This window comes from Sciurus vulgaris (assembly GCF_902686455.1).
Source record: "Sciurus vulgaris genome assembly, chromosome: 17".
Lineage (NCBI taxonomy): Eukaryota > Metazoa > Chordata > Mammalia > Rodentia > Sciuridae > Sciurus > Sciurus vulgaris.
The window spans coordinates 11,120,597-11,228,902 of NC_136478.1; the positions used below are offsets into that span (position 1 = coordinate 11,120,597).

A 108,306-nucleotide genomic window follows, 5' to 3' on the forward strand; every position below is an offset into this window, starting at 1 on the left:
ACTTGTAGATGAAGGCCCCTGAATAGGATGGCCACCGTGACAATTCTGGAGAGGACTAGCTAGGGTCAAAAACTCCATCGCTGGCACGAAGGAGAAGTTGAACATCTTATTGGCATAGAGTGCAGAAGATGGATCCCAGTTCTCAGGACAAACATCCAACAGTAACAAATTTGGAAGTAGCATTGTTTCCTTTGTTCTCTGCGCTGAGAAGACCCACTCTCTCTGGACAGTGCTCTTTGCTTGAGACTTACTTTACTTTCACTTGTAATATAGTTCTCTTGCATGACTTTTGGTGCCTGACTAAACTTTCTTTTATCTAAACACAAGAACCAAGTTATGGAGCTTCTCCTCTCACAGTGAAATATTGCTGTGTTCTATCCCAGTACCACACACACACACACACACACACACACACACACACACACAAATCTTTTTTTTTTTTTTAATTAAAAAATACCCAATACCTTTCTTACAAGGCTGCTTAGCCACCCTTATTTATTTATTTGTTTTCCATACTAGGGATTGAACCCAGGGGCACTCAACCATGGAGTCACATTAGCATTCCCTACCTTTTTTACTTATTTTGGGCATTGGGGATTAAACTTAGGGTCACTCAACCACTGAGCCACGTCCCCAGTCCTATTTTGTTTTGTATTTAGAAACAGGATCTCACTGAGTTACTTAGTGCCTCACTGTTGAGGCTGGCTTTGAACTCTCAATCCTCTTGCCTCAGCCTCCCAAGCCACCAGGATTACAGGTGTGTGCCACTGTACCCAGCCTCAGTTTCTCTTAAGGGTTGATAGATGGAAATTATGGTTATTTGAGACTTCTTTTTTGATGTAGGTGTCTATATAAAGTTCTGGGTTGGGTTTTAATTTTTATTCATTTTGTTTGCATTTAGAAAAATACAAGTTTTATTTAGTTACTAATACATAAAAAATATGAACCAGTTGTGGCCATGGTAAAGTCCCTGTCCTCTAAGGGTACACATATGTGGTGAGAGGTGGGGTTAGTTTTCAGACTGCTGGAGTCAACTGACGGCTTAATCGTTCTTTCCCAAAGGTACTTAGCTGCAAAATGGGAGCAAAGTGTAGCACAGGTTGTAATCTTTAAGATAAAAATCAAAAATCTGAAATGGTCCAAAACCTAAAACTTTTGAGTACTAACATGATGCCACATGTGGAAATTTGTCAACTGACCTCAGATGATGGGTCACAATCAAAACATAGGCACACTAAAAATATTGTATAAAATTTCCTTTAGGTTATGTGTATAAAATGTATATGAGGACTGGGGAGATAGCTCAGTCGGTAGAGTGCTTGCCTTGCAAGCCCAAAGCCCTGGATTCGATCCCCAGCACCGAAAAAAAAAAAAAAATGTATGTGAAGCATAAATAAATTTCATGTTTAAACTTGGGTCCCATCATATTTCATTTAGGCTATGTAAATATTCCAAAATTAAAAAAAAAAAAAATCCAAAACTTCTGGTTTCAAGTATATTGGATAAGGATATTCAACATGTATTAGAGGATTAAAGAAGAAAACTGGGCTGGGAGGTATGGCCCAGTGGTAGAGCACTTGCCTAGCATGCTCAAGGTCTTGCATTTGATCTCTAGTATCACCACCCCTCACACACAAATATAAAATAAAAATAATTTAAATCACCATGCTGGGCATGGTGGTGCATGCCTATAATCCCAGCAAATCAGGAAAATGAAGCCGGATTTCAGGTTCAAGGCCAGCCTCAGAAATTTAGCAAGACCCTGTATCAAAATAAAAAAATAAAGGCTGGGAATGTTACTCAGTGGTAAAAGTAGCCCCTGGGTTCAAGCTCCAGGGCCAAACAGAAAAAGAAAACAAAGAAAGAAAAATAGTCTTTACTAGTTTACTAGCTTAAGGAATGGAAGATAGGATTTTAAAAGGTGGGCCCCAAGAAGAAATAAAAAGATTAAAATTAGGGTGGAGGTGTGATTAAGGTGGGCACCTGAGTATTTTTAAGTCAGTGTCCCAAATGTTTATCATTAGGGGTCAGAAAACAGGATGGTAGGGCACTAACCCAGTGTGTGAGTCTCCAGTACCAGAAGAAAACAGTAAATCAAGTCCCAAGTATTTATCAGTCTGCTACTTGAGTTCATCGCTTTGTCACTTGAAGACCCTGGACTAGAATTTTTCATGGCTTCCAAAGGTAAGTGTCTTTGGAGAATTCATTGTGTTTGTGAGAAAACAATTCCATGACTATTAAGGTTTATTAAGATTTGTACAGGCTTTTTGTTTCTTTTGAGATAGGGTTTCACTGTATTGCTCCAACTGGTCTCCAACTCATGAACTCAAGTGATCCTTCTGTCTCAGCCTCCCTAGTAGCTGGGACTACACCACGCCTGGCTGTTTGTTTGTTTTTGTCTTTTTCCTTATGTTGGGGATAAACCTAGGAACCTCATGCATGGATTTTTATATTTTTTGTTTTGTTTTGTTATTGGTGGTACTAGAAATTGAACCCAGGGCCTAACTGCTAAATAAGTGCCGTACCACTGAGCTATGACCCCAGCCCCTTTGTATGAAACCTACTTCATTCACCAAAATCTATCTTTGGTTCCAACAATTTTTTTTTTTTTTGTACTAGGAATTGAACCCAGAGGTACTTAACCACTGAGCCACATGCAACATCCCCAACCCTTCATTTTGGGTATTGGAGATTGAACTCAGGCACTCCACCACTGAGCTACATCCCTAGCCCTATTTTGTATTTTGGAGACAGAGTCCCAACTGAATTACTTAGCACTTCACTGTTGCTGAGGCTGACTTTCAACTCACAGACTTTCTGCCTCAGCCTCCTGAGCCGCTGGGACTACAGGCATGGCTACCACGCTCAGCTGATTTTTCAAAAAATGTAGTATTAAGATGCTATTTCTCTTGATTACTGAGTTTTTTATTCCCTCCTTTTTTTTTTTTTTTTTTTCTTTTTTCTTTTGCAGTGTTGAGGATTGAACCCAGGGCCTTGCATATGCAAGGCAAGCACTCCACCAACTGAGCTATCTCCCCAGCCCACTTACTTGGCTTTTTGGGAAGTCCCAGGTGACTGCATGACTCACCTCACCCTAACCACAGTTCTTGCTCTCCAGTGATGCCACATTTCAAACAAAAGCCCTCCCTACAGCTGGATACCATGGCACATGCAAGATTATGAGTTCAAAGCCAGCTTCAGCAATTTAGTGAGACATTGTCTCACAATAAAAAATTAAAAGGGCCAGGAATGTGGCCCAGTGATTAAGTGTCCTGGGTTCAGTTCCCAGTACCAAAAAAAAAAAAAAAAAGATTGGGCACTTTGGCATATGTCTGTAATTCCAGTGGCTCATAGCCTGAGGCAGGGGGATCACAAGTTCAAAGCCAGCCTCAGCAACTAAGTGAGACCCTGTCTCAAAACAAAAGATAAAAAGGGCTGGGGACATAACTCAGTGGTAAACACAACCCTGGGATTCCCAGAACCAAAAAAATAAATAAATAAAAATAGAAAAAAAGCTTATAGATTAAGGATATAAAAATGAGAAGCTGTTTGTGTGTCCTAAGCAAAGCGTTATTTAAAAAGGGTCAGGCCTGGGGAGATAGCTCAGCTGGTAGAGTGCTTGCCTGGCAAGCACAAGACCCTGAGTTTGATCCCCAGTACTGCAAAAAAAATAAATAAATAAATAAAATAAAAAGGGTCAAAAAATTTTAAATTAAAATGTTTGTGGGGGCTGGGGTTGTGGGTCAGTGATAGAGTGCTCGCCTAGCACATGTGAGACACTGGTTAATTCTCAGCAGCACATAAAAAAATAAAGATATCGTGTCCATCTACAACTAAGAATATTTTTATTTTGTAAAGTAAAAATGTTATAGTAAGTTAGGGTTAATTTATTATCGAAGAAAGAATTTTTTATAAACTTATAACTAACCCTAACCCTCTAAAGGGAAAGTCTCTTCTGGAGCAGAAGAATTAGGGTTTGCTCGGGAGCATAGCGTAGGTGAGCAAGGGATTAGACCAGGCCCCAGAAGCACTGCTTATCAGTTATTAAAAATATAATTCAAATTTTTTTGGTCAGGTTCCCCCAAATTCTAAGGTGTCCATGTTCAACTGCTTGAGCTTTGTTCTGGCAACACCTACCTGAAATTGCTTATAGGCTGTTCCTCACCTCCAAGGCTGCAAGCAGAAAGTAGCCTCTGTTTTGAGGAGGTGGAGTTATACATTTATTTTTTACTGTGACCTCTTCAGGACAACATTTTACAAAAATTATTGTTGTTCCTTTATTATTGTTTCTGGAAAGGAAAGTTCTATTAAAATTGTTTTAGATGGAATATAGAATAGTTTTTTAATTATGACTTATTTTGAAATTTTTGAGATTAATTCAAATGTATGCCAATACCTTCCAAAGTAAGGTACTAGTCAGAGATAGTTGTTCTGATCAGATGGCTTAGAGAAATTTCTGGAATAGTCACATTCTAAGATTCCTTTTTTTTTTTTTTTTTTTTTGCGGTGCTAGGAATTGAACCCAGGGCCTTGTGCATGCAAGGCAAGCACTCTACCGACTAAGCTATCTCCCCAGCCCAAGATTCCTTATTAATGAATGTCTTTTTTACTTAAATCTAACCAAAAACTACAGCATTAGTCTTTGTACATTTTCATTATGTAGTGTTAACAAGTTTAGTTGCAAATAAAATACTTAGGCTATTTGTTTAAAAAAAAGTTTCTAAAGTAAAAATGTTAATTTATCATCAAAGAAAGAATTTTTTTATAAATTTAGTGTAGTCTAAGAGTAGAGTGTTAGTCTGCAGTAGTATACAGTAATGTCCTGGACCTTCAAATCCAATCACTATTCACTCACTGACCTAACCAGAGCAACTTACAGTCCTGCAAGCTCCATTAATGTTTGATGCCCTATACTTGTGCCATTTTATATTTTTATGCTATATTTTTACTGTACCTTTTCCATGTTTAGATATGTTTATACATAATTACCATTGTGTTGCAACTGCCTTCAGTATTCAGTACAATAACATGATATACAGGTTTGGAGCCTCAGAGTGAAAGACTATATACCATAGAGTAGGTATGTGATAAGCTATACATCTAGGTTTGTGTGAGTGCACTTGTGGTGTTAAGGTTTGGATGTGAGATATCCCCCAAAAGCTCATGTATGAGACAAAATGCAAAAAGGTTTAGAGGAGAAATGATTGAGTTAGGAGAGTCTTAACCCAATCAGTGGATTAATCCCTTAATGGGATTGATTGAGTAATGACTGAAGGTGGTAGGGTGTGGCTGGAGGAGGTGGGTCGTTGGGGGAATGCCTCTGGGTATATATTTTGTATCTGGGAAGAGGAGTCTCTCTGCTTCTGGAACATGTGAGCTGCTTCCCTCTGCTATACTCTTCTGCCATGATATTCTGCCTTATCTAGAGCCACAAAGAATGGAGCTGCTGCCTATGGAATGAGACCTCTGAAACCATGAGCCCTTGAATAAACTTCCTTACCTAAAATTGTTCTTGTCAGGGGGTTGGGGAGATAGCTCAGTTGGTAGAGTGCTTGCCTTGTAAACACAAGGCCCTGGGTTTGATCTCCAGCACCCCCCCCCCCCCAAAAAAAAAATTGTTCTTATCAGGTCTTTTACTCCCAGCAGTGAAAAAGCTGACTAAAACAGGTATTCATGTGACAAAATCACTTAATGGTATATTTCTCAGAAGATATGCCTTTCATTAAGTAATACATGATTACAGTACAGTGAAGTTGTATTCTCCTACAATTACTCCTCATTTTAAAGGTAAATTCTCTAAATGAGATAATAAATATTTTAAGTTGTGTAGACCATAGCCAAACTTGAGCCTCAGTAACTCACTTCTGCTACTGTAGCTTAACAGTCATAGACAATACACAAATGAATGGCTGTGAGTGTTTCAAAAAAGCTTTATCTTGGGGCTGGGGTTGTGGCTCAGTGGTAGAGCACTTGCCTAGCAAGTGTGAGGCACTGGGTTCAATCCTCAGCACCACATAAAAATAAATGAATAAAATAAAGGTCTATCAACATCTAAAATTTTTTTTCTTTTAATTTTTAAAAAAGTTTTATTTTAAGCAGGCAACTGGTTGGATACAGTCCATAGTTTGCCAATCCCTACTTCCATTTGTGATTGTATTATTGTGAATGACTATGAGGCTGGGCCTTGATCTTATTTGAGTGGGTTGTCAATTATGCTAATACCTAACACTGTTCTGAAGTCTTTCTTTGATCTGTTTTGTTTGTTTGTTTGTTTTTTGTTTTGTATTTTGAACCAGGAATTGAACCTAGGGGCACTTACCCACCAAGACACATCCCCAGATCTTTTTATATTTTACTTAGAGGCTGAGTTGCTTAGGGCCTCACTAAGTTGCTGAAGCTGGCTTTGAACTTGTGGATCTTCCTGCCTCAACCTCCCAAGCCACTGGGATTACAGACATGCAACACCATGCCAGGCTGGTCTGGTTATTTTTTATTTATTTATTTATTTTGGTGGTGCTGGGGATCAAACCCAGGGCCTTAGTACATGCAAGGCAAATACTCTTATTAACTGAGTTGTATCCCCAGCCCATGGTCTGATTATTATCAGTATTCTCTAACACTCTTCTCTCTGCTTATACTTTTGTCATGTTTCTCAGATGACAAGGATGATATTAACAACAGTACTGAATCAAAGAAAAGTGGAAAAACAAAACATCGACATAAGTTTGCTAAGGAAGAATTGCAAGAACTTCATGAAATATTTACACAGACTCCTTACCCGGACTTTACAACAAGAGAAGAACTGGCTGCAAAATTCCATTGTCCAGTGCATGTAATTAATGTAAGTTCAAGACCTTACATGCATGTTTCCTAGGAAGTTAAGCACAATAAGTCTAGATAGAGGCAGGAGCTAGCAGGTGGATAGGAAGGCACAGAGTTCGGAAATAGGAGTGATCAATAAAAATATATGCACACTCTAGAAAATGGAAAGAATTGTGAAGCAATATAATAGCATTTCATCCTATAGGAAAATAGTCATGATGTGAGTATGAAAATGCAGTTGATATGTATTGTGAAAACTGGATTCTGGTGAGGTAAATTTGGAAGCAGTTGATGCTGTTAGTGGTGGTGATGGTGGTTTGGGCTAGCATGCTGGCTTTGCAGGTGGATAGGACTGAGACTGAGTACATTTTAGAGATGGAGCTGACAGAGCTGCCTGCTGTACTGGACAAAGATAAGGTGGAGTCAACGAGAACTTTAATGTTTTAACTCGAGTTCATGGGAGATAGGAGTTACCTTTTTACTAAGGAGGGGAACTAGAGAAAAGCAGGTGTGTGTGTCAGAAAAATCACAAGTCACACTTCGGACACATGAAGTTTCATATGCTAGATAAACAACCTAAACAGACTTCTAAAGATTTCCCTTGTTCTTTGTTCTGGAATACTTCCTAGATCACTGGGTTTATCCGTTGCTTGAAAGTTGAAAGAAACTACACATTAATATAAATTAGAAGGGGACTGAAGTGCAGGTTTGGAAAAATATATGTATAGAAAAATATCATGTAAGTAACTTTGTTACTAGATTATAAAAACTATAAAAAAAAATTTCTGGGAAAATGCAAATGGCCAATGATTTCTCAAAAGGAATTAGAAAAACACACTATGACTAAGAAGTTATTGAAACAGTGGTCAAATATGTAAATACACATTCTTAGTGTTATCTTTATATTTTAAATTTCTGACTACTGGATTTCTTTATGTCAGTAGTGGGTTTTAATCATTTTTCCATGGCTATCAAAGGGCAGTCTCATAGGAGGAAGTTCATGGAGAATGGCAGTTAAGTTGCACAGGATTGGATGGGGTTGAGGTTGCATGTGCTTACAGAAGGCGCCCCAAGGTGGGGCATGGAGGGACACAGGAGGCCTAGTGATGGAAGAAGAGAGCACTTGTTTTTGGTTGGATTCTCGATCGGCCCCACCCCAACTTCAGACAAATTAGTGACTCCTGTACCTCAGCTTTCTCTAAAATATGCTTAATTCTCTATGGCATGGTTGTGAGGAGAAAAAAAGAGTGTGTTTGGAGGTTCCTGGTTCATTGTGTAGTCAATTTTATATTTAAAAAAATCAAAAATCAAAGATCTTTGTAGCTTCATTGCAATGATTAGCCCAAAGCAATTTTGAACCTGGTGGCCTAGGAGATGGAACTATAAAACAAGAGGTTAATGGAGGTAGTTTATTCAACTGACTATCCTGTTGCCTGGACTGTAAATCATCCTCTTATAGTCTGGGTATGACAAAGCATTCTGCTCATCTCTGCCTTCCTCAAAACGCTGAGCACCTGGAAGGCATTTTACTATCCTCTTTAGAGAGGAGGCAAATGAATATTAGATAAGTTGAATGAAGTGATTAAGGTCATGCAGTAAATATGTGGCAATGACTCAAATAATTCCTTACTGTGGCCCCTGAACCTTATGCATGTAAGAATTATGAGCATATGAAAAACAAAAGTGTGGAGTGTCAGAAAGCACATCATCAATTCATCCTGGTCCAGCAGGGTCTGGGGACGAAAGCATTCATAAGCAGAACAGTTGGGAGTCTCCTGTACAGTGTATAGACTGGGTCTATTTGTGAACAAGGGAGAGAAGAATGCAAAAGAGTAACAAAGAGTTTGGGAAGAGATTCTGGATGGCCTTGGTTTGCATGTAAGCCATAGGGTCACTTCTCCCATGCAGGAGGTTCTGGTTCTAGAATGCTCAGTGCATGACCTGTGTAATCACATGTGTAGCCTCAGGAAAGACCCTTTATTTTTCAGACACCTTACTCAAAGTCAGAATGCAAATCAAAGATTGCTAAGTAGAGGCTTAAACAGAAAATTCTCCTACATTGAGGAAATACATTGAAGAATATAAGCAGATAAATAGGTTTGATTAAAACTACATTATTTCTCCTTTTAGAACTGGTTTCAGAATAATAGAGCCCGACTTTCACCTGAAGAGAGGCAAAGAATATTTGCTGTGTGGAAACAACAAAATTACCAAGTCCAAACCCATCAACCTTTAAGCAACCAGGCTGAGGCTCCCAGCTATACCACTGAGCAGAGTTTCTTCTGTGACCAGAAAGTTCTGACAGGCATAGCTGGTGGCTCAACTCTGGATAAACAAGAGGTCACCAGTGAACAAATGTGCTCAAGTTGCTTCTCTCTGTGGAAGCAAGGGCTTCCCAGTCCACAGTTGTGCTCCAACTGCTCCTTTCAGAAGACACAAGAGATTTTCTGTCAACACGTAGACCCCAGTTGCTACTCTCTTTGGGAACAAGGGTTTCTCGATCCACAGGTGTGTTCCAGCTGCTCTGTTCTGAAGACACAAGGGCTTCCTTGCCAACAGGTGGGCTCCAACACCTCCATGGTGGCAGGCACTGGAAATCAACCAGGCTATACTTTGCAGTATGGAGATGACACAGAAAGTGGGCCTTTTGCTAACAGTTTTGGGATGTAGTTCAGCATATGCCTTCATCCTTCTATGTCTTCTGTGCAGCCTTTTGACATGAATGGGAATGAGGTCAAAGAAAGCCGGCATGCAAGTTCCTCCCTTTGGCATTATGCTCGCAGTGAGTATAATGAAGTGAGGCAGTAGGAAGAGGAGGACCACTGTCATTGCTCAATATCACAAGATCAGCAGCTGAAATGGAATGCCAGCTGCAGCAGCATCAACCCCTCAGAATTCTCAAGCAGATGCTATTCCACCGACAGTTGCCAGTGGACCAGAGTCATAGGGATCTAGGGCAGCAGCTGCCCTCCCCTCAGTTCACCTGCAGGGTCAGTTTCCTCAAACTCATGGAAAGTTCTTGTTCATTCAGCTGCAGCCAGTGTCTCCCCTAATGGTTGACAGTTCACTATCATCACCTCTGGGGCAATATATGAAGCAGGGGACTTTAGAGCAACCCAGACAGCAGCTCTGGGATGAAGGGTCTACAGGAGCTCACCTCAGGGAAAAGGGAATGCAGAACCAAGAAGTAGTGCCAAATAGGCCAGCTCCCAGTCACTCACATAGCAGGCCAGCCTTCTCCAGAAGCATCCACATAAGAAATAAAATAGCAATTAAAAAAAAAAAACTGTCTTTAGGGTTTTGTTTTCTTCTGATCGAGACACAGCCTTCTCAGGTTTTAAAGTCATATACTTTCTTTTTTACCTTTTGATTAAACCCCAATTTTTTTCTTTTTTAATTTAAATTTTCATTTTTACAGACTGCATTTTGATTCATTGTACACAAATGGGGTACAACTTTTCATTTCTATGGTTGTACACAATGTAGATTCACGCCATTCATGTAATCTTACATATACATAGGGTAATACCGTCTGTCTCATTCTATCTTTCCTTCCCCCACCCCCTCTCACTCCATTTTCCTCTACATCATCCAAAGTTCCTTCATTCTTCTCTTTCCCCTGCCACCCACCCTTGTTATATATTGTCATGCACTTATCAGAGAAAACATTTGGCTTTGGTTTTTTGGGCTTGGCCTATTTCACTTAGCATGATATTCTCCAACTCCACTTACCAGCAAATGCCATAATTTTATTCTTTATGGCTGAGTAAAATTCCATTGTGGGGCTGGGGAGATAGCTCAGTCGGTAGAGTGCTTGCCTTGCAAGCACAAGGCCCTGGGTTCGATTTCCAACACCGCAAAAAAAAAAAAATTCCATTGTGTATATATACCACAGTTTCTTTATCCATTCATCAGTTGAAGGGCATCTAGGTTGGTTCCACAATCTGGCTATTGTGAATTGATCTGCTATGAACATTGATGTGGCTGCATCACTGTAGTATGCTAATTTTAAGTTCTTTGGGTATAGACAAAGGAGTGGGTTAGCTGGGTCAAATGGTGGGAAAGTCACGTAATTTCAAGTGGCCTGAAAAAGCCTGACCTACAGCATGGCGTTCAAAACCAAACAGCTCAAAGGTAGCAAGAGTAGCCTGCAAAGAACAGTAGGTGCAAAAGTCTAAAGCATTTTCCCTTCAAGGTTCTCACCCAGCCTCTGCTAAGAATCTAGCATCAGGGGGTAGAGGAATGGGTAAAGGTTGATAAATGAGTACTAAGTTATAGTTAGAAGTTTTGGTGTTATGGTGCACCAAGTGATGACCATAGATGACAATAATGTATATTTCAAAAAAGCTAGGAAAAAAAAAACTTAGAATGATTTCATCATAAGGAAATGATAGACAGGCATGGTGGCACACACCTGTAATCCCAACAGCTCTGGAGGCTGAGGCAGGAGAATTGGGGGTTCAAAGTCAGTCTCAGCAATTTAGTGAGGCCCTAAGCACCTCAGCAAGACCCTGTCCCTATAGAAAATAAAGGCCTGGGGATGTGGCTCAGTGGTTAGGCACTCCTGGGTTCAATCCCTGGTTCCAAAAAAGAAAAAAGGTACATTTCAGGAAATAGGTATGTTTACACCAATTTAAACATCAGTGTACACTGTATCAAAACATCATACAGTGCCAGATGTGGTGGCACATGCCTGTAATTCCAGCAATTTTTGAGGCCAGCCTCAGTAATTTAGATCCTATCTCAAGATTTTTAAAAAAGTGCTGGGGATGTAGCTCATTCATAGAGAGCCCCTGGATTTGATCCTCTGTACCAAAACAAAACAAAACAAAAAAAAAACAACAACAAAAAAAAAAACATGGTAACATAAATAGGCACAAATTATATGTATCGCTTTTTTAAAAAATAAGATTTTGACATCTATGCTAATGAGTAAGATTGACTTCATTTATTCCTTTGTTAAATGTTTGAAATTTGACATGTCTATCAGGGTCCGACATCTTTATAAGAAGATTGTTAAGTCTTGATTCCATACTTTAGATGACTATAAGACAGTCGTTTCTCTTTAGTTTTTTTTTTTTTATCATAATTGAGGTTTTATTGCACACTGTATATAAAATAAACCTTATCCTTTTAAACATTTAAAGTATACAACTAAATGGCATTAAATACTTGCACAATGTTGTGCACAATGGATATTTTCCATTTCCAGAACTTTTACAGTTTGTCCAACAGAATTCCCATACTGTTAAACAAGAATGCCCTATTCCTCCTCTTCTCCAATTGCTGGTAACCTCTACTCCACTTTCTGTCTCTATAGAATTGCTTGTTGTAAGGACCTGATATGTGGAATCATTTTTTCTGGTTTAGCACTTAGAATGTTTTCCCAATTCACCCACATTATTGCACTTTTAAGAGCTTCATTAATTTTTAAGAGTGAATGATACAACTTCGCATGGACATGCAACATGTTGCATAATTTTTCATTTGTTTATCTAGGGAAATTTGGGTTGTGTACACCACTTGACTAATGTGAATAGAGGTGCCAAGAACATTGGTGTGCAGGTCTCTTTAGTTTTAAGAAGTTGAATTAGTATAAGAGTATGTTCGTTACATCTAGATTTTCAAATTATTGTCATAAAATTGCTCCCAATATCTTCACTCCTAGAGCATACGTGGCAGTGAACTATTTCCATGTTTTCTATTTGTACTTTTTATGCGATTTCTGTGAAGCCCCAACCAAACCTTGGGATATGCAGTTGAGGCAAAGGCAGCAGATGGGCAAGTCTGGAGAACCCTCATCCTTACTGGAGATACTGTCCAGCCCCAGCCTCCACTTTTTTCCCCATTGGGCCTGTTAGCCAACTCTGGGCACCCCATGACTGCCTGTGTCTGTCCTGCCTCCCCAATACCAGTTCCATGCACTGGGGGCATTGGAGGGACAGACCATAGGTCTGATCTGCCTGGCTCCTCTTAGGTCCTCCAGGAGACCATGGGGTCCTTGGCTTTGGTGGGCTCACCCTCGGCAGGGTGATGGGGTTGTCCACAGTCATCCCTGAGAGAAATATACATCCTCCCACAGTTCAAAGAGCATAGGCAGCTCACTGCTTCTGATGTCCACCATGTTTTGAGTCCATCATGAATAGGAACTGGGTGGTGTAATGCACCAGCTGCTTCTCTGAGCTGGGACTACTGTTCTCTGCCTGGAGAGGCCTGGGGGGAGGGGTGGGTGGTCCTGCATGCTGGCTAGGCTGCTATCAAAATCAAATAGTTGACTCAAGGTCAGGCCAGCCTCAACAACTTTTTTTTTTTTTTTTTTTTTTTTTTAAATATTTTTTGTTGTAGATGGACACGATATCTTTATTTTTTTTATGTGGTGCTGAGAATCAAACCCAGTGCCTCCCAAGTGCTAGGAAAGCGCTCTACCCCTGGGCCACAACCCCAGTCCCAGCTTCAGCAACTTAGTGAGACCCTGTCTCATGAATTAAAAAAAATTAGAAAGAGATGGAGATGTAGCTCAGTGGTTAAGTACACTTGGGTTCAATTCCCAGTATCAGGCAGACTCATGTTGGGCACAGTCACAGAGGGTTGAAACAGGTCCAGTAGGGAGGTAGGGTCCTAGATGAAGCCATAGCTAATCAGCATGGTTTGTAGGTTGTCAAGGCTGGAGTCCATGGCATCCAAGTGGTCACTGAACTTATTTCCTGATTGGATTTGCCATGCAGAAAGGCAAAGGAAGGGCAGGGGAAGAGGTGAGCAATCCCCAACATCTGTGGAGTGGGAGCCAAACAACTGGTGCCTAGGTTACTCTAGGCACTTCTGAGGTGGGAGGTGTCTGCTTCCAGTATTGGATTGCTGTGGCCTAGGCTATAAGGACAGGAGCTCTCTCCTGCAGAAACAGTAAAAGTGATTGGGGAAACAGGGGTATCCATAGAGGACAGGTGCCTGGGATTTGTCTCATTCACCCAAGAGCTTTGGAGTGGGGCACAGGGGCTGCTGGGTAGGTTGTCTTTAATATACACCAGGATGCTACTGACCATGGACTACTCCTTTATGCTCCCACCTCGGGAGGCCAAAAGTGTGGCAGGAGCCAGCTCAGTGATGTCAGAAATCATGTCCAGAGCTGTCAACAGAGTCTGGGGTGCAGAGGCTAGAGCCCTTGTAGGAAGGGGATGGAGCCAAGTGCAGGTTCAGGCACAGACGTACTCCAAGGAGTACTTCCAGCCACATTTGGGCATGGAATGTGCCAGGCTGCCGTAGCTCAACATCAGGAATATCTTTCTTTAACCTCCAAGATCCAGTTCAACTGCACCAGTGAAATCAAGAACTGAACGAGTTTACTGATAACTTTCTGTGTTCGGATGCTTCTGCCACAAGCTGGTTTCTTCCCACCACAGGGCCTAGTACTCGTGCTTCAGGGCCAGAGCTTGGAATTCATACTCTTCTTTACCTTTCATCAGCAATATGCCCATTAGCAGTTTGGTGACACAGTCCTGGCAGATCTGACATACAGGTCACTTTCCTCCTGAGGTTCTATAGGAGTTGCTGGCACTGGGCATTGTCCTTCTGGGGGATTCCTAACTGGCTTCTCTCCTCTTTGGCTTTCACTGTTTTTTTTTTTTTTTTGCCATTTGTCGTAGTCCAGATGCAGACTGATCTCTTCTTTGCTCCACCATAAGAATAAGCAACTTTCTAATGGTTTATTAGTTCTAAAATGGAACTTTATTGGTTCAAATCACCAACAGCCAAAATGTTAGTTCCTTTATGGTTTTTAAAACTAAATGGTTTCATGTATACAATCAAAGACAACACTTTTTGATGAGATTCAAATACAAAGTTATATTTATTTTCAATAATGAAAGCAAAACAAATTAGAACCAATCTACCAATTTTTTAGTCTAACACAATCTTTAGCATAAAACTATGCTCAATAAATTAAAAAAAGACATTACTATTATCAGAGTAGGGTTTTTTAATATTTTTTTTTAGTTGTAGATGGACAATACCTTTATTTAATTAATTTATTTTATGTGGTGCTGAGGATCGAACTCAATGCCTCACACATGCTAGGCAAGCACTCTACCACTGAGACACAACCCCAGCCCCAAGTAAGTAGTTCTTGAGACTCTAGGGTTTATCTGTGTTTTAAACAAAACTGCGTGGTAGGTAAAGGAACACATACTAGAGATTCAACTGAGAAGGGCTTGACAAAACAACAGCCTGGAGCAGGGTCCCCAAATATCAAGTTAGCAAAGCAAATAGAACTTGGCGCTCACTGAGGGAACGATTTGGGAAAGTCCATGTAATTAAATCTTCTCATATTCTAGATTCTTTTTTTTTTTAAAGTTGTAGACAGATACCTTTGTTTTATTTATTTAGTTTTATGTGGTGCTGAGAATCAAACCCAGTGCCTTACAACTGCTAGGCAAGTGCTCTATTACTGAACTACAACTTCAGATCTCCCCATATTCTAGATTCTTGACATGGAATCCACCACAATTTAGAGTGACTTCCACCAAAAGATAAGAGGCTTTTCATTTGCGCTGCATGAAAAGATCTGTATGCCTAATTTTCCTCCTCTGATTTTGTTGCTAGGTTTGTCACCAATACAGCAGGGGTTCCATTCCAGCAAAGGAATACTACTACTAGACCAACCTCTCTGGTTTAGATTTTCCTTTCATAAACATACTGATACTTGCCAGGGACAGTTCTAAATATGCCCAATTTCTTTTATTTTTATCTTCCTATACAACTCTGCTTGGTTACAAAAATCAGGCCTCACAAGATAATAGGAGCATTGGTCAGAAGATAAGGGTCAATTTTAATATAAGAACTCTCTGAAGTTCAATGGTCACAATTTTTTTATAGCCTCATCTGCCCCACCTACTTTCTTTTCTCATTATATTGCCAATTATTTCTTTCGGAATTCAATCCTCCGAGCTACATTCTGAGCACCAAATTTTTTGACCAATGCATTTCTGGTGTCTTCGTCATCTTTTTGCAGATCTAAGTCATCTTGTCGGGACCAAATTGGGTATCCATCAGCTCTCTGACCAGCCTCTAAAAAGTAGGAAGTAGCCTCCAGCTCACCACTATTTTTTAGAAAGGCCTGTGTAACAGTTGAAAGATCCAAGTTAAACTTTTCCATTAATTGCCGAATGATCTTAATGGCTGCTCCCACCTCTGGTGTAGAAACTTTTTCTTCTTCCTCCTCCTCAGGCTGTGTTTCTGAGTCTTCCTCCGGTGTAGGGGGATCATCATCACACATTGTTATATGTATTTCAAAATCAGGACTCTCATCTGCCTACAGAGGATGAGGAAGACCAGTTCTGAATTACCAGATCTCAAACTCTTACAATACCTTGTCTCTCCCAACGACCACCCACTTTCCCCTTCAGTTCCTCTAATATGCCACGTTACTTCTTACATTTATCCACGCTGGATGTATGTGTATGTTTGTATATATGTGTGTATGTAAGTGAGAGTCTGGGGATATGTGTGTGCACATGTGTATATGTAAAACTGACGATGCTATTTCAACAGATTAGAAGTCACATTGAGCCGGGTGCAGTGGCACACACCTGTAATCCCAGAAAATCGGGAGGCCGAGACAGAAAAATTGCAAGTTCAAAGCTAGGCTCAGTAATTTAGAGAGGCCTTAAACAACTTTGTGAGACTCTGTCTCAAAAAAAAAATCAAGGGGCTTGGGAGATAGCTCAGTCGGTAGAGTGCTTGCCTTGCAAGCACAAGGCCCTGGGTTTGATCCCCAGCACCCAAAACAAAACAAAACAAAACAAAAGAATAATATTTCCCTAAATTCTGTCCATTCTTCCACTCATCACCTATGGAAACTTTAAATTATTGCTCTCTTTTAAAATGAATTATCACTGGTTTTCCTTGTGTTAATAAGTTAACTCACAACATCTTTTTCCTTAAAGAAGATATAGAAATAAGAATTATTTTATTTTATGACCGGGGATTGAACCCATGGATGCTTAACTACTGGGCCATATTCCCAGTCCCTTTATTTTTTATTTTGAGACAGGGTCTTGTTAAGTTGCTGAGGCTGGTCTCAAACTTGCCATCCTCCTGCCTTAGCCTCCTGAGTCACTGGGATTACAAGTGTGTACCACCACACCTAGCTATGATTTGGATTTCTTAAAAAATTATTTATTATCATTATGTTATAGTTCCTGCCTTTCTCAACAGCTATTATTAAACATGGGATTCCAACACAATATTAGAAGCTAGAATAAAGAGTAAAATATTCCCCCAAACATTCTAAGAACATAAAAACTAAATTTGCCTGATTAAATAACCAGTCACTGTGGTACACATCTTTAATCCCAGGTATTTAGGAGGCTGATCACAAGTTCAATGCTAGTCTGAGCAAGATGCTGTCTCAAGGAAATCTTTTTTAAAAGTACATTTATGCTCCTGAGAATCCCAAAAAGCTTTTTTTTTTTTTTTTTTTGCAGTGCTGGGGATTGAATCCAGGGCCTTGTGCTTGCAAGGCAAGTAATCTACCAACTGAACTATATCCCCAGCCCACAAAAAGCATTTTTAAAAGACAAATTCACAGTTCTAACTTTAAAAAACTTATGCTGAGATCAAAGTGGGATGTTTTATATTGTTTAAATATAACTCCCTATCCTGCCTCATTTATCTTTCTTTCCACATCATCATATTCTAACACAAAACTAAAGTTTTACTAAGCAAAGCTTCAGGGCAACATGCCTAAAGCCTAAATCAGTCCCACTTTCTCTTTTCCCCTTCTATCTTGAATTTCTCTTTTACCTTCCTGGGCCTCAGGAGGGTGAACAAGGTAGAAGAGATAACCAATTTCAAAGAAGAGAGGGAGGGAAAAAAACACATGAGTAAATCTATTTAACATACCACGACGTCCCCAAAATCCCGAGTGGCTTCTACAAGCATTTTTTTGACTGCCTCTTCATTCTCCTTGATCTCTTCCTTCACATATTCTTCTTCTGGCAAGTCTGGAGTTCTCTTATTCTGTGGTTCTATTAAGAAGAACAACAAAGATTAACATTAAGTCTTTTATGCACAAACCAAAAATATAGTGCGTGCCATGTGAGCTTTGGGCCAGGAGTGAGCCTGTACTCCCCTCCCTCACATTAGTAGATAACTGCTTTTTCATTCAGAAAGGTTAAAAAAGCATCAGATATGCATGTCCAATAATCTCTATGCTCATCTCCAAAATGCTCTACTATTCAAATGATGATATTCCTAGACTCTGAAATTCAAGAATATTCTCCCAGCTTCATTCATTTTTCGTTTTATATTTACAAATGCAAATCAATAAACCACTTCAAAAGTTGGATTCTCTGAGGCAGTCTGGGCAACTTAGTAAGACCCTGTCTCAAAACAAAATTTTAGTAGAGCTTGGGAAGCAGTTTAGTAGCTCCATGCTAGAGTGCTTGCCTAGCATGTGCGAGGGGAGGCTCTGGGTTCAAACCCCAGTACCATCTCCGGCCAAAAAAGGTGGCGGATTCTCTGAGTAGCAGCAGATTCTGCGATGGAGATTAACATTTAAAGAGTTTATTAGGGAGTGCTCTTGGAAAAATACTTGTGGAAGAGAAGAGCAGCAGAGAGAGCAGTTGTGTTGGAAAAGCATTTTAAGGAGAATTTAGTCAAATCCAGAGGGAATTTTGGAGGTAGGAAGGCCTTTCAGAGTTGACTGAGGTTGGTGTAAAGGAAGAGAGCCTATATAACTTCACGAAGTCAGTCACTGGACACCTAAGAGAAACTTTGGGCAAGACAACTCTTCCAGTAACTAAAGACAGACCTGGGTAGTATACCACAATCTACTACATATCATCTATAAAAAGAAGGGTGTCCCTAAATTTAAACATCCTTAGTTCCCTTTTACATTTTGTTCTCTGAGGCTTTAACTCTGCTCCTGCTATACTTCCTAAAATTTACAAGAAAATAGAAAAATGGAGGTTTCTTTTGCAATGGAACTGTTCTGCACCCTGATTTGGGTGGTGGTTACACAAATTTATATATGTGTTAAGACACATATACAATTGATGAATGGATAAAGAAACTGTGGTATATATATATATATATATATATATATATATAATGGAATATTACTCAGCCATAAAGAATGATAAAATTATGGCATTTGCAGGCAAATGGATGAAATTGGAGAATATCATGCTAAGTGAGATAAGCCAATCTCAAAAAACCAAAGGACGAATGATCTCGCTGATAAGTGGATGATGACACATAATGGGGGGTGGGAGGGGTTAGGGTTAGAGTTAGGGTTAGGGAGTGGGGCAAGAATGGAGGAAGGAAGGTCTGTAAAGGGAAAAGGGGGGTGGGAGGGGTGGGGGGAAGGGAAAAAATATCAGAATGAATCAAACAACATTGCCCTATGTAAATTTATGATTATACAAATGGTACGCCTTCACTCCATGTACAGAGAAACAACATGTATCGCATTTGGTTTACAATTTAAAAAAAGCAGAAAAAAAAAAGACACAAATAAGTAGAAAAGTTTCTCAAAAAATTAAACATAAAATTACCATATGTCCAGCAATTGTATTTCTGGTTATATACCCGAAAGAATTAAAAGCAGGGCCTCGGATATCCACGTTCATAGCAGCATTATTCACAACAGCCAAAAAATGGAAGCAAAATGTAGTACATAATATTAACATAATAAACAGTCTTAGAATGAAATTCAGACACACTACAGTATGAATGAATCTTGAAGACATTATGCTAAGTGAAATAAGCCAGATACAGAGTTTCAGTTTTGGAAAAGGATATGGGATGGCTGCACATGTAAATGTATTTAAGGCCACCAAACCAAAAATTTAACACTTAAAACGAATGGCAAATTCGTTACGCATTTTGCATCATAACAAAAAATTTTAAATGCATACAACTGTACAACAAATAAAAAATTTTTGGTACTGGGGATTTAACCCAGGGATGCTTTATTACGGAACTACATTGCCAGCCCTTTTTCTTTTCAGACAGAACCTCATTAAGTTGCTTAAGGCCTCTCTAAGTTGCTGAGGCTGCTCTCAAACTTGCAATACTGCCTGAGCCTTCCGAGTTGCTAGGATTACAGGAGTACACCACTGTGTCCAGCTAAGAAAAAATATTCAATTTTACTGTATATAAATTTTAAATTTAGTTACTAAAAAAAGAATTATCTTTTAAAGATAACATGGTAAAATAATTAAATGGATAGTATATATCATATTAAAGTAATAGTAAAATCATATAAAATATAAAAATGTTTATACTTACACAAACAAGTAACAATAAACAAAATGTGAGATATAATAAAATAAAACAGATTAAATGCCTGACATTTACTTCAAAATAATCCAGTAAATTGGGATGAAGAGTATAGATGAAAAAACCAGCATGAACTATAATCAGGTGAAATAGGGGGATGGATACATGCATTTTAGCTCCCTTTACTCTTCTATTTTTACAAATGTCTGAAATCTTCTATAATAAAAAATAAAGACGGTTGGAGGTATAACTCAATAGTAGAGAGTGTGCTGAGCAAACACAAAAGTCCTAGGTTCTCTCCCCAGCATGTACACACACAAAAAAGGCAACAGTATGGTTCGTTCAGAAAACACAAAAGGGGGTAAAGCCATCTGTGGATACAGACTTCAGGATAAATCACTGTGTTTAAAAAAAAAAAAAAAAAAAAAAGCAAACAGAACAAATATTTCTAGTGTGTTAGTATTACTATAAGCCAAAGGGACACCTAACAGACAAGGGATGCTGCTAGGAGAGGAAACAGGGGAAGAGACTTGTAGCAGGGAGATGGACTTCACTACATTTGCTTTTGCTCTCAGAATAAATTTGTAGCATGAACTCCTAGAAGCAAAATTAACATTTTGAAGGGAACATACATGTTTAAATGTCAGATACTGTCAAAAGGCTCACCAAAGGGAATATACCAATTTCCTTCTACTAACAATGTAGGCATGAACTTGTTTTCTTACACCTTGCTAACTTTGGATATTACTAATTTTGTTAATTTTCACCAATTTGATACATAAAATATGGCAACACTTTGCTGTGATTTACAAAACAACAACTTCACACAGTTATTTTGGTTTCATGAATCGTAAGTGTAGGCCTAGCTTATACAGGTCTTCTGCTCAGGAACTGATTTACTTTTATTAATAACAATGTTTCCGTATTTGTTTATTGGTCACTTATTTATTTCCTTTTCTGGGAAATTCTTATTCCACTTTCTTTGCCCATTTTTTTTCCTTTCTTTTCACACATTAAAATAATGTATTTCCTGTGGAGAGCAGTGACTGAGATTGGGATCTCTGATGACCTCATGGCTGTGGCATGCTGGGTGCCTGGGAATGTTTCTGTGCAAGGGCACAGGATGCTTAGCTGCCGTGGCAATGCCCTGCTTGAGGAAGCTTAGTGCAAGAGTCCTATCAGCTCTGACCTTGATCTCAGGCACATAGCTCTTGGAAATGAAGGAACTGTTACACTAGACAACCACAATGTTTCACCAGCTCCACTTTTCCTATTACTGCCCATACTTTACAGTAACTTTTATAAAACAATTGACTTTCTTGAGAGCGACACAAAGCTCCTAACATTGTATTTTGCAACTGTGGGTTCAAACCGCAGAAAAGCTACACAGATGTCCTAGTTTCTATAACTTTCCTTAATACAAAGAATAATGCTTCCATAGTCTTTAACCTGACAATGAGACATATGTAAATAAAGATCCCTGGTGTAACTCTGCAGATATGCATCTCCATCAGGGAGCAGAGCTCCACCTGATCCCAGCTTAATCTTCAAAATCTGTATTTATGAGTCTTAATTTTTTTAATCCCCCTCTCCCCTCAATGGAACCATGAGTTTGACTGCGCTGTAATTCCGATCTGTAATATTCCTAAAACAAAATAGGGCTGGGGATCTGGCTCCGTGGTTAAGCACCCAAGTTCAATCCCTGGTACCAAAACAAAAACAAAAACAAAATAACATCAGTTTCAGTGCCTTCTTCGTACATTTTTCTATTAGTTTTCTGCTTTTTACTAGCTTCTGAGAATTCTTTGGACATTAAGAAATTTAAATCCACTGCAATGTTTTGGGAATATTTTTCTGGTTTGCCTGCCAACTTTATCATAAGAACTTTATTTATTTATTTTTGGTACTGGGGATTGAACCCAAGGGGATTTATCCACTGAACCACACCGCCAACCCTTTTTTATATTTTAGAGACAGGATCTCTCAAAGTTGCTGAGGCTGGATTTGCACTCATGATCCTCCTGCTTCTGCCTCCCAAACTGCTGGAATTACAGGCACGTGTCACTGTGCCCAACAGAAGGTTTTAATATTTTTATTAAAAAAATTTTTTTCATACATGTATACAGGGTAATAATGTCTGTCTCATTCTACTGTCCTTCCCATCCCCACCACTCCAACCCTCCCCTCACTCCCCCTCTACATAATCCGAAGTTCCTTCATTCTTTCCTACCCGCCCTCCACTATGGATCAGTATCCGCTTATCAGAGAAAACAAAAAAACAAAAAAAAAGCCTTTGGTTTTTTGGGATTGGCTTATTTCACTTAGCATGATATTCTCTAGTTCATTAGAAGTTTTTAATTTTCAAGTAATTAAATTTGTAAAACAGTCTCTTTGGTTTCTTGACTATCACCATGATAATACTAAAAAGCATATTCATCCATATGTTCTCTTAGTCATTTTAGGATTTTAATTTTTATTATTTAAATATATGATCATCAAAACATTGTTTTAATGAATAGGGTGAATCCAGCTTATTCTTGTCCACATTCCTAACAGCTTGCCAATAGTTCCAAAATCACTTATTTAATTCTTTCTCTTATTTCATTTCAATCATACTGTTCTGTGTGTGGCTCTAAGAACACACCAGCTGCATGACTACCCCAGTGCTTTTTCCTTTGCTATTCCCTTTGCCTGAAATACTCTTCCCAGATATTCTCCTGGATTGCTCTTTAACTTCGTTTGGTCTTTGCTAAACCATTCATTTATCAGTGGCCTTCTCTTACCACTATAAAAAATGACCTCCTTGGGCTGGGGCTGTAGCTCAGTGGTAGTGGATTCAATCCTCAGCACCACATAAAAATAAATAAGTAAAACAAAGGTATTGTGTCCATCTACAACTAAAAAAATTAAAAAAAAAAAAAAAAAGGAGAGAAAAAAACAGAACTTCCTCCCCAACCCTTACCCTGATTTATTTTTTTCTCTATAGCACTTACCACTGCCCAGCTAGCATGTTAAGCTCCATGACCACAGGGACTTTTATTTATTGTTATATCCCAGCAGGACAACAGTGTCTGGCACTCAAATATCTGTTGAATGAATGAATCTGAAATGTCACTTTTACCAAAAACAAAATTCCTACCAAGTTTGTTGAACAGGAGAAACAGATCTTTACCTATCCGGACTTCAACTGTTAGACGAACAGCCGCCACGTAAGCAAAGAAATGGGGGTTGGGGAAAGAAGGCCTCTTTAAATAAAAGGGTCTGTCATTTAAGCTGTCAATACCAGTTATGTGAAAAGTAAAACATCTTAATAGCTTTGCACTGTGTCCTAACCACACCGGAATTCAATTTGCAATTCAATTAAGTTAAAACAAAAATGAAATGAGCAAGACTATACGAAGAACTTCTGATGTGAATACGCATTCAATAAAGCCAAAGCGCAAAAGTAAACTGGTCTGGCACGCCTTTAAAACGACTTGTACTTAATCTGCCAGAACACAGGAGAAATCTTTTCTCTTCTTTTAACAAGTCTTTTAAATCTCTGAAAAATTCAAGAAGCCGGTTACCCCGTTGCCTCTGGAAGGAACACTGGGTGCCTGGTGGGCAGGAGGGGTGAATTCACATTTTTCCATACATTGTGATCTTTTTCAAACTTTGAAGACAGAACATGTCAATAAGCTGGACGCGGGCGGGGCGCAGGGGCGGACGCCCGCAACCCCAGCTCCTCCGGAAGCTGAGGCAGGAGGATGGAGCTTGAGGTCAGCCCGGGCAGCCCAGGGAGACCCTGTCTCAAAACAAAACAAAACAAAAAACCCGAAAGCTAGTCGTTGGGATGGTACATTAAAGCCAGCGAGCGCGGGAGAGCGTCGAGAGCGCAGGGCAATTGTACCCGAGGTCAACGGGGCGAGGCCCGAGCGATGCCAGACTGGACCTGGGCAGCCCACCCCGCGCGCAGGGGCCCGCGCGGCCTCACCCCCGCTATCCGCGGCCTCCGGGTCCTGCTCGGCCTTGCGCTTGAGCTTCTGGGAGGAGGGGCTCACTGGGGCGTCCCCCAGCAGGTACTTGTGCTCCTGGCCGCGCAGGTGCTTCAGGTAGCGGTCCTTCAGGGACTGCCACGAGTGCTGTGTGAGCGAGCTTTTCTCCATCGCCTTCCACAGGGCGTTGCCGGTGACCGAGCTGGGCGAGCGGGCGTTTTCCTTCACGTAGGTCAGGATAGCCACGTCGTCTGCGTCCGTGAAGGCGATCCGCCCGGTGAGCGGCTGCGGCTCGGGCTCCGCGGCGCCCTCGGCCGCAGCCCCGGCCTTGGACTCGGGGGCCTGGTCGGCCGCCGCGGCCGAGCCCAGCCGGTAGGCCTCCAGCTCCAGCCTCTGGTTGCGCTCCACGCAGTCTAGGATGTACTGCGTGGAGATGAAGTCTCCCGAGGCCTCGGCCAGCGCCTCCCCGGGCTGGGCCAGCAGCACGGCCCCGGGCTCCTGCACCCGGCACACGGTGCCGCCGCCGTGCAGGATCAGCGTCGACAGCCGGCGCTTAGCCGGGCTGGGCCGCACGTAGAACGACAAGGGGCTACCGTCCTCCCTCACGAACAGAGTGGAGGAGTGGGTGGGCCCGTTGGGGTCCTTGCCCAAATCCATCGCCTCCGCCATGTCCCGCGCTCCGCACCACAAGAGCTGCCCGATACGAGCGCTTCAGCACACAGAGCACAACAAACAGGATCCGCCGCCGCGAAGCCCAGCACTGCGCCTGCGCGGGGCCCAGTCCGTCCAGAGAGGCCGCCCCTTGCCCCGGAAGAGGCGGGTCTTAGGCTCCTGACCCGGAAATTGTCGTGTCCCCCCTCGTCACTTTTGGGTCGGGCCCTTCGGGAAGATGGCCACGGTGGAAGGGGCTGAGGTGAAAGTGGATGGCGAGCCGAAACTGAGCAAAAAGTAAGCGTGGCGGTGGGTCGTTAAGCCTTTGTGGTCACAGAGTCCAGGCTGCGAAGTGCCTCGAGGCTCCCGCCAAGCGGGCTGTTGCCGGGCTCCTGCTCTCACGGGTACGCACATGCTGGGTCGTAGCCGCTGCGCCCTGGAAACTACCTCCTCCGCGACGTCCCGGGTCCCCCATCTTACTGCAGGAGAATGCGGAGGAGAAACCAGCACGAGAACCCAGAGGAGACAGAGAGGAAAAGTGAAACTCACTTCCCGCCCCACTCTGACAACCGCATTCTTTTATTATGGAGCCGCTTCCTGAGGGGGAGGTTGGAGAAATGCTGAGTACCTTAGCTTTTTAGAAAGACCTTAGATTTCTTTTTTCGTTTTTTCCCCTGGCCTCACCAGAGTTATACTGCACCTCGTGTATGAAAGGGGGTCAGTTCTAAAACTGTCGTGCACCTACCCAACTGGATTATGCGGAGTATCTATGAGAAATGAGTGAGTGATCGGTGTCCAGCAGTGGAGACCATCTTATTCAGCTAATACACCAAGCTGCCCTTAGTCTGCTGGGTGTTTCTTTGTTAACCACCCAAATCCTTGAAGTGTGTAGGTGAGCACAGATCAAGATTAGCCACCCTTAACTGGCTGTGTCTTATTTTCTCTAAACAACTGTCCTCCCTCTCTATCTGGGCTCCTCATTTGAACCATAGAACACTGGCGATGATTTGAGTGTGTTCTCAATGCTCCGAAGGTACTCCCAATTAGTACCACTCCAGAGGCAGAGGAGGGAGGTTAAACATTTTATACTGTGGTGCTTTGGTGCATTAGCGCTTAATCCTCTTGCTGAACCCTGAGAACTGATGAAGACACTTCAGAATTGAATAAGAATTGATTTTTTTTTTTTCCTTCTGTCTCAATTTTTATACTTTGGTGTATTTTAGAGAGGCTAAAAGGGAAATGTCTAAATTTATTATTTGCTAGCACCCTATATGTTGTCTTTCCTTGTAATGATTTATGGATTTCTTTAAGTGTTCAGGACATGCTCTTAGACCTTCAGGAAAATTGAGTGCATTTTGATATGTCACATCAGTATTTGAATTTTAGAACTGTAAATCACAGATACTTTAAAAGCAAGGTGTTCAGTCTATAGTGCTCTTTTGAAGTAAATTGAGAAAACTAGTCAGTTCTTTCTACTGTTTTCTTAAATACAGCTATACTTTTTTTGAGCAGTTTTTATGTGTAGGCACCATGTTAGATTTATACAAGTTTTCTCTCTAATCTCAGTAGTAAAATTGTAAGTAAAAAGGTTCATTTTTCAAATTAATAAACTGAGGTGGTAGGCGATTAAATGCATGCTAAAGTATTCCTTCCTACTGTGTGTTCTGGCAGTGATCCATAGCACTGGGGCAGAGATCTAAAGTGAGGTTCTTATCAAGTCTGCACTGACTGCGTACTGCCTCACATTGTCTAAAAGAATTTCTTGTTGATATTGTATGTTGTATACTCCTCTAGTGACCATCGACTAAACTAATTGTGATTAACCTTCCCTTCTATTTCTTGACTTTTCTTGGTCTGAAGTTTTTAGTGAGCACCATTTCATGCTAGGTATTGCCCCCAATACTTGCCCAAATGATTCAGTGTCAAATGAGATTCTATCTCAAATTTATTTTAATACAATAGTGTGATTCCTATAATCGCATTATATTCCGGTTTCACTGATATGTAAACAATGAAATCTAATATCCTACCTGAATTCACCTTTCCTTCTTTGACTCATAGGTGTTTTGTGTGGTTCGTTCTCTCTCTCTCTCTCTCTCTCTCTCTCTCTCTCTCTCTCTCTCTCTCTCTCTCTCTCTCTCTCTCTTTCTCTCTTTTAATTAATGGGATTTCACCACTGTGTTTTGTCTGGGCTGTTCTGGGCTCAAGTGAGCTTAGTGCCTCAGCCTCCCAAATAGCTGGGACTATAGACACATACTCTACCACACCCATCTGTTTGGCGTGCTTTTAGCATTTTCTAGAGCTTGCATTTGATAGTAGTATTTCCTTCATATTTTATATGCTTCCCATTGACATAGGAAGGTATTTCATTTTCAGGAGCAAAATCACATTTGGGGCTTCAAAAACATTGCCTCACATTCTGTCTTCCATATTATAGAGTATTGTGATCATTCTATCTGTTGATTGACCTGCATTTGACTTTTAGCTCCAGTTATGCACCTTTTTTCCATAAGCAGGACAGAGAACATTGTCGGTTACAGTTGCAGAACAATGTTAAAACAGGGTTGCTGTCAGTTAAGAGGCTCTTAATTTAGATGGGACCCTAAAAGGTAGTGCAAACATTGCTCCCCTCCCCCAAATGAAGAGTGCACTTTGGGTGGGTATATAATGTCTGTCCCATCTGACACCACATCTCTGTGTTTCCTGCTAGGTGGTGGTGATCATTAGTTCCAGGGTGTTCTGCCATGTTGATGCAAGCTGCTGTAAGGCTTGTTAGGGGGTCCTTGCGCCAAACCTCCTGGGCAGAGTGGGGTCAGAGGGAACTTCGACTGGGTCAACTTGCTCCTTTCACAGCGCTTCACAAGGACAAGCCACTTTCTAATAAAAGAAGGTTGGTGCCCATTACCTTCTTTATTGCTCTAGGAGCAAAAATCCTTTTCCTGATCTGTTAAGCCCCTGGCTGTCTTTGGAATTGTTGCTAAGGAAAAAAAGAACTCTACTACTAAAATCAATAATGCTTTACTGGCTTTCTCTTTATAAATTCAGATCTCTCTTAGAGTCTTGAGATGATTCTAGATCAGTACTGAGAACAAAATCCTTGTTTGAATAAAGAACTTTTGGTGCCATTTGTGTGTTTTTTGGTTTTTTTTTGTTTTTGTTTTTTTTTTTTGTCTTCCTGGGGTTTTGTTTGATTTTGAGATTAATTTGGTTCTAGTTTTGGGGCTATCCTTAGGACTATTGTGGGTTATCCTTAGGATTGAATTAAGAGTTGAATGGAAGGCAGGCTTATCTTAATCCTAGAGAAAACCAGGTAGCCTCTGCTGCCCACTGATTGAATTATAGCATGACAGGCAACTATTATGAGACAGGTTGTTCCTAGAAAGGGTTGCCTACTTTGAAGCCATCAGGAACCATTTTTCTTGCTTAAAATATAAAGTAAGTCAAAATCTCAATTTTTAAAATTATTCTGTGTGTTTTTTTTTTTTTGGGGGGGGGGGGTACCAGGGATTGAACCAAGGGTTACTTAACTACTGAACCAAACCCCAATCCTTTTTACTTTTTATTTTGAGACAAGATCTTGCTAAGTTGCTTAGGACCTCCCTAAATTGCTGAGGCTGGCCTTGAACTTGTGATCCTCCTGCCTCAGCCTCTGGAGTCACTGGGATTACAGGTATGTTCCATCATACCTGGCTAAATTATTCTTAACTCATTGAAAATGAACCAAACAATACAAGCATGGTATGACATCTGTTGCCATGGTTCACTATTGGCAGAATATTCAATTACCATCAGTGGTTTGAAAGAATGATCCATCAATTTTCTTTAAATAATGAGGGTAATCCCCTCTACCCAAGTCTGTTTGTTTCTGGGTTCAGTTAGCACTTCAGAGCATAGTGATACTGAGTTACCTACTTTTTTTTTTTTTTTTTTTTAAACACTAGGGATTAAACCCAGGGATACTTTGCCACTGAGTTACAACCCCAGCTCTTTTTTTATTTTTAATTTTGAGACAGGGTTCCACTAAGTTGCTTAGGGCCTCACTAAATTATTGAGGCTGGCCCTAAACTTGTGATCCTCCCACCTCAGCGTCCCAAGTTGCTGGGACTACAGGTGTGTGCCACTACACCTGGCCATTGCTTTGGTTTTAGGTTCTCAGGTGACACATATCAGAAATTTGGATGACAATAGATTTGACCAGAAACATCCAAATTTGGATGTTTTCTGTGGTGGATGTAGAGAGTGAGGAATACCTAGACATAGCTTACATTTGAATGCTAACTAAATGCCAGGGCCAGGATCATCCCTTTACAAATATCTCAATCCTTACAACTAGTATGAGACTGTCTTACTTCCATTTTCTAGAAGGGAGAAGTTAAGTCATTTCCCCAAGGTCACATAATTGGTAGGTATGTCAGAATTTAGTCTCAGGCAGTCTGACTAAAAAGATGGTGTATTATCCTCTGTACTCTGCTGCCTTGTACACTGTTCTGCCCTGCTGTCCATACCAGGCTTCAGTGGGCCAAAAGTGAGACCTGTGCTAACAGCCATTCTTAGATTGTCTGTGGGGTGTCTTCCTGAGCTCTGTAAAGCCCACTCTCGCCCCATTTGTGACCTAATTCACTCCTTAGTGAGGGGATGGTAAGACCGCTAGAAACATTGCCTTACCAGTTAGGTCTGATACTGTAGGAACTTTATCTTCTACAGAGGCTACCAGGCAACTGAGAGTCAATCCTTGGTTTCAAGGAGCTCCATAGCCTAGATAGCTCAAGAAAAGCCTATCATGATGATTTTCTAGGAAATATTTCTTTCCTAAATATAAACTAATATGTGGGATTTCTTTGTCCTGGTGCATCTTGGTTTTTAGTTGGGACCTAATACCAAGTTCAGACTGGAAAGCAAAGACTGAAAATGAGCTCTTGCATCTTTGTACTAAGCTTATTTTTTTTCTTTATCTCTTTCACATATAGAATTTAGTGACTTAAGAGACTGGATTTGGGTATGGAAGAGCATTTCCCCCAAGCTGTTCATATTTTTGGAAAATGGTGTGGGGCAGAAGATGGAAGACTCTTGACACAACTTTCACATTGAATGCTTTCATTTTCCCAACAGTGAACTAAAGAGACGCCTGAAAGCTGAGAAGAAAGTGGCAGAGAAGGAGGCCAAGCAGAAAGAGCTCAGTGAGAAACAGCTAAGCCAGGCCACTGCTGCTGCCACCAACCATGCCAATGAAAATGGTGTGGGTTCTGAGGAGGAGAGCCTGGACCCAAATGTGAGTCCCCCAGGCTGTTAGTATGGATGAACACAGGAAAACTTCTGATAAGGCTTATGGCAGATTCCTTGAGATCAGGCACTAGGAGATAAGTAAGAACTCAAATAGGCACTGGACCCTGAGTCATTGCCAGTGAATAAAAAGAGCTTGTCATTCTATCTGGCTAATGGCACAGGCCTTGAGTTTTTTATGTCAACTCCTAACAGGCAGTTGGGAAAGTCCAGAACTCTCAAGTGACTAATTAATCATCCTTAGCTAATCATCCTTAGACCTCATAGTACCTCCAAAAAAAGTGTTTCCCCAAAGATGGACTACGGTTTATTTTAGTTAGCAAAATATAGTTCATCAGTCAGATCTACCTCCCTCTCCCTCATTTCATCCTTCCCTTCCTGATTATATATCTAAAATTGTATTAGATATAGCCATGCCTGTTTGTTTACATTTGTCTAAGTCTGCTTTCTCATTACAACAGCAGAATTGAGAAGTTGCATCAAAACATTTACTGATCCCTGCTGTAGAATATCCTCCAGACCCCACAGTCTTGCCTCAGAAAAAAAAAAATCTAATGTGTAACCAGGGTTAGGAAAATAGTTAAGAAGAAAAGTGACTCACCATGCAGATGTAGTCCACAAAAGGAACCAAGGAAACATGTATCCATTCAACTCTTATTATTTTAAGTAGAAATCCACTTTTTCTTTTCTATTTTGAAATTCTGGTCTTCATTTCCATATAGACCTGGCCAGTCCACATATTTTAGGTATATGAATATTACATATTCATATGTATGAATTCAAGGGTGCAGAGGTGGTGGTTAGAGAGAACCTCAATGTTTTGGGGCCCCACTGAGGAGTCCTGCTAGATGGGCCACTGGTCTGGCTCGGTTCAGCTTCTCACAGGTTCTGTTTTTTGTTGTTTTATTTTGTGTTTTCTTTAATAGCAATACTACAAAATCCGCAGTCAAGCAGTCCACCAGCTGAAGGTCAATGGGGAGGACCCCTACCCACATAAGTTCCATGTAGATATCTCGCTCACTCACTTCATCCAAGAATATAGTCACCTGCAGCCTGGAGATCACCTGACTGACATCACCTTGAAGGTGGCAGGTAGGAAGATTCCCTGGCAGTTTACTGAGCTCCCACAGTAGGAAGGCCCTTTCAGTAACACAAAGGAAGGTTTGAGTTGGTCTTGCTCTCTAATAGACTGTGTTAGAACCTGTTGAATTAGGGTGTACTATTAAATCTGTTCAGGAGAGAAGCAGAGCATTCCAGGAGCATGGGTCCCATTCCAAATCAGGTGAGGCTACTGAGGAAGGGGCATTCTCTGAGAGGAACTCCTTACCTGATGCTGCTGCGTCGTATAGTTCATAGTTCTTTAAAGGACTTCATTCATCAGTGGGGAACCATGCGCCCAGGCTCCTAAGAACGCCTGGTTTCATTTTGAGAATGCTTTATTTTTAGAGCATTGTTATTTGGGGGTTATAATATCTTATGTGGGATCTTTTACTTAATTTAAAAAAATCAAATCATGTCTTTAGCCTCTACTCCCCTCTCCCCAAATAACAATAACAAATAGAACTATTTGTTGTACAAATGTAGAACATTCAAAGAAGGGGATAAAAAGTTTAATTACCCATGGTTCTTCCACCCAGGGAGAACCTCTGCCAACACCTAAATGCCCCCCAAATTTGTTCTTTTTCTTTAATGCCTAGTTATTTCACTAAAATACATCTTGATATTGGTCATTCTGCTTTGGTTATTTTCAGGTACATGCCTTTACTTGTGTTTTTTGTTTTGTTTTGGTTTTTTTTTTTTTTGCGGTGCTAGGGATTGAACCCAGGGTCTTGTGCTTGCAAGGCAAGCACTCTACCAACTGAGCTATATCCCCAGCCCTACTTGTGTATTTTAAAGTCTTTTTCACATAAGGAAATTTACTTGTGTTTTGTATATTGTTTTGGATTTTTTTGGTACTCATTTTTTCTGTATGTTGGATCTTTGATCCTTTTCAGTAATTGTCATTTTCTCTCAAATCCTTTTTTTTTTTTTGGGGTACTGGAGAGTGAATCCAGGGGCACTTAACCACTGCGCCACATCCTTATCCCCTTTTTGTATTTTATTTAGAAACAGGGTCTCACTGAGTTGCTTAGGGCCTCACGAAGATGTGAAAGCTGGCTTTGAACTCGTGATCCTCCTTTCTTAGCTTCCCCAGCTGCTGGGATTATAGGAATGTGCCACCTATCTACACTCTCAAATCCTTTTTATCTTTTCTTCATGTTTGATTTTAAATTTTATTCTGTTTCATCTTGTTTTTCTTAACATACTATTTGTAGTATGTAGTCACTCATTTCCTTCTAATTTAATCATCATTTCTGATTTTTTTTTTTTTTTTTTGGAGGGACTGGGAGAGGTGAGTACTGGGAATTAAACCCAGTGGCACTATACCACTTAGCCATATCCCCAGTTCTTTTTATTTTTCTTTCTATAGTTTTTATTATTTTTTTTGGTACCAGGGACTGAACCCAGGGGCACTTAACCACTAAGCCACATCCCCAACTTTTTTTTTGTACTTTGTTTGGAGACAGGGTCTCCCTGAGTTGCTTAGGGCCTTGCTAAGTTGCTGAGACTGGCTTTGAACGTGCAATCCTCTTAACTTCAGTCTGCCAAACTGCTAGGATTCTAGGCGTGCACCACCATGCCCAGCATCATTCTGAAAAAAAAAATTTTACATGGTTTTTAATTCTTCCTATGTATCCTCATTTCTTTGTTTTGCTAACTCTAATTTGTTTTCTTAATGTCTTTTAACTCATTGTGAAATGGTTAAGATTTTTTTATTTTCTTGGCATGTCTTGAGTGCTTTAATTTTGTCTGTGTGGATGCTATATATTCATATTATTATTCTCATCCTCCTGCCCCGCTATCCTGAAAAAATTGAACCCAGGGCCTTGCACATGTTAGGCAAGCACTCTATCACTGAGCTATATCTCAGCCTTCTTGATTTTATTTTGAGACAGGATCTTTCTAAGTAAGTTACACAGGCTGTCTGAAAATTTGTGATCCTCCTGCCTCAGCCTCCTAAGTAGCTAGGATTACAGGTGTGTACCATGGCCAATTTTGTTATTATTGTTCTTGTTTTATTTTGTTTTTTGATTATTATTATTTTTTACTTTGTTTTTTAAATAATAACTTTAAATGGTGTTTGACCTCAATTCTTGTATGATGCTTATTTTTACATGAAATTTCCTGAATGTTAATAAGGTTAGTGTATAGATACTTGTTCAACTTCTCTATTTTATTTTTGTGAAGTGTTCAGAAATATAGAAGTTGGCTTTCTGAGGTTCCTTTCCTCACCTTTATTCAGCTTTCTCTCTTCCTTTGTCTGTTTTCCTTGTCCTGTTCAATTTGACCTCATCCTGGGAGGGAACCTTTTCTATTAAGAGTTTCTTTGAGCTACATTGCTCCATCCCCTTTGAAGCATTTTTAGTGTAGCCCCAACTTTATGGAAGTGGACACATTCTCTCCCAGTTTCAGCTGCTGTCCTCTAGTTAGACTGGAGAAAAATGTTTATACATTCTCTAGTGAATATCTTTGGCTCTTGGGGGTTCTCCAGTTCTCAAATCTATCAGATTCTTCATCCTTCCCCACTGCATTATTCCCATATGGAGGTTTTAGGACTCTTGGTACTTTGCCCCATTCATCATTTGTATTTGGGGGTTCTTGGAACTATCTTCCCATACAATTGTATCCATGGGTTTTTGGCTGTATCTTTCTGGTTGCACTCTGGATTTTTATGTTCTGTTTAGGAAGATCCAAAGTCTATGCTGCCACTAGCACTGCCATTCTCTGGGAACTAAGTATCTTTAAAGCCATATCTTGCCACGTATGGTGGCACATGCTTGTAATCCCAGTAACTTGGGAGGCTGAGACTGGAGGACTACAGCTTTGATACCATCCTGGGCAACTTAGCAAGACTGTCTCAAAATTAAAAAGAAAAGGCTGGGGGCTGGGGATATAGTTCAGTTGGTAGAGTGTCTGCCTCATATGCACAAGACCCTGGGTTCAATCCCCAACATCACAAATATAATCCCAGTGACTCAAGAGGCTAAGGCAGAAGGATCACAAGACCAACCTCAGCAACTTGGCAAGACCCTAAACAGCTTAGCAAGACCCTGTCTCAAGATAAAATATTTTTAAAAAGGGGGACTGACTGGGTATATAACTCAGTGGTGAAGCCCTCCCCTGGTTTCAATCCCTAATACCAAGAAGGAAAAAAAAAAGGTTGGGAATATCACATGGTAGTAGATTACTCCTAGATTCAATCCCCACTACTGCAAGGACAAACTATCTCCCCACATATCTTTGGTTTTAATGGAAATCATTAGCATGAAGAGAAAGGAAGGTTCTGAACCTCAGGCCACAATCAGATTGTTCTGGTTTATGTTGTGGAGGGAACTTTTTTGGCACCGATACCACAAAATGGTTTTGATCCACTGGTCAGTATATTTGCTCTTCTTTTTCTAGGTAGGATCCATGCCAAAAGAGCTTCTGGGGGAAAGCTCATCTTCTATGACCTTCGAGGAGAGGGGGTCAAATTGCAAGTCATGGCCAATTCCAGGTACATAGAAGTATCCTGTTTCAGGTCCTTCTGTGCTGGTCTGGAGCATCACAGTTGGGGACAGCAGCTGATGTCTTATTTTCCTATTGGTATTTGAAGTTAAGAAGGAAGGGCATGGTCAGCTGAGAAGATTAAAAAGACCATCTGTGCACCTGGAAAGTAATGACTGCTCTCCAATTTCATGACAACTAAAATGAAAGGATAATCCTTTTTAGCAGTTGGCTCTGAATCTGAGATTCTTCTAGGGCTCATTAACTTAGTATTAAAGTTGAGTTAGGGTTCCATAGTAAGCCAGTAGCCAGTATTAGTTTGAACTAATGTAAAATGAATTGCATTTTCCTTCACTCAGGAATTATAAATCAGAGGAAGAATTTATTCATATCAATAACAAACTACGCCGAGGAGACATAATTGGAGTTCAGGGGAATCCTGGGAAAACCAAGAAGGGTGAGCTGAGTATCATTCCCTATGAGATCACACTGCTCTCTCCCTGCTTGCATATGCTACCTCATCTTCACTTTGGCCTCAAAGACAAGGTAAGCTCTCATCATCTGCTAGCTGTAACACATAAATGCATTCCGTTTGTTTATCATATCACTGAATCAAATCAGTGATTTCTAACTGCTGCTTTTGTTTTAGGAAACAAGGTATCGTCAGAGATACTTGGACTTGATCCTGAATGACTTTGTGAGGCAGAAATTTATCATTCGCTCTAAGATCATCACGTACATACGAAGTTTCTTGGATGAGTTGGGGTTTCTAGAGGTAATAGAGGGTTCCTTACCTGACATGATAAGCTGCCTTGCCGTGTTTGCCTCTTTACTATCCCTTCCCCTTCCTCTTCCCAAGCCATTTCCTGTGTCAGCTTTCTTCATGCTTTAACGAGACCATCTACTTTTTTGCAAGTGTCTTTGTTCTAATGTATTTATTTGGCATTCTGCCTCCCACAATATTTAGCAAGGTATAGTGCTGTCCACATGCATATCAAGTTCAATATGTTATGAAGTTCAGGGGGCTGGGGATATAGCTAAGTTGGTAGAGTGTTTGCCTAGCATGCACAAGGCCCTGGGTTCAATCCCCAGCACAACCTGGGGGGAGAAAATGTTATGAAGTAATTTTGGGTTTTGTAGTATTAAAAAATACGTTTTAATTGTATGGAAAAGACAAGTGTATGTAGTGTGAAACATTCACACAATAAATAGAAGCAAATGTGAAAGTACCTTTTGCTTCTTTCAGCTAACTTCCTTCCCCAAACTTGAGTTTAATATGTATTCTTTCTTACCATATCTATGCATACACACATTGCACATGGAGTATGTACATGTAAATGTTTTGGAGGGGTTATTTTAATTTTTGCTCTTAACTATAAATTGAGTCACATTATATGTATTATAATGAACCTACCCTTCCACTTGATGTATTTTGGAGCCTTTGTGCCCAGGAAAAGGGTACCAGGAATTGAACCCAGGAATCTTAACTACTGAGCAACACTCCTTGCCCTTTTTATTTTGTTATTTTGAGATAGGGTCTCACTAGGTTGCTTAGGCCCTAGCTGAGTTGCTGAAGGTGACTTTGCACTTGCAATCCTCCTGCCTCAGTCTCCTGAACTGCTGGGATGACAGGCATGCACCATCACCCCAGCACATTCCTTTTAATGCAGCATTATTTATTGTTTTCCCTATTAATAATTTAGGTTATTTCTGATTTTTTCTATATTAAATATTTCAATGAACATCTTTATGTACACATGGCAAATATTTCTCCAAGATGAAGTCCTAGATATAGAATAACTCCAACGATATAAGCAGTTAAATTTGTACTAAATACTGTAAACTGAATTCAAGAAATGCTGTATCCATTTAGATTCCCATTTTTAGCTTGTGAAAGTTTGTGGTCCTATGTGATATTAACGGAAATGGAGACACTATTCTAGAAAATGAAGCAACCTATTTTTCTTTGTCAAGCACGTGTGCATTACTTTTAAACTTAGTTTTACTTTGAGATGTGACAGGCCTTACTTTTACTTTCACTTTAAGATATAACATTGAAAGCATGGTCTCTCCCCAAAGTCTCTGATTGTATGAGAACTTATGTTCCTCTGTCTTTTTAAGATTGAAACTCCTATGATGAACATCATCCCAGGGGGAGCTGTGGCCAAGCCTTTCATCACTTACCACAATGAGCTGGACATGAATTTATATATGAGAATTGCTCCGGAATTATACCATAAGGTAGTTAATAGTAACCCATTTCCTTAAAGAAGCTAGAGACTGGAAAATAATTGGCTAACTAGGTGTTTTCAGAAAAAAGGAATATTAAAGGTATAATAGGAGAATGTTCTAGTTTGTTAGGTGTGTGAGTGTAATACTTCTAGAATTTCTCTATAGGGTCAGTAGAGCAGTGCAGTGCAGAGGGCAGAAGGGTTATCTTTCTCAGGTATACAGGTATACCTACTTTGTTTCCTCTAAAATATTTTAAGTTTATAATGTTCCTTGGTTTAGATCTGATTTTAGTCTTTTGTGAAAGAAAGATCAAAGCCTGTCTGTCATTCAGGATTCTTAGTCATCTACAACTAGAACTTGTTAACAAGAACTTGTTCACTAGTTTAAGGGAAAGAAAAATTTATTCATCTGTATAAGGAAGCTCACAATCTCTAGGATGATCAGGCAGTCAGGCTTGGAGACCACATAACTAAGAATGATACCAAATTATAGCTCATGGAGAGCACAGTGTCTTTTCTCCTAGGCATAGGTCATTGCCACTAGAATGTCTGTAGGTATTACCTCTAAAAGCTAGGTATCTGATCCCCTTCACCAAGCAAATTCTGTGCAATACATACATATTTCTTAGTAGCTTCTATGTTGAAGTCTCACCCATATATCTGATTGGTGGAGCTTAACCTAACCCCAAATGTTCCTAACATTGGAACATTTGCCTAACCCCAAAATGCTTCTCTGGAGAGGCCCTGACTCAGAAGGGGCAGGGCAGGGAGATACGGGAAGAGTGTTTATAAGTTCTAGGTAGCTAAAAAGAATGACATCTGTCCACTACAGGGTCTAAAGAGCATGTGTAAAGCTGTGATAACCAGTTAGTTGACAGAAATTTTCCAGGACTGTTAAGACATGATTTCCTTCCCTGAGCATGGCCATGTGTTGTTAGATGCTGGTGGTCGGTGGCATTGACCGGGTTTATGAAATTGGACGCCAGTTCCGGAATGAAGGGATTGATTTGACTCACAATCCTGAGTTCACCACCTGTGAGTTCTACATGGCATATGCAGACTATCATGATCTCATGGAAATCACAGAGAAGATGGTTTCAGGTGAGTCCTGCTAACTTTGTCTTTCAGATTTTTTTTTTTTTTTAATATTATTTTAGTTGGCAATGGACCTTTATTTTATTTATTTGTATGTGGTGCTGAGAACCGAACCCAGTGCCTTGCATGTGCTAGGCAAGCGCTCTACCACTGAGCCATAATCCCAGCCCTGTCTTTCAGATTGGTTTGTGGGGGCAGCTGTGCTGCTTTAAGAAGAGTGCTTCCTAGATTTTGTCCTCTTGAAATGGCTGGTTTCTCTTCCAGGAATGGTGAAGAACATTACAGGCAATTACAAGATCACCTACCACCCAGATGGTCCCGAGGGCCAAGCCTATGAGATTGACTTCACTCCACCTTTCCGGAGAATCAGCATGGTAGAAGAGCTTGAGAAAGCTCTAGGGGTGAAGCTGCCAGAAACTAACCTCTTTGAAACTGAAGGTGAAAAAACACTCCGCTTTTGTGTAGCCTGTCTTCCTGTTCAGCCCTAAATTTGATTGGGTCAGAACTAGGATTTCTATACCATTTTCTTTTGGCCTTGCTGTTGTTTTGTGGTGCTGGGGATTGAACCCAGGGCTCACACGTATTCTATTGAGCCACATTCCCAGCCCCATACCACATTTTCTTTATGTTTTTACTGGGCTCATGTGATCTCTCTTGTCCTAACTTTTACATTTGTTATCACAGAAACTCGCAAAATTCTTGATGATATCTGTGTGGCAAAAGCTGTCGAATGCCCTCCACCTCGGACCACAGCCAGGCTCCTTGATAAGGTTAGAGGCCATGCCCTATTGTGTTCTCATGTCTGTAGGAAATAGATCACACTGGAAGAATTCATCTTTGCAGCTTCATAGGAAAACGTTAAGATGAAATTTAAAAAATTAAGAACTGGGAGTAATGGGCACACTCTTGAAATCCCAGCACCACAGGAGACTGAGGCGGTTTGAGGCCAGCCACAGCAACATAGTGAGACCTGGGTATGTAGCTCAGTGGTTAAAGGTCTTGGGTTCAGTCTCAAGTACCAAAAATAAAAACTTCGAACTGTTAATGCTAAGTTTTGTGCCAAATAGTTCATGTGCATTATCTCAGTTAATCCTTTCCCATCTTGAAAAAGCTATAGGATAAATCTATCTGGGTGGGAGCTAAGGTCTTCTCTTGGGCTAAGACTATCAAAATACTATTCAGAAGTGACATTGAGTTCTGCTTTGGTTTTTATTAAGCTTGTTGGGGAGTTCCTGGAAGTGACATGCATCAATCCTACGTTCATCTGTGATCACCCGCAGATAATGAGCCCTTTGGCTAAATGGTAAGATATAGCATGGTGTTTAGTTACCTATTGCTGCATAATCACCCCAAAACTTAGTGGTGTAAAACAGTTTATTTTCAAGATTTCCTAGGTTTGACTAGGTTGGTGTTCTCCATATAATGTTGGCTAGGATAAATCAGGTGGTTTTTTTTCTTTCTTTCTTTCTTTCTTTTTTTTTTTTTTTTTGGCGGTGCTGAGGATTGAACTCAGGGCCTTGTGCTTGCAAGGCAAGCACTTTACCAACTGAGCTATATCCCTAGCCCAAGAGATTTTATTAAGTGGACAGGTAGAGTGTCTCCCTGCAGCGAGAGAAAATGAGAGAAAAAGAGAGAGAGGGCATGCAAGAGAGAGAGTGAAAGCCAGGAGAGAGCCAGGTGGTTTTTTTCAATGGGGAATTCTGCCAGGGAATTTCAGTTCTCCTCCTCATGGCCTACCATATGGGATATCATCCTCCAGAGCCTCTTAATGTGGCCTTTGGCAGCATGGCCTGGGCTTCCTTTCAGCATGGCCAAGCCTTAACATGCCAAAACATTTCAAGCAAGGCACAGTGGTACACTACTGTAATCCCAGTGACTTGGGAGGATGAGGCAGGAGGATCACAGGTTCAAGGCCAGTCTCAGCAACTTAGTGAGACCCTGTCTCAAATAAAACATAAAGAACTGGGAATGTAGCTCAGTGGTAAAGTACCCCTGGGTTCAATCTCCAAAACCAGAAAAAAAACATAGCAAGCGTCTGTAATACCCATTGACCAAACCAAGTCATGGCCTGCCCATAGTCCAGGTGAGCAGGATGTAGGAGATATGAAGACAGGGATGTGATTCCATGTAAACTGTCTGCCATGCCGCTTATACAAAGCTAATCAATTTTTCCTGGTTCTCTCATCCTCTTCACTATTCCATCAAATGATTGGGTGCTGAGACTGCACGTAGGCTTCAGGTCATAGTCATGCTCTTGAGTCAACTATAATCCAGGAGCTCCTGTACCAGATGGTAAATCAGGGGCCTGTATATGCAGCCTTCTCTTTGGTCTTCTGTACCCAGGCACCGCTCTAAAGAGGGTTTGACCGAACGCTTTGAGCTATTTGTCATGAAGAAGGAAATATGCAATGCCTACACTGAGCTGAATGATCCCATGAGGCAGCGGCAGCTGTTTGAAGAACAGGCCAAGGTAAGAAAGGAGAGTGCAGACAAAGGCATGTATTTCACCACCTAACTCAATCACCAGAAGATAGCAGCTTTCACCCTGGTCTGTGTCAATGTGCAGCATTCTTGGTGACTAAACAGAAAGAAGGATAAGCATAGCCTTTTTGGAGGAAGTCACATTTCAAGGTGGAAACTTTGGTTTTTGAGAAAGATTTTCTGTATGGGGGGCATGACATTTGTATTAAAAATACATTCACCTAACAAGAGCATTATTTTTCTTGGATTGTATATTGAAGTGGCTTGGGAATAAGGCAGATAAGATATAAAGAATACAAAACCCCAGTAGGCTACCTGTACTATCACTGCCACCAACAAGTGGGTGGTCTTAGGAAATGGGAGAAGGACTCTTACAGTCATCATACAGTCTTTTGAGAATTAGTCTCACTGGAGAGTTGCAGAATTCCAAGAAGTGGAGTCATTTTAGAGAATTTGTGTGCCTTCTGAGATAGAATTCATCAGTCCTGACCTCCAGGTCTTAAGAAAAAAATAGCTCAATCCTGGAGTTAACTGGGAAATCCTAGTTTCTAGTAAGTCCTGAGTGCTAGGGTCTTCCCTGAAATGATGGTACTCCTTCAGATGTTTTAGTGTGTTCATTGGACACTTGGATGTCCTGGAAGAATGTCACCTTTTTGTTCTTTTTTATTCTTCTAGGCCAAGGCTGCTGGTGATGATGAGGCCATGTTCATAGATGAAAACTTCTGCACTGCCCTGGAATATGGCCTGCCTCCCACAGCTGGCTGGGGCATGGGCATTGACCGCATCACCATGTTTCTCACAGATTCCAATAACATCAAGGTACATAGCAGTCCTCCTTAGCACACACTGCCCCAAAGCTCCATTGTTCTGGAAGCAGAGCGTGTGGCCCAGGAGAGTAAAGAAAGGGTTTGGGTCTGTCAGGAGGAGCTGTTGGAGGAATTCCGTACCACTCCACAGAAGGTGACTCAGAGCTGGGGAGATAGCTCAGTTGGTAGAGTGCTTGCCTTGCAAGCACAAGGCCCTGAGTTCAATCCCCAGCACCGCAAAAAAAAAAAAAAAAAAAAAAAAAAAAAAAGGTGACTCAGAGCAATCTGACTTCAGATAATTTTAGTTTCTCCAAGTAAGATAGGAGGAATTAGTTGCTTGCATTTCATGAGGATCCAGGGAAGTGCTAAGCTCTCTACAGGCATTAGTTCATTTAATTTAAGTCAACCCTGTTAGGTGTAGAAACCCAATTTTTGTCCAATTTTAATAGAACTCATGTATACTCATTCTTTTGACATGGTGCCCTAGGGAGTACTGTGCATTCATTCTCTTCTGTCTTTACTGAGAGGGACTGAGCTGAAGTAAAAGAACTCATTTTTCTAGCTGGGATATATAGATGTCTAGATTTAGGTGATAACATTAACAGAGGCAAAAGGAGTAGAATTCTTCCTAGCTTCAAAATGCATCTTTTTCTCCTTAGGAGGTACTTCTGTTTCCTGCCATGAAACCTGAAGACAAGAAGGACACTGTAGCAACCACTGATAGACCGGAAAGCACAACTGTTGGCACTTCTGTCTAGAAAACAATTCCAGGGCATGTAAGTCAGGAATCCTTGCATTTCTGCCAAAGATCAGGTCTGAGGGAATTCTTGTATGTCGCCATCTATTTGACTACCACAGTTTAGTTCAGCCACCAGAAGAGAGATGAATTAAGAATTTCTTTTTACTCCTTGTTACCAAATAAACCATTTGTCTCTTTATCTTTGGACTGGTAACTCTTTTCTCAGACTGCTGGTTCAGTGAAATGTTTAGGATTTGCCCATCTTATTCTTTGAACAAATTTATATCAATGTCTGCTGTGTGCCAGCATTGTTTTAAGAGATTGGGGGTGCTGGGGAGATAGCTAAGTCGGTAGAGAGCTTGCCTTGTAAGCATAAGGCCCTGGGTTCGATCCCCAGCACCCCCCCAAAAAAAAAAAAAAAAAGATTGGGGGCACATCAGTGAACAAAAATCAAATCACTACTTTCATGAAATTTGTATTCTTTTTGGGTTGGGGCAGCAGTGGGAGAAATAGACAAGAAACAAATAAGTAAATAGTCTTTCTGCGGGGGTTTACACAAAGAAAAATAGAGCAGGGTGAGGGGACAGAGGTGCTAATCTGGACCTGGATGGGGGAGTGCTATTTTAAATATGGCTATCAAAAATACCTGTGCTATGGGACATTTAAGTAAAGATCTGGAAACAGTGAGTCAGAGAGATGTATGGGAAAAGGGCAGTCCAGACTAGAGAACCATATTTTTGAGGAACAGCAAAGGGTTCGGTGTGACTAGAGGGGCATTAATAAAGGACAGCGAGGGACCGGATTGTACAGGCCTGTGATAGTCACAGAATTATTTCATTATGAGTGAGATGGAAAGACATTGGAGAATTGAGCAAAGAAATACATTTTTTTGTTTTGTTTTGTTTTGGTACCAGGGATTGACTTGGTCACTCAGCCACTGAGCCACATCCCCAACCCTATTTTTTATTTTTATTTAGAGACAGGGTCTCACTGAGTTGCTTAGCACCTCGCTTTTGCTGAGGCTGGCTTTGAACTCTTGATCCTCCTGTCTCAGCCTCCCGAACTACTGGGATTACAGATATGCACCACTGAGCCCGGCAAGAGGTACTTTTTTTTTTTTTTTTTTAATTGTACACAAATGGGATACATACTGTTTCTCTGTTTGTACATGAAGTAAAGGCATACCATTTGTGTAGTCATGCTTTTACATAGGATAATAGTGTTTGATTCATTCTGTTATTTTTTCCCCCCACCCCGACCCAAGAGGTACTTTTAAAAGGTGATTCTAGCTAATTTGTGTAGAGCAAGAGTGAAAGCAAGCTGTTGCACTATGCTAGGGAGAGATCATAGCTTAGATTTGGGTGTTAGCAATGAAAATGGTTGCACTTTACCTGTTTCTGAGGGCAACAAAATTGGCTAATGGGATGTAGGATGAGAAAAAAAAATTATTTCAGGGTTTGAGTTCTCAACAACTGGAAAAGTAGAGTCACCATTTACTGAGATGGGAAAAACAGGAAATGCATGTTTGAGAGGGAAAGTTCAGAGTTTGATTTGAAACCTATTAAATTTTAGACATGCAGGTGGAAATAATCCTGTTTAATAGTGAGCCTGAAGTTTTCTCATTTTTAGCCCAATTCCACAGGGCTTAGAATGTGACAAGGCAGAGAATGTGTGGCTGTGAGCCTGCTATTAGAAAGGAGCCCCTTCTCCCTGATAACATGGAAGCAGCTAGAGACACCTGTATTCAGAAGAGTCATGTGTCAAAAAGCACTTGTCATTTGCACCTCAGCAAAACCTCTGTAAGCGTCCAGTTTGGGAGTTGCCATTCTGCTTTCACAGAGCAGGTTTCTACTGCCGTGGCTGGTAAAATAATCTAGTGTGCAGCATACCTAACTGGAAACTACTAGGAGTGTGGGGCATCCCCACTCGTATTGATACTTAAGCTGTGGTTAACCGTATGGTTTTTCAAAAGAAAATCCATATGTCACATCCTTAGAAAGGCAGTGTTATCTAGGATGGAGAAAACCAACCCTCCAAGTGACAGTGTGGAGGATCAAAACCAGATGAGGGGACTGGGCTGTGACAGCGCTGTTAATGTGGACCATTGGAAAAAGCTATCAGGACTGATGAAATTAGAGTGACCTAAAGATTTATTCAGTAGGCTGGAGACAGAAATTGACTGTCTGGCCTTAAGCCTCTGGGAATAGAGGAACAGGTAGCAGGAAACTGACAAACAGGATAAAAACTAGAGGGGATAGAAAGAGCCCTCGTTACTTCATCAAATAGTTGAAGGCTGACAGTTTGCTAACTTAGGTACTAGAGTAAGCAGAAACATGGTCCCAAATTTGAAGCTTCTAGACTTAAAAATAGATTTTTAAATCATCCCCCCAAATTTGTATAAAATGCCTGCTCTGGTAAATTCTTTGAAGAAATCCATGGGGTATTGAGAAACTATGACAAACTGAGTTAGGCAAGGTTTGCCTGAGGAATATTAGATCTGACATCTGAAGGAAAGTCAGAGAAAGGGGGAAGGATTCTCCATGATATGGAAACAGTGCAAAGGCTCTATGATAGGAAGGAGCACAGAGGAAGCAAAGATTTTAATAGAGTACAGAAGCCCAAAGAAATAGGGCACCAGATAAGACAGAAAGAGGCTAGGCATTCAGGACTATGAGCCCTACTGGGGTTTTCTGTTTACTAAAAGCACTGAGAACCCACTGAAGTAGTTAAGCCGGGTGGTGCCGTTGCACTTGTGGTTTGAAGAGATCAGTCTGACTTCTTGAGAAATGAACAGGAGTTAGGCAAGAAAAAGGTGAAAATTCATATTACCAATCAATCTAAGGAAGAGAGGACACTGGCTTGGACAAGTACATTGCTAGTATAAAGTAGCAGACGCATTTGAGACAGGAATAAGATCAATAGGACTTGGCAATGGATTATATTATGTGTGTTAAGGGAAATGATGAGGATGGCTCACTTTTTACTTTTTGCCACTAGATTGACTGCAATATAAATCCCTGAGATGAAAGAATGCTGCAAGATGACTCCACCCCACACACACGAATGGGTATTAAAGACTGAATGGAGAGCTGCGTATTAATGGTGTTGGGGAGAGAAAAGAAGATCAGTGTCCTTAGCTTTGGAGGAGGGCTCTGGTTCTTTTTCTTTGAATTAGAGAGAAGGACTAGGTCAAGTGGCACTTCTGCCTCTAACTTTTGAGGGGTTCAGGAAGAAAAATGAGTTATCTCACCTTTAGCAATTGAGGTATATAATTGATGGATGGTAAAGGCTTCTGAACTCTCCAGACAACTGTATTACCTGTATCTGTCAATCTGGAGGTTTAAGATCCACCCCGTGCTCTACAGCAGCCAGTAGCCACGTGGCTATTTTTCTTTTACTTTTTTTTTTTTTTAAGTTGTTGATGAACCTTTATTTATTTATATAAGAAGGGTACCCAGTGCCTTATACATGCTAGGTAAGTGCTCTACCACTGAGCTATGACCCCAGCCTACGTGTGGCTGTTGACAAGTTGAAATGTGACTGGTTCAAATTTGAGATTGTAAATTGTAAAATACACACCAAATTTCTTAAATAGAATGAAAAATTAATATATGATTAACATTAACTCATGATTCTTTGAAATATGCTACTAGAAAAATTTAATTACATCTAGTTCTAATTATAGTTCTCTTGAACAGCTGATTTAGACAGAAGTTCAGACCAGAGCCCCAAGTTACTTCATCCTATTTCAAACCATATTTCGCCCGCACGCAGCTCCCATCAGCAGGTTTCCCGCGTCCCTAAGCGTGGGTCGGAGCTGCGGGACTCCGAGGAGGAGTATCGGCGCCTGCTCCGCCTCCCGAAGGACTACAAGGCCCAGAGTGCACTGCGCCCCTGGGGGTGGGACTGGAAGGCGCAGTCGCTGTAGCGTCACGTCCGCGGCGCCCCGGGTTTCAGCTTGTTCCCTCCGAGGCCGCGCGCCTCGAGGAGACTGAATGGGTGCGTCTACGAGGTTGCTGGTCAGGGGCGCGCGGTGGAGAGGGTCATAGGGCCGCTGAGTCAGGTTCTTCGGGTCTGGCTTTACCAATTCGGTTTTGTACGGGAAAAGGTTGTGAGGACACGTGTCACGTGGGAAAGGGCCGGTGCACGCCTGGAATTTAACAGACACCGCTAAGGAGGCTCCTGTGCGGGCGAGCGCAGGCGTGTGGTCTCGGCTAGTCGGGCGCTCGCGTTGTTCCTACTTCACGGCGTCAGTGCCTTGCTGTCTTCGTCTTGCGTAGCCCCTTGGCCGCGCACTTAGCAAGGGGCTAACGAACAGTAGACTCCCCCTCCACCAAATCCCGCAAAAGCTCCCCTTGTACCTGACTTGATTTTTCTTTGAAAAGGAAGAGTGTTTTTCAGCTTGTCGCAACTGTTACGTGATGATGCGTCCTTGTGGGCAAGGAAACGTCTGTTTAACTGAGCTGTTGTTTTATATGAAGGGATTTTTCAAGTTCTGGAAGGGATGCAAACTTGAATTAAAATGGGCCCATTAAAACTTTGATTCCCTTCAGCAACTGCTCATGTTCATTCAGCGTCAGCTGAGTGAGATGATGTACTTTGTGCTGCTTTCATGGAGTCATCGTGTCTTTCGACAACTTTCACCTTCTTTGACTGTCTTAGTTTGTGATGTGCATCTCTGCGTTTATTTCAGGTCGATGGCAAGATACCCTTCACAAAATATACTGCTTGTGATGCCTCCATGGAAATGACAGGGGAAAGTCCCTTCCAAACGAAAGATTAGGATTTTCCATGCTTTTCTTTGCTTCCAGAGGTTCGAGACTTCTTGCGGGGCCCTGTGGCGCATGCCTGTAATTCCAGCAACTGGGGAGACTGAGGCAGGAGGATCGTGAGTTCAATGCCAGTTTCAGCTACTTAGCGAGGCCCTAAGCAACTCCGCAGGGAGACCCTGTCTGTAATAAAATATAAAAGAGGACTGGGGATGTAGTTCAGTTAGTAAGCGCCCCTGGGTTCAACCCCTGGTACCAAAAAAAAAGAGAGAGAGAGATTCAAGGCTTCTTCGGTTCTCTGACTGTAAAATCACTATTTCTGTCAGTTCCTGCAAGATTTTGTTTAAAACTATTAATGGTCTGATTAACTATTACCATTTACTGTAATAATAGCATTGTATAACTATCTTTCAGAAGCTATATACATTTGGGGCTCAGTACAACCTTTTTTGTTGTTTGTGTTTTGTTTTACCATATTTAGCTATGTTCATTGCTGTATGATCACATCTTCTACTAAGAAGCTTTCATGTCCTTGGGTCCGAGTGAGGTCCGGATGTAAATAGTGAGCACTAATGCAATCAAGAGTGGAGAGTTTCCTACAAAATATCCCAGATCTGCTATTGCTTTTTTTTTTTTTTTTTTTTTTTTTTTAATTAACTTCATGTGCCTATAACAGTCCTTACCCTCACCAAGTAGCTCAAGGCAAATTACCCACAACAGTCATCAAAAATTATTTTTTGTAACATTAATCACAGTTGGCATTAATTGTTAAACATGGTAGCTTTTGTAAATACTATTTGTCACCCTAATAGGTTACTCTTACTACTATTTTAAATGATGAGGAAGCAAACAAAAAAAGTTACCAAGCTACCCAATATAATACAGTTCATTTATAGAAATCCAGAATTAGAACCCAGAAAGGACAACTCCATGCCCACATCTTAAACACAGTTCCTCTAAGAACTCTTGACTAGTGGGAAATCTCCCACGGCGATTTTCTAGAGGGAGGTAGAGATTCATTCTGTTGTAGGAGAAAGAAGAAAAAATACAGTGCCTAAAAAGAACATGTCTAAATTGAGTGGTGAGAGTCTGCCCAAAGCAGGTTGACTTCTGCAAACCTTTACATGCTGTTTCCAGAGGGAGATTGAAGAGGACACTTCCCTGTCATTTGCTTTTTTGTTGAGTAGTAGATGCAGATTGATTAGAGATTTGTCAGATATCTAACATTTTTTTAAGATCTTGAAGAAATAAGGTTTTCTGTGGTTGGTGGGATTTGGGGCTTTAATCTTTCACTGAAGATGAGAAAAGTACAGGGAGGTAATAAAAAAAAATGAACTAGAGTTCCAGATAGAGGAATCTTAGTCTGAACACAGTTGGGCTACACTGGAAAGACTGTCGAAGCATTGGTGCAAGACTAGCATCTGGCACTGGTTCTCCTTTCTGTACTTGTGATGGTTGTGGCTTTTGATCAGAGACTCAGCACCAGCTCCAACCATGTGGACCCCAGATGAGATTGCTCAGCTGTGCTATGAGCACTATGGGATTAGGCTGCCCAAGCAAGGGAAGCCAGAACCAAACCGTGAATGGACGTTATTGGCAGCTGTAGTGAAGATACAGTTTCCAGTTTACCAGCCCAGTGATACTCCTGATAAGCCAGTGCAAGGTGAGACCTTTTCTCTCCCTGTCAGAGATGATAGAATTATATGTTGCTCATCAGGGACAGTTGTGGGCAGGTTGCAGCTATGATGTTAGATGTGTTTCCCTGGTATCCACCAGGTGGCGCATTACTTGTGGTGGGAGACCTCTTGTGGGAATCCCCTACAGACTTATTAAGCCTGCCACAGGGGAAAATTTAGCCTCTGAGTGCTCACTTAATGATTTGTTTTTTCCTCTTAGTGATAAAGGAAGTTGTCTCAATGGGAACAGGAACAAAATGCATAGGCCAATCCAAAATGAGGAGGAGCGGTAAGCATGGGTAGGGGTCTAAGCAAAGAATTGTCTCTCTGGGAGCTTTAGAAACCAGTGTCCGTGTTAACCTTACTCTCCTTATCAGGGAAAAAGGGCCATGTCAGTTGACGTGTCTGACCTCTCAGTTCCTATTGACTGGCACTCCAGTTGGAAGACAGTTCTCCTTTAAATAATGGAAATTCAATGTGAAAGCAAAGGTCACCAGGAACATGCTTTCTGGTTGAACTGAAAGCCAGTCAGTATTTTTATGCTTAAATCACAGGTTCCCTGGGTTTAATTATTCCACATTATTGCCTGGAAGACTTTCAGGCTTTATAGCAGGTGGTCTGATATAGGGGCGGATGTAGCTCAAGTGGCTTCTGGAGTCCCAGAAAACAATCTTGAATTAGATGGAGCTTTTGGTACCAACAAGAATATAGAAATCCTTTAGAGTCTGGACTCATTACCTTCAGCTTGTAGTTAGGAGGTACCTCTTTGAGTTTGCTTGCTACATTCTCTGAACTTTACCTCCTGTATATGAGGAAGCTGTCCCAGAACCGAATTAGATGGAATCATATCACCATGAGCACAAGTATGATACCAGAGTACAAAAGATCTGTACCCTGTCTCCAGGTAAAGATTTTTCTGTAAGTCAGTGGTTCTCATCTGGGGGCAATTTTGCATACCAGGGGACATTTGGCAATGTTTAGAGGTATTTTTGGTGTTACCACTGGGAAAGGGGTATTCCTGGCATCTTTTGAAGAAACCAGGAGTGCTGCTAAACATCTTGTATTGCATAGGCTAGTCCCCCGAAACAAAGAATTTTCTGTCCCCAAATGTCTGCACTGAGTTGAGAAACCAAGCTGAAATGTTTTACCATTAATTGTGATACTTTGTAGCAAAGTCCACCAGGAGCTTCATGGCCATCCTGAGTGCTGGGGTCACTATTGTGTTCTGTTCTAGGAACTAGGGCCTCTGCAGTTTCCATACGACTTCATCTAGTGTCCTGTCTTTGCCACAGGAGATATCCTCAATGATAGCCATGCTGAGATTATAGCCAGAAGGAGTTTTCAAAGGTAAAGCCATATCCCCAGAGAATCTGATTCCCCAGTTTTGGGATGGTGACCCTGGAATTTGTGTTTTCACTAAACTCTCAGGTAATACAGAGTGTCAGTCTGTAAAACTTTGTGGTCTAGACTTCAAACTTGAGTGTACTTTAGAGTCACTTAGAGAGCTTGATAAAAGCCAGATTGCTTGGGGTGGATTAATCAGTCAGTGGTAGAGTGCTTGCATAGCATGTTTGAAGCCCTGGGTTCAATCCGCAGCACTGAAAACATTTTAAAAAATAAAAAGCTGGCCAGGTGCAGTGGCACATGCCTGTAATCCCAGTGGCTCAGGAGGCTGAGGCAGAAGGATCACAGGCTCAAGGCCAGCTTGACAGTAAGACAGTGTCCACCCTGGATCTGCTGAATTAGAATCTATGGGGCATCAGTGTGGGTGGGAATTCTGTTTTTGCAGTACTGAGCTATACCTCTAGCCAAGTTGTTCATTCTGATAATATTTTACAATCCTTAGGTACCTTCTCTATCAGCTCCAGTTGGCAGCTACCCTGAACAAGGAGAGTATCTTTGTCCCAGGAACTCAAAGAGGAATGTGGAAACTCAGACCAGACCTCTTTTTTGTGTTTTTCTCCAGCCATACACCCTGTAAGTATATTCAAGCCTTCACACTAATACTGCATTGTCTACTTTGTTTGTCTCATCCATAGAGATGTTTCTTAGAAGTAGCACTCTGGCTACAGTATAGCTTCAATGGGTGACAGTGCCTTTTTATGTACCTGATCACTTCTCTATTGGTGGAAGGTAGTGGGCACAGGTAAAGAGAAGTGGGTGGAGTCTCACTATAATGCTAGTCAGTTCTCAGAATCAGGATTAGGAAACTAAAGGATTAAACTCTTATTAGGTATGAAGCCAACAATGGGGCTCAGAAGTCCAAAGTCCTACTATGGTAACTTAGCCTGAAACTCATTTCATTCATTCATTTATTGAACACATTTTCTACTAGCCAGGGACAATATGACATACTGAATATAGTAGCAGTGAATTAGACTAACACATTGCTTATCATGATAGAGTCTTTGGGGGCATGTAGACTGTCATGGTTATTTAGGGTAAATGTTGTTGAGTTATTAGGGGATGTTCAGGGGATAGACTCAGCAACTTAAGAAAACTGTTGTCAAAATATAAAATAAAAAGGGCTAGAGCTGGGTGCAGTGGTGCACGCCTGTAATCCCAGCAGCTTGGGAGGCTGAGATAGAAGGATCGAGAGTTCAAAGCCAGCCTCAGCTATAAAGCACTGTGCTAAGCAATTCAGTGAGACCCTGTCTCTAAATACAATACAAAATTGGACTGGGGATGTTTCTCAGTGGTTGAGTGCCCCTGAATTCCGTCCCTGGTACCCCACCCCAACACCAAAAAAAAAAAAAAAAAAAAAAAGGGCTGGAGATGTAGTTCAGAGGTAGAATACTCCTGGATTCAATCTCCAATTCCAGAAACCAAAAACAGAAGAAGACCAGACCTAGATGACCTAGGGGGTCATTTCTTTCTTCTGTTTTTCTTTCTCAAAAGCTGAAAGTATTGCCTGCTTTTTGTAGACAGCAAGTCAGAGTTGACAGTAGAATTTATTCACCCTAAAAACTTTGACATAGGATATAAGATTGTCTTCTGGATATTAAACTTGAATGCAAGTAAAGCAGAAATGGATAATCATTATAAAGAAACAAAATAACTGTCAAGATTTAATCATAATGCAGGCTGAAAATATTGGTATAGCTCAAAAAAGAACGAGGATTAAGAATAGAAGTCAAGAAAAATGATAGGAAATAGTACTCATCTGTGCTCTATCCATGACTGTGGGTGCCCTGGTCCAACCAAAGGATGTTCCTCGTCAGCAGTGTTTCTCAAACTGTAATATGCACACAGGTTATCCACAAATGTTGTTAAAATGCAGATTCAGTAGGTCTGGAGTGAGGCCTGAGGTTCTGCCTTTCCAGCCAACTTTCAGAGGATGCCAGTGATGATAGTCTGCAGACCACCCTTTAAGTAGCCAGGACTTGGGTGGTCCCAGTGGCAGGCATAGCCTTACTTTGGAGACAGATGCATCCAGGGTCACAGCCTGATAGCCCAGCCAAACTATATAAACCAGCAGTCTACAGATGTGCCTATCTGGGAGAGTCTAAGGAAAATCAAGAAAAAGCAAGACTATGTATTGGGTTTGCTAAACTTATAAGACTTTTCTTTCTTCTTCCTTTATTTATATATTTGTGGTGCTTGGATTAAACCCAGGCCTTTAAGCATGCTGGGCAAGTGCTTTACTACTGAACTATGCCCTCTGTTTTCTTAAATTTTTTTCTCTAGAAATTAAAATCAACAACAACAAACAAAAACCCCTCTGGAAATTTTGCTGGTCTGTGAGATCAAAATCTGGAACCACTGATCTGACTTCCTTACATCTTGAGTAATTTTTAAAATGTAACATCTCCCATGGCTTATGTGCAGGAAGAAAGCACACTACCTGGAGAATGTGACTCTCTGGCTCCCCATCGTTTATTTCTCATTACTAATTAATAATTTGGTGCCTTGGTGAACTACTTCAGACTCTTACTTGTGAATTTTATTAGCATGAGTCAGCCTTTCCTGTTAAGGCATTCTGTCAAGATCAAATCTCCCAGTCTAGAGCAAATTCTCCAAAGTTGCTGTCACCTTGTGAGGTCTGTGGAAGTCAGCCAGCCAGAGTCTCTGGCAACACTTCCTATTTCTGCATCTCTTACTTTTCCCACTCTGACATTATAAAGATGACAGATGTATTATTTACACACTTAAAAAAGCAACATGCATTAGGTTAGTGTTTGAAGAAATCACTTCCTTCTCAAGGGAAATTGTGCTTCTTGCTGCCTCTGGTTTTCTTTGGTTCCCTATGAGCATAGAGTAGATCAGAAATCTCTAAACAAGCACAGGGAAACACTAGATGTTTTGGAAACATTGGTTTGAACCAGCATTGTGTAAGTTACTGCAGACCCATTACTGTGGGAATATAAAATAAAATCTCCAAGAGAGGACATTTTGAGCAATGTTTACCAAATTTATTTAACTGTGAAATAAACTACCCACTTTTGTTTTTCCAAGGTATCTTATTAGGAAACCTTGCTTATTTCATTTTTTAAAAATTTTTGGTATGGGGGTTTGAACCCAGGGGCACTTTACCACTGAGCTACAGCCCCAGCCTTTTCTGTTTTGATACAGAGTCTCACTAAGTTGCTTAGAACCTCGCTCAATTTCTGAGGCTGGCCTCCAATTTGAGATCCTCCTACCTCAGCCTCCTGTGATTACAGGTGTGCAACACCACACCCAGCTGAAACCTTGTTCATTCTAAACCAGTGGTTCTTAACTTGGGAAAATTTTGCTTCCTGGGGGACATTTGGCATATCTGGAGACACTTGATTATCAAATTGCAAGGCTATGGGCATCTAGTAGGTAGAGACTGTATTCAGTAGGATGCTGCTGAATATTCTCTAATGTATAGAACAACCCCCACAGAAAAGAGTTCTCAGAGCTGGGTATGGTGGTGCACACCTATAATGCCAGCCTCAGCAACTTAGTGAGGTTGTAAGCAATTTAACGAGGCTCTGTCTCAAATTAAAAAATAAAAAGGGCTAGGGATGTGTCTCTGTTGTTAAGTGCCCCTGGTTCAATCCCCGGTAACCCCCCCACCAAAAAAAAAATTCTCTTAGATATATCTGTACTGGGGATTGAACCCAAGGGCACTTAGCAATTGAGCCACATCCCCAGCCCTTTTTATTTTCTAGTTTGAGATAGGGTCTCACTAAGTTGCTGAGGCTGGCTTCAAATCTGAAATCCTTCTGTCTTAGCCTCTTGAGCCACTGGGATTATAGGTGTGTGCCATCACACCTAGCCTGAGACCTTTTTTTTTTTAAGTTGTTGATGGACAGTATTTTATTTATTTATTTGTCTGCTGAGAATTGAACCCAGTGCCTCACACATGTGAGGTAAGCCTTCTACCACTTAGTCACAACCTCAGCCCTGAGATCTTTCTTTTAACATTGAGTTTTCCATTCCTCTCTCCTTCAGAAACTTAACTCACTGGGTCTAGGAGAGAGTCTTCAACAAGAATCTCAGGGATTCCTAAAGACATTTGCACATGTGCTCTTAACTCATCTCAGGTTACCTGGGAGAACAGATTGATCTTGGTTTAAGGCAGTGATCCTCAGACTTGAGCTGGCATCAGAATCACCTGGAGAGATTACTAAAACACCCTGCTGGGACACCTCCCTCCCCTTCAGAGCTTCTGATTCAGCAAGTCTATTGTGGGTTCTAAAATTTTGCATTTCCAACAAGTTCCCAAGTGACTGATCCAGACGACCTGTGAAAACCATTAGTTTAAGTGTTCCCTCTTCTGCAGGTGGGGATGCCTCCATCATTCCAATGCTTGAGTTTGAGGAACAGCCTTGCTGTCCTGTCAGCAGAGGTCAGGACAGCAGTTTAACCTTTGAAGCCAATGGTAACCTGAAGACTTCTGAAAATGAAAGGAAATGTGAAGACCCTGACAGTCCGGTAACCAAAAAGATGAGACTTGAACCTGGAACTTCTGCCAGGTTCTTCACCAATGGTACAGCACACCACGGCAAGGAAGAAAGTGGCCCATTTGCACCAGGTGTCAGTGGCTCAAACCTCACTGTAAAGAGACTGGCTGCTGTCACCTGTGTAGCTCCCAGAAGTGCCACAGTAGTGGACATTTATAGAACTGGAGCCAAGTGTGTGCCTGGAGAAGCTGAAGACTTAAGGAAGCCAGGCGCTGCATATCACCAGGTGGGGTTGCTCCGAGTGAAGCCGGGCCGGGGAGACAGGACTTGCTCCATGTCATGCAGTGACAAGATGGCCCGATGGAATGTCCTTGGATGCCAGGGTGCACTGTTGATGCATTTCCTGGAAGAGCCCATCTACCTGTCAGCTGTGGTCATTGGGAAGTGCCCATACAGCCAGGAAGCCATGCAGAGAGCACTGGTTGGGAGGTGAGAGGGCAGGGAGGGAGGGCAGTTTGAGAATATGTTCAGAGAGCCTTTAAAGTTTCCCTGCATTTTGATCTAGCAATTGCACTTCTAGGAATTTGCCCTAATGAAGTAATTAAGAAAGTATTCAGACAGTAAGCATTTGATACAGTAAATTTTAAAAAGAAAAAGGAAACCTGAAATACTCTGCAATAGGAAATTAAGTGATTTCTTTTTGTTAAAAATAATATCGGGGCAGGGTGTGGTGGCGCGTACCTATAATCCCAGTGACTCAGGAGGCTGAGGCAGGAGGATCGCAAGTTCAAGGCCAGCCTCAGCAGTTTAGCAAGGCCCTAAACAACTTAGTGAGACCCTGTCTCAGAGTAAAAAATAAAATGGTCTGGAGATGTGGCTCAGTGGTTAAGCACCCCTGGGTTCATTCTCCAAAATCACAAAATAAAAATAATAGCAATAATAATAATAATAATGATGTTGGGGATATAACTCAAAGTTATAGTAGAGCCCAGAGTTCAATCCCCAGCACTGTAAAAGAAAGGTGAAATTTTTTTTTTGATGGTAGGGGATACTGGGGATTGAACTCAGGGGCACTTGACCACTGAGCCCTCTTTTGTATTTTATAGAGATAGGATCGCACTGAGTTGCTTATCACCTCACTTTTGCTGAGGCTGGCTTTGAACTCTCGATCCTTTTGCCTCAGCCTCCAGAGCCACTGGGATTACAGGCATGCACCTCTACACCTGGCCAAAATCTGAATATTTAATATGAAAGATATTCATAATATTTAAAGACTATTGGAGGAGATAAAATGAGCTCCATTTTAATCTTGAAGTATATATGCATATAGAAAACTGTAGGAGGGGGACTGGGCTTGTGGCTCAGTGGTATTGTGCCTGCCTAGCACGTGTGAGGCCACTGCGTTCGAACCTCAGCACCACATAAAAATAAATAAATAAAAAAGAGGCATTGTGTACATCTACAACTAAAAAAAATAAAAATAAAAAAAAAAATCTAGCCAAGGTATAAATGATGATTACTTCCAAGTTGAGGTATTGTGAGGAATTTTACCTTCTTTATTATTACTTTATTTTCTAATTTTTATAGAGTATTATGTTGTTATTATAGTACAAAACCCTTCAATTTTTAAGGATTTTATTTTATTTTATTTTATTTTTTTTTTTTTTTTGGTGGTGGTGTTGAGGATTGAACCTGGGGCCTTGTGCATGCTAGGCAAGCACTTTAGCAACTGAGCTATATCCCCAGCCCTTAATTTTAATTTTTTTAAAAGGATCAAGAATTACCACACTTATTTTTTTTTTTTTTTTTTTTTTTTTTTTTTTTTTCTTGCGGTACTGGGGATTGAACTCAGGGCCTTGCGCTTGCAAGGCAAGCACTCTACCAGCTGAGCTATCTCCCCAGCCCAAGAATTACCACACTTATGACCAATCTAAGTGGTCTCCCTAAAGGAGGCTGCCAAGCCTGATAAATGCTATAGTAAATGAGGACTGGAAGAAGCCATGGCCAGGGAAATATCATGGGCTTATGTCAAACACACAGCCTCTGGAGCAGATTCTAAAAAGTAACCCCAGAATATGACCCAGCAGTTGCACTTCTCAGTACAACCCCAAGAGAAATGAAAACATACACCCACACAAAAACATATACAAATGTTTATAGTAGTACTCTTAACAGACAAAAGATGAAACAGCCCAAATGCCCATTAGTGGATAAATAGACAAAAAGCATGTGGTGTATCCATACAATCAAATATTCGGCTGTAAAACGGACTGGAGTACTGAACCTTGAAAACATCTTTATGAGTGAAAGATGATTTCATTCATTTGAAATATCCAGAAGAGGCAAGTCATAGAGACAGATAGTAGATTATTGGACACCAGGGGCTGGAGAAGGGGAAGCAGAGTGACTGCTGATGGGTGTAAGGTTTTGGGTCTTGGAGTTGCTCTCTACACAGTTTTATACCAGTATGTTGGCATCTAGTATGTGCAGAAGATATAAAAGGGAAAAAATTAAGCTTTTCTATATTGGGATATTTTCAGTTTCTGGTGTGTTTAAAAGGATTTCCTAGGAAGCAGGTGCCAACAGGTTAAAGATTCTGCTTAAAGTTTTCAACTTTCTCAAACCTTTTAGCAGGAATGAATTTCGATGTTACTGACATCACTGATGAATGTTGACTCAATTCTTAGTTATCCCTTCAGAGTGATAGATAGAGCCCTACTGTGTAGATTTTATTCTGGCATACTTTCTGGTCCCCAAAATAATAAACAAGTAGATTCACACACCTCCTAAGGCCTTTGTCTCCCACTAAGGCTCAGGGATGATGATGTGGTCCACAGTCCTAGATCACTGTTTTTCTTGAGGAGTACACCTCAACTAAACACATTTTCCCTCACACTTAGGTGTCAGAATGTCTTGGCTTTACCCAGAGGCTTTGGAGTTCAAGAACCAAAAATACAGCAGTCAGGTTTACTGTTTGAACAGAGCCGCTGTGCAGTACAGGCAAAAAGAGCTGACAGTTCCAGCCGACTTGTTCCATGTGGGGCAGGTAAGGGATCCAGGTTGGATTTTCCTGGGATAACTTCTCCCCTGTCAGAGTAGTCTGGGAGGGTCTGCATCCACCCAGCTTAAACAGACAGTTCACCATTCTAGTAGTCAACAATGGAGACACCCACACCAGGTTAAGTTTATATCTGTGTGACCCTGAGCAAGTGAGTTACCTCCCCTGGCCTCAGTTTCTTTATCTTCAGATTAGAAGAGTATTGTTCATCATGGTTATTTTGAGGATTGAGAAATTCCATCACATGCATTTACTTTCTGTCTAGACTAATACATTTTCAATGAAATTATAAGCTCTTAATGATGATATTGAATCCTGCACCACTGGATTATCCTGTTGTACCCTAGAGGCCAGGCATCAAAGTAAAATCATTCTCTATGATATCTTATCCAGCTTTCATGGTCCTGTAGAGTCAGAAATATTTTTATTAAAATTTTCTGGTATTCATAAGAAACAAAACCAGTTTTAACCACAGAATTTTGCCTTTTTGCAGCTATCAGCTGGGCTGCAGTTCCTGAGCAGCCATTGGGTGTTACTGCTAATGGCTTTCCACAGGGAACAACAAAGAAAGGAATCAGAAGTCTTCAGGCCAGGTACAGCATAGTGGAGCAGGAGAAGATGGTGACTATGAACTCACACCTTCACTAGATGACTCTAGAACATTTTCATCCCCCCTACCCCCCAAGAAAACTTTGCCCATTTGTAGTTAACTACCTGTTCCTTCCTCTCCCTGGCACTTGGAAGTTTAATTCACTTTCGGTCTTAATGAGTTTGTCTCCTGGACAGTTCATATCAACAGACCATATAATATGTGCCCTTTTGTGTCTGGTTTCATTCACATAGCTTATTTTCATGCTTCACTCATGTTGTAGCTTGTATCAATACTTCATTTTTTCCTATGGTTAAATAATATCCCATTGTATGAATATGCCACATTTAGCTTATCAGTTCATGAATTGATACATATTTGGGTTGTTTTACTTTACTTTTTGTCTATTGTGAGTAAGGTGGCTATGCCATTTCACATTCCCACCAACAATGTGAAAGGGAGTTCCAGTGGCCCTCCATTCTGTGCAACTCTTTTTATTGTCTCTTTTTTTATTGTGGCTATTCTACTCAGTGTGAAGTGATATCTCTTTATGGTCTTGATTTACATTTCCCTAATGACTAAAGGGGTTGATCATCTTTTTATGAAATTGTTATCCATCTGTATAGCTTCTTTTTTGGTACAAGGAATTGAACCCAGGGCCTCATAATCTCTGAGCCACATCCTCAGTCCTTATTTTACTTTTTATTTTGAAACAAGGTCTCATTAAGTTGCTGAGGCTGGCTTTGAACTTAGGATCCTCCTGCCTCAGCCTGCCAAGCTGCCAGAGTTATAGGTCACCACACCCAGCCATTTGTAAATCTTCTTTGGACAAAATACCTATTCCCATTCTTTGCCCACTTTGTTAATTTGTTAATCTTTTTAGAGCATTTTAAGATTCTTTTATATACTTTGGATACTAGTTCTTTATTAGATATATTATTTCTAAATATTTTCTCCAGTTCAATAAGTTGTTATTTCACTTTATAATCTTTTAAAGCACAAAAGTTTAAAATTTTGATGGAATTAAATGTACTTTTTCCTTTGGTTGGTTATGCTTTTGGTTGTAATATTTAGGAAATTATTACCTAATACAGATCACAAAGATTTCCTCAATGTTTTCTTCTAGTAGTTTTGGGGGTTTTGCTCATATGGTGAGAGCTTTGATCCATCTCGAGTTGATTTTTCTGTGTGGGTAGATATTCCCATCACATGCGTGTGCATGTAGATATTCAGTTGTCCAGCATGATTTTTTGGGAAAGCCTATTGTTTCCTTAAAGAAATTAAAAAAAAAAAAAAAAAATTCCTTCACCACTAGGCATTCTGGTTTCTGTAGGTCAGCATCAGCCAAGCATCATCAAGGAAGCTCCACAGTGATTGGGTTTGCAAAGGGCATCTGGAAACGGGACTTTGCATCTTCAGGCTGGCTCTTGCTAAAGTGTAGGGTTTGTGGGCTGCTAGACATGAGGCTCAGGTTTCATCCCTCAGGTCCATGCATGTTCCCATGGGGCACCCTGTTTCTATTGCTTGGCCCTCCCCTTGAGCTAGAGGTGGTCTGTAGTAGCTAGGAGTGGGAGGACTTCAGGGGAGAGGCCACTTCACCGCAGGCATTTCCATCTGTCTGGATTGAGCTGTTACTAGTGGGGTGGGACTCCCACAATTTACAAGTAGTCCTTTTTAATCTAAATCACTTTTACCTTTCTTTATTATGCCTTTTAAAAAATCGTAAAGTTCAAAGATGGATTTGATTTTTTTTTTTTTTAATTTGTTCTAGTTAGTTACACATGACAGTAGAATGCATTTTGACACATTGTACACAAATGGAACACAACTTCTCATTCCTTTGGCTGTAGGTAGTGCAGAATCATACTGGTCATATAATCATACGTGTGTGTATAGGATATTTCACGTCCTTCCCATCCCCTCCTTCCCATCCCTTGTTTTTTGTTTTGCTGTGCTTATTTACCTGTCTCAAAACAACCCATAAAACTCAATTTATGTTCATTTTTTAGCCTTTTTTTTTTAAATTAAAGATTCTCTCTTCAGAGCCACTAAATGGCAGGGTTCAGATGGCCTATGCAGCAGACCCTGTCTATCCCTGAAAGCCTAGACTGTTGAATTGAAATTTTTTGGAGTTAGACATTTTTAGACTAGTCTTCCCCCAGGAGAGTTCCTGGTTTCAGGCCACCTTTTGTACGCTTCAGGAGACCAGCTCTCAGCCATAGAGAAGGATGTATGAGCAGAGTGGGTCATGAGGGACAGAACCACAGGTTTCCTGCTGAGCTCTGTGTCTGTTGTCATGACAGCCTTGCATGTCCTCAAGTCGGCCCCACCCAGCTGAGTGTGGCTTCTGTTTGCTGCTTGGCTCAGAGCAAAAAATTGTTCTTATTTGCTCTGGGTCCATAACCTCTTTTACTGGAAGAGCCTGGCTCAAATACCACCACTGCCTTCCGACTCAAATATCATCTTCCTTCAGATTCCCTTGGTGCTGTTCTCCAGCTTGTCCGGGTATGCCAGTGCTACCTGTGTGCTTGAGAGTGCCTCATGATCTAATCCTGCCTCTGTCTCCAACTATCATCAGTTGGGGCAAGTCCAGCTGCTCTCTGGGCCTCAGTGTATTCATATCTTTAAATGAGGATTTTCAGTACACGATCTGAGGCCTTACATGTTGTGGATGTCTCTCCATGTAGAAGGCAAACTCCATACAGGGAGGAAGTATAAAGAGAGTGGAAGCTTTGGGATTGAAGAGACCAGTGTTTAATTACTGACTTCCTTTCTCCCCAGTCATTTGGATTTGAGCAAATTATTCAATCACTCTGAACTTGTTTCCGCAACCAAGAAGCAAGTTAGCTGCTGTCTCCATCCCACAGGAATAGTGTGAGAATCGAGTAAGATGGAGTACAGCAGGGCAGTGCAGTTTGAAGTACACATTTTGTCAAGATTGATTTCCCTTCTAATCATCAAGTGAAGCTTTGTATAATTATGATGTGTGAAGGAAGCAGAATTGCCTTTATTCTAAGACCAACATCTGCTTCAGAGAAAGATTTTCTCACTGCTGATGCCTGAGTGCCAGCATCATGAGACCACCTTCTGTGGAACTGCAGGGAAAGGAACCTTGATGGGTTGTTAGAAATGATGTGGTAGACTAGTGCAACACTAGAAGGAAATATTTAAATCTTTATAATAATGGGATAATAACAGGAAATAGATAAGATCTCATTTTAAGAAGCTTAATTCTACTCTGCCTTTCTCTGTCCTGAAGAAACAAATACTTTTCCCATGCCTGTAGAAAATGTCCTGAAGAGATCATTACAGGGTTTGTTGACTCCTGAGAGTGAGGGACTTCCAGAAAAATCCAAGTGTGTCTGAGTATGCCCATAAAGAAAAGGCTAAGTTTAAAACATCAGTGTGAATTCATAAGCTGCTTAAAGTTATGTATGTATGTGTAGCTTTCCTTGCTCTTTCTCTGGTACCAACCAGCTATTTTAACCAACTCACAAGGAAGAACCTAGTACCTCAGAATGTTATCCTCCTTGCCAGAAGGATCCAGGGTTCCTTGAAGAGCAGCAAGCAGCTAATAGCCACCTAGAAAATTATCAGCCTCCTTGGATAACCTCAGTAGTTTTTGTTGAGTAAGTCTCTCTTTAACAGAAGACTTACCAGTGTAGTCACCGGTGCAGTGTTCTGCTGTTGAGCAGGGCTTGAGAAAAGACTTGCGTCTCTGGAGAGAGCTCTCCAGTGCAGGAAAGGTCCCAGCATTCCCAATCTCCTTTCCACCCCCCCACCCCCACCCCCAGTGTTGGCGATCAAATCCAGGGGATCGCACATGCTAGGCAATCACTACCACTGAGCTGTACTCTCAGACTCCCAATCTATCTTTATAGATGTGACATCTTAACATTGCTGATAAGGTGACCTAGGCCAAAAATGTTCTTTGGAAAGTGCCATTTGGTTCTCCAGAGGGCAGAGTGTTGAAAACTTTTATAGATTTATTCTCAAGAAGCTGTTAAGCTACTAGCACCAGTGACCTCTGCAGTGAGGCTGGAGTCCTTGACATTCCACTGCCATGAGAGTGGTGAATAAAATCCAGTAAGCCTTCTTCCAATGAGATTTAGGAGGTATGTTGAACCTTGATGTGGATCTGTTCTCCAGGCTGCAGATCATAACATGGTAGAATACTAAGGCTTCTTGTTATTGTGAATGAAATGCCTCAACATATTTCACTAATACTCAGTAATTTAATAAATTATTCTTTGATATTTGCACATTGGTGGCTACTGGGTTGTGTGCACTCACCTATTGATATTTCAGAGGGAAATATGAGTATCCTGAATAGCATATTAGTTTATTTTTTCATGTTCCTTCTTTGCTGATTCTGGGTGATGTTTGCAGTAGAAATGTTGAGTCTATAAGACTTTCCAGACTTATTGAACAATAAAATGTACTGTCTTGTTACCAAAAATGATTGCAGAGTCAAATCTGAAGATGAAATCTTTGATTCTAGTTAATGAGGAACATAGCTGGGTGTCTTTTATCCACTTGAGAGAATATGTACAGTAAAACTTAAAAGTTATTTGTTTTCATCTGGGTAAAGTCAGCTTAGATACATCGTACCAGCTGTTTTAAAAGAAAAAGAAATCCTAAATTTTCACTCTTTGAGGATCAGTAACTCCTGGCTTTCTTCATATTTAATATGTCTCTATTAGCCGTGAACATTGTTCTCTTGCTCCATTTTTATACCCAGGTCAGTCAGGGAGCCCCATTTCTTTGTCTTGTAAGAGATGTTCCCTGCTCCCAGATATAGATCCACTCTCCCCAGTGCTCCGATACTTCCATGGAGGGTAACATCAGGATCTAAAATCCATAGAGGAATCATGCACATTTCTTGCTTTTCCTGTGGTGTCAGGTTAATGTAGCTGGTTTGTTCTTCAATGAATGCATCAGGCAAATTTTTTTTTTTTTTGGTGCTGGGGATCAAACCCAGGGCCTTGTGCTTGCAAGGCAAGCACTCTACCGACTGAGCTATCTCCCCAACCCCAAATGTTTTTAAAGCTGAAAATCTTGACTAAAATTAATTGTTTGATTATTAGTTAATACACATAAGTCAAATAGCAAAATTATATTCATATTTACATTAAAATTACTAGATGAATAAAAGATATAACATTACAGTTGCCTTTGGTGCCTACCCTTTGGGTATATTTTCTCCAATGTTTAATAGATCACTTTTCTTGAGTAATAATTTTTGGATAATAATTTGTTCAATTGCACTTGACTGAGGTAGCTATATAAACACCCAGGACTTAGTTGTGTAGCTTAAGCTTTAGTTCCAGAGAATTAATATTTCAGTCTGACAGTTCTTACTTTGTGGCAGTTTCAGCTCTAGTACCTTATTAGTGGTTTTAGCTATTGCCAGATGGATGAATTCAGTTCTTTATTAAATGGGTGGGGAAAATTAAGCATTTTGAGATACAAGGGGGTTTTTTTCTTTGTTTTGTTTTTGGTCCAGTATCTTTCTGGTGTACCTGCAGAGACCCAGTGCATGATTACATATTAAAGATTCCTGTATGCAATAAAGACTTCCTGTCATGAGCAATTTAGTAAGACCCTGTCTCCAAATAAAATTAAAAAATAAAAGAAAGGCTGGAGATATTGTTCAGTGGTAAAGCACCCCTGGGCTCAATCCCCAGTAGCATTAAAAAAAAAAAAAAAAAATTCCTGTCAAACAGTCATTTTATTCTTTGTAGAAATAGAAACTACAGTTATTTTATATGAATTTCTTGTTTTGTTGTTGTTAGGCATGTTCATTATAATGTGCCTTGGTGTGGATCTGTTGTGATTTTGTGCATTTGGTGTTCTGTAAGCCTCTTGAATTTGCATTTCCATTTCATTCTTCAGGCTTGGGAAATTTTCAGATATTACTTCATTGAATAGGTTGTTCATTCCTTTGGTTTGTATCTCTGTGCCTTCCTCAATCCTGATAATTCTTAAATTTGGTCTTTTCATGATGTCCCATAGTTCTTGGAGATTCTGTTCATGATTTCTTACCATCGTCTCTGTTTGGGCAACTTTATTTTCAAGATTAAATATTTTATCTTCATTGTCTGAGGTTCTGTCTTCCAAGTTGTCTAATCTGTTGGTGTTGCTTTTCATTGAGTTTTTTATTTGGTTTATTGTTTCCTTCATTTCAAGGATTTCCGTTTTTTTTTTTGTTTTTTTTTTTTTTTTTGAGAATCTCTATCTCTTTGTTGAAATGATCTTTTGCTTCCTGCTATTGCTCTTTCAACTGCTTATTGGTATGATTACTCATTGCCTGCATTTGCTCTCTTATCTCATCTTTTGCTTCATGAATCATCTTAATTATGTATAATCTGAACTCTTTTTCTGACATTTCTTCTACCATACCATCACTGGATTCTATTAATATAGAATCTAGATTTGTTTGAATCATTTTCTTCCCTTGTTTTTTCATGCTGTTCATCTATCTTCCCCTCTAGCAGTGCAGATCTGGGGTATTACAGTTTCCCCCCTATAGACTTATAGTGACCCTATAGGTTTCCAAAACCCTTTCTTTAAGGGGGGATCAATATTAGCAGTGCCCAGTTCAGACAGTGTGCAACCCGAAACCAAATAGCCCCTATGAAGACATTAACAATATTGTCATAATAAACAGAATGAGTTCAATTATTATCTTCAGTATAACAAATAGATTTGCAGTAAGGTCTGCAGTTTCTAATGGAGGACAAAGAGGATATAGAGGGATGTAGGATGTAGCTGTTAATGGGATAAGAAAAGAATATATAGAAGTTCTAGATAATAGAGTGAGAGTGTAATCAAAAGAGGTTGGTTGTTAACATGTGAAAAGGGAGAAAGAGACTCTGAGGGAACAGGTAAACAAAAGAAAAAGAGCGAGAAAAGGAAAGAAATAAAAACTTAAAATTTTTCAATAAGGAGAAAAAAGAAAATCTACATTATAATAGTCATATAGTATTCAAACCTCCAAGTCTTCAGTAGCCTGATGCTTGAGAAGTACCTGACAATGAGCTTCAAGTCTCCAGCAGGCGTCTCAGGATGGCATTTGCCCCACCTAAAGATGGGAGATACAGCTTCCAGATTATCCAAGATGGCTGCTCTGGCTTCCAAATGTGTTGGCAAATGGGGAGCTGCAGCTGGGGGTGGGTATGGTCAGCTGGAGGTCCTGGAGGCAGGGTGCGGTTGGTCAGGCAGGGGTCCTGGAGGTGGGGTGTGGTCGGTCTAGTTGTGGGATCCTGGAGGCGGGGTGCAATCAGTTGGTCTGGGGTCCTGGTGGCAGGGAGCAGTCAGTTGATGTGAGGGTCCTGGAGGCAGGGAGTGATTGGTCGGGCTAAGGGATCCTGGAGGCGGGGCTTAGTCAGTACAGCCAGGGGTTCTATGGGGCCTGGTGTTGTCTCAAAATGGCAGCAGCCACGTGTAACCAAACCTGCAGGTACTGTGACAGTGAACTTCCAGGCAAGAGCAGCAGTTGGCGCTCCACTGGCGGTTTGTGGTCACGTTGCTGACTGCTGTCGGATGATCGGGAGGTGCCCCTGGCGGTGGGTGATGGATAGGTGAAAGGCAGGCAATGGACAGGCAAGAGGCAGGCCAGTGGCGGATGACAGGTGCCTGACAGTCTGTTTCCAGTTCTTCACCCATCCCTGTGTCTACCTGCTTTGTCTTGTGACTCTGCTGAATTTCATGTTTTAAGTGAACACTTGTGTCAAATCTAGGAATCATATATATCTGAATCTGTTTCTGGCATTCTATTCTGTTCCGTTGTTCTACTTACCTTCATACCAGAGTCATACTCTTCACCCTGGCTTTATAATAATTTCTGTTACAGCTAGTCCCCTTGACATGTCTTTGAAGAGTGCCTTGGCCATTTTTGGACCTTTAAGTCTTTTTTTTTTTTTTTTTTTGTACCAGGGACATGCTACCACTGTATTACATTACCTCCCAGACCTTTTTAATTTTGAGGCAGGGTCTTGCTAAGTTGCTGAGGCTGGCCTTGAACTTGTGATCCTCCTGCCTCAGCCTCCCAAGTTGCTAGGATTATATGTATGCACACATGCCCAACCAGACCTTTAAATCTAAAGATCAATTTAAGGGAAATTGACATCTTTCAATAATATCTTCTGAACAGGGAATATGCTACATCTCTCTCTAACACTGGTGCCTTAGATTTATAACAGGTAGTTTGAGTATCTACTTATTTAGGTCTTCTTAGATATTTTTCAGTGAAGTTTTTTTTCAATGATGTTGTGTGTGTGTGTGTGTGTGTGTGTGTGTGTGTGCGCGCGCGCGTGTGTGTGTGTTGCTGGGGATTGAACCCAGGGTCTTGTCAGGGCCTTGTGCATGCAAGGCAAACATCTGCAGGCCCAGTTCACAATGAAGTTTTTTTTGATTCTGTAATATTTTTTTATTGACAATTGCAACCCAAGAATAAAATGTTTTTATAGAATTATTCCACCACTTAATGTACTATTGGCTGTTTTGTAGTGCCAATAAACTTTTATTATTTTCTTTATATAAATTTATCACATCCTTTATTAGATTTATGCCATGAATGTGCATTAGTTACATGTTGCTGTGTAACAAATTGCTGCAAAAATAGCAACTTGCTGTGTGTAAATCCCAGCAACTTGGGTGGCTGAGGCAGGAAAATTGCAAGTTCAGAGCCAGCATCAGCAATTTAGAAAGGGCCTAAGCAAGTTAGCAAGACCCTATCTCAAAATTAAAAATAAAAAAGGCTGGGAATGTGGTTCAGTGGTTTGACACCCCTGGGTTCAATCCCCAGTACCAAAAGAAAAATAGCTTAAAATAACAATGAACATTTATTATTTATTTCATTTTCTGTGGATTTAGGATTTAGGAAGAGCTTAGCTAGCTAATTCCGACTCAGGGATTTGAGAGGTTACTCTCCTTTACATTAGCTACAGTCATCTGAAGGAGTGACTGGGACTAGAGGATTCCATTACAGAACAGCTTACTCACACGACTGACAGATTAATGTCAGCTGCTGGCAGGACATTTCAGTTCCATACAACACCAGACCTCTCCATAAGGCTACTAGAGTATTCATCTTTACAACATGGTGGTAGCTGGCTGCCCGACAAAAGTGATCCACAGTGTCTTTTATGATCTAACCTAAGAGTCACACTCCACCACAAAATCCTAATGGTTATACAGGTCGGGCTCATTCCATGTAGGAGGGGATTGCACAGAGGCACAAATAACAAGAGGCAAGAGTCCTTGGGGGCCATCTTGCAGGTTGATTACCCTAGGTGCTACTTTAATAGTTTCTTTTTATCTCATTTTCTGGTCATCACTTTTGTAACTTTTTTTCCTTTTTATGGCAGTTAAATACTTGCATCCAGCATATAATTTGCAGATTCTTTTGGAATTTTCTAAGGTAGTCTTCTACAGATAGTGATTCCCTTTCCAATCCTCCACTCCTTTTGTTTACTTTTCTTACTGCACTGACTAGAACTGACAAATGTAACATCACAATCATCTAAAAATAATGATTTTGTTTTTCAATCCTTTTTTTTTTTTTTTTCTTGGTGCTGAGGAGTGAACCCAGGTCCTCATGAATGGTAAGCAGGTGCTTACCACTGAGCTACCCCCAGGCCATGTCCTACATTTATTTTATCTTGTTTTACTGGCCACAGTCTTCTAGCAATGTTCAATAAAAACAGTGATAGTACCTTATTTTATTCCTAATTTTAAGGATGTTTATTTGTTGTGAGTTTTTAATAGATATCCTTATGAACTTAATATATTTTTCCTATTCCTAATTTGCTAAAAAATTTTAAATCATTCAGTAGATATTGAATTCTACCAAATGCTTTTTCTGCATGTATGTTTCTCATGTTATTTTTCTCCTTTTAATTTGTTAAAGGAAGTCCCATTGGTTTTTGTTTTGTGTTCATGTTAAAGCAGATTTATTTCCTGAGTGCCAGCAGCCACTTCAGCATAGTTCAGACTGAAGGACAGCACCATGTGAGGGCTTAAGCTTCCCAGCAAGCAGTGATTCCTGAAGTAGGCTAGATCCCACCATGCCTGGGAGATTTTAGCAGATTCTATGATTCTCTGTTTTATACTATCAGTTATGTGTCCAAGCTGAGGTTATGATGTGCTAAGATGATGCATAGTACAGCATATAAAGATGAGACTACGTTGTTAGTGCATCAGCATTTCCCCGTTTCTTGAAGAATCTCATATATTGTGCATGTGAGGGAAAAGAAAGCAACACATAACAGTCAAGGCACATCTGGCATAGATGAGCAGAAGTCATGAAGGCCCAGGTGGGCTTGTAAGCCATCAGTTACTCACTCCTTTAAGTATTATACACTCTGACATCCATCCAGAAGTTTGTTGTCTAGGAGCAGCAGCTTGGCCTCCAAAAACCAGAGTGCGTACAGACTGCGCTTCAGGTGGCTGGTTCACACAAGGAATAGCACTTACGTCTCTTTTGAGTTTTCTACCTCTTGTAAACCATATTACTGACACAGACAAGCTTCTTTGAAGGGAAGTAACTACTGGGCAAAATAGTAAGATCCATCTCAGAGAAAAAGAAAATCTTTTGGGGCTGGGGATGTAGCTTTTGAGGCCCTAGGTTTGATCCCTAGCATATCAAAAAAAGAACGAAAAAAGAAAAAGGTCTGGGGTTGTGGCTCAGTGGTAGAGTGCTTGCCTAGCATGTGGGGGGCACTGGGTTCAAACGACAGCACCACATCTAAAAAAAAAAAAAAATGGAAAACAATGGTTAAAAAACAAAAAGGTAACCAGGTGTGTCTTACAGGTATTTAGGAGTTTCCCCTCACTATACCCCATTCTAGCCTGTTAATGATTCCAGTGCTAATGACATTTTCTTTCTTTCTTTCTTTTCATTTTTTTTATTCTTTTTTTATTGTAAACAAATGGGATACATCTTGTTTCTCTGTACATGAAGTAGAGGCATACCATTTGTGCAATCATGCATTTACACAGGGTAATAGTTTTTGACTCATTCTGTTATTTTTTTTCCCTTCCCCCCTGCTAATGACATTTCTTATGATGAGTATCATTTTTTGTACCTCAACCTGGTTGGACATCCCAGGTCTAGATTTTCTCCTTGCCAAGTACAGACAGAAGTGAGGCTCTGGCACTTTGAAACATAAATACCATGTGAAGCCTTTATATTTGATTAGGGGCCTAGAATACAGTATTAAACAATCATCTTTGCCTTCTTTTTCTGAACAGATCCAGAATCAGCAAAGTGGAACTCTTTAGATCATTCCAGAAGCTCCTAAGCAGCATTTCAGAGGACAAGTGGCCAGACTCCCTCAGGTGACGCTGTTGACCCACATTTTTCATGTTTGGGAACATTTCTGTTTTGGTTCTGGCTTGTGAACAGCAGGAAGCTTTGGCAGGAATGGTGGTTCAGCAAACCAGTTGAGCACATAATTACTGACCACATGCTTTCCTGCCCCCACAGCCCTGCCTGCAGATAATGGTAATTTGAAGGGTCTGTGTCTGGTCTTGCTGAGGTGAACAAGGGGGATATCCTTAAGTCTTAAGTTGTAGAAGGAAAAGCAGTTTTTTTTTTTTTTTTGTTTTTTTTTTTTTTTTTTTTTTTTGCTGTGAACACAAACAGGTGGTAGAGAGTTTTTTTTTTTTTTTTTTTTTTTTTTTTTTTTTGATGATGGTGGTGTTGGTGGTAGTGCTGGGTGGAGATTAAACCCAGGTCTAGGCAGGTGCCATCCTGCTCCAAAAGATTTCATGACCATAGCTGTTTTCAGGAGCACAGTGCACAGGTAAAGTTTCAGGTTGTCATGTGTGTGGACCCCACCCCTTAACTAACAACGTTCTGTAGGAAACTGATCAAACAACTGAAATCAGTGTTCGCTACAAGAGGCAACTTTTTCTGTGCTGAGGTGAGCCAATAAACAACTTGGCTGTCCTCAGATCACCAAAGAACAAAAGAGTAAAAGCAGGATAAAAGTGAATCAGTGAGACGTGAACCTCTATTTCTTCAACCATAAGAGGAGTAGTTACATTAACCATGTCACAGGATATCTGAGAATAAGTGAAATATTACATGTAAACCACTTGACCCAAACATAGCTTATTGTTGGCTTTTTGTAACTGGTAACTAATTGTATTTGATAAAAATATCCTGTTAGATACACACTAAAGAAACCATTATTTATACACTTTAAGTTAAAGAGGCTGAGAAAGACTCTTTAGGAGGGACTGCTGTGGTAGAATGTATATAGTAGGCGGAAGAGACCGGGCTCAACCTCAAATACAAGGTCAAGTAGAGACTTAAAGCCAAGGAGCAAGGGAAGGGGTCTGTGGATGGAAATTACTAAGCAGAAAGAGCAAGACTAGGTTAAAGGGATTCTTACTTGACCTAGGAAACAGGATTCTTGCTGAAGGTAAGCCAGAGTGATGAGATACCAAGAGTAGAGTAGAGAATTTAATTTGGGGGGTAGTCCAGTAACAAGGATGGGAGATTTTTTTGCTAAATTGACCCAGCAAAATTCTTTCTAAAACTGGACTTAGAGAGCTAAGGACAAAGTCTAATGTCAAGGCCAGTCAAAAAGAGAATTCAGGACTCTCACTCAGGTTTGGTCAGTCTGTCAGGCCAAATGCATTGGTGCACACCTATAATCCCAGGCTGAGGCAGTCAGATTGTAAATTCAAAGTCCGCCTGGGCAATTTAGTGAGACCCTGGCTCAAAATTTTGGAAAATTTTAAAGGGCTGGGAATGTAGCTCAGTAGTAGAGCACTGGCCTAGCATGTACAAGGTCCTACATTCAATCCCTACACACACACACAAGGATTTTCAAAGAAGAAAATCTTTGAATTGGGCATATGTATTACAAGTATTCTCAGTGTCAGCCACTCTTGAGCAGTCAGAGATGGCTAAGCCTCTTGGGAAGGGTGTTGCATGACAATATACAGGAGAATATATATATGATGGAGGTTTTTGTTTTACAATAATGGGAATTGAACCCAGGACTTCCCACATGCTAGGGGAGCACTCTGCCACTGAGCATCCCCAGCCTTTTTTATATTTGAGACATGGTCTCACTAAGTGCTCAGACAGGCCTCAAACTTGTAATCCTTCTGCCTCAGCCTCCTGAGTAGCTGGGATGACAGATGTGTGCCACCACCCAAACAATGGATAGTGCTTGGTAAGGAGAAATGTAGCCAAGAAGTTTCTAATCTTTACAGCCTCTGTTAGAAATTGTAGGCCCTTAGAAAACTTTAAACAAAAACAAACATATTTCTGCTTTATCTGATTCTACCAGAACCATTCAAAACTGGTATTGTTTGTTCTTACTTTTTTAACCCCTGTTGCTTTTACATGAATTCCCTACAAAGAAGAAAGTTGTGGGAAAGTTCAGTGATATCCTTCTGTTTCTGGCTCTCAATATGATCTTTCCAGCTACTTCCTCAGGTGTCTTGGGGCCGCAGGGGTGAGCGGTTCCACGAGAACCTGTGCTTGGTGGTGTGTGTGCATTAGGTTGCAGAAGCTGGACACCTACCAGGAGCACAAGGAAGCTGCATCTGCTTACCAGGAAGCCTGGAGTGCACTCCGGAAGCAGGCCTTTGGATCCTGGATCAGAAACCCACCAGACTATCATCAGTTTAAATGAGGAAGAAAAGTTTTTAGAAGATCTGCTGGTAGCAGGACTCTTCATATTAACTGCCTCTTCATGCTGGATAACCCTTAAGCTTTTCTGATGGCTAAATTAAACAAACAAACAAAACTTCTCTCAGAGGACTGGATCTCTTTTTGTGTAATATAGATGAAATCTAGAACATAGCAATATATACTTGATTGAGAGCTGAAGTAGCTCTCTGCTAAAGTGGTATCTCACTGATGACCTGGGTATCTGACTTCACTTATATTTTATTGCTTCTCTAAAATACCGAATTAGAGTTTGGAACATGCTGCTTTGAAAGTACTCTCCAGCTCTGCTTTATGTGTTCCTACATTGATTCAGAAAGTATTTATTAGACTGAAATGATGTTTAATATCTGCAAGTTTTACAACTTCATCAGGTATAGAGAACATGAATTTTGTATTCCCAACCTTTCTTCCTTTAGGGAGCCATCCTTTTCCCAGTCTTCAGCAGTCCAACTTGGTTGAAGCTAACTGGACTCCCCGGCTCAGGATCGAGACTGTGAGCCAGCTCTGGACAACCCTGTTTTCAGCATTGTTAATAAGAAAGATTCTGTTTTGGTCAGAGGTGTGAGGACCACATAATCTTGGGATTGTGGATGGCCAACTTTTCCTACCAGGTAGAGACAGCCAGTGGAGGAGGAAAGCAGCAAAGAACGAAGCAGCCAGGAGGACCAAAGCTCCAGGAACATGGTTTGAATGCCTGAAGCCAGCACCCACCCTGGATCCCAGTTATGTGTCACAGATTCCTGTTGCTTTGATTAAGTCTCTTGGCATTTGGTTTTCTGACAGCTAAAAGTTCTGTCTAAAAGACCACAAGTCCCTATAACAAATCAGCAACAGACCTAGCAGCCAATCCTGTTTGACTGAATAATGGACTGAAAATAGAAGCTGTCCATGTTGGGGTCCCTCAAGGTTGGCGTTTTTAGTAACTTTAAGTATTTCTTAACAGTTTTATTGAGCTGTAATTAACATACCATGAAATTCACCCACTTAAAGTATGTAACTTAGTGATTTTTAAAATATCCACAGAGTTATGAAGCCATCAACCTTAGAACATTTCATCACCTCTAAAAAGCAACTTCATGTTAGTTTTCTTAATAAAATACCACAAGCTGCATGCATGGCTTAACACAACAGAAATCATTGTCATTTCTGAAATCTAGAAATCCAAAATCAAGGTGTCAAAATTGAATGGGACTCATGTTCCCTCTAAACTTAGGGAAGGATCCTTCCCTGCTTCTTCCTTAGCACTGCTCTCCCAATAGTCCTTGGCAGTCCTTGGCTTATAGCTGCCTCAGTCTTCACACATCCTCTTCCCTTTGTTTGTCTTTACCTGGCCCTCTAAGAACTCCAGTCATGTGATTTAGGGCCCATCCTAATCCACTTTGATCTCAATGAACTACATCTGCAAAGACCTTATTTCCAAAGTCAAATTCTGGGCTGGGGATATAGCTCAGTCGGTAGAGTGCTTGCCTTACAAGCACAAGGCCCTGGGTTCGATCCCCAGCATCGCAAAAAAAAAAAAAAAAAGTCAAATTCTTAGGTTCCAGATGGACATGAAATTTATGGGGACACTCTTCAACCTACTATAATACCCATTAGCAGTCAGTCCTCATTTTCTCTCAACCCCCACCCCGCCCCTCTGGCAACCAATCATCTGTTTTCTTTCTATGGATTTTCCTGTTCTGAATATTACATTTAAATGGAATAGTACAATATGTGGTCTTTTGTGACTGGCTTTTTTCACTTAGCATAATGTTTTCAAGATTCATCTTGTCGTAGCACAAATCAGTACTTTACTCCTTTTTATGAAATAAAAATATTTAGTTTGTATGGATATATCATGTTTTTTACCTAGCCATTAGTTGATGGACATTTGGGTATTTCTACTTTTCATTCTTGTGAATAGTGCTTCTATGAACATTCATGGACAAGTTTTTATGTAAATACACATTCTTAATTTTTTAATTATAGGAGTAATACATTTTTGAAACAATAAATTTATCATTAAATTATTTTTCATAAGAAATCCTTTTAGAGGAGCTGAAGAAATAGCTCGTTTTGGAGAGTGCTCGCCTAGCATGCCCAAGGGCTGAGGTTTGAATCCCCCGCCCCTCAGGGGAGGGGCCAAAAGAAAAAAGAAATCCTTTTAGATTGCTGGCAAAAAAGGCAAAAACACCACTACCTGAAGGCCATGCTCTGCAGTACTCTGCTTTAATTCAGGGGATTGTTTTCCCTGACAGCACCACATTATAACGGTAGGTAGGATGCCGGGGCAGCAGGAGCTTTTATCCACAGTCTTTTTTTCTTTTTTTGTACCAGGGATTGAACCCAGGGTCATTTAACCATTGAGCCACATCCTCAGCTTTTTTTATTTTTTTTTATTTTGAGACATGGTCTTCCTAAGTTGCTAAGTTGCTGAGGCCAGCTTGGAACTTGCGATTCTCCTGCGTTGCTGGGATTGTAGGCATGTGCCATTGTGCCCTGCTTGCTTCTAATTTTTATTTTATTTTAAGTTTTATTTTTTGCTTCTAATTTTAATTTTTTTAATAAATATTACGTTTTTAGTTGTAGGTGGACACAATACCTTTATTTCTATGTGGTGCTGAGGATCTAACCCAGGGCCTCACGTATGCTACGTGAGCATACCACCACTGAGCCACAATCCCAGCCCTGCTTCTAAGTTTTAAATACATCTTTTTTTTAACTTTAACTTGTTACAGAAATTTTATTTTTATTTTTTGGTGGTGCTGGGGATTGAACTCAGGGCCTTGGGCATGCAAGGCAAGCACTGTACCAACTGAGCCATATCCCCAGACCCAGAATTTTTTTTTTTTTTTTTTAAATATGGAACACTTCACAAATTTCCATTTCATCCTTGTGCAGGAGCCATGCTAACCTCTATCATTTCCAATTTGGTGTATGTGCTGCCAAAGTAAACACTGTTAACAAAAATTTTTTTGTCCTCTACATTTTTTTTCTTGGTGCATTGTAGTTGTACATAATGATTGGATTTGTTGTTATTAATGCACACTGTATAATAATATAATTTGGTCAATATTACTTCTCAGTTATAGAAACTTTTTTTTTTAATGGTACTGAGAATTGAAACCAGGAGTGCTTTACCACTGAGCCCAGCTCTTTTTATTTTTTATTATTTTATTTATTTATTTTTATTTTTTGTACTGGGGATTGGACCCAGGAGTACTTAACCACGGAGCCACATACCCAGCACCCACCGTCCCCCCTCCCCCTTTTTTTTGTGAGATAGTCTCCCTATTTGCTTAGGGCCTTGCTAAGTTGCTGAGGCCAGTCTTGAACTTGTGATCCTCCTGCCTCAGCTTCCCAAGTTGCTGAGGTTACAGGCCTGCACCACCACACCTGGCCAAAAACTTCTAAAGAGGCACATATAGAATAGCATGATGGATCCCCCAAGAATGTATCACTCAGACTTAACAAACATCCGTGATAGGCTGATGGCAGAATACCTAAGACAAGCCTCCTGTCTCTGAGGTCTCTCTGTCTAGCAAGGGCATTAGGTAAGCACAGGCATAATGTCCATATGAGAAAGGGCTCAAAGGACAATACACTGTCACTATGTCATAAGTATTGATTTGTCTAAATTAGGATCAAAACAAGGCCTACCCAGTGTATTTGATTGATATGTCTTTTAAAGAATCCATAACTCTGTACCTTCCTTTTTATGTATCAAAAAATTGGTTATTCTGTAAATTTTCCCACATTTTGGATTTGGTTGCTTATTATTTTCAGATTCCCCTTTTACGATATTTCCTGTACATTTGCAGTTACATGTAGAAACTTGTTTAGATCCAGGGTCAGTTGATTCAGTGTGAATCCTGTGTAGGTGATTGTGCTACTCAAGTTGCATCATACTACCTGGTGGTCCCCCTTTCAGTGACTGAGCAATGGGTTCAGTGGTGTCAGCTGATCTATCCCACCACCCTCTCACCTTTCAGTTTTAGCAGCTGTGTCAGGGATCTCTAAGACTACTCTCAGGTTCCATGATTCATTGGATGGATTTATAGAACCAGAAAAAGTGTTATACTCAGCATTCCTGTTTACTTTAGGGAAAGAGTACAGATTAAAGTCAGCAAAAGGAAAAGCACATGAGTGAAGTCCAAGAGAAAACAAGCCCAAGCTTCTGGTTTGCCTCCCCTGGAGGGGAGGAGGGAATGGCTGGCTGAAACACTGCCCCTCCCAGGGCAAGCTAGCTAATTCCTACAGAGAATAAATGGCTCACCTGTGAGTGTGTGTCTTGATATGCACACTAACCAACCTGAGCCATACCCAACAATCACCTTTATGGGACTCACACTCTGGACCACTATTCTCCTGCCCTAATCATCCCAGGGTCAGGTATTAGGAAACTGGGGACAGGACTGCTATAGTTGGCATCTGTATTGTCCTCCTTGACACTAGGGGAGGGTGGTGGAACTTTTAAGAGGTGGGGCCTACTGGGAGGTCTTCCATCACTGGGGGTGTGCCTTCAAAGGGGATAGTGGGAATCCATTTCCTTCCTCTCTCACTTGCCAGCTGTTGTGAAGTGAGCACTTTACCATATGCTCACTGCCATGATGTACTTCCTCACCACAGACCCAAAATACTGGCCCTCCCAGAGCAAGCTGCCTTTCCTGTTTTTAAATTGAGCATCTCAGGGATTCTGTCCCAGTGACAGAAAGCTAACACAAGCCCACAGCACCAGAGCCTGCTTGAATTATTTAATCCTAAACCTACTAACTCTGCCTTGTCCCATCACTTCCTGTGGACACTATAATAAAGGCTCTCACCCACTTTATCCCCTCACTTCTTCTGCCTCCTGAATGACCCTAGTACGTGTCTGTGTGGCTCCTGTGGCACTGCTTGCCTTCCTCCTTGGATCTGTGAGTATAGCAAGCTCTCTTGTCAGTGGCAGTCAGCTCCTGTTCTCTTGGCCTCACCACACCTGAATAATAATATAATTTATATTTTTAAACCCTATCCCAGTGTTAGGCACATGGACAGTGCCTAATTCTCCTAGCAGTGATATGTGACAGTACAAGTGTGGCAAATTATGGAAGGTCACCTGAGCTTTGGATGCTGCTAAACACGCGCCCCCACCCCCACCCCCACCACACACACACTTCCCAAAGAATTACCAGGATCAAAGTATCAGTACTGAAGTTGAGAAACCCTCCTCAGGCAATGGTATTTTCAGGTCAATAGTTCTTCTCTAGTTTGTTGCTCCAAATCTACACACCGTTAATGTTATCTCATTTTGCTTTCAATTTTTAGGGGTGCTTTTTAAAAATTAAATTTATGTGACATATTTATGATTCCAAAGTTAAAACTAGGTTTGCTTTTTTTTCCCCCTTAAGGTACAATTAAAGAGGTCTTGGGGGCTGGGGAGATAGCTCAGTCGGTAGAGTGCTTGCCTTATAAGCACAAGGCCCTGGGTTCAATCCCCAGCCCCCCCCCCCCCAAAAAAAAGTGGTCTTCCAGCCAGGCATGTTGGCACATGCTTATAATCCCAGTGACTCAGGAGGCAGGAGGATTACAAGTCCTTAGGCCAGCCTCAGCATTAGCAAGACCCTGTCCCAAGATAAAAATAAAAAGGCCTGGGGATGTCCAAGGGAGCTACCATGCCCAGCTCTCATTCTTTCCTTTTGAAATGTTCTATGAATAGCCTGCACAACAATTTGTAATTTTGCCACTGTGTCCTTTGGATAGATTCTTAAAAGTGGAATTGCTAGTTAAAAGCTTGAATGAACATGTGATTTTACTTCATTTAAATATATTACCAGATACAGTGGCACATGCCTATAATCCCAGCAACTCAGCAGGCTGAGGTAGGAGGATTGCAAATTCAAAGCCAGCCTCAGCAATTTAGGGAGGCCCTGTCTCAAAATTTAAAAAAAGGACTAGGGATGTAGCTCATTGGTAAACTGTCCTTGGGTTCAATTCCCAGTACCAAAAAATAAAAAAATAGTATCATCCTTGTTTTATTTCTAAATATTATGAGTACAAAACAGCATTACAACATGACATTTCTATTTTTAAATAAGATGAAAGGTAAAGATTTATATTTTGCTCATATATGATAAAATATCTGAATAAACAGAAGAAACCAACCATCAAACAGGGATTATGAGAACAGGAAGGAAGTGACTGGGACCCAGGAGTGGGAGGGAGAATTTACACTGAGTATTCTTTATATTTTGTTATTTTAAAAATTTTAAACCATGTTAATGTAGTGCCTGTTCCATTGATTGAATGATTGTGGGGCTGGGAAGTGGAGCCCAGAACCTCAGATATACCAGGCAAATGCTGTACTACTGAACCACACCTCCAGCCCCAACACAGTGCTTGTTATTTTGAGTTTGGGGAATGGAGCTCAGTGGTAGAACATATGCTTAGCATTCCTTAGGTCCTGGTTTGATCCCCAGTGCCACAAAAATAGAATAATTAATAAGAACTAAATTTTGATACCTTATAGAAAGAAGAAGAGATAGCGTTCTCTGTTCTCTGGGCCTGTTTGCATTGTAGTGTGGTACAGAGCACAGCCAGCTCACAAGCAGAATGGATGCCATTCTGCGGGTAAATCTGACATGCTGACTGTGATGGATCAGGCATTCATCCCTGAGCCCTGATGGATTACTCAGCTCTTAGACCCAGACAAAAGCCGAGTGATCCATCAGGGCTCGGGTGAATGCTTGTTATGTTCAGTAAACATCCTAAGACCCTTTCAGGCAGTTTTGCTACTTAGTTGAAGCTGATATAACGAATAAATAAGAACTCTAGTCAGTTCAGAAACTTGGCTAGTCCAAAAGCCAGCTCACAATCAAATACCATCCACATATTTCAGTGTTGTTCACCCCATAGCAACAGGTGAGCTACGGATACACTTACCAAATGAGTATCATAAAATTCAAAGTAAATACAATCCCGTGTAATCTGGTAAATACACAGAATGAAGTTCCCTCTTAATTTTTTTTTTTTTTTTTTTTTTTTTCCAGAACTGGGGAATCAAATCCAGGACCTCTCGTTCACAGTAGGCAAATGCTCTACCACTGAGCTATACCCCCCGACTAATAAATCTTTTTTTTTTTTTTTTTGGGGTGCTGGGGAAGCGAACCCAGGGCCTTGTGCTTACAAGGCAAACACTCTATTGACTGAGCTATCTCCCCAGCCCCTAAATCTTTTAAATTAATAAAGGTTTCTGTATTTTAAACTATAGACACCAAAAAAACTGGGCATGGTGGCACACACCTATAATCCCAGTGACTTGGAAGACTGAGGCAGAAGGATCACAAGTTCACAGTCAGCCTCAGCAACTTAGTGAGGCCCTAAGCAACTTAGCAAGACCCTGCCTCAAAAAAAAGGGCTGGGGATATTGCTCAGTGGTTAAGCACCTCTGGGTTCAGTCCCTGATACCAAAAAACAGAACAAAACAAAACAACAAAAAAAAAAACCAAAACACCAAATAGTCTCCAGAATGTTGTATAGTGTTGGGAGATCTCACAGCATGCTTTAAGCAGTTGTGCTTGTAATTCCACAGAATTGCCTTAATTAATTAATTTATTTATTTTGCACTGGGGATTGAACCCAGGGGTGCTCTACAGCACTGAGCTACAGCCCCAGCCCTTTTTAAATTTTAAGACAGAATCTCGCTGAGTTGCCCTGACTGTCCTCAAACTTGGATCTTCCTGCCTCATCCTCCCAAGTCTCTAGGCGTATAGGTGTATGCCACTGTGCCTGGCACAAAATTGTCTCCTTACTAACCAAACAACAAAATGCCTTCTTAGATTTGGCTCTGTCAGGGAATATCAACTGACTGCTGCTTTGTCCTGGGTTCATAAGTAGGTTCTAATGTTATGACTCTGTATCTTTTCCTTAGAATTTTTTTAAACTTGGTTTGATTTTAATGGTTTTGTGTATATACTTCATGTAGTCATTTCTGCCACAAAACTTGGGGTTAAATGCTTTTTTTAATGGAGTTCATCAGCGCCAAGCATGAGCTCACTGTCTGGGGAAACTAAGCTGCTGTGGAGGAAATGGGCCGCTCTGGCCGCCAGTGCCTCTGTCAGAAGAAATGCAGGTCCTGTCTGATTGGGTGGTGCCCGTGGCCGCTGGACAGCTGCCTCCACCTGGACCTTGACAACATTTTTGGCTCGTAAGACAATGTTCCAAGCAAGCCTCAGCCAAAGTTTTCCAGTTTCTAAAACCCACGTCTCTTTCTGACCAGTTAATTATCTTGTCAATACCACAGCCTTCCTGAGATGGTGAGAAAGCCGGAGCTGACCTGGCAAGTGCCATGGCGGCCCAAAAGTCATTGAAATTTGGAAGTGGCTTCCAAATGGAAAGCTAATGTATATGTGCAGCCTTTCAAGGGCTTAGGCAACTCTTCACATGGAAACCAAGCCAGTTTTCCAAAAGGAATGGCTGAAAAACGAGTCAAGGAGGCAGATATTTTGGAGAAAGAATCTTTATTTTCCAGAAAGAAGGGTTTTTATCGCTCATATTAAGGAATCATAGTTGGCGCTCACATCCTAGGCACATGAATTTGTTTAAGCCAAATTGTGTCTCTATGAGGCTAAGACTGACTTCCTCTAAGGCTATCAAGATGGATCCAAAGCAAATATTAAGCATTACCTGTGATCCCAAAGGTGAAAGGAACGTTCTTCCAGGAGACACTTCAGGACATCAGGCAGTCATGGAAATTGGACTTTTATTTCCTAAATCTAGGACCCCAGAGGCTGGGGGTGTAGCTCAGTGGCAGAGCGCCTGCCTAGCACACGGGAGGCCCTGGATTTGACCCGCAGGAGAAAACAAAGCAAAACCTGGTGCCCAAAAATAATGGAAGGGGATAGAAATCCAAGCAGTGGTTGGTGCCTCGTTGGGGAGGGAGTAGCAGAGGGTGACACAACAGAACTCTCTAGATGATGGAAACATGCCCTTTAAATTGCAGTGTTGATTACTTGGGTATAAATATTCATTTATCTTATTAAGGGCTATACTTTTTGTGTGTAATTTTACCTCGATTTAAAAGGAAAAAAAAAAAAGTCCTTATCGGTTACTTGGTACAGTTGAATAACTTGGGTCTGGATATTGAAATAATTGTATTCTGTTGAGTCTGCCATCAACTTCCTATGTGGATGTGGGGAAGGTATTTAATATCTGACTTCTGACAAAATGAAGTCCCAGGAATTAGGATGCTAGCTTTTTTTTTTTCAACTGTACTACAATAAGATTGCTTATTATTATCATTATTTTTTAATGATACTAGGGATTAAGCCCAGGGCCTTGCATGTGCTAGGCAAGCTTTCTACTACTAAGTTACATCCCCAGCATTGTTTGTTTTTGTTGTTGTTGTTGTTGTTGTTTTAATTGAAGCAGGGTCTGCTAAGTTGTTCAGTCTGGCCTTACTCAAAATTGCAATCCTCCTGCCTCAGTCTCCTGAGTACCTGGGATTAAATGCATGTGACACCACACCTGGCTATCATAAAAATTCTTGAGCTGGGGAGAGAGCTCAGTTGGTAGAGTGCTTGCCTCACAAACACAAGGCCCTGGGTTCAATCCCCAGCACAGCAAAAAGAAAAAAAAAAAAGAAATTCTTGGTTTTCCCCCTTTTAAATTTGTTCTTTTTAGATATTCATAAAAATCCTTAATTGGACATATAATGCAAAGAAAAACTTTCAGGAACTCTGCCTACCTAGTCATATTGGTGACATGGGAGAAATGGAAAAACTTTTAATCTAGTAACCCAGGCTCTGAATTTGGATATGGACATTTTGCCACTTGTCCAGATGAGCCAGCAGGAATAGGAATCAGCTTCTAGAACTAACCCTGTTCACTGCTTTTCAAAGTCCAAATGTAGCAAAGTGTCTCTGTGGGAAAAAAGGCAGAGGCAGAAAATCATTCCAAGAGGGAACTGGGGCTGCCAAATAATTGGCCTCAAGCACGTGTTCCCTGGACTTGGGCTCATTCCCGAAGGGGAAGAGCTCACAATGGAAACAGTGATGGCCACTTACTCGGGCAGCCAAGAGAATGAAAAGCGCATTGAAACCCAGCAGAGTCTCCGCGGGAGAGGTACGGTGGGCCCCTTGGTGGTGAAACTGACCTGACAACGGAGCAGGATCACAGAGCCCATTCCCAGCATCTGTCTTCAGTTCAACAACAGAGCTTTATGTGCAACCTCTCAGGAAATCTCTGAGAAATGACACGGCCAGCAGCCTAAGCTTTACCCAACAATAGATGCGTGCTCAATCTAGTTTGCCCCTGTTTGCTCTGAATTCGATTTTGTTAATTAAGAGACAGAAAAGAGCCCTTTTTGATGTAAGTTTCGGGGCCCTGCCCCTGCCAAAATACATCTGCACCAACCCCTCCCACCCAGGTTCCATCAGCTTTCCTTTCTTATTTTTGCCTCTTGTGGACATTTCCACCTCCAGCTGCTATTTTCATGCTGTATGTGTTCCTCAGCTTATCCAGTGCCACTGTGAATGTCCTTCTGTCCTAGCATGTCGGCAACTGCTGGGCAGAGAAACCAGCTGGACACCCGGGGTGAAGGAGTGGCAGCACAGTCTAAAGGGCTCCGACCCAAAGCAGGCAGATGGCGCACCCGGCTCCCTGCCTTATGTGAGTTGCTATGGTCTGAATGCTTGTGTGCCCCCAAAATGTGTATGTTGAAATCCCAACTCCCAATGCAGTGGTATCAGGAGTGGTTGGGCAGAGCCCTCATGAATGGAATTAGTGCCTTTAAAAGGGACCCCAGGGTGATTCCCTGCCTCTTCTGCCTTAGGAGGACACAGCGAGAAGATGGCCATCTAAGAATCAGGAATTGGGCCCTCAGACACCAAATCCGCTACCTTAATCTTAGACTTCCCAACCTCTAGCACTGTGAGACGTGAGTTAGTTGTTTGATCTATCTAGTTTATGATGTTTTGTTGGAGCAGCCCAGACGTGGGTTAGTATTTTGTTTGCATATCCTTTGGTGAAATTCTGTCCTAAAACAAATGATTATGTGTAATATTGTGGTACAGGAGCCATAAACCCAAATATTTTTCAGGAATAGGAAGTAGAGCCAGGCGTGGAGGCTCAGGAGGCTGAAACAGGAGAATCACAAGTTCAAGGCCAGCCTCAGCAATTTTGCAAGGCCCTTAGCAACTTAGCAAGACCATGTTTCAAAATAAAAAAGAGCTAAGGATGTGGTAAGGATGTGGCTTAGTGGTAAATTGCCTTTGCATTAAACCCCTATTACCAAAAAAGAAAAAAAAATAAAGAGAAAAAGAAAGCAAGTAGAATTAACTGGGAAGTATATTCCTTGTTCAAAGAGGAGATTTTGTTGTTGTTTTGTTTTTGTTTGTTCCAGCTAATTGTTGCCAGATCCTGAGAATTTTTTCAGGAGAAGCAAGAAAATGGGATTCTGGAGTACAGGCTGTGGTACTGGTGATTGAATCCAGGGTCACTCTACCACTGAGCTCTATCCCAGCCCTCTTTTTTTTTTTTTTTTTTTCCTTTTATAATTTTGAGACAGGGTCTCACTAAGTTACACAGGCTGGCCATGAACTTGCAATCCTCCTGCCTCAGCCTCCTGAGTAGCTGGGATTACAGGCATGTACCACTGCACTCAGCAAGAAAATAGGTTTTTGTGTGCACTTCTTTGAATTACATACAAACACAGGCCTTTAGTTCAACCGTCTGATCTAGCAGAGCAACGATGGGTTTTGGATTAGACTTGAGTTTGAACTGTGGCTGTAGGATCACTGGTTGCCGCTTGCTCTCGGGTAGCTAACTGTTCTCAGATGTCTACGCCCCCATCTTTGATATGGGGTGCCATCACACACTTGGCAGTGGGGTTGCGGGGATGAGGAGGGTGTCTTCCATGCTGACAGTGATTAGCGTATGGGACTCCAGCCTAGGACTGCCCCTCCTGCTCAGAAGTGACTCCAACTTGCTAGTCCTGACTTCTGAGAGCTTTTGCTAATAAATGTAAGAGACTGTCCTCAGGAGAGGCCCATTGAACACGCCAGGCGTGTGCACATTGGCTTCCATGTAGCGCTGCCTCCCACATCTGGAAGCAGCAGCCCATCTCCAGGGCTGAGGAGGGGCAACAAAGCCACTGATCACAGAGGCGTAAAGTGTGGCTTTGCCTCCGTGTCAGCTGCTAAGACTGTTTTCCCTTGTTTTTCCTCCCTAAGAAATAAAGATGAAAAGGAATCAGATGTGCTTTTAAAACTTTTCTACAGTTCAGTCTAATGAAGAGTGAGTTCATTCTCCTCCTTCCACTTTCTCCTTGCAAGAGATCCTTGGGCTGCCTTTTGACTCTGGTATACAAGCCTACCCCACGTCCTCCATGTGGACAGTGTGTTTCAGACACTGCCGCATAATAAGACGTGTTAGTGCTTGTTGAGTAGGCTCTCAGTTCCACGCAGGGCTGGTCTGTCCCTCCTGAGCCCCGTTAGTGGACCAGGCCTTGTATCCTGCCCCCAAGGTACAAAGATAAGGGATAGTCCTCGTGGTTCTCCTTGATGATAGCCAAGTCACTTGCCATCAAGTGACTTCACAGTGGAACAGCATACCCTGGAGAAGGGCACAGCGTGCTCAGGAGCAGAGTAGGAAGTGTGGAGGACCACGGGTCAGCAAACAAAAAGAATGATGGTAGATTTGGGGACAGTTTTGCAGGAAGGGTATTTGTGGCCTTGAAACATCATATGCAAAGCTAAAGGTGAGAGTTGGTGGCCAGGCTGACAAAGCCTGGAGAGCTTGGGATGGAGCTGACAAAGCCCTTGGGGCGTAGGAGAATTTTATGTCCTTGAAGAATGGTTTGTCCCAATGACGCAGCACTTCAGGATTCTGGGGAAAAGGGTCATAGGATGGAAGTTGCATTTGGGAAGCTCGATCTCCTCTGCAGCAAAGAGGACGGATTGCGGCAAGAGGAACAGTGGCAAAGGGGGTCACAGTTGAGGGGTCACTGCAGCAGTTTGAAGAGAAATGATGAGATCCAGACAACAGAGGTTTGAGGAGCCCAAGGGAGGGGCTGACAAGGAATTCACAGAGGCTGTGCGATTAGCGACAAGGATGAGGGAGTACTGTGTTCCTTGGCTTTTCACCGCTGTGACAAAATACCAGAGAAAAATAACAGTGGAGGAAAGATTTATTCTGGTCTGTGCTCTCAGAGGTTTCAGTCCCCGGTCGGCTAGGTCCAGAGCTTTGGGCTGGAGGTGAGGAAGAGCATTAAGGCAGAGGGTGCTGGAGGAAGCACAGCACCCTTCTAGGGTGTGTCCCCAGTGACCGACTCCTCCAAGCAGGCCACCCTCCTATAGTTTCTACCACCTCCCAATAATGCCACCCAAGGATCCAAGTCACCTTTCCGAAGGCGCAGCCTCCGAACACGACTGCACTGGGAAGCAGACCTTCAACATCTGGGACTGAGGGACAGTCCAGATTCAAACCGCAGCAAGTACGAAGGACGGCTTCCAGGTCACTGCACAGGTGAGCGAATGGAGTGTGGCATGCGTATCAGGAAGAGGGAGCCAGGAAGGGGTGCTGTCTGGGAGGGGGACAGGGCATGCAAGCAGGGGCCATGCTCACTTTCTGAGACCTCCGTGACTCTAAGGATGAGGGCCTTCCGTGAGCATCTGGAGGTGCCGTTTGGAACTCAGGACAAAGAGGTGATTGGAGATAAAGATCAAGATGCTGGACTATTTATAGGTCATTGAGGACAGGGGTCAGGATGAGGTCATCCAAAGAGAATATGTAGAATGAGAAGAGAGGGGACCCTCTCGGCTGAGGCTGGAGCCCTGGGGAAATGGAAGTTCAGGGGCAGGTAGAGAAACAGGACTGAGTGTGACTATGGAGAGGCTGGAGGGACCAGGACAAAGCCAGTTAGGAGCTTCAAGGAGGGAGGCGGCTCAGGCGCAGAGTATTACACCAGTGCATGGCACACACCTGAAATCCAGTGACTCAGAAGGCTGAGGCAGGAGGACCAAAGTTTGAGGCCACCCTCAGCAACTTAGGGAGACCCTGTTTCAAAATAAGAAAGGGCTGAAGGTGTAGCTCAGTTGTAGGGCATTCCTGGGTTAAATTTTTAAAAGAATTAAACATGAAGTGTAGACTGTTAAAAGAAGGGCAAGGAAGATAAGAGCCTTTAAAAGTGTCCAATGGAGACAAGATTATTTTGGTGACCCTGGGAAACACAGGGGCAGGGAAGTGACGTATCTGGAAGCCAGCCTCTCCTGCACTGAGCAGTGAAGGGGAAATAAAGGCCTCTGCACTCTCTCCTCTGAGGTGAGGCCTATCTCTGATCTCACTGTTGTACCTTAAATCAAAAAGAGTTACAAAATATTGCAAACATCAAAGTAAAAATAATAAATACCCATCACTAGTGAACTATTTTTGCTTCAGGTTTTTACTTTCAGGAGAACTAAAACATGACTGGATATATTTAAAACCCCACACTCACCCATCACTGACCCCATTTTCCCCCCTTCATGCAGTAACCACCATCCTGACTTTAGTGTTTCATTCCTTTATAGTTTATATTTTTATTACATAAGTTTGTATCAGTAAGCAATATATATAATTCTTTTGCACATTTTCAAACTTCTGAGTCTTGCTTCTTTCATCAGTCAGCACTGGAAACTCAGAGATTTATGTTCATATTTATAGCTCTTGTTCATTCATTTTAACTGCTGTATAGTATTCCTTTGTATGGGTATGCCACTTACTACCTCTGTTTTCCTGTTGATGGACATTTAATTTGTTTTCAAATTTGTTTGTTTGTTTTTTGTTTTTGGCCATAAAAATGAGCTTGCAGTGTTAATTCTTGTACATTTCTTGCATTTGTGAGATGATATTTCTAGAATTATATATACAGAAATGGAATTTGATAGGCCATGGATTATATACATATTCAACTCTAGCAGATATTTGCAACTTGCTTTCCAATGCAGTGGTATCATACACTTAAGAGTGTATGAGAATTCCAGATGCTTCACATCCCCAACATTTTACATGTGGAAATTTTAATTTTGGCCAGTTTGGTGACTGTAAAGTTAAATTCCAGACTTTGCTTCCCTTTGCCTTTTTACCAACCACATAGTGTAGGCTGTGTACAATACAACTCCAGGAGGTGCTGTTCACATTGTAGCCTGTGAGTGGCACATTCAAGAGCTGGTGCGTACTACAGTGTATATGGTGACCTTGAGGGTAGGGTAGCTGAGGACATTTTTTCCTATTTTTGCCTACTTTTTTACTGGCTCATCTTATTAGTTCTAAGAGTTATTTATTCTGGATACCAATTCTTTCTTGACTATATCTGTTGCAAATATTTTCACCCCATCTGTAACCTCTATTAATTTTGTTCATGATGTCATTTGCTGTATAGAAGTTTTCCTTGAAGTTTTCCATTTTAATGTACTTAAATTTACTTGTCTTATTCTTGATAGCTTGTATCTTTGTATCTTATAAAAGTCTCCCTCCCTCCTCCAAGGTCATAGTTATTCTAATTTTTTTCTTGATTTAGATCTTTAATGCACCTAGAATGTATGTGTTGTATAAATAGGAATCTGTTTTTTCATATATATAACCAATTACAGAATATGAGTTGACTTTCATCATTTCCCATTTTCATGTCACTGTCATATAGATGTATATATGTATATTTTCTTTTTCTTTTTTGTAAGGGATTGCACCCAGGGATGCTTAACCACTGATCAACATCCCCAGTCTTTTTTATGTTCTACTTTGAGACATGGTCTTGCTGTGTTGCTGAGGCTGGCCTCAAACTTGTGAGCCTCCTGCCTCAGCCTCCCAAGTCATGGGGATTGCTGGCATGTGCCACCATGCCCAGCTACTGCTATTATATTTTAAATAAAGGTCTGTGTCTGTTGTGTTCGCTGTTTTAGTTATATCATATGATAATGTCTTAATTACTACTATTCACAATATGTCATACTATCTAGTAGGACAAGTCTCCCCAGCTTCTTTAACACATTTTTGGTTATTCTTGGCCCTTGGCTTCTTCCAAATTTTTTTTATTATTTGCGAGCTTTTTTAAAAACTGGGATTTTTATTGAAATGGCATTAAAGTGATAATCTGGAGACAATATACATCTTTACAATACGGGGTGTTCTCATCCTTGAATGTGGTATGTTGTTACATCTCTCCTTTTATTTAGGTCATTTTTACGTCCTTTCACTTTCTCCCTGAAGGTCTTGGTTATAACTGGTAGTAAAAACACCGATACCAGTAAGTATGGCCTGGGGATGCAGTTCAGGGCAGAGTGCTTAGCACGTACAGGATCTGGATTCGATCCCAGCCCTACACACACACTAAAATACACATAACTGATCTCATATCCAGCAGCCATTTTAACTTTATTTTTTTATTTTTTTATTGGTTCTCTTTAGAAGAATCCATTCTGACATAATTATAAAAGCATGGAATTCATCTTGTTCTAATTCAGTCCCCAGTACCTCTCCTTCCTGTTCCCTCCCCCCACCCCCTGCTCCCTTCCCTCTGTTGATCTTTCTGCCATTTACCCATAGTTATTGTTTTAATTAGTTTCTTGTGGATGTACATGATGGTGAGATTCATTGCGGCATAGTCATATATAAACACAGAAAAATTATGTCAGATTTCATTCCACTGTCTTTCCTTTTCCCATCTCCTTGCATTCCTTCATTCCCCTTTGAACTTCTATTCTCCCTGTCCCCTTATTGTGGGTTAGCTTCCATATATGAGAGAAAACAATTGACCTTTGGTTTTTAGGGATTGGCTTATTTCACTTAGCATGATTGTCTCCAGATCCATCCCTTTACAGGCAAATGTAATAAAGACATTCTTTTTTTGACATTTTTATTATTAATATTTATTTATTTGTATGTAGGGCTGAGAATCGAACCCAGTGCCTCATACATACTAGGCAAGCGCTCTGCCACTGAGCCACAATCCCAGCCCCAAAGACATTCATCTTTATGACTGAGTAATACTCCATTGTGTATACATACCACATTTTCTTTATCTGTTCATCTGTTGAAGGCTGGATCCATAGCTTGGCTACTGTGAATTGAGCTGCTATAAACACTGATGTGGCTGCATCACTGTAGTATGCTGATTTTAAATCCTTTGGATATATACCAAGGAATGGGATAACTGGGTCAAATGGTGGTTCCATTCCTAGTTTTTTTTTTTTTTTTTTAAGGAATTTCCATACTGCTTTCCAGAGTTATTGCACCAATCTGCAGCCCCACTAACTGCATGAGTGTCCTGTATCCTTTTCCCCAATCTTCCTCAACGTTGTTACTTATATTCTTAATAATTGCTATTTTGACTGGAGTGAGATAGAATTTTCATTTCATTTCTTTAATTGCTAGAGACATTGAACTTTTTTCACGTATTTGCTGACATTTATTCTTTTGAGACGTGTCTGTTTAGTTGCAACTTTATTCTTATTTTTATAAATTCTCTTGAATATTTCTACATAGACAATCATTGTATGTAATTAGGGTGTGATCTTCATTTAAATTCTTATGACTTTTATTAGCTTTTTTTGTTTTTAGTTATACATGACAGTAGAATGTATTTTGACATATCATACATACGTGGAGTATAACTTCCCATTCTTGTGGTTGTACATGATGTAGAATTGCACTGATTCATATATGAACATAGGTAAGTTATGTCTGATTCATTTTCTTTTCCATCCCCATCCCCCTCTTTCCCCTATTCCCCTTGTCCAATTTGTTGAACCTACACCCTCCTCTACCCCACCCCCCACCTATTGTGAATCAGCATCTGCTCATCAGAGAGAACATTAGGCCTTTGGTTTTGGGGGATTGGCTTACTTCACTCAGCATAATAGCCTCCAGTTCCATCCATGTATCCGCAAATGCCATAATTTCATTCTTCTTTATGGCTGAGTAATGTTCCATTGCGAATATATATCACTTTCACTTACTTTTCCTTCTTTTATTGGTTCTACTGCCAGAACAATGTTGACTAGTAGTGATAGCAGGCTTTTTTTTTTTTTTTTTTTCTGATATTTGGGTTTGAACCCAGGGGCGCTTTTACCACTAAGCTACATCCTTAGGCCTTTCTGAGAAATGGTCTCACTAAATTGCTAAGGGTAGCCTCAAACTTGTAATCCTCCTGTCTCAGCCTCTAGAGTCCCTGAGATTATAGATGTGTGTGCCACCATGCCCAGTGATAGCAGACTTTTTAAAACAGCTTTATTGAGATATGACTCATACTATAAAGATCACTCTTCAGACTTTTCCTATTCCTGTTGATATGCCTGCCTCTAAAATTTTACCATATAAGTGTCACAGTGTCATTTACATTTGTTGACTGCTTCATGGTCCTACTGGTTTGCCATCCGCTTTTACACACAGATCTTTCCAGGTTCTGGGTTCTGTTCTATGCATGTTGTCTATCCTAATTCAGCACACTGCACAGTCTTACTTAACCAGTTTTACAGCCTTTCTGCTACAAATTTTTTATGAATTCCCTTTATCAAGGGAAGTTGTCTTAATTTGCTAAAAGGATTTTTTAAAATTATGAATGAATTTTGAGTTGTTTCTACTGCTCCATCTTGTATGTGAGTGATGCTAGAGATCGAACCCAGTGGTGCTCTACCACTGAGCTACATCCCCAGACCTTTTTATTTTTTGAGACAGGCTTTTACCCAAGTTGTTGAGGCTGGCCTGGAACTTGGGTTCTTCTTGTCTCAGCCTCATCCCAAGTCACTGGAATTACAGGCATATTCCACTGGCCCAGGTGCTTTTTCTTAATCCATAAAATGAAGTCAGGCATGGTGGTGCACTCTTGTGATCCCAGCAACTTGTGAGGCTGAGATAGGAGGATTGCAAGTTCAAAGCCAGCCTCAGCAAAAATGAGGTGCTAAGCCACTCAGTGAGACCCTGTCTCTAAATAAAATACAAAATAGGGCTGGAGATGTGACTCAGTGGTTGAATGCCCCTGAGTTCAATCCCTGACACCAAAAAATAAAAAAAATAATAAAAAGGGGATGTGCCTCAGTGTTTAAGCACCCCCTGAGTACAGTCCCTAGTACCAAAAACAAAGGAGTTTTTCTTGTCAGTGGGGTATATTTTATTAATAGATGTAATAATGAACTATATTATCCATTCTTAAGTCCTACCTGGTCATAGCTTATTTAATACACTTATGAATTTTATTTACTAACTATTTAGGATTTTTCTGTCCATAATGAAATCAATCTATAATTTTTCTCTTCCATTGTTTTTATAATGTTTTAACATTAAGATGTCTCAAATGAATATGATTATTACCTTTTTCTTATCTCTGACAGAGTTTACAAAAGAAGTTCCTTATAGTTTAATAAAATTCATCTGCAAAATCTTACAAGTATCTTTAAGGACTAGGGTTAGGGAGAAAGTAGATGCTTTCTGTATCTTTCAAACCTTCACCCAGTGGGGCTGGGGTGTAGCTCAGTGGTAGAGCACTTTAGCCTAGCATGCATGAAGCCCTGGGTTTGATTGCCAGCACTGCAAACAAAACAAAACAAAAACAACAACAAAAAAAACCTGCACCCAGACGCAACATTTTAAAGGCAAGATGGACAAATTGACCTTTATCGATTGATATGCCAGCGCTCTATTTCTCAGTGGTTCATCTTGTAGCTCATACCTGTTCCCGCCTATCCGAATGCCTTCCACTCCACAGCATCAACAGCACTGGTCTGAAATCACTTGTCTCGTGCTGGCTTCTCACTGGGCTGTAAGCTGCAGGGCAGGACAGTGCTTTCTTCCCCTAACGCCCGTTCTGTCCACATGGTTAAGGAAAGGTCATCATTCCTACCCCCCAGCCCTGCCCAGGCAGAACTGGTAGTCCAAACAAGGTACATTTTAAATAGAAAACAGAAATGCTTGCTGCCTATGTCTTTCTTCTTAAATCTCATTTGGTGGCAGTTTTGCCACTTGCAGCAGTGTGGCTGTGAAAACAATACTATCCAATGAGGGCTTTTTGAAGACTGTGATAACGTAAATCATCTAGTGTCAGGTGGGTGCTCAGCGAAGGCTATCTATAAATTTTAAAAAAGAAAAATACAGTTGGCTTTATTGATCCCCCTTTTTTTTTCCCCTCCTCTCTAGCTATTGCTTCTCAGTTGCATTTGTGGTTTTGTGGCCGTAAAACAAATAGCTCAAAACGTGTTTGGAAAGCCACCTCTTCTCATTTCTGTATAATCCTACTCTGTTCACATGGCTAAGGAGAGCAATCCTCCTGCTTCAGCTTCCCAAGTAGCTGGTACTACAGGCATATTCCGCTGTACCTGGCTCTTCGAGGGGACTTTTGTTAGGGCTGTCTCAAGAAATGCTCTTCCCTCAATGGAGCTGCCCTCAATGGAGCTGCCCAAGCTATGAGGCCATCTGCCATCACACAGAGGGAATCTGCCTGAGAATGAAGTTAATACAGAAGAAACAAAAAACAAGAAATGGAGTTTTTGATATTATCACTTGATCCCTAGTTCTGGCTATGCCTAAAGCCAGTGAACCATCCCTGTGATAGCTGAAGTAATAAACTGCCTTTTTACTGCTTAGGCCAGTTTGAACTAGGTGTATGTGACTGCAAAAAGATTCCTTAGTGTAGTGCAGAGTTCATTCCTTCCCTTTAAGTTGCTCTCTCTGAGGTCAGTTTCTACCTGCTTTTAGCTTGAAACTACTGGCAAAAAGGAACATAAATTTTATTTGGTCAGGTTTGGGAAAGACCATCAAAAAAAAAAAAAAAAAAAAAGTCTTATAACAAGTGAAGACTGTTTCTTCTGATCCCAACTGAAAACTGACTTTAGAGAGAGCTTTGTCCACCTGCTTATATAATTTAGTAAAGATAAAAATAAAGGCCTTTATTTCTTCCCCACTAGAAAGTTGAAGATAATTTTAACATGTTTTAACTACATGTTCTTCATCACTGGGTGATACCTAGTTTCTTTATTTTGGTGATAGATGTAGTGCTGTAGCACCAATAGTCCATCTGGGGAAGATTTAGGGAAGTAACATTTCCTCTCAGATGCATGTGTGTCCTGATACAGGTACACATCTTTACAAATTTGTGAGAAACTCAAGGGCTTGGAAAAATCCAATATTGAATTTTAAGAAGGGAGTGGAGAGTAGTACCTTAAAGAATGCAGGTACATTTAAGAGGACATACATAAATGTGGAAAAAAATAAGAAAAAGAACTATGGTAAGGAAAAAAAAAAAAAAAAAAAAAGATTTCCCTATCGGTTTGATATGGAAAGATCACCAAGCTACAATGATAAATGAACAATTTAGCCAGGAGTGGTAGCACATGCCTATAATCCCCACTATCTGGGATGCTGAGGCAGCCTCAGCAATTTAGTGAGAACCTGTCTCAAAATAAAATTTAAAAAGAGGTAGGGATGTAGCTCAGTGGTAGAGTGCTTGCCTAGAATGTACAGGCCCTGGGTTCGAACCCTAGCACTGAAGAGACAGGGAAAAAAAAAAAAAAAAGCAATGTCTATAAATATGTATAATGTAAGAAAAGAAGGAAAATAAGGACATATATTCATATTTAATTATACTACTAAAAATAAATACCAAAAAGAAATAAGCCAGTAAAAAAGCCAGAAAAAGTAGTTTCCCATAAGGGACAGAGGTCAGAAAACAGTGGTGGGAACAAGACCTTGCAACTGTACCTTTTTATGTGGCCCTGTCCATGTGAATACATTAACTGGTCTAAAAAAGTTCCCCTTTTATGATACCAACCACTGCTTCCAGTTCCAGACTGGGCTTCTATGGCCCCCAAGAGCCCTTCTCCTAGCCTAGCAAAAGTAGGCACCATTTCTCTGACCCATTCAAATGAAGGTGAATAAAAGACATGGTCACACTGCAATGCCTTTATAAGAGGAAATTTTATTGTTAATTGTTTACCTTAATAGTTTCAGAAAGAGGAACAGATTAGCTCAGTCCAACATGATTGGCAGTTGGCAGAATCTAGTGAAGCAAGTGTTCTGATTGCTAAGGATTTAATTTGGATGCTTTTAATACTTAGCCATCTAACACTTCAAACATAATCCAGATTAAATGCATCATTTCCTTCCCTTTCACTTTTAATGCCACACCTACCTCACTTCATTAAGGAAATATCTTCATTAAATATGATTTCCAGAGGAACAAGTTCTCTGGAGAATATAGCCATGAGGACAGTGCACAAAGAAAAACTCAAAATAAAACTCTGTATGATAATTTACTAGTCTAAGGAAACAAAACCTTCCAATATATTAAGAAATAAATCCAGTTACAAATGCACTAATAGTTCTATGTGAAGAGGTTCTGGTACAACTGAAAATGGCCGGCTATTTACAAGATCCACAAGCAGGAACGGTGCACCTAGCCCAGCACTGGCCCTTGGAAGCCGAAAGTATTCTCTCCGCTGTAGGCCACATACAAGAATCCATCTTCATCTTTTTCCTTCTCATAAAGCTGTACCATAGTTAGGCTTGAAAGAGAAAAATAAAAATCATCATTGAAAATTGAGTCTGGGTATCAGGAGGGCAAAACCCAAAGATAAGGGGCTTGATCCTTAGTGGTGGATATTAAAAAATAATTCAGGTATCAGTACCTGCTGTGACCTGCAATCTGTTTTATGAAAGGGAAATGGAGCCATGAAAAGATTAAGACATATCAGGAATCTGCAGATAAAGCCAGAATTAAATTCTCCATCCTCCAGTCCAGAAGCAAACCATGTTAAGTAAGTCTTTTAAAAAAAAAGCCAGCTCCTTGAATGGGCTCAGCCTGGCTAGCACCTGAATGCCTTTTAAATGCCAAGGGAAAGGGATGGGAGGAACTAAGCAAAATTAAGAGCCTAAAGACCATTCCTGTGGGGTAAAGGACCCTGGTAAGAAAGAGTATATTGGGCTCTTTGAAGATTTATAATTTGGATTTAATACTATACATACAAGTGGGTTTACTCTCGTGGAAGCTCCCAGCAAAAGCCCTTGTACCCCAAGATCTCTGTATCAGCATCATCTAAGAGAAGTTATTTCCCTCACATATAATGCAAAAAGTTCCCACTGTATCTAGGATCCAGAGAGGCCTGCCCAAGTGCCAAAGAATCCTCCAGAAATAAGAGATTCTTTAAACTAAACATGTGGGTGGGAAAGCTGGCTTTCCCTAAACCATAAAACAGACTGAAGTGGAAACCTAATCTAGTTCTGTCATAAAACTGAGTTGTCCCAACTCCAGAGTGAGACTAGTAACACCCACACCACCATGCAAGGTCTGGCCACGTGTCTACTATCTGAGATGAGCAGGAGCTGTACACATGTGCTGAACATTAGTGTGACCACGAATGATGGGATAACTAGAAGGAACAGTAAGACACTCATCTGCAAGCTCACTTCAGACATTTGAGGTCAACAGCCTTGACAAGTCACAACATGTAAACCAGGTGTAGGGGGTGGCATGGTCCGGGGTCTTAACCTGGTAAAGCAATGGCAGCCTGCTACTCTGCTGTTAGTGGGCTGACTGGGACCAACTGGTGAACAGAGACACAGGTCACATCTATAAAAGGGGATCTTTGTTTTTTCCCTTTTCTATTCTTCCTGCACAAATCTTCAAGTTCGGGATAGCTGTGTGGGTAGAAGATTAAGTTAAGGATGTGGGGTGGATGATTATGACTATAAAATGGCCTGTTGCCAGCATCTTGTACTATAAGAATAGTGACCCCTGTGAGGATCTGTTAACATGGAATTTTTAAAATAACAACTCCCTGGAACAGCACTGTTTATAAAATGTCTGCTGTGACAGACGTCCTATATCACTGCTATCCAATACAGCAGCCCCTAACTACATTTAGCAATTGAAATGTGGCTTGTCTGAGCTAGGATGTACCATAAATGTAAAACACAAGATTTCAAATACTTAGTGTGAAATAATCTCAATTTTGATTACATGTTGAAAGGATAAAATTTTAGATATTTAAATTATTAAAAATTTCACCTGCTTTTACTTCTTTACTGTACCTACTAGAAAATTTTCAAATCATGTATGAGGTCTGCATGCACTAAAACACGCAAGGACTTGGTAGGTACATAGAAGAAGGAACCCTGGCTCATGAGAACGCTACATGCTGAGTCTCCACCTTGACTGCACATCAGAATCATGGGGGAGCTTTAAAAAGATCTCCCTGCCCAGGCCCCACCCCAGGCAAGTAAGTCAGATTCTCTGCAGGAGGGACCTAGGCATCAGCATGTTTTTAAATGCTTAAGATGAGTCCTTGTGCAGCCAGGCTGAGAAGAAAGACATTTATCCTTTTGTGGGTGCGGGGTGATGCTCATCTTTAAAAGCCCACGTTACCAGGAAGTGAGTACAAAGCCAGAAACCAGCAGAAGCGCTTGAACATGCAGCTGAGCCTCCCAAGATTTTTGCCCAGGTGACAGAATGCCTGGAGAGAAACCCCAGTTTTCTTTGGGACTCTTCAAGGTGAGGCTACTAGGAAAACAACTATAGCTACTACTCTCTTTACACCACATGGTCAGTGTTCAGGATGCCACTAATGAGACCTGTGGTAATAACAACTCACTACTGCCACCACCAAATGCATTTCAACGCAGTTAGCAGACACTGTGCAATTCAAAGGCAACCATCCCCTGGCACTTGTGTCAAGTTTGGTTCCAGTTGACAGACCGAGTTCTGTTCTTTCCCCACCAAGTTAGAAGCCCTAGTGCAATGACTCTAAATTCCACTGCTAGCTTAGAAATACTAAAGGAGCTTCATAAATACCAGTGGCCTACCCCAGACTCTCTACGCTGTGCACAGTGAGCAACGACCATGGGAATCACTCCTAAGGCAGGTTCCGAGACTCAGCCCTGACTTTTGGCAGGATAGAGGCTCGTAATAATGTGGTCTTTCTCCTTTCTGCCTTTAGATTCCATTGTCTTTTAAGTAAAACTTGGGTTTATCAGTTTGTTTAAGCGGTGCCCAATCAACAAGAGGCTGATAAAAATCCTAGTTATAACAGCAAGCATGTGCCAGGTGTCGTTCTAAAACGTAACACAGGTCAACTCCTTTGATCCCTACAACAATCTTATGCAGCAAGTGCTATCATAATTCACAGTTGTAAGATAAGAAAACTAAGGCACAGAGAGATCAAATAATGCACACCATGTCACAAAACTAGGAAACATTCTTATTATCAACTTGTGGCTCTAAGAAGGAAATGCTTAGGTTTTTTTTTTTTTTTTGATGCTGACAACTAATGGTTGTGCCTAATAAAGAGTCCAACACTTCTTTTCTGTCACACAAAATCATGTGGAAGTTTTACTGAGTTGACAGCAGCACTGTGTCCTTATAGAAGGGCAAGGAATTTGACAATCAACAGTGCTCAGTGCTAAATGACTGCCTGATTTTGAGGCTTCAATGGCTGCTATGGCAACTGACACAGTGAAATAACTTGAAAAATAGCCATTATGGGAGTGGACTACACTCAGGCAATGTCAGAATAACTTGGCCAAGAACCAAAAAAGAGCTGGACCACAAATGAGTTAAAAAAAAAAAAAAATTGTTTTAAGATCCACTAAAAGTGCATTCAAGTAGAAGAAGTGCAGGGGAGCAAAATGTAACCTTACTCAGAAGGCAGTCTATATGAGGTTTAGAATATATTCCATAAACCTCTCAGAATGAGATCCCCTCTCAGAATCCAGAGGCCTGAGCCACAAAACACTGAGCAGGCCACTGCTGGAATGGCGAGGACCCTGAAGCATAGAGGCAGCTCTAATGCACCTGTGTAGGTAAGCTGCCCACACTGGCTAGATGGTGGACCATCTCACAAGCAGCACTGCAACTCCAAGGCTTCCTGCCTGAATTACTGGGAGGTAGCTTAGAAGACACCCAAAGATGACCTCCAGGCCCTAGCATGCACACCCAATGCTGTGGCATCAAGTACTCCATACATGCATCTGAGAAGGATGCTGCTCTGGGCATCAGAGGCACTGTCACCTTCTGAGTCTGATAAGGAAAGAAATGAGAAAAGACGATGACAAATGTAAGACCAACCTAAGATTAGGTAGGACCCTGAAGTACTGAGTGTGCAGCCAACCTAAGATTAGGTAGGACCCTGAAGTACTGAGTGAGATGAACCTAAATTGCTCCCTGAACTCTATTCCCCAGTCCTCTATTCAGGATCACACAGACCCAGACAAAACCACTTCTACACTGGAAGAATTAACCAATAAAAAAGGCAAAATGGCCATGCTACTGAGGGTGAACATCAATATTTGTTTTGTTTTGTTTTGCAGTGCTAGGAATTGAACTCAGGGCCTCATGCATGCTAGGCAAGTGCCCTACCACTAAGCAACATCCCCAGCCTCAAACAGTTTTATGCTCCTCAACAGCCCTAGGAATTGAGAGGGGCTGACCTAGAACTGTGTGGGTGCTGAATTCATGTGAAACCTACTGTCAGCCCTGGATCAAGAGCAGGTCATGGAGGTTGAGATTCAGCCTGACTCACGAACTGGCTGCACTGAGAAGCACACCTGGCCAGCCATCTACTGTGGAGTCCTTGTGCTTCCACTGGACCTGGACTTATCGCTCAGTAGGAGGATGGGTGGGGTAAAGAAAGAGGACAGTGACCACTACTATGGAACCTGGTACTAGCTGAAATGGAAAAGTTAATATGGCCCTGAAGGGCTGGGCACGGTAGCACACACCTGCAAATCCCAGCTACTTAGGAGCTTGAGGCAGGAGGATGGCAAGTTCAAGGCCTGCTGAGGCAACTCAGTGAGATCCTGTCTTAAAATAAAACATTAAAGAAAAAAAAAAAGGCTGAGTGTGGTGGCACACATCTATAATCCCAGCAACTTGGGAGGCTGAGACAGGAGGATTCCAAGTTCAAAGCCAGTCTCAGGGACCTAGTGAGGCCCTAAGCAACTTAAGGCTTTAAGCAATTGCTGTGTTCAATCCCCAGCAATATATATATATATATTTTTTTTTTTTTTTAATTACTTACATATGTATATATGTGTATAATTATGTGTATATATGTGTATAGATATGTATATATTTCACTTTGAAAGATTTCCAAGATTCTAATTTATAAAGAACTACAGGTTGTTCCTGTTTATCAGCTTTTTTTCTGAAATGAAGAAACCTTATTCCACTGCTGAAATAAACCCTGTTTTTGAAGAGTATTTACCCAGAAATTATCAAAATTGCTAATTTCAGCTCATTTCTAAATAAAGGATGCACCATAAGATAGCACATCCTTTAAGACCTCTTTAAGACTGAGAAGCGGGCTGGGGAGATAGCTCAGTTGGTAAAGTGCTTGCCTTATGAAGCACAGGGCCCTGGGTTCGATCCCCAGCACAAAAAAAAAAAAAAAAAAAAAAAAAGATTGAGAAGCAACAAAACACCACCATCTTTAACAGCACCAGTTTCCCAATGGCAAATTATAACATCTTAGATATATTATTTAATAACAGATTTCTGTTTCTGTTTTAAACAGGGAATTAAGAAGATTCCTGTCTGTGCTCTAAAGAAAGATCCAAGACCACTGCCAGATCTGGGTTCCCCTCTAAGGCCAGGGCTGGGAAACTTGTTCACTGATGTTCTTTGTCAGTTCTGCCTGCACCAAGTTAGCTCCCCTTCTGTTTTTGCCCTGATTCTTGATGTAGGTACCTAAGCAGAAAACTCAGCTTTCCACTGCTAAGTGAAAAATGCAATTAAGATTCCCCCATTTTTAAAAAAATTAAAGAATTCAGAGAGAATTAAGGAAGTAAAACTCTTAAGGCTATAACTGTGTGTCTATTTCCAGAATCAATATTTAACACTAATTATTCTAAACTAAAACGAAACCTCAACACAAAAATAACTGAAGTTACTTCTTCGGCCTCAGACATAAGTGATCCCTGTGCAGACCTGTCAGTTATGGAAGAAGAGCACTGGGTGAAGGTTAAAGGAGACTCCAGGCTTCCCCAAGGAAGCTGGAAAAGAAAGAGGCCGTTCAACTGCTCTGGGAAGAAGATGGTGAAGATGAGTCACACATCAGTTTTAAGGAGACCCTGTAGCACTTTTGTTTGTGTTGCTATGGGTGATTATATCTGCATAAGATCTGACTGTGTTGCATGCCTTCTTTGTTTATAAACAAATTTGGTTTTAAAAGAATAAAACTCCAAGATAAACTAGGTGTGGTGGCACAGGCCTGTAATCCCAGACTGGGAGACTGAGGCAATAGGATCACAAGTTCAAGGCCAGCCTCAGCAATTTAGTAAGACCCTAAGCAAAACTTAGCAAGATCTTGTTTCAAAATAAAAAAATAAGTAAAAGAACTGCAGATGTAGCTGAGTGATAAAGTGTCCCTATGTTTAATTCCCAATACAAAAAAAAAAGAATAAAACAAATGGTTATATCAATTGTGGGCAAGATATCATTAACTGGGCCCAAAAGTGCGACAGACCTGGGCAGAGGGGCCCTAGCTGATGTTCTCTACATCCTCAAGAATCAGGATTTGAGTTCTGAAGTTCCTGCTTGTTGCTAGGCATGGTGAACGTGCCTATAATCCTAGCAACTCAAGAGTCTGAGGCAGGATCTCAAGTTTGAGGCCAGCCTCAGCAACTTAGCGAGAACATGTCTCAAAATTTACAAAAATAAAAACATAAGGACTGGGGGTATAGCTCAGTGGTACAGCACTCTAGGTTCAAGGGTTCAATCCTCAGTACTACAAATAAAAATCCAGATTTGGGTCACATGTAATCTACTTTAGAGAGGATTCTCCCAGACGGAAAAGGCAAATGGGGCTTGGAGAAAAAATGGCCCTGAAGCAACCTCTTGTGACCTGAGAATCACTTTTCAATTCCAATTCTATTTATACCTCAGGGATAATAAAAAAAGGGGGTAGATGATAAAATCTACAGTCATTTTAATTGCTAGATTACCATGGCACCATCAGAGCAACAATGTTTCCAAAAGCCTGCTTTATTTCCTTCAAGAAGTATGAGAGGATCAGTATGGAAAAAAATAAACTCAATGCCATAGTTCCTAGTCACCTACTTCCTCCCACTAAGCCACCACCACCTCCAGGAAGAAGGAAACAGGATCACCAAGGCTCTGTAAAGTTCCAGGTAGTATGAAAGATTTTCCTTCTCCACCAATTTAAGGGAAGCTGAGAGTGACCTCAGGGGCCCAAGTCTTCCTCCCCTGCTAACATACTGCCCAGAGGCCTGTAAAGAGAGGCTACATGATCCCAACAGTGACAAGATCACTGTTAGAAGTAACACCACAGCTTCCAGAGCTACAGCAATGGCAGACCAAGGCACTTAAATTAGCAGGTTCTGGCCTCTTTCCTCAGGTGGGACACTGGCCTTAAGAAGTTTTCATCTTAAAAAAAAAAAAAAAAAAAAAAAAAAGACGTTTTCATCTTCCCTGCCCTGCCCTGCTCACACACACCAGGAAGTGGAGGTGGTAGAGATTGGGAAAGAAGCAGTCAGACCAAAAAATAGCCAGAGTTTTCCACCTTAATAGAAATAATGTCTGGAATTTGGCTCAGGCCTCTTTTGGAGCCTTCAAGAATTTTCAAAGGAACATATTCTGGCTAGTTCCCAGGGCTGATGAACACCTTAGCTATTGATTGACTGACTGACTGGGGTCAATACTGGGGTCTGAACCCAGGGTCTCATGCATGCTAGGCAAGTGCTCCACCACTGAGCTAAATCCCTAGCTCTCCTTATTTTACTTTGAGACAGTGTCTCACTAAGTTGCCCAGGCTGGCATGGAACTTGGGATCCCTGTCTCAGCCTCTCAAGTCACTAGGATTACAGGCATGAAACCTTAGCTTTTTGAAGTTTACTTTTGGGTGGTAACATGAAACCTACTTTGAGTCACTAAGATGTGACTAGGAATTTACACTGAGGGAAGATACGGGGGCCAGGGCTCAGAAGTGCCCAATCAGTAGTAGGAAAGGACTGACCAAAGGTTCAGACTGAGCCTGTTCATTTTTCCTCCTTCCATGAGGGACTAAAGTTGAATTGTAAACTACAATGAAGAGAGAAATTATAATGCTTCTGTCTAGATTCAGGTGTCAACAGGCAGCACAACAAGAAAGCTGACAAAGATAGTATAAGTCTGTAAAGGAACTTCACAGCCCTTAACTGGACAGCAGCCATTTTATCAGACTTGAGGATCAGGCAGGTACTGACTCTCACAATGGGAAAAAGCAGACTTTTGCAGTAAGCATGATGCAGTAAGCTGAGCCTCAGCAGGGCCCATAAGCTTCCAGTGGAGAGCAACAGTGCTGATTTCAGGAACCATTAACAGAAAACCTCATTTTAGGCCTCGGTTCTATTTATGGCTTAACCTGAGTATGGGGATCTAAAGCTAGAACATTTTTGTTTAAGTCCAGGTCTTATTTGATTTTCTTGAGCCAAAGTTCACTCACATGTATTGCAGCCCTTTATTATCTTCCTGGAGCTGTGGCTGTAGCTTCAGATTTGCAGAGTTAGGACCCCTACAGTTTCCAGACTTCCAAAGTTTTGAGTTCAATAAGCAGCTGAAGAGATGTCTAATACCAAAGAGCCCATCTAGTAAACATCTCACCTGGACTGTGGGACTGTCTTATCCACAAACAGGAAGATAGCCTTTTCAGAAGGAAGCTGGATCCTTTTCCTTATGATCCACATGAACTGGGCCACAGTGATGTCAGATGGAACCAAGTACTTCCGTTTGTCAATGTCAACAATCTGAGAGCCAGAGACTTTTTCCACAATCACCTGGGAAAGTAAAGAGAGGTCAAGACTGGATTTCCTAAATGAGGCTCCAGCCTTACACTGTCAGGGAGCTGATGTACAGTGTGGGCAGGGATGTGGGTGGGAAACTGCACAGCATGAGAAAATATGCCGTGGCTTAATGAGCCACACTCTGGAGGTTAAGATCTGATATAAATATGTTATAGGGAAACCTTGAGTGCTTTTCTGTGGTCACTTATCTCTCTCACCCCTGATCTCAGCATTTGTAAGAGAAATACAGCTACTAAGCTTTTTTATCCAGGCAGATACAAGAAAATCTGGTGAAAATTTCATCAATGGCCTCTTACTGTAGTACCCTAGAATGAACCCACAATACTAAAGAAGATCCCAAGGAACACAGGAAACAAGAATGGATGGATTTATAGCAAAGCTTGGCAATCCCAGCCAGACAAGAATAAAGCTGTTTATGTGGCCTGTTACTTCTCTCTGAACAGGTTTTGAATTTGCCCCTCTACCTCCCTCTCCAAAGGAATCGTTTGCAAGAGCTATAATAACAGGCCATGATGTCCCTCGAAAATCAATAAGGATAATAGAAACTATCTCCCCGCCCCCCACCATGAAATATCAGATCATTTTTATTATTGATTAAAGGGAAAAGATTTTCAAACTTTTTTTTTGTTGTTGTTGTTTTTGTTTTTTTTTTTTGTTTTAGTCAGGCATGATAACAGGGTCAGGGTAAGAAAAGGAAGCTAGTAAGGTAGAAGTTCAAAGTTAAAGATGAAGATCCTGAGACTAAAGTATCACTTCCAAGACTAAAGTGACAGTCTCCACCGCCATTCCCAAAAGTGGCAGTGACCTGTTGCCCTGTCCTAGAACATCGTTCCTTATATAATTGGCAAGGGAGCCCAGAGACTGCAGACAGCTCACTGGCCTAGATCGGGAGATTCAGCACTGAGGCACCTGAACAGCACCAGCCCTAGCCCCTTACTCCCTGGCCCGAACCGGCCCGGACCCAGACTGGCTGGTCTGCTGTAGGGACTGGGACCTCAACTTGTTAACAACTGTTGAACGGCCTAAAGCCCTATCACGGCTCCTAGCCACACAGGTGACAGCAGGACGAGGGGGCGGAGGGTCCAAACACTCACTGGAACCCGGTCAGGATATTTCGCTCGGATCTTCGCGGATTCCACGCATCTGTGTTCTGTGAGAGAAACACACCGAGCTGACGTCGCGCCGGCCGGCCGACCTGTGGGTTCCCAATTCCTGGGCCGCAGCCCCTCCTCCGCCCTTCCCAGCCGCGACCCATGCACGCCCCGGGCCCTGGTTCGGGCGTCCCCACGGCGGGCCGCAGTCCTTCGTCCCGGGGTCCCCGGAAGTACCCGCGGAGGTGGCAATCGGACAGTGAAGGGCCCGGGGGGTGGCAGGGCCTTGGCGACCCGAGCCCGGAGCGCGGCATCCGCCCCGCCCGCCCCGGCCCAGGGCGGCCGAGTGGGGGAGGGGGCTCACCCGCCGCTCCAGTCCCCCGCGGCAGGGCGGGCAGCCGACCGCTTACCCAGCGAGTGGTCCTCCTTGAACATCCACTTCATGGCGGCGGCGGGAAGGGGATGGACCCGGCTCTCGGAGCCGCGGAGTTGAGCGAACCGACCACAACAACAACGACGGCGGCGAATACACGGCAGGCGGGACTTCCGGTTGCCAGAGCCTAGCAACCGGTCCGGGCGGGGCTTCCGGCGCCTCTCACCCGGACACCGGGCCTGGGGGCGGGGCCTGCTCAAGGGGCGGGGCCGAGGAGCTGCCGGGGGCGGGGAAGGTGAAACCTTGACGTTGGCTACCAGGTGCTTGCGTGAGGGATACTGCAGACACCCGCAAGGGGAGGTTTCGGGGCCGTGGGGTTCCGAGAAGAGTAAGACTAATAATATAGGGCGCTTATGGAAGGGAGTGTTCTTGGGGGAAATACGTGGCTTTGGTGACAGCGTATTGGGGTAATGGCAGAAGAGGTTTCTAGTGACTGTCCATAACAAGGGAGAGATGTTTAGGGCGTTGAAAGTTTGGGGAGTATTGTTTGGATCGGTGACAGGTCGGGAGCTTAATATTTGGGGGTGACTAGTTCGTGGGCACTGTGTGGGAAGGGGTACTGATGACAACCCGGAGATTCATCACTGAAGAGTGCACCTAGACATTGATTTAAACCCCATTTCCTTCCTTAATTCATGAATAAGTATTTGAATAAACATCTAGGGTAAGATATGACAAATATGCATTTTAAAATTTATTTTTATTGGTGCTTTATTCGTAATAGTGGAATTGACAAATATGCATTGGAGTGGTGTGACATCACTGATCACAGAAAGCCTTTATCCTTAACTGACAGAGGCAAGGAATTGTGATCCTTAGGTTTGGAGAATTCCTCTGAGAATTGATCACAAGACAAATTTCCTTGTCTGGCAGTGGGAGTGACTTTGCAATCATATCTGGGCTCAGCATGTGTGTCACCTGCCTAGGCATATCCTTGAGGTTCTCTAGTCAGTGATGTAATTCCTTTTTTCCAAGCCAGGTCATCAGGGAAGTCTGGTCTGGGGCACCATCTGTTTATGAGCAGGTGAACATGTAACAAGAATATTCATATAATTACACACATGACCTGCCACGTGCTTGTGATTCTGATGCATCTATCAGTACTGTACGTCAGAACACTGTCATTCATCATTCCCTTAGCTGAAATTCCTGATGGGTGCTGTGCAATCTAGTTTCATTCTAAAGGTATTTTCGTTATTTCAAGATTGTGATTTGGAGCAACCAGGATAGATTTTTGTTTAATGAAGTGAAAATTCTTTGAATTTATGCTTTGAAACTGGTATTTTCCCATACATGTACACGCTTCCAGGGGCTGGGGGAAAAACAGGGAGCAAAACAGGCAATACCTATGCTGTCATAGAATTTGCATTCTAGTGGGATAAGACAAAAAATAAATGTCAGGTAATGATAGGTGCTATGGAGCAGGATAGGTTACTAGAGAGTGACGGGGGGATGGAATGCTAAGTAGATAAAGTAGTTGGAATACACCAGGAACACGAAGGAACTCCTGTGACGGGGGCTGAATAAACAAGGAGTGTGTTAGGAGATGAGATCAAAGATACCTAGAACAAACCTGTGTGGTGTTTTGAATTCCATGCAAAGAACTTTGGATTTTACTAGAATGAGTTGAGAAGTGTTAAGCAGGTGTGTAACAAACACACTGGGACCTTTTAAAATGATCAGGGCTAAGATGGATAGAATTAAGCTCACTGGTAGAATGCATGTTTAGCATGTGAAAGGCCCTGGGTTCATCCCTGGCACCAAAAATGACAAAATATCAGGCATATTATATAGAAAAATATTGAACCCAGGGGTGCTTAATCTGTCTCACCCTGTCTCAAAAAAATACAAAGGATTGGGATGTAGCTCAGTGGTAAAGTACCCCAGTATTGTCACCACTCCCCACCACAAAAAAGAAAGAAGGAAAAATAATTCAAGACCCATGTTTCCCCTTACCATAGCTGGGTCATAGTGCCGTAGTCCAAGAAGGCAGTGTGTAAATGCTAAGTATCCATCTCGAAAAAGATCCACTGCTCACCAACTCATAGACTTGTCTCCCAATGTCCCAATGATGTACTTTGCTCACATGCTTTTTTGATATCTTTTCTCTGTTCATTCTAATTGGCTTGTTTGAGCTGCCTTGATATGCATCCATTACCTTCTTCACCTATTGGGTCATTGTATTTAGCTATTGACTGTTCTAAGTTCCCTGAATGCCTTCCTTGAGGAGGTGGTTGTTGAGCAGGTGAGTCAGGAGGAAAAATAGGCTAATAAACACATGCAATTACACATTAATAGACCTATAAAAACACATTATTTGAGTTTCAAATAATGGAGAGGTATTCGAACATGGATTTTGAAGGATAACCAGGACAATGGGGCCAGCACAAAACCAGGTGAGGTTAAGCAAGGAGGACTCCACAGAGAATGTGAATCTTCTGATGCAAAGAGAAAGGTATATTTTTCAAAGGTAAACTTTCCAGATAAAAACAAAGGCTGGGACTGGGTGTGGTGGCATATATACCGTAATCCCAGCAAATCAGGAGGCTGAGGCAGGAGGATGGCAAGTTTGAGGTCAACCTCAGCAGTTTAGCGAGATCCTGACTCAAAATAAAAAGAACTGGGGATGTAGATGAGGGGTAAAGCACCCCTGGATTCAATCCTCAATGCCAAAACAAAAGACAAAAATAAAAATAATACCAAGACAAATCCTGGGATTGGAAGAAACTGGAAAGTGATATAAATACCAAGGTAAAAGAGATGTTGGGAAGCCTTGAAGCAAACATTCAGGAGTTCTAAACTGATTAGAAAGACTCAGAATAGGAGCTTCTGTAAAGGAGAGGAATGGGGCTAACGTGTAGTTTTATGAGAATGACTTCCTTTGGAGATAACTGTATGAAACTCAAGAACATATGGAAATGGAAAATGAGAAGTCAGTTCTCAGTCACAAATGTATGAAAAACAGCAATATACACAGATATTCAGCACTTTCTAAATCTAATATTCTCTCTTAAAGAATTGATATTAGAGCAGCTGAGCATAATGGCACATGGTTGTAATCCCAGCAGCTTGGAGGGCTGAGGCAGGAGGATCACAAGTTCAAGGCCAACCTTGGAAACTTAGCAAGACCCTGTCTCAAGATAATAATAATAAAATAAAGCGATCTGGAGATGTAGCTCAGTAGTAGACACCCTGGGTTCAATCCCCAGGACTTAAAAAAAAAAAAAATTGAAATAAAACCATGAAGACTATCTTCTTTAAATCATGGAAGCAAAGAGGATCTATTAGCATCCATTATTACTAATTACTTCTAAAAAGTTCATGGCATCTCCGGAGAGCTGAGGCACTTACTTTATACACCTTAATTCTTAACAGTCACCTCCCTGTATCTCAGCAGTAAATTAAGTACAGTATGTGTTTCCTTCTGTTGAAAGGAAACTTTGGAGGCAAATGCCTCCTCCCTCACAGGAGAATCACCCTCAAGAATCTATATTAGATCCATCTTTTCCAAATGACCCTTATTTTAGTGGTTATTTAAATAAATGAAAGACATCTTTAAAGAACTGATACAGCCTGGGGGTGTAGCCTAGTAGTATATCACTTGTTTTGCATACTTGAGGCCCTGGGTTCAAACCCCACTGCCCCCAAATTAAAAAAAAAAAAAAAGTATAGGCACAATATAATGTCAGAATCATACCACAGAATTAAGCTAAAAATTTGTTTAAAAAAAATCTTTAGTTGTCGATATAACTTCATTTTATTAATTTATACGTGGTCGCTGAGAAGTGAACTCAGTGCCTCACACATGCTAGGCAAGCATTCTACCACTGGACTACAACTCCAGCCCATACACAACTTTGTTTTGTTTTGTGCTACCAGGGATTGAACTCAGCAGTGTTTAGCCACTGAGCCACATCCCCAGCCCCTTTTTTTTTTTTTTTTTTTTTTTTTTAATTTAGAGACAGGGTTTTGCTGAGCTGCTTAGGGCCTCACTAAACTGCTGAGGATGACTTTGAACTGGCAATTCTCCTGCCTCAGCCTCCTGAGCAGCTGGGATGAAAGGCGTGGGCCACTGTGCCCAGCACAATTTCTGTATTTAAAGCTATGTTGCCACCCAAGTAAAGATTTAAAGAAAGAATGATTAGTACTGGACTAAAGGATGTCAAAAGCATTTTATGGCTAGTGGCATTAATTGTCACCTTGGACCCCGGGACAGTATTCCAAAATGTGCAGGTCTTAACCTCTCTGTGTTGGTCTGTGTTCAACTCTCAGGTGTTCCCTTCCTCTAAAAGTCATTTCTAGATTGCCTTCAAAATAGAGGCATCAACTACTGGACTCAACTCTGAGCACAACCTCACACTACCTCTTGACACAGCAATGGGATGCTTCAGGACGCTGTG

At 41.3% G+C, this 108,306-nt stretch overlaps 4 protein-coding genes across 9 annotated transcripts; 2 read left to right on the forward strand and 2 right to left on the reverse strand.

The window, feature by feature from the left end:
* Positions 1–15,546: 15,546 nt before the first annotated feature.
* TERF2IP (TERF2 interacting protein) lies at positions 15,547–24,849 on the reverse strand. Its single transcript, XM_079119678.1, has 3 exons — positions 24,074–24,849; positions 17,719–17,843; positions 15,547–16,126 (listed from the first exon to the last, which is right to left on the reverse strand). Exons 1-3 carry the CDS (start codon positions 24,741–24,743, stop codon positions 15,734–15,736), a joined length of 1,188 nt encoding a protein of 395 aa, XP_078975804.1. The 5' UTR covers positions 24,744–24,849; the 3' UTR covers positions 15,547–15,733.
* A 16-nt stretch (positions 24,850–24,865) lies between these two features.
* On the forward strand, positions 24,866–42,143 carry KARS1 (lysyl-tRNA synthetase 1). Of its 2 annotated transcripts, XM_079119668.1 has the most exons (15): positions 24,919–25,022; positions 27,436–27,615; positions 29,835–29,994; positions 30,932–31,097; positions 34,509–34,602; positions 34,952–35,138; positions 35,242–35,367; positions 36,714–36,833; positions 37,762–37,924; positions 38,183–38,356; positions 38,603–38,688; positions 39,136–39,221; positions 40,262–40,388; positions 41,075–41,218; positions 41,865–42,143. In XM_079119668.1, exons 2-15 carry the CDS (start codon positions 27,470–27,472, stop codon positions 41,961–41,963), a joined length of 1,878 nt encoding a protein of 625 aa, XP_078975794.1. In that variant the 5' UTR covers positions 24,919–25,022; positions 27,436–27,469; the 3' UTR covers positions 41,964–42,143. The 2 variants fall into 2 exon arrangements, with proteins under 2 accessions (XP_078975795.1, XP_078975794.1); XM_079119669.1 differs by lacking the exon at positions 27,436–27,615 and having other exon boundaries at positions 24,866–25,022.
* A 927-nt stretch (positions 42,144–43,070) lies between these two features.
* Positions 43,071–99,293, forward strand: ADAT1 (adenosine deaminase tRNA specific 1). Of its 5 annotated transcripts, XM_079119672.1 has the most exons (11): positions 43,076–46,832; positions 48,186–48,376; positions 48,610–48,678; positions 49,682–49,736; positions 50,236–50,366; positions 54,139–54,748; positions 57,160–57,305; positions 57,811–57,910; positions 69,163–69,249; positions 97,300–97,384; positions 99,097–99,293. In XM_079119672.1, exons 1-10 carry the CDS (start codon positions 46,789–46,791, stop codon positions 97,382–97,384), a joined length of 1,518 nt encoding a protein of 505 aa, XP_078975798.1. In that variant the 5' UTR covers positions 43,076–46,788; the 3' UTR covers positions 99,097–99,293. The 5 variants fall into 5 exon arrangements, with proteins under 5 accessions (XP_078975800.1, XP_078975799.1, XP_078975798.1 ...); XM_079119671.1 differs by lacking the exons at positions 97,300–97,384; positions 99,097–99,293 and adding an exon at positions 71,435–72,460 and having other exon boundaries at positions 45,406–46,832; XM_079119674.1 differs by lacking the exons at positions 57,160–57,305; positions 57,811–57,910 and having other exon boundaries at positions 43,071–46,832.
* Positions 93,487–104,041, reverse strand: GABARAPL2 (GABA type A receptor associated protein like 2). The gene is made up of 4 exons (XM_079119689.1): positions 103,884–104,041; positions 103,477–103,532; positions 102,183–102,355; positions 93,487–94,092 (listed from the first exon to the last, which is right to left on the reverse strand). The coding sequence occupies exons 1-4, from the start codon at positions 103,915–103,917 to the stop codon at positions 93,984–93,986; spliced, it is 372 nt and encodes a 123-aa protein (XP_078975815.1). The 5' UTR covers positions 103,918–104,041; the 3' UTR covers positions 93,487–93,983.
* Between the last annotated feature and the right edge of the window lie 4,265 nt (positions 104,042–108,306).

Coding starts and splice junctions, on each gene's coding strand:
- KARS1 (XM_079119668.1), top strand. CDS start 27,470: ATGTTGATGCAAGCTGCTGTAAGGCTTGTTAGGGGGTCCTTGCGCCAA. Junction 36,834..37,761: donor CTCCGGAATTATACCATAAG/GTAGTTAATAGT, acceptor ATGTGTTGTTAG/ATGCTGGTGGTCGGTGGCAT. Junction 41,219..41,864: donor CAGATTCCAATAACATCAAG/GTACATAGCAGT, acceptor TTTTCTCCTTAG/GAGGTACTTCTGTTTCCTGC.
- ADAT1 (XM_079119671.1), top strand. CDS start 46,789: ATGCCTGTAATTCCAGCAACTGGGGAGACTGAGGCAGGAGGATC. Junction 48,679..49,681: donor ATCCAAAATGAGGAGGAGCG/GTAAGCATGGGT, acceptor TCTTTGCCACAG/GAGATATCCTCAATGATAGC. Junction 50,367..54,138: donor TTTCTCCAGCCATACACCCT/GTAAGTATATTC, acceptor CCTCTTCTGCAG/GTGGGGATGCCTCCATCATT.
- GABARAPL2 (XM_079119689.1), bottom strand. CDS start 103,917: ATGAAGTGGATGTTCAAGGAGGACCACTCGCTGG. Junction 103,533..103,883: donor CAAGGAGGACCACTCGCTGG/GTAAGCGGTCGG, acceptor TTTCTCTCACAG/AACACAGATGCGTGGAATCC. Junction 94,093..102,182: donor AAGACAGTCCCACAGTCCAG/GTGAGATGTTTA, acceptor TTCTCTTTCAAG/CCTAACTATGGTACAGCTTT.
- TERF2IP (XM_079119678.1), bottom strand. CDS start 24,743: ATGGCGGAGGCGATGGATTTGGGCAAGGACCCCAACGGGCCCACCCAC. Junction 17,844..24,073: donor GGAGGCCGCGGATAGCGGGG/GTGAGGCCGCGC, acceptor TCTTCTTAATAG/AACCACAGAATAAGAGAACT. Junction 16,127..17,718: donor GGGATTTTGGGGACGTCGTG/GTATGTTAAATA, acceptor CATCCTCTGTAG/GCAGATGAGAGTCCTGATTT.